Source organism: Molossus molossus, unplaced genomic scaffold (assembly GCF_014108415.1).
Source record: "Molossus molossus isolate mMolMol1 unplaced genomic scaffold, mMolMol1.p scaffold_m16_p_11, whole genome shotgun sequence".
Classification (NCBI taxonomy): domain Eukaryota; kingdom Metazoa; phylum Chordata; class Mammalia; order Chiroptera; family Molossidae; genus Molossus; species Molossus molossus.
The window spans coordinates 47,559,671-47,703,849 of NW_023425346.1; the positions used below are offsets into that span (position 1 = coordinate 47,559,671).

Here is a 144,179-nt window from a genome sequence, read left to right on the forward strand (position 1 = left end):
GGACATTTGTATGCATTTCCCTTTAAGACATAAATACAAATGGGTGTTCTGGGTAACAAAACTGTGCTTTAAGAAGTAGTCAAACTATTTCCCAAAGCGGCTATATAATTCTGTAGTCTCGCCAATAATATATGAAAGTTCTAGCTGCTCTGTAGCCTCACCAGAACCTGCCATTGCCATTTCTAAAAGAGAAAGAAGAACAAAGTTGTAGATATCATAATACCTGATATCTAACTATACGAAAAGGCCATTGTAATCAAAACAGCGTAGTACTGGCATAAGAACAGACATATAGATAATGGAACAGAGCAGAAAGCCCAGAAATCAACTCATGTTTCTATAGTCAATTAATGTTTGATAAAGAAGATAAGAGTATACAATGAATATACAATGGAGTAAAAACAGTCTCTTCAACAAATGTTGTTGGGAAAATTGGACAGGTACACGCAAAAATAATGAAACTAGCCCTGGCCAGTTTGGCTCAGCAGTTTGAGTGTTGGCTCACAAACCAAAAAGCTGTGGGTTTGATTCTGGTCAAGGGCACATACCTCTGTTGCAGTTTGGTCCCCGGCCCTGGTTGGTTCATGCAGGAGGCAACAAATCGATGTGTCTTTCTCACATTGATGTTTCTCTCTCTCTCCTCTCCCATTCTATCTGGTGAGGATTTAAAGAAATAATAATGAAACTAGACCACAAACTTATACCATACAAAAGAATAAACTGAAAATGAATAAAATATTTAAATATAAGTCATGAAACCATAAAATCCTAGAAGAAAATCTAGGCAATACAATCTCAGCACTATTTTTGCCAGTATGTCTCCTAGGGCAAGGGAAAAAAATAAACACATGGGACTACATCAAACTGAAAACCTTCTGCACAGCAAAAGAAAAACCATCAATAAAATGAAAAGGGAACCCACTGTATGGGAAAACATATTTGCCAATGATATATCTGATAAGGAGTTAATTTCCAAAATATATAAAGAATTTAACAACTCAACACCAGGAAAACTAACAATCCAATTAAAAAATGGGTGAAGGACCTGAATAGACACTTCTCCAAAGAGGACATACAGATGGCCAATAGACATTTGAATAAAATGCTTAATGTCACTAATAATCAGAAAAATGCAATTTAAAACCACAATGAGATGTCACCTCATACCTGCCAGGATGGCTAACATCAATAAATCACCAAACAACAAGTGCTGGAAAGGATGTGGAGAAAAGGGGACCCTAGTTCACTGTTGGTGGGAATACAGTCAGGTGCAGCCATTGTAGAAAACATTATGGAGTTTCCTCAAAAACTTAAAAATGGAACTGCCTTTTGACCCAGGCATTCCACTTCTGGGAATACAGCCTAAGAATCCTGAAATACCAATTGGAAAGAATAAATGCACACCTATGTTCATAGTATTGTTATTTATAATAGCCAAGGTCTGGAAACAGCCCAAGTATTCATCAGTACATGAGTGGATAAAAAAAGCTGTGGAGCATTTACACAATGGAATACTACATGGCCATAAAAAAGAAGGACCTCCTTTGTAACAGCAATGGATGAACATGGAGATTATTATGCTAAGTGAAATAAGTCAGTCAGAGAAAGACAAATATCATATGATCTCACTTATATGTGAAATTTAATGAACAAAATAAACTGATGAGCAAAATAAAACCAGAGACATGGATATATGGAACAGATGGACAGCTTTCAGAGGGGAATGGGTGGGGTGAGTGGAAAAAAGAGGCTGAAGAGATTAGCCAACAAACATATATGCATCAGCCGTGGACACAGGCAACAGCGTTGTGATGGCCAGAGGGAAGGTGGGGTGGGCCTGGGTGGAGGTGAGCAAAGGGGGTGCAGTGGAGATCTCTATAATAGTGTCAACAATAAAAGTAAAGTTATGAAAAACTTTATCCACTCTAGTGGTACTGGTATATCATTGTGGTTTTTATTTGCATTTCGCTTTGACTAATTATCCTGAGTGCATTTGTTACTTGTATCTCTTATATTTGTCACTTATACCTCCCTTTTGTGAAATATCCAGATGTTTGCCATTTTTTTATTTGTTTGTATTCTTAATATTGATGTGTAACAGTTCTTTATATGTTATGGATCAAAGTTTCGTGTCAGATACATGTACTAAAATATTGTTGTCCAGACCATAATGGACTTCATTTTATTTGCAGTGTATTCAATGAGCAAATGGTTTTAACTTTTATAGAATCCAAGTAATACATTTTTTTTCTATAGTATTTCTTGCTTTTTATGTCTTCTTTCAGAAATCATTCATTAACTCAATATTATAATAATTATCTCATATGTTTTCCAGTAGAATTTTAATAGTTTTAGCCCTTATGTTCAGATCTAAGATCTGTTTCCATTTTTGTTTAAATGGTGGAAGGTATAGACAAGATTTTTTTTTTTTTTTAATGTGGCTATCCTACTGCTCCAGAATAATTTGTTGAAAAAAATTTCTTTCTCCATTTTATTATCTTGGTACCATTGTTGAAAATCATATGATCATATCATTGTGGATTTATTTCTGGACTCTATTCTGTTCCAAAGATTTTTTTTATGCCTATTCTTTTCCAATACAGCACTATTTTGATTATAGTAGCTTTATCATAGCTTTTCAAATCAGATAATGTAAGTCTTCAAAATTTGTATTCTTTGTTGAAGTTGTTTTGACTCCTCTAGGATCTTTGCATTTCCATATACATTTTATAATTGGTCTAATGATTTCTACTGTGATATTGTTTGGGATTGTGTTGACCTACAGATTAATTGGGTAAAAAAATTTTAATAAAATAGAATAGTTTATTCATTCTTTCCCTTGTGTATCTTGATCATTTTTCTTATTATTGTATGTCAAAGATTTTCCAAAATATCAAGAATTTTTGTTTTGTACTTACCATATTCATTGGGGTGAGGTTTATTTATGCTATTGGACTTTTTTTTTTGTTTGTTTTAGGGTATTTTGTTGTTGTTGTTGCAGATGTTTCTCCTTTTTCTCCTGTTGACACCTTCTTCCCCATCCTGCCCTCCCCCCAGCATTGTTGCCTATGTCCATGGTTACCCATACATGCATATAAGTTCTGTGGTGTATCTTCACCGCCTCGCCCCCCGCTTCTGAGGTTTGTGTCTGTACCCGACTTCTATGTCTCTGGGTCTATTTTGTTCATCTGCTTGTTTTGTTCATTATATTCCACAAATAAGTGAGATCATGTGATATTTGCCTTTCTCTGACTGGCTTGCTTCGCTTAGCATAATACTCTCCAGAGCTAATAGGGTAAAAAGTGACATCTTTAACAATATTACATTTTCTAATCCATAAACAGTGTGCTTCTTTTCATTTATTTACATCTTCACTCCTCTCAGAAATGTTTTACAATATTTAGAGTATGGGTTTTGCACATAATTTGTCAAATTTATCCTTACTTACTTTATATTTTATGCTCTTATATATATATTATTTATTTCAAATCAATATCCAAATAATTAACTAATATTATAGAGAAACACTGTCCAATTTTTTGATTGACCTTGCATCTTTCCAAATTCGATTCAGTGTAATAACTTTTCTCTTTTGTTTTCTTTTAATAATAATTTAATTTTCATTTTATTTTATTCTGTCACCATTTATCCCCTCTGTGCCTCTTTCCACCTCCAGCACCCCTCTCCCCACCGTAATCACCACACTGCTGTCTATGTCCATGAGTTCACTCTCTTTTGCTCAATCCCCTCACCCCACACCTAAAACTTCCCCCACCGGAGCTGTCTGGCTGCTCCTGTCTATGAGTCTGTCTCTATTTTGCTTGGTAGTTCAGTTTATTCATTAAATTCCATGTATGAGTGAAATCATATGGTACTTACCTTCCTCTGACTACTCCTCTACTGTAAAAAGGCAGAAGATTTTACCCTATATGACAGCATGGATGGACTTGGAGAACATTATGTTAAGTGAAATAAACCAGTCAGTGCAATAGCTTTTTCAAAAATTATTTATAAAAACATCCATGGCGTTTTCTATGTACAAAATTTTTTTGTCTCCTGATAAAGACTTGATTTCATTCTTCCTTTTATTTCCATTTCTCTTTTGACCCATGGGTTATTAATGTGTGGCTTTCACTTTTAAAAATTTGGAGGATTTTTATATACCTCTTATTTATTGATTTTTGTCTAATTTTGATGGGGTCAGAGAACATATTTGTCTAATTTCAATCCTTTCAAATTTGTTGAGATGTGTTTTATGTCTCAGCTTATTGTATATGAGTGGATAATTAATTTGTACTTGAAAACAATTTGTCTTCTGCTGTTGTTGGTAGAGTGTTCTAAAATGTCAATAAAGTCAAGTTGGTTGTTCACATTTCCTACATTATTTCTGAAGATCTGTCTACTTGTTCTGTCAATACTTAAGGCGAAGTATTGGAATCTCTGAGTGTATTTGTGATTGCCTGTTCCTGTGTTAGTGCCATTACTTTTGCTTTATGTACTTTAAAGCTCTACTGCTCTATGCATATATATATATTTATGTTTATATTTCTTTTTGATAACTTGACTCAGTTATTGTTAGAAAACATATAACTTTATTTCTAGTAATATTTCTCTTAAATGTGCTTATTCTTTATTTTAATTCAGCCAGTGCAGCGTTCTTTGGATTAGTGTTCACGTGGTATATTTTATCCTATCTTTGTGTTTTAATCTATTTGCACCTCATATTTGGACTGGTCTGTGCCTGACTAGAGGAGGTAAACACACAATACAACGTACAGAGGACGTGCTGTAGAACTGTGCACCTGAAACCTGTATAATTTTGTTAACCAGTGTCACTCCAATAAATTCAATAAAAAGGAAACAAGTGGGTTTAATATTTTTTAATCCCATTTGACATTTTGTCTTTTGGAGTATCGTTTGGAGTATCATTAGGTCATTACACTTTACATAATTATTTATATAGTTGAAATCCAATCTTGCTATCTTTCTTTTTGTTTTCTATTCATCCTGTTTTCTACATTTTTGTTTTGTAAGTTTCTCTCCGTTTTAAAATTCTTTCAGTACTCTTTGAGATTCCATCATATTTCTTCTATTGGATTATCAGCTTTTCCTTTGTTTTATATTTTTAATGGTTATTCTATAATTTAGAATGTGCTTCTTTAACTTATCACAGTCTGGCTTCAAATAATATTATACCACTTCACATATACTGTATAAAACCTTATTTCAACGTACTCTCATTTTCTCAGTCTTGTCCTTTGTGCTATGTCGTTATGAATTTTTCTTAAGTATACATTACACACGTATGATAAACCACATGTATGATTATATTTGCTTTATAGTCAATTAAAAAATATAAAAATGGGAAAATATGTCATTTTTATATTTATTCACATATTTACAATTTCTAGAGCTCTTCATTTCATTTAAATACACATTTTAATCTAATATCATTTGCCTGCCACCCGAAGAACTTTCTCTGACCTTTCTTGTAGTGCTGTGCTAATAATGATAATTTTTTAAATCTTTTGTTTGCCTTATAAAGTATATATTTATTTTCCTTTAGGAAAGATCACATATAAGTAAGATTGTTAGATATTTGTCCACATGTCACTGAGGCTCTGTTGTTTATTTTTCAGTTTTATTTCTCTCTGTTAAATTTAAGTAGTTTTTATTCCTATATCTTCAAGTTCACAGATGTCTTCTTTTCCAGTGTCTGAATTGCAGTTAAACCCACTCAGTTTTTCATTTCAAATTATATTTTTAAATTTAATTCTCTCCTATTAATTCCTGTGTTCTTTTACATCCTGCTGACAGTTATACTATTTAGAATGTCCACTTTAGTATTGTAGTCTGCTTATTTCATAATTAATATCATAACTGAATCGGTTTCCTATTTTTATTATTTATTTATTTATTTTTGTGGTACGTGCCCCTAGCGGGAACAGAACCCGGGACTCTCTGGTCCACAGGCTGATGCTCAACCACTGAGTCAAACTGGCCAGGGCAAATCCGATTCTTTTTATTTCTGCTTAAGATTCATATTTTTCTGCTTCTTACCTTGTCTGACAGTTTTGATGTTTACTAGACACTAAATTTTACATGACTGATTGATGCATTTTATTGTGGTCCTTAAATATGACACATATTTAAATGACTTTCTGGTTAGTTTAGTCTTTCTGAGGATTATATTAAATCTATTTAATATTAGGGCAGGGATCTTGAAACTTAGTTATCTTAGAACCCCTTCTGTCTGATATCATAAATCTGTGTTCCTGTTATCCAGTATCTAAAAGTATGTGTTTCATACATTTTTACCAAGTTTTCTAGTTGTTCACAGTGAGATGTCAATTCCTACTGCAATAATCTTTCATAAATGGAAGCAGAAAATCTTAAATTTAATTTTAAATAACCTCAAATTAATTTCTCTCCCCCAGTGATAGAACTTCACACTAACGACAGTTTAGAATTTTTTTCTCTTCCACATTAACATATTTAATTTTTATGCATTAAACCAAAAAAGATAAGCAGGAAAAAATAAGATATGTAAAACATAACCAAGTAGAGAAATAATATAAATAAAACTTTCTACAGACAATATAGAATCTCCAGAGCACCTAGATAAATAATTCTATAAAGTTAGAGAGAAAAGGTAATCAGATATAGTTAATATTATATAGAATTTATTAATAATGTATTAGCCACTGAGGTGAAACAATATAAAATAAAACAGAACATGCAGAAATCATTGTGATGCTGTCTTACAAATGCCTATAAATGCTCACTATAATAATAGCAATTCACAATATAGCTGAGATTGTACACCACACTTCAATCTTCTTGTTAAAGAAGACTTGTGTAGTCTGGCTGGTGTGGCTCAGTGGCTGAGCATTGACCCATGCACCAAGAGGTCGCCAGTTTGATTCCCGGTCAGGACACATGCCCGGGTTGTGGGCCCAATACCCAGTGTGGGACATGCAGGAGGCGGCCAGTCGATGTTCTCTCTATTCAATGTTTCTATCTCTCTCCTTCTCACTTCCTTTCTCTTTAAAATCAATAAAGGGAAAAAATTAAAAAAAAAAAAAAAAGAATTGTTTAAAATAGTTGAGAGACTTCTATCTGTAGTATATGACTTAGCATGGGGACATCTCCTCTCCACCCCCTCATCACTAACAACTATTCACTGTAGCCAATTGTGTTGTCAATTCTGGCTCGTTGAAGTGAATGCACAAAGGTTGTTATATTGTAGGTTTGACAAATAGTATGTGATTGGGGGGGGGGGTGACCATTATGTTTTGTAAAATAATAAAAAGGTAATGTGATCATACTGGAGACTGAAGATGCTGTTCCAGGAAGGTACATGGAGTCTCCTGACAGTTCTTGTCACCGGCATTGAGAAGATGGACTGGAGTGGATTCAGATCTTACAAACTGTTCCACTGGTAATGCATCAGCAGTCCACTGCCTTACAAGCACTTATTCAACTGTAAGGTGGCCTCACAAAAAGCCGCTTTTGCTTTATACCTACTCTGCAGTGGAAGGATTGCTCTGGATTCTCATACTTGTGGCTTTAAAATAGTCTGTATTTCTGTTAAGCTTCATAATTCTGGTTATTGCTACAATTTACGTGGGTTTTCAGTAGAAAATAATGCAGGTCAATGCAAGCTAATGCACATGCAATCGATGCCTTGGAAAGCATTTAATCACACTTTCTTCCTGTACGATCAATTGGTAATGAAGGTCTCCAATTACTTTCCTCAGAGTGTGTTTGGGAATAGCATTAAGTGAAGAGATCTTGACATGGCCACCTGTTTATCACTGTCCATTATTCATGAGGCCTTCCCTGTGTTCATCAAATGCTGCTGCAGCAGAGATCCCTGCCAGCCCTTGGCCGGCTTTGCTTGGGTTGCTCTGCAGTGGAATCTTTGTGTGCATTGGAACGCTGCAGTGTTTTCTTCTGCAGAAAGCAATATGAGAACAAAAAAATACATTTCATTTGAGGATCAGGAGAAAAGCAGACATCCTGGAGATGATTCTAAGTCACTTTTGTGATGTAAAAAAAAAAAAACCAATCCACACATTGCCTTTAATCAACCTAGTGCTAGCGTAGCAGAGTCTTGTTTGTCCCAAATATGTCAGTGCTTTGCCTTGATCTAAAGAAGGTTCGCTCAGTTGAGAGAACAAATACATTTCTTCACTAGACTATCAGGCATGATTGATAGAACAATTAAAAAGTAATATTTATTCAGCAAAGATGTCTCATATGCTGAGACAGCATGATGCAACGAATGATTGAAGCGCACTCCTGTTTCATGTTGCACTATATTGTGGGCTTATGATAGTTCATTTGTTGTTTAGAAATCTTGGAGAAATTTGTACTGAGCAAGAAGTGAAAAGTGATGTAGGGTTGGGAACTACTTCCCGTAATACCCATATGGATAATAGAGTTGATTATAATGGGATATTATATTAGATTGCTATGTTTTCCATTGCACCACTGTATAACAATTATTCAGGTCTAAACTCTAAAGAGTATAATACTGCTATAATGGTGTGTATTGCTTTTTTAATGATTTGGACCTTTGCCTGGGCAATTTGGGTAAAGGTTTTAGACCACCTTCGTGCTACTTAAAGGTTCTTATTTTTCTTGATAGCTTAATTAAATTAGACAAAATATGATGTGACTATTTCTTGCTACTTTATAATCTGAACCAGGTTCTTCTGTCATAGTGGTTATCATTCATTCGTTGATGTCTTCACTTGTTCCATCACGGATTGCCCACATCTTTATCCATGTTCCAATCAGTAGAAAGAAGTTTAAAATGACAGAAAAATGACAGAATTTATTTACATGGTCAGTCTAAACTAAAAAAAAAAAAGAGAGAGAGAGAGAGAGAGAGAGAGAGAATATGAAATGTATTATTCATTCCTGAAGGCCATGTATCTAGCTAAGAAACAGGAATACTATTTTAGAAGAATGGGAAAATAAATGTTGGAGGGAAATGGTCATTTGTAACCTCCTTAGTCTTCTCAATGATGAAACCTAGTTAGAAAATAAATATTGATCTAATTTAAACTTATACTTATTAAAGGCAATTTATTGAACAGCTTTCATTGCCATGCCCTGAATTATCTACAGTTTCGCTCCTCAGAGTGGCAAAGTGGTACCCATTTGGGAGGCAGGCTTGGTCTCTGTTTCTACTAAGTAGACTGGAAGCTTTGAGAGTTAAGATTCGATGTCTTTGGTGATGGATTTTCAAGTGCTCAGTCTGGGCTGTGGCAGCAAAGAAGTAATTTTCTGTGCAAAAGATTCAAACAGTTAGGAGTTTAAGCAAATGAGGAAGAAGCATTGAGCTGAAACTTGTGAAAATATTGTTTATTCTAATTGTGTTAGTGTATGGTCGAAGGCCAGATCAAGTCCTATGGTGATACTTGTTTAGCACCTGTGATACATTTACTTCCATTAATAATTTGAGTTTTTGCATATACTACCTTCAATTATATTTATATCATTTTGTTCATGATTTGTTGTCCCACCTAGATGATAATTTCATGAGGTCAGACAGTCTGTATTTTACTTTGTTTTTGTATCTATGTGCGGTACTTGGTAACAAGAACTGACTGGCTTGTTGGCATATAAGGGAGAGTCTATGCTCTAGGAATTTTAACACAGAAAGATAAAGAGACTCTATTTTGCATATTTTAAGTATTATTTGACATCAACCTAGATTTTTGCACATTGCATTTTATCTTTTCTCTTTATCTCATCTACTTTCCAAATTTCAGGTAGAGACTTGATTTCTGTTTTCAAAACTCAAGCGAATAATGTGTCAACACAGAGAAGAGACATAGCGTCCAAGTACCTAAAGGTTTTGTTTTTGAAAACTTAGATCCTTTGGAAAACTTATAGGTTTTAGGTCAGTTTCAAGATATAAACACAATATCTTGAAAAAGCAAAGGAGAAAGATGACTTTCTCTTCTTCAGAGTAGAAAAACCTCCTCAGGTAAAAAGAGAAGACGAGACTATTTCATGGAAGTGCCATGAAGGAGATGAAAACAATCTGAAAAAATTCAGTTAAGAAATCCCCACTAGATATGCCATTTCTCCCCAAACTTTTCTTACTTACCCCTTCAATTTTCAAATTTCTTTTTTAGTTCCTGTGCCCTTAGAAATATATATTTTCTTGCCCTGGCCGGTTTGGCTCAGCGGTTAGAGCATCAGCCTGCGGTCCTGAGAGACCCGGGTTCGGTTCCCGCTAAGGGCATGTACCTTGGTTGCAGTTTGTCCCCGGCCCTGGTCGGTTGTGCGGGTGGCAGCCACTCGATGTGTCCCTTTCACATCGATGTTTCTCTCTCTCTCTCTCTTCCTCTCTCTCCCTCCCACTCTACCTGAACAAAAAAAAATGTCCTCGGGTGAGGATAAAAAAATAAATAAATAAATAAAAAGAAATATATATTTTCTTTATTCCCAGTGATCAGTTCAGTGGTGGTTCCCAGCTGCATAACACAGTCAGCAAAATACAAGTATCCCAGCATGTACTCAACCATAAATAGTTTTTCTTTCTCTCTCACCTCTCTGTCTCTTTTTCTACCTCCCTTTCTTCCTCCCCCCTCTCACTTTCCAGCTTGATTTTAACAAGAGAAATGATATGTAAGCTTACTCTGGGGGAAATTATTACAGAAGATAATTTTGAGTTCTTTCATTTTCAGAAACTATAAAGGGTTGAAAGTTTAGTTGGTATATGGATCAGGGATAAGGTCTTATTATAGAAAAATTAAGTCACAGTACAAGGGGAGAGTTCAGTAAATGAGCTTGTGAAATGTACGGGCAAGGTTCAAGAAAATCTGGGGGTGCTGTTTCTGGGTGTGAAAGGGGGTGGAGAGGTGAGGCTGTGACCAGTCTAGATCTCTAGAGACTAGATATAGCTATAAGAAAGGGCTCTTAGTCTTCCAGTCAAGAAGGCGGAGTAGGTAAACGTGGGATTGGTCCTCCCACAACCACATCAAAGTTACAACTTAACTACAGAACAACCATCATTCAAAACCATCTGAAATCAAGCTGAATGGAAGTCCTACAACTACAAAATTAAAGAAGAAGCTGCATCAAGACTGGGTCCAGCGGAGCCAGTGGGGGAGGCAGCTTGAAAGGCACCAGAGACATATGGGGAAGAACTGAACTGTTTGGCATTGGAGCGAGGGCTGGAGCGGTGGATTTCTCCTGGACAGACGTGCTGTCAGAGGCATTTATTCCTTTGGTAAGCCTTTCCCACCGAACTTTCAGGCCCACCTAAGCTATTGCCAGTTGCTTTACCATAGGATTGGCCTGTCTTGGATCCTGCTTCAGGTTTTCCTAAATTCTTTCCAACAAGCAGCTTCTGGTCTCAGCTAGCCCCATACCTCTTGTTAAGTAATACATAGAAACAAACACAGGGAGGCAGTCAAAATGAGGAGACAAAGAAAAGGTCCCAAATAAAAGAACAGAACAAAACCCCAGGAAAAGAACTAAGCAAAATGGAGATAAGCAGTCTAACAGATGTTGAGTTCAAAACACTCCATATAAGGATGCTCAAGGGACTAGTGAGAACCTCAGTGAACTTAGTGAGGGCCTCAAGAGCATAAAAAAGGATGAGTCAGAAATGAAGGAGGCACTAACTGAAATAAAGAATAGTTTACACAGATTCAATAGTAGAGTAGGTAAAGCCAAGAAGCAAACCATCGATTTGGAATATAAGGAAGCAAAAAACACCCAATCAGAATAGCAAAAAGAAAAAAAGAATCCAAAAAAATGAGGAGAGTGTAAGGAGCCTCTGGGACAACTTCAAGCATGCCAACATTCGCACCTTGGGGGTGCCAGAAGGAGAAGAGAGACAACAAGAAATCAAAAACCTACTTGAAACAATAATGGCAGAAAACTTACTTCCCTAACTTGGGGAAGAAAACAGACATACACGTCCAGGAAGCACAGAGAGTCCCAAACAAGATGAACTCCAAGAGGCCCACACCAAGACACACCATTATTAAAATGCAAAAGGTTCAAGACAAAGAGAGAATCTTAAAAGCAGCAAGAGAAAAGCAGTTAGTTACCTACAAGGGAACCCTCATAAGACTGACAGTTGATTTCTCAAAAGAAACTTTGCAGGCCAGAGGGCAAGAAATATTCAGAGTGATGAAAAGCAAGAACCTACAACCAAGATTACCAAGATTACTCTATCCTGCAAAGCTGTCATTTAGAATCGATGGCCGTATAAAGGGTTTCCCAGACAAGGAAAAGCTAAAGGAATTTATCACGACCAAACCATTATTATATGAAATGTTGAAAGGTCTTCTTGAAGAAAAAGATAAAAAAATATGAACAAACAAAATGGCAATGAATACGTATCTGTCGACAATTGAATCTACAAACAAAATGAACAAGCAAAACAGAAACATTCTCATAGATACAGAGAACATTTTGTTGGTTGCCAGATGGGAGGGGGGTTGGGTGAATGGGTAAAAAAGGTGAAGGGATTAAGAAGTACATATCGGTTGCTAGACTGACAAACTTCAAAGGGAAGGGGGGTTGGGGGTGGGAAGAAATAAGCCAAAGAACTTATACATATATATGCATAACCAATAGACACAGACAACAGTGTGAGGAAAGGCAGGAGGAGGGTGGGAATCAGGAGGAGGGGGTCAATAGGGAAAACATGAGGAACATCTGTAATACATTCAACAGTAAAGGTAAGTAAAAAAAAAAAGAAAGAAAGGGCTCTTTACAGAAGGTAAAAAGGTGAAACTAAACCCATAGGTAAGACTGTAGAGTTGTGAATGCAGACCTGCAGACCTGGAATTTATGGAAAGGAATAATTAAAAGGGTCACAGCCAAAAGGCAAAATATAGCATGTTTGGGAAGGGACTCAAGGTGACCAGAGTAATTCTGCTCAAATTTTCTTTTTAGTCTCTTCAGTGGAAGTTTTATCCCATCTTTGTTTTCTCTCTCTTTTTACTATGGAGCCTGAAAAACCGTAAGCGAGAACCTTAGGTCTCCTCTCTGTGATGGACTCCTGTTTTTTAAAGGTCTCTGTGTGGTCTAGCCAGCATGGCTCAGTGGTGGAGCGTCAACCCATGCACCATGAGGTCGCCGGTTTGATTCCCGGTCAGGACACATGTCCAGGTTATGGGCCAGATCCCCAGTGTGGGGCATGTTGAGGCAGCCAATCGATGTTCTTTCTTATCGATGTTTCTATCTCTCTCTCTCCCTCTCACTTCCTCTCTCTCTAAAATCAATAAAGGAAAAATAAATAAATAAAAGGTATCTGTGGGGAATATAGTTACCTTCTTGTGTAATTGATAAAATCTTTCCTTTTCTTCAGAGGCCACTACACTAACTTCACCTGTAATTTCCAATCAGAACTCATCATTCGTTCCTGTAGACATATTACAGTTTGTATCAATGGCATAAATATGATCATATATTATAATCAGCTGTATAGTTTTGTCCACCCCCTCAGTAGTCAGTAAGTGCTTTTGTTCCAGTTTTATCTTTGTATGTATGTATGTATAACTATCCAGGATCTGGGTTTATCTGGAGTATCTAGCATTCAATAAATATTGAATGAAAAACTTGTATAGTTATATCCCCGTGACTTTCCTTTTTCCAGGGGTTGTCTCTACTTTTAAAATTTCCTCCATAAAGGGCGACATATAGGGTGACACAGAGATAGAGATGAGATAGAGATAGATACTCCTATCTCTGTACAACAATTCAATTCATCTTAAACTTCCTTTGTCTCTACCTAGTCATTTATTACTTGACAGTTGAACAGAGTGGCTAAATATTAAGTCTGTGAAACTAGACCTGATTTAGAGTACTGGCTTGTCATTTACAAGTTCTGTGCCAGATAAAAGCTCTTATAACTCTTCTAATCCTAATATTTTTCATCATTGCTTCATGAGTGTTGTGACTACTAAGCTCATGCATGATAACTACTTGGCACAAGTCTGGCATAACAGTCTGCTCAATAAATGGTAGCTAATTCCAATATCTTTATTATCATTTGAGTACATTATATTTATTAGAAGACCAGAAACAATTTTTAAAGCAGATATTAAGAAATAGTAGCATACCAATAAATTTCATTTCAACATTATTTTCTATAAGCAAATTCTAATAATACTGAGATATATCTAGTGGACTTACTATGATTTCAATAAAAAGAATGTCTTTTTTATATTTTGTTGATGTGTAGGGTTCTCTGGTAAGTTTACTAACATTAATTTTACTAAATTTAGTGAACCAAAAGGAAGCATACATTTTTCCAGTTTTGAATTTTGAGCCTGAATGAACAAACTTTAACATAAGGCTCATTTAAAATTTTTTATTACAGAAAGTTGCCAAACTGACTTACCAAAGAAAAGGAACAAATTAGTATGGTTAACAGGTTGCATTTATTATTTTCTCTATAGTATCTAAAAAGTAGAATATATTGTATGACTTTGTTAAAAATAATTCTTTATACAATTTTGGTAGGTTAATGGCATACATAGTTTACAAATAAAAGATACAATTTTCAAACTAAAATCAGTTTGTGGTCTTTACAGAATTTACAGAAGCAAGTTAAGATTCAGTGTAAATATCTGAAGCGGTCTCCACATTAAAGCATTTCCAAGATACAGAAAACAGATAAGCATGATCTCCACCATATACATGATGGAGAATGGGAGGAGAAAGGGAAGGAACACATAGAAAGAAAGAGAACCCTGAAATTACATTTGCTTAGGGGATCCCCCAAAGGCATCTTGGTCAGGTTAATACATTTCTGAGAACAGAAATAACAGATTATAATAGTTAAGGCTCAAGATCATGCATTCATAATAAAATACAATCATTGATATTTAAATGTTATTGTATGTCATACAACATTATTGAAAGCCTATCATTTAAGTTAATAGTATACATATCTTTTTTTTTAATCCTTTAGGACTTCATAGGCACATTGAAAGCAATCTTCATACAAAAGGAATACATTTCAGAATCTCAAACTACATGGATGTGATTGCATTTTTATGAATATGTCAAAAAACAATTTGTGCCTATCTTTTAAAAAGAATTTCAATAGTGAAAATTAATGTTTAGGATTTCAAAGTTTTGCAGACATAGGACATTTTACTTATGTATGTGATGAGATAGCAACAACAAAAAACTTGGAAATATAAATGAGTAACTTGCATACATTAATGTTATAAAAACCCACCCTGGCCTGTTTGGCTCAGCAGTTAGAGTGTTGGCCCATGGACCAAAGAGTCTCAGGTTTGATTCCTGTCAAGGGCACGTGCCTCGGTTGGGTTGCAGTTCGGTCCCCACCCTGGTTGGGGTCCTGCAGGAGGCAATCAATCGATGTGTCTCTTTCACACCAACGTCTCTCTTTCTCTCTCTCTCTCTCTCTTCCTCCCTCCTTCTTTCCCTCCCACTCTATCTGAAGATAAATGGAGAAATATCCTTGGGTGAGGATTTAAAAAAAGAAATAAAAATAAAAGATAAAAAACCCACCGACAAAAAACTTACACTTCAATCTCTAATTCAGAGTTCTCACAGCTTCAGTGATCACTTTCTTTCTCTAAGTTATAAAGAACCATAAAGTACAGCAAAGAGTACTTCAAAGTGACCAGTTTCCCAACTAAAGATCAAGACACTGTGAAAATCCTTAGACATAATGGTAGCCCTTGACTCCTCTAATTGATATTATGATACACATTGGCCAGATCTTATATACTGTGTTACATTATAGATAAATGGTAAAAATACATCAGTTCTATGATAAGACTTGAGTCTACTAAACATATTGTCTATCATTTTAGTAAATATATACTTTTAAAAAATGTAAATGAGGAAAATATAGCTCATCACTGTGTTCCCTTTACTCTTCTTGTACTAAGAATCCATTTTGCTGAAAAGCTGAGTTTAGGTGGAACTAGCCAGAGATGAGAAGCCAGGAATCCAAGAACAATGAAACAACATTAATTCCCCTTCTCCATACCAAAAATAAAACAACAAGAACAGGGCTCCAATCAATCCTTTTCAAATGCGGTTTGATTCAACCCAAGGTCTCTGAGATTGATCTCAAAGGCACTTTCTAAGAACTGCCCTTCCTCTTCCCCCAACTGGCATCTGTGTGGGTAAATTCATGATTTAATGGCCTGTAGTATTGTACTGTTTATTATTATTTTTAAAACATCATCATACATTAAAAAAGAGGGGATATGAGTCCCATCAAGTTAAGGTATATATAAAATATACAGGAAGACCCTTTTATTACTAATCTCTAACAACCCCCCAACCCCTATCATCCAAAAGAAGCACTCACTATATAAATCATAGAGAAAACAAGCACTGGATTATCAAATGGCAAGTTTAACCCATTGTAACTCACTACAGGAATTTAAAGGGTTGTCTTGGTTACACTGAATATAGAGGGGTAAACAAGTGAATTTAACATGGAGTCTTGTGAAAACAAGGTTAACCTCCATGAGTTGTAAACAATTGATGACTAAGTGAAATTTTTACTTTGTCTGATCTTTGCTCTTATTTCTGACTTAAACTTTCAACATTTTTGAGATATGTGAAAAGGTGGTAAGTGAATTAGATCTGGTTTTGAATAGTTGACTTTTCCTCAGCTTTACCAAATTAGACATCTCCTTTGGTAGCTTGACCTTCCCTGTCATCATCTATCATATGAATATCTGATGTATTTTTGTCATGTTGCCTCAAACGGTAGCTTTTATAAGCACGCTGAATGATGGTTGCGGAGACTGCCTCTTGTTTTCGTTTCAGAGTAGTTGTAATTGGTTCATACGTGATTTTAAAAGGGTTGGCTAACACAAACCCTGACTCCATCTCTGAAAGGAGTTTCTCCATCTTCACATCTTTACCCACAAATCGCTTTGTAAAAGCAAGTAAGATGTCAAGGCAATGAATTCTGTCCCCAACAGCCATTGGAAGATCCATGGCAACAAGCTGGCCCTTGTTTGGTTTTGCCACGGAAAGAGGAGGATCCAGGGCAGCTGCAAAATCTGAAAGCTTGCTGGAATCTATGTACTGGGTCCCATCAGGATCAAACCTCTTCCACACCTGAAAGAATTTCCTAAAGTCATCTTCACTCAAGGACTTGGCTTTTTTTTTAGAAGCAATATTTAAAAAATCCACAACAACAACGATGTACATGTTTACAATGATCAGCCATACTATGAGGATGTAACTGACAAAATAAATAATTCCAACAAGGGGGTTGCCACAATCTCCTCTAACCTGGGTCCCAGGGTTAATCTTATCAGGATCACAGTCGGACCATTGACTGTTAAAAATTGCATCGAGCATCCCATCCCAACCAGCAAATATTGTAACTTGGAAAAGACAGAGCATACTGCTGCCAAAGGTTTCAAAGTTGGACACATCATTAATTCCAGCATCCTTTTTAACATAGGCAAAATTATACATTCCAAAGATGGCGTAGACAAACATGACCAGGAAGATGAGCAGACCGATGTTCAACAATGCCGGGAGGAAGAGCATTAAAGGAAGCAGCAGATCATGGAACACCTTTGGTCCTTTCCCGGGACGCAGGACGTGGATGATCCGAGAGAGAAGTATCAGTCGCACCAGGGAAAGAGGTACAAGGTAGTATCCTACCATCTGAGGCAGAAGGAGTGCTTGGTGTGGGGAAAGATAAAGCAGGCAATAAAATTATTCCAATTCGATAATATTTAGAGGAATATAAGCTATTTTATATTTCATCATTTTCTATATGTTGAGATCATTTTATTCATCCTTCCCATATAGCATTTAGCACATATTGAAAGCTTGGGTTAGCCAAATATTAATCCTGGCAATGCTCAGAGTATCTAGGAAAATTTGGAAAAGAATTCTTTGTACCATCACCTTAAGAGTATTATGTATCAAGTACTTCTGGAATCACAGAGGGTATAAATCCATAATATGGGACAATAGTAATTTTTTCTGATTGCAGTTGGATCAAGAAAGTTAGTTCAATGCAACCATTATTGGATACTTAATAAAGATGTCGTGCAAATACAAATAATGTGACTTTTGTCCTCAAAGATCTTGTAGTCTTTAGAGGTAGACATTTAAACTAATTATAATGCAAAGCAGAAAAACCTGGTTTATAAATTACAAAAATGTGTTTTTCATTGAATTTATTGGGGTGAGCTGGTTAACAACATTATACAGGTTTCAGGTGCACAATTCCACAACACATCACCTGTATACTGTATTTCTTGACTCACAGATTATAATTTAATTTATTTTATAAATAGTATTTGGGCCCTTGGGAGCTATCAGTGTGAACTGAATAAATGAGTCTTTGCCTAGAACTTTTTTTCTGGCAGTGGCGAATGAATGAGAGAAATATGAAAGTGAGAGAGAGAACCACGAAACAAGGTGAAATTATAATTATCATAAAAAAGCTTAAGGGATGTTCTCTGTAAATACTGGAGAGAATGTGGTTCATTTTGAGTTGAGAAGGTGGGGGAGGGGAGAATCATCTGAGGCTTCTAAATGAGATAGTATGTTTGCTAAATGTGGAAAAATTATGTCTCACATCTCTGTTGACCTTTGTCACTGTTAATGTTGGCATTCTGAATCTCTGATATCCTGTCTTATCTATACCCTCATCTCCAGAGTGCTTTCATGAACCTTCAAGTCTGGCTCGAACATTCATTTCTGCTCAATCTTCCAAACCCTCCCATTGGGCAGGAGGCACTCCCCCTATCATTGTAGGTGCATTTTTTTCTCCATCTTCTAGAGTACTGATGGCTCATTCTCCCCCCCTCCATATTTCTCAGGGTAGAAAGGTGGAATAAGCAGGCATCTTTTTTTCTCCTTTTCATTGTGATTTCTAGATATCTTTCCTTCTCGTCATTTTCAGAAAGAAAAAATAATCATTTCAACACTTTGTGGGTCATGTCATTTAACAATACCATGCCCTACCATTCCTGGCTCTGTGATCTAGTCATTTCTCCTCACTTCTAGTCCATTGGAGTCTAGTTCTTGGCTCATGCCATCCTTTCCACCCCAGCACCTACCATCAACAAACGCTAGTCTCTCAGTCTTTGGCTCTTTTAATTTTAATAATCTCCATCATTTTACTTTAGTCATACACAACTATGGCCACATTCTGGACCCAGGCAGGATACCTGCTTTCTGAGATCTCAAATTCAAACAGCTTTCTCTCGGACTGCAGTTTTCTCACTTTCCAGGTCTCTGATTTAGTAACCCTCGCTTCCATCTCACAGGGCTCTTTAACTCCATATTCCTCTGTTATCTTCCTACCTGCTCCCTCCTGTTTCTACTCACTTGCAATCAAGCTTCTTGCACTTGGCTGCCAAGAGTTAGTTGCACTGCTTCCCCTACCAGGTGAATGAGTGAAGTTTCTGGGGCACAACTGGGCGGACAGTTCATCCACATTTTTTACTACTGACCACAGAGAACAGTGCTTTACAATGAACATTAAATATTCTCATGGAGTTCACGTTCTAGGAAGCATCTTATAGGAGGCAGACAATAAACAAACTTCTCTCAACCTAAAACACCTTTCTCTGAGATGATTTCTTGGCTACCTCCTTACCCAATAGGTAACTATTTAGATTTTTGTTTCTTCCACAAAGTTTTCCCTGACCCCTACTTACTGATTAGGTGTTTCTCACCGACGTGCTGCTGTAACATCCCTTATATACCTTACTGTATCCTTGTAGCACATAAAAAGGAACTACTAATTATCTGTGTCCTTCCATAGTTTATAATAAATTACAAACTATAGGCATACAGGAATCATGCCTAACTTGTTTACTAATGAATTCTTTGCATAGAGTATACTGTCTGCTCGCAAAGAAGGTAATCAAATATGTTGGTTAAATAAAAGACTGAGATCTCCAGGGTAAAACTAGTGACCAATTTATTAAAGCCTTAAACTCTACTGTGATGAAGGTTGTAAACAGTTACAGAGAGTAGAAGAATGGGAGAATAGTGAGCTTGAAAGGTTTTATCAGGCTAAGGTATATCTATAGTGTCATCTAGAAAAAATAATGTAGCTGATATGCTAAAGGGGTAATAAGTATTTACTTGGTGGTCTGTGAAGTAAAGTCTATATATTAATTCAAACAGTATTTTTGAATATCTTATATCTGTCAGGCATGTATGAACACAAAAATGTAAAGAATTTTGGTTGGAAATAACAATGATCCCTACCTGTTTTGCTGATTAAGAGGCTATATCTCAGGAGACATTTACTGTAAGAACTTGCCTCAGTTAATATTACGACAAATGAAATATGACTTAAAATCTTACCTGTAATAGACAAAATGACCAACATAAAATCAAAAATGTTCCATCCACTGGTGAAATAGTTACAATGGAAAGAGATGAGCTTCAGCACACATTCTGCAGTGTACAGAATAACGAAAACTAGGTCGATCCAGGAGAGAGCAGTGTCCATCTGCAGACTCTGTTCATCACTTTGTATCATAATGGTTATTGCTTGGAAACAGATAAGAACCATAATGATGATATTAAAAATTTTATTTGTTACCAAGTCAAAGATGAATCCTTGGCACTTGTTCTGTGGGTAAGAAAAAGGTGTAATAATCTTATTAATAAGGAATCTATATACACACATAGGTTTTGCAACTTTCCTCCCAGCATAAATAGAATAAGTCAGGGTCTAAGTTCTTACCAAACTAGAGTTATGTACAGCACACAGTCAAAACAAACAAGAAGAGCATCCAAAGCTTTGTCAAGGAACATATTTTTAAAAATTTTGTTAAAAGCATTTGTTGTTAAGAATTTTAAAAATACATGTTTATTTTTATTTTGTTTTTTGTTAATCCTCACCTGAGGATATTTTTCCACTGATTTTTAGATAGAGTGGAAGGGAAGGAGGGAGGGAGGGAGAGATAGAAACATTGAAATGTACAAGACAAGTGAACCTGTGTGTATGTATAAGATTATCTAGATAGCATATAAAGCCCTGGCTGATTAGAGCATTGTCTTGATACATCAAGATTGATACCAAGGTTGACACCAAGGTAGTGGGTTCGATCTTCGGTCAGGGCATATACAAGAATCAATGCACGACCCCCATTTACTGGGGCCAGACACTAAGCTTGAAACCCAGATACATGCCCTTGACTAAGAATTGAAACTGCAACCCTTGGGTCCATGGGTTGCTCTAACTGCTAAGCAAAAGTGGACAGGGTCACATGTTTATTTTTAAAGATGAATATATCAAGGAAACTTTTTTAGAAGCTTAAAAAAAATCTAGAAGCTTTCTTACTCTTGGGCGAGGTATTGTTTTTCCAGAATCCTCACACATCAGCTTCTTCAGTGCATGGTATTGTTTCTTCTGTTTTACTGTTATAAAGATATTTGAGCCTCCCTGGTAAAGAAATGAAAGAAAAATATATTAAAATCAGAATCAATCCAAATTTCACTTTATACTAATATACATTTTGGAAAGGTTGGCAATGATTGATTCAATCTTTAAAACAGGCTTAACTGCAATGAACTAAACCATACTTAAACACATCTGATTTTCTGCACAAAAATCCATATAAAATGTCTACAGACTATGTTATGGTAGTGATTGATGCTCAGTTATATTTTGGTGCACTTTCTTGTGGGTGGTCAACCCTATTTTAACTTTTCTGTTTGAGGCCTACCTCTTATTAGACTGAGACAGGAGAAACGGGATATCTAGAAAGGTTTATCTTTCTAGATGTTTGACCACTGATCTCTCTAATCCCATGTGATCAGTGGAGACTCAGTTGTTTGTTTACCAGATTCTGCACATGGCTAAATTTTGATGACATGGCTGAGCTGTAATTTCAGAATTAAATGATTTTTTTCCTTCATTTTGTTAGAAGGCTTTCCTATCCCAATAGAAAGTAGGTCTCTGTGGTTAGAATAAGCAGACTTAGAAGACTTTTGAAGCCTTTGCAATTTGTAGAAGCCCTGAAGAGAATATTAGTGTGGAGATGGCACCAAATGGGCTGTTTAATTCTGCCTCTGAATTCTTTCTTATTCATTTCAAGCACGCCTATTTAGGCCAGCCGGTTAGAATTTATGACTCTCTCTATTACTAGCATGAAAAGTTACTCCAACAGAGAAGAGAGCAGTGTGCCCAGGCTGGTTATGACTCTGAATGTTTTGAAAATTTCAGAGAGGAAAAAAGTGTGAACTTCACATATTTGTGCAAACAATGTTTTTATTTTTTAGCATGTCATTATTTATGAACATACACACAGAAACACTTTCAATTTTTACCTTTTAAACTTGGCTGTATATATTTGAATATAGAAAACAATATACAGAATGAACATTTTAGTAATATTTATCAATATGTAGAAACATCAATTTTTATTTTTATTTTTATTTTTTTTAGCTAAGTACCAAATAAAAATGACATTAAGCTGAATCGAAACCAATTATTTGAAGCAGGACATTTTTATAAATGTGTTTGATTTTCTCAGGCATTGATGAACAAAAAATATTTATACTTATCTTCATGTTATGTTTGTTGAAATTAGCAAGAATAACACCGACCAGCATAGTCAGAGGAAGAAATAATCCAATGATAATAAAGCCAATAAAGTAACAATACATGTAGATGTTGCATTCAAATTCAGGTTGCACATTTACCTAAAAGTTAAGTTAAAAAATAAGCAAAATAAGGAAGAGCATAGAGCACTTTTAGGGCAGTGAAAAAACTCTGCATGATATTGTAATAATTGGGTACAAGTCGACTAGATTCCAAAATGGTGGTGGAGTGAATGGAAACTACGCAGACCATCTCCCAGGACCCAACTGAAATTACAACTAAAATAAAGACAAATCATCAGGAAAAAGCAACAGAAAAGCAGTTTGCAAGGACCATATAACCAGGGACACTGAATCAATCCTGGTAGGGTTGCAGAGGCATGAGAGAGGGGCTCGGATTCCATGAACAGCAGTGGTCTTAGCTGTGAGCTACACCCTCGGGGCTAATCTCCCAATCCCGCTCTACAGCAAAGAGGGCCAGGACAGAGCACTAAAATAGCCACAGCCACTCACCTTGGGCTTCAGCAGAAGGAGGGCAGACTGGACTGCAACTGTGTGGGGACACTCGGGATTTAGAGGGTACTCAGAGCTTTTGCTGAGTTGGATGGTGGCCATCTTACTCCTTCCCAGGGCTATGAGGAGAGGTGGTGGCCCCTCCCTCAGAGATTCAACCCCACCCAGGTGAGCCATTGAAATGCAAATATAGGCTCATTAGCAACCAGCATCTGCCCCACCCTTGGGAAATCCCCTTATGCTGAACACCTGAGAGAGTTTTTCATTCAACTGAGAACCCAAGACTCTTCAAGTCACTGCTACTAATAGCATCCAGGCAAAAAGCTAGAGAATCACTGAACCTTTCCTGGGCTTGCAACTCTGCCCAGGAAAGTAAGACTTGACAGGGGTGTTTAATGTGGGTCCTCCCATGCTCATCCAAACCCAGAAGAGGGAGCCATAAACAACAGAGCACCAACACCCACAGGGAAATTTTGTCAGGCTGCAAAATGCACTGAGATAGCCAAAATGGTGAAACAAAGAAACAAACCCCAAATGAAAGAACAAGAGACCTCTACCGAAGATGAGAGATAAATGAAATGCAGTTAAGCAAGTTATCAGAGGTAGAATTCAGAGCCATGATCTTGAGGAAGCTTAACAGCATGAGTAAGGACATTAACACCATGAGTAAAGACATAGAAACACTGAAAATCAACCAATTGGAAATGAAAAACCACCAAGAAGAAATAAAGAATCACATAGCAGAAATAAAGAACACATTGGAAGGACTAAACAGCAGAGTAGAGGAAACTGAGGACTGGATCAGTGAATTAGAAGACAGGGTAGAAAAAATCAACCAATCAGAAAACCAAAAGGAAAAATAAACAATTAAAAAACAAGAAGACAGCTTAAGAGAATTATGGGACAACTGGAAATGTAATAATATTTGTATCATAGGAGTTCTTGAAGAAGAAGAAAATAAGCAAGGGTTACAGAATATATTTGAAGAAGTGGTGACAGAAAACGTCCCTAAAGGAAGAAGGCATTCAAGTTCAAGAAGAACACACAGCAAAAGAAACAACCATCAAAATGGAAAGGGATTCCACTATATGGGAGACCATAATTGCTAATGATGCATCAGATAAGGAGTTAATTTCCAAAATATATAGAGTGCTCATACAACTCAAAAAAAGGAAGACAAAGAACCCAATTTAAAAAATGGGCATACGACCTAAATAGACAGCTCTCCAAATAGGACATAAAAGTGGCCAAGAGACATAAGAAGAAATGCTCAACATCACTAATCATCAGAGAGATGCAAATTAAAACAACAATGAGGTATCATCTCACACCTGTCAGAATGGTCACTGTCAACAAATCATCAAACAAGTGTAAGCAAGGGTGTGGAGAAAAGGGGACTCTAGTACACTGCTGGTGGGAATGCAGACTGGTGCAGCCACTGTGGAAACACTATGGTGTTACCTCAAAAAGTTAGAAATTGAACTGCCATTTGACCCAGTGATCCCACTTCTAGGAATATACCCTAAGAAGCCTGAAACACCAATCAGAAAGAATATATGTATCCCTATGTTCATAGCAGCACTATTTACAATAGCTAAGATCTGGAAACAGCCCAAGTGTCCATTCATAGACAAATGAATAAAAAAGCTGTGGTATATATACACAATGGAGTACTATGCAGCTGTAAGAAAGAAAGATCTTTTATCCTTTGAGATGGAGGGACCTGAAGAATATTATCCTAAGCAAAACAAGCCAAGCAGAGAAAGATAAATATATCTTGGAATATAATGAAAATAACAATCTGAGGAACAGGGTAGACCCAGAGATGTGGAAGTAGGGTACAGAATGACAACCCTCAAAAGAGGGGTGGAGGGGAGGGAAAAGATAAACCACAGAAATTATATGCATGTACACATGACCAATGGACACGGACAACAAAGCTGGCGACGGGGTGGGGGGATGGGGAGGAGGGTGTCGGGAAAAAAGAAGAAACATCTGTAATAAAAATAAATTAATAAAAAAATTGATCTCTACTAAATATATGGGGGCTTCAAGATACAATACTGAATCCTTCGTACATGTATTCCATAGCATTCCTCAAGAAAAGAAAGACACAATTTTTACTTTCTTTGTTAATTTTATTTTTTTCTTTTATTGTTGCCTCTTACATCTGCATAATGCTGTAAGTGGGTTCACCAATCCTGTATACTATGCAGTAAAATTTAAATACAGTGCTAGGATTAAAATAAAATAAAGTAATATAAAACAAAAAAAAATAATGGGTACATGTCATCAACATCTGTCCAAATCTACAGAATGTACTACACTGAGTGAACCCCAAAGTAAACTATGAATTTGGGGTGATTATGATGTGTCAATGTAGATTATTTCTTGGTAAAAATATATATTGTGTGTGTGTATGTATATATATATACATACACACACACACACACACACATACCATTCTTGCCCTGCTGGTCTGGTTTAACTGGTTGAGAGTTGTCACATGCACCAGGAGGGCACTGGTTCGATTCCTGATCAGGGCACATGCCCAGATTGAGTGCTCAGTCCCCAGTAGGGGACCTGCAGGAAGTGGCCAATGTTTCTCTCTCATTGATGTTTCTCTCTCCCTCTCCCTCTCCCTCTCCCTCTCCCTCCCTCTCTAAAATTAATAAAAGCATATATATATTTTTAAAAATATACCATTCTGATGAATGATGCTAACAGTGAGGAGGCTATGCATGCGTGGAGGAAGGGGGTGTATGGGAAATATCTATACCTCCCTCTCAGTTGTGTTGTAAACCTAAAACTGCACTAAAGATAAATTCTTTTTATTCCTCACCCGAGGACATTTTTTTTTATTTTTTTTTTATTTTGCATTTATCTTCAGATAGAGTGGGAGGGAGAGAGGGAGGAAGAGAGAGAGAGAGAAACATCAATGTGAGGGAGACACATCGAGTGGTTGCCACCCACATGACCCAACCGGGGCTGGGAACAAACTGCAACCAAGGTACGTGCCCTCAGCGGGAACCAAACCCGGGACTCCCTGGTCTGCAGGCCAACGCTCTCACCACTGAGTCAAACCAGCCAGGGCTAAAGAGAAATTCTTTAAAAATAAAAATACTTAAATAGTGAAAAATAAGGAAAATATTGATACTAACTTTTTAAAACATAAGATTTATAAAACAAGTTCTGACAAGAAAATCCAAGAATGCTACTTGAAGTAATATTTCCTCTTTGCTCATTAGTTAAGGGATACAATTGTTTTGTTTATTGAGTTTAAAGTTTCTTGTATTGGTTTAATAAATATTATGAAGTCTGGTAATCCTTCAAAAGGGCCTGTTGGGCCTCAACCATTGTGTATAATCCTGAAAGGACTTCATTGTCCATGAAATGCTCAATCTGAACTGTATTTAACTTCTGTCTAGCATAAGCATTTGCTTTTACCCTGTTAATATTGTTATTGCTGGTATCCTGCTCTTGAATTACAAAAATGACTTTGTTGAAGTGTAACAATGGTTTAAGATTATACTATACTTACACCAGTAGAATCAACAGCTGAATCCATAATAGTGAGCCATCCATTGAACGTTGCCTGTAAAAATGGCAAGTATTTAATTCTTATGAAAATCTTATGTTTCATGACAAATAAAAGTCAAATTCAATCTTTTATTAATATAGTAAAACATTTGATTAGTAAGGCTGACCACTCTTCAATCTATTGTATAACTATCTTTACTTTTTTCATTATTAAATTTATGTTGTCTGTTAACGACTATATAAAACTACTAGTGTAACTGTAGTTAATAACTTAAAATATTTTAAGATAATATAATTAGACAGAGAAAGAAAAAAGGTACAGAAAGAGAGAGGTAAATAGTAAATAAATACGTGCTGCCTGAGAGTCATAGGTACTTGTAACAGCTATGTATGTGCTTTTCTGTTGGGGAGCTAAGACAAGAATGGTTCACCTCCTCACATCTGCTAGACTGAGTAGCCATTCTTCAGAGCACTAAGTAAAAACAAAACTGTAGTAACCTGAGTTGGACCAAAAACTCTGACCCTGTTACATGATCAGTGATGCAAACAGGTTTGGCCAGTCCCTGCCATTTCCTCAGTCAGACCTGCCTTCATCTCCATAGTCTTCTCCAAAGACAGTAGAAATGGTTCCATTTTTGTTTCTTTGAATGAATATATCTGTTCATAACATGTATCTATTAACAAATAATAGCTAAAATAATTTATAACCAATTTTATTAATCATCCAAATTTTGTCTTTATATTTATCTACAATATGGATGAACATATATAATAGATAATAAAATCAAAAGCATACTTACTACTTGAAGCAATGAAAGGAAACCATTTCCAACATTATCAAAGTTCAGTTTTGCATTCTCCCATGGCATGGACTCATTGAATAGAAGACTTTCACATTGACTCTTATTCATGACTTCATATATAGAAAACCTTTCTCCACTTGTTGGGTCAATGCATTTGTAGAATGTGCCAGCAAATAACTGTACTCCCACGATGCTAAAAGCCAGCCAGATCAAAAGGCAGACCAGAAACACATTCAAAGCGGGTAAAGTTGTTTTTATCAAAGCTCTTACAACCACCTGGCATATAAAAAGCAAACATGTAAACTTTAGTAAGAAATGTGAAACAATTTTGATTAAATTGGAAATACTAATTAATGCACTGTCATATTGAATAACAAAAAAGGGCTACTTCTAAAGATTTAATAGACCATACACATGCTGGTATTTGAATAACTTAAATAATAAATTTCAATGAAAAATATAGATTAGAAATCTAGATATTCTCAAAATGTTTCCAGTACAAAGAAAATCATTAAAAGAACAACAGAGCTGATTAGTATAAATGCTAGAATAAAGAACTATTTCATTGATTTAACACACATTTATCAACTACTGTGCGAGAAATGTGTAAGGCAAGTGAACCTGAGTGCATGTATAAGATTATGTATGAAGCATATAAAGCCCTGGTTGTGGATAGCTCAGTTGGTTAGAGCATTGTCTTCATATGCCAAGGTTGATGCCAAGGTTGTGGGTTTGATCCTCAGTCACGGCACATATAAGAATCAACCAATGAATTCATAAATAAGTGGAAGAGCAACTTGATCTCTCTCTCTTTCTCTCTCTCTCTCTCAAATCAATAGGAAGCATATAAAAAGAGAGCAAAATGGGCCCAGACATAATAACAAATAGAATATTCTCTCTCTCTCTCTCTCTCTCTCTCTCTCTCTCTCTCTCTGTTAATCCTTACCCAAGGGTATTTTTCCATTGATTTTTTTCCATAGAGTAGAAGGAAGGCAGGGGGAGAGAGAGAGAAACATTGATGTGAGAGAAACATCCATTGGTTGCCTCCCCAGGGCCAGGATCTAACCTGCAACCCTTGACTGAGAGTTAAACACGCAACCCTTTGGTCAGTGGGCCGACACTCTAACTGCTAAGCCAAATCGGCCAGGGCTCCAATAGAATATTTTCAATCTTTGCTATTTTTTAAAAATCCTCACCCAAGCCTATGTTTTTTATTTATTTTTAGAGCGAGAGAGAGAAACATCCATCTGTTGCCACCCTTGGGTGCCCTGACTAAGGATCAAATCCACACCGTTTGGTGCATGGAACAATGCTCCAACCAACTGAGCTACCCAACCATGGCAATCATTGCTTTTTATTTATCTTTCACTTAGCATTTATACTTTCGACTCCCATCCTCCAAAATCACTTCTTTCCCTTTTTTTCTGAGGCACCATTTATTTTCTCTTCTACTAGTCTAACCTTTCTTAGCATCAGCCATTACTGGATACATATACTTTTGCCTGTACTTTCTTGTTCATACTCGTTCGTTTTTTAGCCTTGAGTTACTATTTTGTCTTTCAATTGTGTTATCAAAAAGACTTTATTTCTAAAACTAAGTCACAGATCTTTTGTTGACACTTTGGATATTTTGAGAGGTCCACTGATGCCTCTGATGAAAAAATGTTGTGCCGATTAGTAATTTCACACATGTAAGAATAAAAGCCGTGGATATGGTTGACACAAATATTTCGGTAGTGACAGCACCAAGACTTGGAGGTTATTAAGTGCATAAAGGATTTTCTATAATCATGTAGCTTCCTTACATACTGAGTGATATATCGTCAGAGCTCATTCAACTACAGAACTTCCAGACATTGTGATGAAGCCGCAGATCAGGATCTGACCTTGACCTGAGAGTGGCTGTCACTGAGTTGTCCATGGCTACTATCTCACTGCCATTCTCGTGAAGGGATGGCACCAAAAGTACAGTGCTTAATTTATAGCAAACAGAGGCAGCTTCCCTGGCAAATACTGTTCTACTTGTCTCTAAATTAGGTGCAGACAATTTGCTGAAAGAGGCATTCTTCATCTCCCTTTACCTCCCGTGTAGCTAAAATATTAGGAAAAAATACCCTAGTATTATCCCACAATATTTTTTACAGTAACAAATTTATTTTAGTTACATTCATTGTCATCTGTGTGTGTGTTACCCAGCTTCATGGAGGTATAATTGACCAATAAAATTTGTGTATATTTAAGGTGCACAAAATCATGATTTGATATATGTATACATTATGAAATGATTACCACCATCAAGCTAATGAACACATTCCTAATATAGTTCTTTTTTTTTTTTTTTTTTGGTGGTGGTGAAAACACTTACCTACTCTCAGAAAATTTCAAGCATACAGTATAATATTATCAACTCTACAGGGGCCGAGCTGTACATGGAAACCCCAGAGCTTATTCATCTCATAAATAAAAGTTTGTACTCTTTGATCGAATCTCCCCTTCCATAACCCCGCCTTGCAGTAATTTGAGTTAAAAGGTCACATATAGTTTACAGACCTAGAACAGTCTATAAAATTTTTCTATTCCTGAACTGTATTTATGCTGGAAATCTGGCTGTCTTGTCATTTTAACCTCAAGCTTACAGACCTCTTCAACCACATTTTACTTTTCAACTTACCTCATTTTGGTTTAAAAGCAAACCAGTGGGGATAATACTACCTTGTGGACCACCATAATGCTGTTAATAAACTGTTTCATAAGTTATAATATAAATTACAATAATATTTTAGATATTTGTTCTTTAGGTGAATGATAATTAGAATTTTGCTATATTTGCTGCACAAAGTAATTCTTTTCCAACACCACCAATCAAATGCATTTGGGGAATAAGTTAATCAAGTTTAAATCCTGTTATAATGGGTCAGATTCATATAAATTACAAAAAAATTATTATCAATGATGTTCCTGCATATATATTAAAGTGTAATTAATGTACTTAATACATGCAGTTATATATGTATATATGTATACACATATATGATGCAAAGGTGACAGTATTAAAATGTTTGCAATATATTTTTTTTTGGTAAAATTCATATTTTAAATTACTTATACTTCTATTTGAATCTATAATAAAAACTCAAATTTTGAGATAAAAACAAGTGGAAAAATTCAAGTGTTATAGTTTCTATATGAATGGCAGTTTAAATGTACCATATGATTCATGAACTATAAAAATAATACAGTTTAAACATAATTTTCTTAATGGATCTTACCTACTTTGAATATGTGGTTTTCTGTAATATTAATCAAATTGGCAGGCTAATGTTAAATATTATATGTCAATAAAAATGCAAGAAAACAAACGTCATTATGAAATAAGTAAAATTTGAACTTTTCTCTGATTTGTACACATAACTGATCTCTGTCGATCTACATAATTATACTATTTGTAGTGGTCATATGCTGTTTTTTTCTTTTAGGTTGAGCCATAAGGGATTTCCTTTCTAAGCCCAAAAGATTGAACACTGGCCATTTTATGTGGTTCAACCTGTTAGTTTCTCTCACATTGTTCAGAAGAGATTTTGACATGAGACTGAAGGAGAGACAACTGGCAAGAATTCACAATTTGTGATGGGTAATTTTTTAAAAAGTAAATTTATTTTAAAATTTAAAATGCAAATTTTATTTCATTTAGCAAATAACTATTTGGTATGTACAATGTTGCTATAATTTTAAAAGTTAGCTAACTGATCAAACTTTTACTTTCTGACAGTTATGTGTTTAATTTGAGATAATTTTATTAATACTCATACCTGTCCATGTGGGTTAGAATGGTATTACTTTAAAAAATATTTCCTTTCTTTTTTTATTAAAAAAAAATTTTTTTTCCTACTAAGACCTTTACTTTTATTAAATTAGAATTTTAGGACCAGTTAAAATAATCACTTTAGTAAGGATCATTTTCAATATTTTAGCCACAAGTTTTATGTATATTTTTTTACATTTCAATTTTTTTTTTTTAATCCTCACCCAAGGACATTTTTCCATTTTTTGTTCAGATAGAGTGAGAGGGAGAGAGGGAGGGAGAGAGAGAGAGAGAGAGAGAGAGAGAGAGAGAGAGAGAGAGAGAGAAACATTGATGTGAAAAGGACACATCGAGTGGTTGCCACCACATGACCAAACAAGGGCCTGGGACAAACTGCAACTGAGGTACAGGCCCTTAGCGGGAACTGAACCGGGGCCTCTCTGGACCACAGGCTGATGCTCTAACCGCTGAGCCAAACTAGCCAGGGCTTCACTACTTCTTTTTTTTTTTTTTTTTTCCTCACCTGAGGACATTTTTCCATTTTTTGTTCAGGTAGAGTGGGAGGGAGAGAGAGGAACAGGGAGAGAGAGAAACATTGATGTGAAAGGAACATATCGAGTGGCTGCCACCCGCACAACCGACCGGGGCTGGGGACAAACTGCAACCGAGGTACATGCCCTTAGCGGAGCCGACGCTCTAACCGCTGAGCCAAACCGGCCAGGGTGGGCTTCACTTCTTAAAAGCATGTAAGTAATATACATTCTTGTGCTTTTTTTATATAGCAATCACATTATATGAACAACTATTCACTTAACCCCCTTTAATAGGGAGTGAACCAAATATTTTCTGTGTAACAAGTGACTCGTTGTTTATAATAGTTAGCCAGGCACATTAATAATTGTATGTTATTATTTAATTGTTAATGATGATTCCACAATTCTTTTGCATATTTCTAGAAACTGAAAAAATTATGGCAATAATAGAAAGCCTAAATACATCTCTTCAGGCGGCACAGGAGACAATTACAGTTCTTCTTCAAAACTTGAGCCTAAGTCTAAAATTCAATTCTCCAGTCTCTATGTCATGGCTTGTATTTTGCCTAAAAACCCTGTGTCTGTATGTGTTTAAAGATCACACCAAACATTTGTGATCAGCCTGCATAGATACATTTTTTCTGTTTTTCTAGGCTCTTTCAATAATAAACGATGAAAACATTTCTAAGACATATACCTAAATAGCAGGAAATTATGTATAAAGTTTGAGAAATACAGTACGAACAGGAAACTGCGGGCAAAGAGGGGACTAAGTGTAGCGAGGGCCGCCAGGGGTCACTCCGCCTGCTGGGCAGTGGCCCCTTTCCAGGGGTGCGGCGGGGGGCGGGGGGGGGGGGGCGGGGCAGCAAATGCTGTTGGATGAGGACGCGCAGGGTGGACCCGTGCTGGCCTCTGCTGGGCCCCGGGGCTCCAAAGGCCCTGTGAGGCGCAGCACAGGCTGGGCCGTTGATCCAAGAGGTGTGTGTTGCTTCACAACCTTAGGAGTTCTCCTGGTTAAATTCAAAACTAGCCCTGTACAGGGGTTTAATAAGCAAGGTAACTTAGGAATGAGGCTTGTCCTGGGGAAGTCACAAGCCAAGTAGATTTCTGCCGAAAATATTTTCTTTCAAATAGTAGGGTTTTTCTTTTCTTCTTTTTTAAATTAGTTTCATATCTTATGAGCAATCCTAATAAGCAGAGCTAATATACCTTTCTTCTAAACTTTAAGTAGTAGAATATAAAGTTTTTGTATTCGCATTGTTAAAGATACAAAGAGATTACAAAGTTCTACATCTGTAGAAATTTAGTAATTTTAAATTAGAAATTATATATTTGTTTCAAAATTTTTCTCTTACCTTCATTTTTTCAAATTGAGACAGAACTCGAAGTGCACGAAGAAATTTAATGGAAATAAGTGGTTTAAGTTCTTCCCGGGATTTGCCTATTAAGTTAAGACAAAACACCTAGATATATGAAAAATAAAGAACAGGATTTAATTTTAACTTTAACAAAAAGAATCTATAAAAGGAACTTTGTATTTATTAGAGAAAGATACAGTCAATGACAACAAAAAATATGCCAAAGCGTTAATATATATTTCAATACATCTTCAAAATAACTTAGAAACAATTTTGTGTTAAAATCACTTTAGAAAGATTTTAAAATATTTTCTAGTAGTAAGAATACATGTCACTGAAATAGACAAAATTTATTTGATATTCTTTATAATTAAGGATTATATTTATATCTAATTTTAGTTTGAAATGAGATTAAAAATCAGGTTCATGATTATTTTCAATATAGTAATAGTATACAATTTATTCATTAAAACAAAATTTGGAATATATTTACATGTGCATCTGTATATAAATATAGTTAAGACAATATAGAGAATTAGATTTTAGAGGAGAGGCATCAAGAAGCATATGAATATTGCTAAGTACAAAGGATAGAAAGGTAGTAAGGTTATTTTTTAAAGTAAACATATATGCATAAAAATGACTGAGGTTTAATAAATGTTAACCGAGATTGAACATGGTAGTATAGTTATGATTAACTTTTATTGTACCTTCATATATTCTGTATTTACAAAGCAACATAAATGAAAAAAATGCGTTCTTTTTTACCCTATACTAAACAGATGGTCTTGAAGTCGGCATTAAGTAAGGGTATCATTTACCTCAGCATGGAGAAATATGGACACAAGAACAAGGAAGGTGAGTTGCAGTCTGGTTTGGTTGGAGTAAGAGGTTAATTTTCAAGAAATAATTTAGAAGACAGAGGTCACATATTTTAAGTTGTTGTTTATAGACTGAGAAGCTTCAATCATTGCTTATAGAATAGGGAGCCGTTTGTTCAATTCAGCAAAAATTACTCAATATCTACCATGTAACATGAATTATTTTAGGAATAGGGGATAAAGAGAGAACCAAATTGAGAAAAAATATTGTGTCCTCATAGGACTTATCTATCAGTAAGGGAAGAGAAGCAATAACCAAAATCAATTAATAAATTATATAATACATATACCCTGGCTGGTGAGGCTCAGTAATCAGCCTGCGGACCAAAGGGTCTCCGGTTTGATTCCCAGTCAAGGGCACGTACCTGGGTTGCAAGTTTGATCCCTGGTCCCAGTCAGGGTCATGCAAGAGGCAACCAATTTATGTGTCTTTCTCATATCAATGTTTCCCTCTCTCTATCTCTTTCTCTCTCTCTCTCCTTCCCTCCCTTCCACTCTAAAAATCAATGGAAAAATATCTTCAGATGAGGACTAACTAACAAGTAAATAAATAAAAATTATATAATATTGGTAGATGCTTTGGAGACGAAGAAAGCAGAGAAAGGAAAAGCAATTATTGGAGCTGCTGCAGTTTTAACTAAGGTGGTGCAGATAGACCTAACTTCAAAGTTTCATTTAAGCAGACATAAATGAGGTGAGCCAGCAAAATGTCCAGGCAGATGGAAGAATAAGTGCAAAGGCACTAAGCTGCAAGTAATCTTGGCATATAGGACATGCTTCAAGGCCAGTGTCTGTGGCACCGTCCACAGAACGGGATGAGGGGCAGAAAGGAGAGTAGTAGGATAGAGGATTGGATTACGTAGAGATTTGTTGGCCCTTGTTTGCAAAGACTGGAGCTTTTACTCTGAGTGAGACAGAGTGTTTATTGGACGGTTTCAAGAAGAGCAGTGACTTGCGCTGACTTCCGTTTTACAGCAGTAAAGAATCCGTGGTTGCTACGTGGAGAACAGAATGAAAGTGGAAGCAGGAACGTCAGTTTGGAACCTACTGCAGTGATCGAAATGAGAATTTCTGGCTGCTGGGATTGGTGTGGTACTGGTGAAGGTGATGATAAGTATTCTCATTTTGAATACATAATTTGAAAGTTGAACAAACAGAATTTAAATATTTTAGAAGGCTGATATTTTCCAGATATTGTGCAATAAGCCTATTTTGTTAGCAGTGGATACATAGGTGACTATTAGAATAATCCAGGAATAAAGTGCTGAATTTTAAGTTTTGGAATGAGAATGATAGACATGAAACATTCCAAATGAAGAAATATAAGATGTCGGTGACTCAAAATGTATGGAGAGGGAATAAAGTAAATGGAACAGTGAAAGAATGAGAGTAAAGAAAGAACAGCACCCTGGCCGGTTTGGCTCAGCGGCAGGAGCGTCGGTCCTCAGACCAGTGTCCCAGGTTCGGTTCCCACCCACCAAGGGCACGTGCCTTGTTGCAGTTTGTCCCCAGCCCTGGTGGGGGTCATGTGGGTGGCAACCACTCCATGTGTCTCTCTGACATCGATGTTTCTCTCTCTCTCTCTTCCTCCCTTTCCTCTCCCACTCTATCTGAAGATAAAATACAAAACTGTCCTCAGGGGAGGATAAAAAGAAATAAAGAACAGCAAATCAAATAGCTTTGACATTTTGTTTGACATACATACGTACAATAACAACCATGAAGTCCAGCCTGTACCAGCCATTAGCGAAGTAAGCTTTAAAACCATATGCCATCCACTTTAGAAGCATTTCCAGAATAAAGATGTAAGTGAAGATCATGTCAGCATATTCTAATAAGATTTTTATCGTCTTTCTTTGATCTATATATATATCTTCAAAAGCCTGTGGGAAAAAAATGTAAAGATGAGCATACATGTAATCTCTAAAAAGTCTTTTGGCATGAGAGGCACGGAATGCCATCTCTAGTAAACAGACGGTGAGCTAAGTCACAGGTTCTAGTCTCAAGAGCTGGTTCACTTAGTTTGAATTTATTCACATAACCCACACATATCATTTTCCCATCCAGTGCCTGTAACAGACATCATTAATTGATCCCACAGCCACTTCTTCTAGAGATTGAACTTGGTGTGATAATTGTTCTAAATAGTGACCCAAATAAGTTAATCAAATTTAATATAAGAGGCAGAATTTTCAGTCACGCCTGACATGGTTCTTATCTCTAATTCTATGTAGGCAACTCACAGACATATGCTGCTTGCTAATAACGGAGCAGATATTTTTTAAAAATTGTTTTCAGAAATCCATACTGCTATTATAAGAAAACGTCACAAAGCATGTTTCACTGCAGAAACAATTAGGTACACCAGTGGAAACACATAAGTATGAAGTAAAACTATGATAGTTTCTCGAAAGCTTTTCAGTTTTAATAAGCCAACCTTAGTTTTCCTGTGGGGGATGCAAAGTTTGCTAATGTCATTCATAGCAACTTAAAAGTGCTTTTATTTTAGCACTGACAAAGGCAACAAAGTACCAATAATCTCAGGCAGATTTGTATCAAAGTCTATTCAAGGTTAAAACCTAGACAAGGATTAAAATAATCTTATGCAAAGAATGGTGTGATTTTTATAAACCTACTGTTAAACAGAAGTAAATATAAAGTAACAATATAGATACTGACTTAAATGAACCAATTATGGAGTAAAAGTGTCTATAAAAACAAATCATAATGGAGGCTAAATAAAAAAATTGTATCATCTAAAGTTATTTTTAAAAATTTTATTTTATTATGCATATTTATTTATTGAATAGGTATGTAATGCAAAACAATATAAAAAGATGTACAGAAGTCTCCACTCTAATTAAACTTTTTAGAAAATAGGCAAAGCTAATCTATGGCAGTTGAATTGCACATACTGGCTACTGAAATTCTAAATGGAGAGGGGTCAGAGTATGGTTCTGAATTTCTGGTAATGCTCTATTTCTCAACCAAGTGACAATCGCACAGATGCGTTCACTTTGTGAAAATCTTTTATATTGTACATTTATTATTTGTTCAGAATGTGTAATAAATGCCAATATAAAGTCTACTTAAAAATACATGCAGCCCACCCTGGCCGGTTTGGCTCAGTGATTAGAGCGTCGGCCCCCAGACCAATGAGTCGCGGGTTCAATTCTGATCGAGGGCACGTACCTCAGTTGTGGTACATCATGAGGGAGGCATACAGTCAGTGTGTCTCTCACACAGATGTTTCTCCCTCTCTCCCTCCCTCTCACTCTCTCTCTGAAGAAAAATGGAAAAATATCCTCAGGTGAGGATTTTATATATATACAGCCCTGGCTGGTTTGCTCAGTGCTTAGAGCATCAGCCCACAGATCAAAGAGTTGCAGGTTCAATTCCAGTCAAGGATATGTACGTCGGTTGCAGTTTAGTCCTCAGCTCTGGTTGGGGTCATGTGGGAAGCAGACAATCAATGTGTATCTCTCGCATTGATCTCTCTCTCTCTCTCTCTCTCTCTCTCTCTCCGCCCCCTTACCTCCCTCCCACTCTATCTGAAGATAAATGGAAAAATATCTTTGGATGAGGATTTAAAAAATATATATATATATATTTGTTCCCCCTGTTCCGTGTATCTCATAGTTAACTATTTCTCACGTATTCTTCTCTGATCTCCTTTAATCAAATGAAGCAAATAAAATACATTTTATTTTTCTTCCTTTCCTACATAAAATGTAGCATGTCATACACTGTATTCTAGATCTTTTTTTTTTTTTTTTCACGTCTTATCGTGTCTTGCAATATCAGCATACATATAGCTCCTGCACTTTTAAAATAGCTGCACAGTATCCCATTGGATGATTGTCCTGTAAACACCTATTATGGACTATTTTTGCTTTTCAATCTTTTGCTATTATAAAAAATTCTCCATTTAGTATATGTTCAGTTATTTGTAGGATAATTTCACAGAGTTAAGATTGTTGGGTTAATGGGTAAATATATATACTAAATAGGTACCAAAGTATTAACACATTCGTTTTGTATGTATTCATTATTAAACTTTCTTTTCTATTTTTTTAATTTGACTTATTTAATTTTAAAATTATTTTTGTTTTTTTAATTACAGTTGAAATACAATATATTAGTTTCAACTGTACAAACCCAGTGATTACATATTACATAACTTACTAAGTAATCATCTAGATAAATCTCATACCTATTTGACACCACACATAGGTATTATAATATTATTGACTATGTTCTTTATGCTGTACTTTACATTCCTGTGACTATTCTGTAACTACCAGAAGAGCAGACTCAGCACCCACCAGAGTCCTACTGAAGTAAGACCCACTCTGTGGGGTGGACCCCTGCACAGCTGATTCTCCACAGCGACTGCAACCAGTCCTTGAAGCTGATGAGCCTGGGGGTAAATTTCTCCCATTGACATGCCAACACTAATCAAGTCACAAGTACAACAGGAGGGTGTACACAGCCCACAGGGTATGTGGGGGACACACCTGGAGTTCCCTTCTCAGGTGAATGGGTAGGCTGTGCCACTGGACCCTACAGGACACCTGCTACATAAGGCCACTCAACCAAACCTAGGAGATGTGGCAGATCTACCTAATATATAGAAACACACACAGGAAGGCAGCCAAAAGGAGAAGACAAAGAAACATGCCCCAAATGAAAGAAAAGAACAAAATTCCAGAAAGAGAAGTAAACAAAATGGAGACAAGCAATCTATTAGATGTAGAGTTCAAAACATAAGGATGTTCAGTTATGATGAAAACCTCAACAATGTGTCGCCTGTGGAGGTGGTTGGCTGCTGCATCGACATCTGAAGCTGTCCAGCAGTTGTGCTGGTTCTGGGACCTGCTGGGAGGGGCAAGCCAAGGTCAGCTGCTGCCTGTGGTCTGCCTGGGGCCACCTGGCATGAGTTACAAAGTGATATGTAGATGGCTGCTACTTGTGCTTTACTTGGGGGTGCCCAGGGAAGGCCAACCTGTGAACCGAGACCAGCTGCTGCTACTTCCGGGCCCACTTAGTGAGCAGTACCGGGCACATGGAGGCCAGATGCTGCTTGTTTGAGAGATTTTAGGAAAATATGAATCATAAACCAAGACAGACCATTCATATGGAAAAGCCACCGGAAAGAGCTTGGGTGCACCCACAAGTTGGGTGGGGTGAGATCTCAGGGAGTCACCAGGGTGGGGCGAGGTTGATGGAGACTCAGATACGGCCCCTGCGGCCGCTCTGTCTGGGAGGGCTCTGAAAAGGAACAACGGCCTCTGCCAGCACTTCTGTCTGGGAGAAAGCTGTCCCTCACGCTCTGCCCTGATACGGGATAATCAGTTCCTCCCTGTACGTCCTGGTGCCTTTGAAGGTGCTGCCACAGTGCTGGAGCTCAGAGCTCAGAGTCTGAGTCCTCGTGTGGGCCCTTTAAGAGGAGCTCCGGGACTGCAGTCTCTGTCTCACCCAGCCACAATCCCCGCTGGCTTTTACAGCCAGAAGTTGTGGAGACTTCTCTTCCTGGCACTGGGACCCTGGGCTGGGGCCTGGTGTGGTGCTAGGACCACTGGCTCCTCAGGGGTAATCTCTGCAGCCAAGATATCCCTTCCGATTTTAATCTGCCGTAGGAGGGTGTGGGACCAGCCCATTCCTCATCTCGGTCCCTCCCACCAGTCTCAATGTGGCCTCTCCTTTATATCCTTAGTTGTAGGACTTCTGTTTAGCTACATTTCAGGCAGTTCTGAACGATGGTGGTTCTGTAGTTTAGTTGTACTTTGGATGCGGTTGTGGGAGGAGGCAAGTACCACGTTTACCTGCTCCGCCATCTTGACCGGAAGCCCTTGTTTCTCATATGAAACTTTATTAAAATAAGAAGAATTAACTAACTTTTAACATTCCTTTTTCCCACTGTCATTCATATAGTTTGATATTGTATTATTAATTTAATGTTAAATGAGACCTATAGAGATTTTAAAGAAACTGTGATGTTATGTCCTTCAAAATTAAAATCACAGACTGTGAATTTTGGTGCTATAGTAAGTATTATGAGGGAAACTAATTTGGCATGGTGACCTTACAAATTAACAGACTTCGAATGTACCTTTCCCATAAAAATTTCACATATTCTCACTTACCAGAGCTCCTGTGCTGAGCAAAGTGACAAGGCCAATGAAGCACTTAAAGAAACTGTTTTCTACTATCTTGCAGCAGGTTTTCCTTATGTTTTGCCAAATTTTTCTTCTCTTGGATTCTCTACTGATTTGACCTGGTAAAGATCTACGTTCATAACCTGTCAAGAATAAAATTGTTAAGGAAAAAAAATCTTGAAAATTCATAAAAGAATAAACATCTCAAAGTTTCTACCATCTGCTTTCAGTTAGTTATTTACAGAATCTAATATAGGTGGTCTCTGACTTACAAGCATTTGATTTTTACCCATGCTGTACTGAACACTACAATCACTGAGAAAAACAAAACAAACAAAAAACACTTGTGAGTTTGGTAATTAAAATCAACTGTGAAAGGCAGAGATGACTCAGCACATTCCCTAAGCCTGCAGGACAGAGTCTGAGAATAGAATTTATCAATTATAAAAAAAATACACACACTTTCATCATCTTCTGAATATCACATTGTACGACGCCTGAAAATTAATCCTCTGAAGATTCACATAGTATAACAAGCATTGCCATTTAAATTCACAAATACTTATAAAAGATTAAGAGGGATATCAGTTCAATCTGTTAAATTGATCTCAGTTCTTAGAAGACATGGGAATGAGAATTTTGTCTGAGGCTATCTAAGGAGGTAACCTGAATTGTGGAGTACTTTGTGAGTAGGGCAGATGTGCATGGCTATTGAACTCAACCTTATGTCATCAGGAGAGTTAGCATAAGGAAACCTAAGGAGAGGGAATGATTTACCTGTAAGAAAATGAAGAAATGAAGGTGGGTGGAGTTTAAAGTCAACACTTTTTATTTTAGAATTTTACCTAATGTCAATTTATATGTCTTTGGTCAAAAAATATATATATATCTAGGACACATTTCTTCCCTCATTTTGGATGATACAAGTTCTACAACTCAAGCTACTGAGAGCAGATTCTTATTTTGAATATAGGTATTTGAGCATTTGGCAGTTTCCATTTTGATGCTTTCCAGTGATTTTAAAGGTCTAAAACCTGCAGCCATTTGTTAATCTTCCTAGGAAACTAATTTTAATTATAAGTCATCAAGAGATGTATGTTACATATCTAGTGAATCAACCAACTAAAGCCTTATACATTTCTTAATGTGGAATGTAAAAATGTATCATTATTACATGATTTGTTTTCCTATGAAAGTTATAGAATGTTTTCATATACATATTTAAATGTTGACTCCCTTCCACAAGGCATAAAAATACATACCCCTAATTCAATCATTTTTACAATCTTATAAGGTAAGTTTTATCATAATCTTCACTTTACATATTAGGAAATGAGTCAGAGAGAGGCTAAGTAAAATAGAGGTCTGGGATTTGAACTCAGGCTGTCGGATTCCAGAGCCCACTCTCAACTACTGCATTAGACTCCCTAGGAAATAGGCCCATTTCCTTTTGTCCAAATGGTGACTTTTTTCTTGACATTTTAATTTTCTATCAGAATTCATGTGCAAATGTGTATGCACACACACACTGTGTGCATTCCTTACCCAAATTAATAAGTTTTCTAAAATTAAAAACAGATCCAATAGTATTATTTAGGTTAAGAGAAATTTAGTCTAAATTTAATATGATAACCAAAGAAACTTTTTCCTTACTGTTTTTATGATGCCTTGGCTTTTCATGCTCATAGATCATTTCTTCTTCTTCAGAGATAGCAATATCAACCGTACTGCATTCGGATGAGCTAGATGGCTTTACCTTCTGAAAAGTAAAGTCCCACCAAAAATGTGAATAAAGTTTCATTTACTCACTGTAAAGTTTACTTCATTTTTGGAAATAAAAATATGCACATAAAAACCATATCAATTAATATTAAAAAGAACATACATATCTCTGTGATTGATGGTTTAGAAAAATTATTTTAAATTAATTTAAGATAAAGTAATATTTACATTAAAATTAACATTTAGTTAATAACACTGTTCTCCAAAATGATGTATAGGTTATCTCCAATTTCCAAAAATATTTTAGTTCCAAAGTTTTCTTGAAGTTATTCACAAAGTCCCCAGTATGTTATTTCTGTTAGATGAATAGTGTCAGAATAAATCACCCCTTGATGCTAAAGATGGGTAGACAAGAGTGTACTTAGTGTATATTGTAGAATCTAATCCAGACATTCTTATGCCATTACAGGATGAGACTGATGTGAAGTTATCCGGAAGTGAAATGAATAAATGGTACAAGGAATAGGGTCAAGGATAGACCTGGGAAAGTTGTACCAGGACTAGGCAAAAAGGCTAGTTACAGAGATTGACATTTTTTCTCACTCCATTCTTGACTGAACTTGAACATTGGCTAGGATAAAGTAGTCACGACTTCGTACATGTGATAATAATGTAAGTGGCATGCTTGGTCTTTACTTGAAATGATTTTCTCACAGCGCTTTATTTTACCTTATTGAAAAGTGGACATACAACATACCATCCTTTAAAATGACCAAGACCCTAAAGTTCATAGCACATAACATTATTTTTCAATTTAAAAATTAAGGTAAGTATTTAAAACATTTGGAAGAAAAGCAGTCTTAGTTCTTAAAAATTAAGAAAAGCTCTAGATAGAGTATATAAAAAAGGAAATTATAAATATTTTGTCCTACTTCTTGGTCTTATGCACAGTAAATGTCAATGAAACATAATTAGGAAGCTTTGTTTGCTGAAACTTTAATAGTAATTGTCAGTAAGACGTCATGGTGCTCAATTAAAAAATATATCCAACAGAATATTACTCTTAAATATACAAATCATTTTTAGTGTTTTATTTCTCTTAATTTTTCTTTATTTCTGATGAACTAAAAGCTATGGCTATTCACTGATTTAGAGGTAGAAAATAAATATATGAATGTTATATAATGTTTGGGTATTCAATCATTGAAAATTATATACTTCATATGTTTTTTAAGAATTCTTAAAACCATTGCCCCAAACTCTTTGATGTAATTTTTCCCCAGACTTCTTTTAGTATATATTATTTTAAATTTACAAATAAATCCATTAAGATTTAAAATTATAAATAATTTATTTTAGTAGAAGATTATTTAATGGCATGAAAAAATGACCATGATATATTGCTATACAGTGGAAAGTTATAAAATCCAATTTAAACTTTGATGTTATTTAAAAAAAATTACAGTTACATATTTGTAATTTAAAAGGATAAGTGCTTAAATACCAAAGAAATGAGCATATATCTCTGAATTATGAAATAACATGTGATTTTTATATTTTATTTTTTGGCATCTGGTAGATCAACATCCTAAGTATTCATGGGCTATGTAATCTGGAAAGTATCTAATTAAATTAAATACATAACTAAACATACAAATAAGTGAACAGATCTATGAGTAGTTAACCAATCAATAGGATCAAATAACTATGCAAATTGCAACTTCTACAACCTCAAGATTTATATTTAATTCCTTCTTTCCTTTACATTTCAATATCCCAGACTTTTTAATGAGATGTAGAAAAGAATTTTCTAGAACATCTCACACAATGTGCTGTGACAGATAGCAATTTTACCTAGACATGGGTGGTAGTCGAAGTCTTAAGTGAAGATACAGAATTGTGCTAGAGAGGAATTTTCTCCTGTTTTCTCATAATGATATTATTTAAAGAAAAATGAACTTGAGATTGAGTATGCTACGTAGTCAAAGTTTCCCTAAAAACAAAGATGCCTTCACTAAGAGCTGGAAAGACTTTGAATAATTAACACTCAACTCCTATGATAAGGCCAGAGCAACTGTCAAGCCAGAAGAGGTTTGGAAGACAAAATAGTGCCAGAGACTTTGGGGAGGTGGAATGAGGCATTCTTTGACCCCCCCTCTCTGGTGTCTATGAGTAATCTGAAGTGAGTCCCTAGTGAGGGCCAGTGAAAGAAGCCCACAGTGCCATTGTGATCTGTGTAGATGTAGCCTTCTATTAAACTATATCTCCTACTAAGACTTCATTATGCTGCTTGCAAATGAAGACAATAAAACTGTATCCGCTAGGGTGTATGTATGCATGTGAAAAGCAAGTTAACAGCAATAGCTACCCTTCTTTGAATCTGTCCCACCTTTTTTGTCCAGGAGTTTATAAAGCCACAAACTGTTCCCAAATCAAACTGTTGGTTTCTCTCTGTTCTTTAAGTCCAATTCAATTACATATGTTATAATATATGTTGCAGAAATGAACTAACAAAAAACTTAGAATTTTAGCAAGCAAGAAAGTATCTTAGTGGTATTGCAATCCAATCTCACATTTTAAAGATGTCCAGGAAAGTTGAATGATTTCTTCAGTAATACAAATTGATTTTGTAAACATAGTTTTCTTCACAATGCTTTTCATCACCCCACACTGCCTGCTTATTCATTTATAGAATTTAATAATGATATTATCTAATGTTTACACAGTGTTTATTATATATTGTTATATGCACTACAGAAATATTGTTCTTTATCTTTATATCTTCTTTTAGAAATAGATACAATTTTATCGTCATCTGTAAACTGAAGTTTAGAGAGTTTAAGTAGCTTGATTAGGAGCATAAAATCAGGAGCAAGGAGTAGTATTGCTAGGACTGAACAGGTGATCTAACTCTGAAACTTCAGTGTTGATTCACCTTCTTATCATCAATGCCCGAAATCAATAACAAGCAATCAGGATATTGAAATATCTTACCTCTTTGCTGCTGCCATAACCCGACTTGCTCTGAATCTCCTTATTATCCAGATTTTCTATATCAGACTCCCCTGAAGCAATGGGTACAGTTTCAGAGACACTAGGACTAGGGATGAGAGACTGAGTCTCATTTTCAGTCATTGTGTTTTTTTCTGTGCCACTGCTTTTTTCCTTGTCCTTGAGGAAATCTTGGGTGGTGCTCACTTCAGAAAGGTTATGGTCAGAAATATTCTCTGTAACAGGTGGATCATTTACATTGCCTATTGTGTCCTTGGGAACATTTCGTCTTCTACACACTATTTTAGAAAGCACACAGTCTATTCCTTTCTTAATCCTTGCCACCGCAAGCCGCAGATTCTTTGCTTCTTCATTTTCTTCAGTTGTTGCAGCACTGTATGAACTGAAGGAGCTCACCAATGCCAGAAACAGGTAAAGTATCTAAATGAAGAAGTAAATGAAGTTAAGTGTACCTTATTTTTTGTTTCCCATTAAGCAATAAGAAAATCCTTAGAAAAGGCTGACCTGAGATTTGAAAACAGCATATGAACTACAGTGCTATTCAGTTCTTACTCATCTACAATGAATGGGTCAGGTGCTATGCTAGAGGTTTGTATAGCGAGATAAATCTTAAGGTCACAACATGCTATGAAATATTTGTTTTTGTTTTATAGAGGAAAAATACAACGTTTATAGATGGTATATATCAAAGGTCACACAGATTGAATTCAAGTGGATCTTATTCCAAAGCTTGTTTTCTTTCACTGAACCAAGTTGCCTCTCACAAGGTGAGAAATGAATTGCTAGTCCAGGTGGCTTACTTCAGTTCTGTCCCAGGAAGAGGTATAATGACATCTTCATGGATTCTGCAAACTCATAAGGAATCTTACTGGGAGGGGTCTCTTCCTGGTTCTGCAGCCTACATCTAATTTTTCTTGACACATGCAAGCACACGAATTATGTAGGCTGATTGATTATTTATGGTAATAAATTTGGCCAAATATGAAAAAGATATGTGATAGAATTATTAGTAATATTTGCAAGTTATTCAAACTCAAGGGTAATGTATTTTTTATCTTTACTAGCACTAAGAAATATGATCAAAGCATGTTCAGTTTCCAGAGAATCAAATTTTTATCTTGTTTGTAATTGTAGGCTATAGATGATATTTTTAGCTTCTAGTGTTAAAGATTAATATTGATTATTCTCTTAGACTTAAAGTAATAATTTGAGCATTTTGTCTATTATAGACATTTCTACTCTTCTTTAAAGATTTAATTTTATGCTTTACATATTTTTAGAGGGCAAAGTTCAAATGGCATGCATTATGTTTACGCATATGTATACCGTAAGTCCTCATTTAACATTGTTCATAGGTTCTTGAAAACTGTTAAGTGAAATAACATATAACAAAGCCAATTTTACCACAGGCAAATTGGTATGAACAAGAGCTAAATTCCTACAGCATATTTCTGGTCACAAAACATCACCAAACTTCTAAATAAAGATCCAAAACATTTCTAATAGTAAACAATACAATAATGTGAGATATACATACATTTACAAAATATTAATGAAAACAAGTAAGACAATTATTTTCCAACCCGCTTATTCTACTTCAGGGTCACAGGTGGGTGGCCGAAACGACGTTAAACTAAACGACGTTATTGAAGAAACTGCTGTATATATAACTTACATAACATTTTCCTGCCTCTGTTTCTGATTTCTTTACACATTAAGATCTACTCTTAAAATAATTATACTGACAATTAATGCGTACACAAAATAAAGTAAGTCTATAAAGATCTCCAAATATTCATTTATTAAAGCTTCTTTCAGAATTTGGGATCTATGTAAAGAGATGAAGTTCTCAGATACTCTGATAATTACTGTCTTTCTCATGTGTACACACACCTGAGAGAATATGAACTGCCACAATATAGTGTTCAATCCCAACGGACTGCTTTTACTTCTCTATACCTACATCTTCATCTATAGAGGAATAAAGTTCAAATAAGGTTCATATGGAAAACAGAAACATTATTGCAGATATTAAGGTCATCAAATAGATCCTTGTACTCTTAACCATATTTTGGTGGAGCAATAAAATGCAGAGTACAAGATACCTCAAAACTGGAAATTTCTTACTGGTGAGATCAACTGAACAATGGACATATTTTCTATAACCTATGACAGAATCCCAAAGGGCAAACTGAAAAAAACAACAATGAACCACAACAAAATATAGAGATTAATATGCCAATATGCCCAGAGTTTCATATGACTGTTCTCACACTTGTGTCTCACTTGACAATAAGGCCTACATATAGATAATATGGGAAGTGCTCCATGACTCTTATAGAATCTACAATATGAGCCTCTCTGTCATTCTCTAAAAGCAGTAAGTTCAAGGTATAAGAGGACATGGCCAAATATAATTTGAGGTAGTTGGTTGTGTTTTTTCCCCTCCTTGGTTTGGTTAAGTATTAGGCACAGTGACAGATAACAAAAGGATGTTCGGTAAGAATTTCATGACTATAAGCTTCATATGAGCAGGAACCACATTTTCTCTTAAGCAGACAACTAGCACAGTGCTAGGCACAGTGTTAGTGATAAATAAATATTTGTTGAAAAATGCATTAATTGTAGAATAAATGAAAGAATAGACTTTGTGCCAGAATTTGGATAAGGAAAAGTTATTCTACAACAATTATATTTTTAAAAGCTTGCAATCTAATCTGGGAAAGTCTTTATATGGCCATCGATTCTAAATGACAGCTTTGCGGGATAGAGTAATCTTGGTTGTAGATTCTTGCTTTTCATCACTCTGAATATTTCTTGCCACTCCCTTCTGGCCTGCAAAATTTCTTTTGAGAAATCAGCTGACAGCCTTATGGGAACTCCCTTGTAGGTAACTAGCGGCCTTTCTCTTGCTGCTTTTAAGATTCTCTCTTTGTCTTGAACCTTTTGCATTTTGATAATGATGTGTCTTAGTGTGACAAGAAAAAGTTAAAGGAGTTCATCACCACCAAACCATTATTATATGAAATGATGAAGGGTCTTTTGAAGAAAAATATAAAATATATGAACAAACAAAATGGCAATGAATACATATCTATCAACAATGGAATCTACAAACAAAATGAACAGGTAGAACAGAAACATTCTCATAGATACAGAGAACATTTTGTTGGTTGCCAGATGGGAGGGGGGTTGGGGGAATGAGTGAAAAAGGTGAAGGGATTAGGAAGTACAAATTCATTGCTAGACTGACAAACCTCAAAGGGAAAGGGGTTGGGGAGTGGGAAGAAATAAACCAAAGAACTTATATGCATAACCAATGGACACAGACAATAGTGTGGGAAAAGGCAGGAGGGGGACGGGAGTGGGGAGGAGGGGGTCAATGGGGGAAAAATGTGGAACATCTGTAATACATTTTACATTCAACAATAAAGATTTAAAAAAAAAACTTGTAATCTAAGATTTCTTATATCACAGGTTTATATACACACATTCACACATACCCACACACAAACATATACATGCATACATACACATATAATAGGAAGGTTAAAAGGCTAAAAATGAAGTTCAAGATACTCTGGAACCATGGTACAGATGAACTTTTAAGCACTATAGAGTGTTCTTGCTTTGTTCAAGTGGGCTCTGAATTTAAACTAGCCTGGTCTCTTGAAGGGTTGGAAAGGAAAGCTAGGATGAGTAAATGACTAAAGCTGTAGAGGTTTGATTACTTCTTCTAATTTGAGGATTAATAAAGAATGAATTAATAAAGAAGGATGGGAGAAAAATTATATTATAAAAACTTAGGGTTACTTTCAGTCATAGTGTCAGAACTAGATTCAAAACACATATTTATTGCTTTTGTGTTGAGATAAAAGGTGAAATAACATATATAAAACAAAACATTCAGAAGTGTTCCCTGAAATTTGCTCTCTTCCTTACTTCATAGATAGCTACCTATCATGTGAGAATTGAGCAACTCATACCAAAATAAGGTAGTATGGAAGAGAAAGAAAATTCAAGATTTGCTGAAGTAATTAAGTATCCCTATAAGGCATGCATTATGGTTATCTTTATTCTCATGTTAGATATTGGCAGGGTTTAAGAGGCTGTGTAATATGCACAAAAGTCATGTAACTGGTAAGTAATAGAACTAAAATTTGAACCTTTTGCTTGGACCTGAACTCTGTATTTATAACTGCACTTTAGATATTTGCTTTTGTATATACTTTTTAAAAAAAAGATTTTCACTTAAGCACGTAAATCATTATTGGAATTTTTTGGGTGGGTAAGATAAAATTAAATTTTAAACATTCTGAATACCTTTCTTTTATACCTATGCTGTAGGTTTGGTGTGAAATTACAATGCTATAGTACAATGAGTTGGAAGTATGTGGGAAACAAATCCACAACATCAAAAATTCTCTCCTTCCGTATTTCCCCTTGGGTTTACTCTAGTGTCATTACCAAAATGCCCCACAGCTAGATGTCTGTTGAAGGGAATAAAGCTTAAAAGATTTAGTAAGCCAAGCAATATGATATGATAGCTGATCAATTAGAAAATGGAGTTCACATGACTCCATTTTATCCTGAAATCCCTCTGCCCATAGACTTGAAGTTTCTGATCAATAGAAATAAGAAAAATGAGAAATAGAGTGGAGTCCAAAAACAAAGAAACCCAGAAATCCAATCATATAATTACCTCAGCATTTCTTTGCTTTTGAAGTGTGTGTGTGTGTGTGTGTGTGTGTGTGTGTGTGTGTGTGTGTGGTTTACCTCAACAGCCATCAGCCATAGCCCTTTCTTTGGGAATAGAAACCTAGATTACATTTGGGAAACCACCCTCATACCATTATTAGTCATATGATTTGGGTTTGTATTGACTCCATCTCCAGCTCAGAGAGGACTCTGAATGGCTAACATAGTATATATATTAATATATCTCACACCCTGGGCAATAGAGATTGGTTCAAAAATGAACATATGACTCAGAACTAATAAGATAATAAGAGAAATTTGCTATGACTTGTAAGAAAAAAATAGGCATTTTCTCTTCTATTAGACTTGATATGATAGGAAGACTTGAAGCTTTAGCCTGAAGCAACCCTCTTGCTCAAACAGAGGCTACCAGCCAATAAAGGGCATAGAAAAATACAGATAACAGATATACAGAGACCTGTCTCTAAAGATATTGTTTGCACATATGTGTCAGTGGAAGTAAAATCTCTGATATTTTGAGTTATGTATGCTGATACATATGTGCTCATTTTTGTTTCAGCCAGTTAGAACATGTAGTGTTTTATGTCACTTGGAGTTGAAAATGTACTAATTGCCACAAAGGCAGAGGATACTAAAGTATTTTTGCATGTTGGGCACTGTTGGGCTTTGATGATGCAAAAAACAGTCACAAGCCCTTCCTTCAAGGAGCAGTTTAATAGGAAAGATAGACAAATACATCAACAATGAAACATAATAGCAGTGTGATGAGTGTGTGACACGGGTTCGACCAGGGCGAAACAGAAGCAATGGAGGAGGCTACCAATAGGTGAAGTCTAGCTTGTGAGGTTTTTGTTTGTTTGTTTTTTTAGTCTTTTGGGAAGTGTACTTAATCTTTATCACTTATAAGTAAAAAGCAAATATGGAGTCCTGTGGTTTTTTTGTTTTTCCCCATATGAACAATTTTCTTTTATAAACCATTCCTTTTTCTTAGAAGTAAAAGCTACTTACTCAATTCGTGTAGCATCACTTCAATTACTGGATATTAAAAGTGAAAGCTTTCTCTCTTAGTTAATGCATAACAAGTTTAAAGACCAGTGGTTTTTTAACTTTGCTGCACAATTTAATCAAATAAAGATTCCTGAAAAATCCTGATGTCCGTGTACCAACGAAAATCAGAATCTTTGGGAATGGATTCAAGGCATTAGTATAGTATATTTTTATTATTCCCCCAGGTAGTAATTCCAATGTGGACCCAAGTTTGACAATTAGTGTTATATGTATGTAGTTCTTAAAATTTAATGTTTACAAATCACCTGTGAATGTCATTAAAATGTCGATTCTGCTCCCATAGGCTCAGAGTGTCTGCATTGATAACTATCTCCTACAGGAGGCCAATGCTACTTTGAGTAGCAAGCCTATAAATCAGTGCTAGCCAATGAACAGATGATGCACATCGCACATGCAGTTTTTCTGTAGCCACATTCAAAGCATAAACAAAAGCAAGTGAAATTAATCTAACATGTTATTTAACTGAATATATAAAATTATTATTTAAAAATGCAATTCAATATAAAAATTACTAATGAAATAATTTACATTCTTTTTCTGGGTAAGACTTCAAAGCCAGTGGATAATTTTACACGTGGGGCACACCTCAAGTTAGACCATTCGTGTTTCAACTGGTCAATAGCTACCCGTGGCTAGGTGCCACCACATTGGCCAGCACAGTTATGGACCACTGAATCCCATAAATCCACATCATAAAAATACTAGACTATCTTACATCAGTTTCCCAAGGCAAACTTGAAAACATGGATTACTTACCAAAAAGTTTCCAATTAAAATGACCATCATGTAAAAAGGAACACAACTGAATTGGTCTGCTATTTTAAAGCAATCCCATAAAGTCTCTATCCACTCTCCACAGAGAATCCGGAACACATTCAGGTAGGAGTGGAAGAAGTCAATCATGTGCCAGCGTAGGTGCTGACAGTCTGTGTCTAAGTTGTAGACGTAGTCTTCATAACTCGAACCATACAGCTTCATGCCAACCACAGCAGAAAAGAACATGAATGTGAACAAGAGCAGGATCAAGTCTTTCAGGGCCACCAGTGACTTAGCGAGAGTCAGCATCAGCATTTTAAATGCCGGCCAGTATTTCATCAACTTGAAAATTCGCAACTGGCAGAGCAATGTAAAAACAAGAACGAGAAACAACATACCAAAAAAAAAATCTTGGTTACTATTTATTATTATATATGTTTAAAATTTCTGTCAGCATTATATACATTCACATATTTACTCTTATGTAATATTCAGGATTGAGCATTGTTAATATTAACCACTAAAAATTCATTTAATACATCAATGTATAATTTTTTACACAAAATCCATACATATCCTCTTCGATTGATCTGTCAATACCCATTCAATATTATACTGTTATAATTACTCTAGTTTTATGTTTTAATATCTAGTAGGGCAACTATCCATTCTGCTTTGCTTTTCATAATACATTAGGTAGTTTTCCACATTCTGACATATAAATGATATTGAAAAAAGCCTGTTAATTTCCACTGAAGTCCACTGAAGGTTCTATTGTGTATTTCTCTTTTAAAGTAACACATTTAAGACCAAACAACATTCTACGTTTAATCTGAATATTTCCCTTTTCACTACATTTTTTTATTTCTATTGATACACCACAGATTACTTTAACATTTTAGCCACTATATCACAATGAACTTGGTCCTCTAAAACCTCTATATAATTTTTATATGTGCTTTACACCTTCTGTAACTTTTTCTAGTATAGATTTGGCTTTCTGGACTCCAGAACAGGACTTTGCATTTATCCATGTAAACCTTAATCATCTTATATTCAGTCTGTTACTAGCCTTTCAGATATGTTGATCCTATCTTTGATCACATTTTCTTTGTTTCTCAGTCTTGTTTCATCCATAAATTTGATAACTACATCTTGCATAAATTTCTCTCACTCATTAGAAACCTTTTTATATGAGGATTAAGACAGGTTTTCTTGATTCCTGCTACCTTCCTTCAACTTGTTACTGGAATGTGACCATATATTACTTATCCAATGCGTAACATTTTCATAAGTACTATTCCAACAACATCATTCCCTTGCCTAGTTTTCTGATTCTTACCATCACCCTTCATTGCAGACATATACTGATTCTGACTTAATACATTTTACAACAACATTCTGCTAGCCTGACTGGTGTTATATAAAGTTTTCTACCCTATACTTAGAAATACTTGATTCCAGTTCCTTAGTTACACAATGCCATTCAGCCTCTGGGGCTCCTCAAAACCAGCACAGTACCCCTGGCCCTGCTTCCTAGAACTACATCTCGGAGTTGCTACATATTTCCTTTAATGCTTTGGTGAAATAAGAGCACTGGAGACTGCATACTTGGTCCTGGGATATTATTAACCCATTTAATACTCCCAATGTCCCTGTGGTACGTGTTTTACTATTCTTTCCATTTTATGTTTGAGAAAACGGAAATAAATTTTCATAAAGTAAAATTTAGGTCTTGGATTCTACTTACCACCCTTAATGGTCCAAGAAAATCCAGTCCATGAGCATCCACTAGAAAAAGTTCTGCTAAACCAATGAACACAATTAGGCTATCAAAAATGTTCCAACCTACTTGGAAATACCCATATGGATGCAGGGCAATTATTTTAAAAATCATTTCTGTTGTAAAAATTCCAAGAAAAACCTAAATAAAAACAAAACACATGGATGATAATATGACTTCAATAGCTCTATCAGAACCCTCATAAACAGAAATTGTGACTTTCCAATGCCACATTCTTAACAGTTCTCCTGTGAATATCTGATTGATTTTGCAGTCTATATTACAACAACAGACTCATATATTTTATTTAATAATCTAATGTCAAACACTATATACAAAATCATCAATTACATATTTTTTAAAGTCAGTCTGTAAGAAAATGAAAGAATATTTGAGGGGGAAAAGTCTTTTTATTTTGAATAGTTAGTTCCCTTTGGTATATGGAGTATTTGTTAAAATATTTAATTTTTTAACTTGTAAAAGAATTTAAAAAGTACATATGTGACCCAGAATGAACCTATGGAAACTGCCTTTTGAAAACTATACTGGCAGAAATAATGAAATTACTGTTTTGGTATCAAGTAAACGTGTAGTTCAAAATTAATAGCAGTTTGTCTGTTTGTATAGGTACAAAGCAACTAAACAATAACAACCTGATACAAAGAAAAAAAATTAAATACTCTATATTTGTGTGAATGTGATTTGTTTTTAAATTCACACAAATCTGTTTTGCATTTTGCATTGTATGGGATGAAAAGGATAGGTGAATCCCAACAATACCTTGCAAAGGATAAGTTCCAAGCTAAGGCAAAGACAGGTGGTGAGAGCAGTCAGGGTCAGGTGTGGTCAGGATTCAGAATCAGGTGTCAGTGAAGAACTCGGGTCTGTTATTTGACTTCTACTCTACTTTGCTCCATGGGGTATGGTACCAAGAGAGGGTATACTTAAGGAAGGAGAGGAAATTAATACTTTCCACTTAATCTGACTGCCAAACAGCTAGCAAAGACTCCCAAATTTAAATGGTAGAATTTTAAACTCTAAGTATATAAACCTATTTGGTGATAGGAACATTTACAAAGCAGGGCTTGGGGCAGTGAAATGGGGAAACATGAACACAATACTTCATCTAGTCCATTTGCAACATATTGGAGTTATAAATTAAAATAATGGGATAATGACAATTAGAAAAGATTGAAATTGAAATTGCAAATAAAAATAACATAGAATAAGAGCCTTACCAGGTTTCCAATACTGAGTACACTGGTGAATGCTTCACTCATTGGATAATGTTCCATGGCCAAGAAGAATATGTCTCGAATTATGCATATAGTGAGAAAAAGATCAGTAAATGGATGCGTTATAACCACATGGACAAACTCTTTCAATTTTATCCAACAGGGAGAACAATTCCAGATCAAGAAAATTTTAGCAAATTTATACCAACACATTGGGCATCTCTTCTGAGATTTTGTATGTTCTGCAATGAAGAACAGAACAGTTAAATTTTAGCAAATTTCCTAAGTTTAACTAATAGACAATTTTGACCTTTGCATGTAAAAGAGCTTTTAAACTAGACTTCTGATTGGGAATTAGGAGAGAGAGAGAGAGAGAGAGAGAGAGAGAGAGAGAGAGAGAGAGAGAGAAATATTTTATACTAATAAGCAGAGCAAAGTAAATTTCCTTTTTTTCATGCTAGCTGAATTAGACAAATAAAAATGAGACAAACTGTGCATTGGAAGCAAAACATAAGAGTATCTGTAAAAAAATAAATATAGATTATAGCTGAGAGTATTATAGTTTATAATTTCTAGATCTTTATGCTTTACAAAATGATGCCTTTCAATACTGACCATGATAATGAGTTACTGGTCATATGTTAAAAAAGCAGAGTCAATATAGAAAGGACCTTAATATATTAATATTAAATATATGTTCCAAGCTTTATTTTTAGTTACAAATTGCCACTTCTATGTCACTTTCAATGTTAAAAAAAATTCCTTGGCTATCTTGGTAACTCCAATGTTTAAAACACTGTATGTGGAATTTTTATAAATTGTTCAGCCTAATATTCTCATGTTATTCTTTAAATTTTAGTTATCAGATAGAATTCTGTAGCAATTATAGAATTTCTATAAAAGTGAATCTTATGATTAGTACCTTTCATAGTTGCAATATATTTTTTGCTTTACCTTCTTTATGTCTGAGAGTAGCATCATCCAAAATATCCAAAGAAGACGTTGGTGATCTTTTCTTCATTTCTATTTGTGTGGTCTTGGTCTAAAAATAAATTTTATGAGTGTAATACTGGCCTCTTCCCTTTGTAGATTCAAGACTATAACTATAAGAAGGCTTTTATCCTCCTTAAAAATGCTAATTTTTACCTCCAGAAGCTTCTTTTTCTTTTGGAAAATGTGTATAACTTACAACTCAACAAAATAATTTTATGCTATGCGGTCAACTATAAAAGGAGTAAATCAGAGACATTGGTATTACCCATATTTGACAAAAAAAATTCAAAGTATAGTATAGGATTATTGTGAAATATCCAGTTGGTAAACATTCTATTAAATAACAATATTCCTCTAACACCTTAAATTTTTCCCTTGACAATATGTTAACATTATAATTTTTCAAATTCTCTTGATAAAATCAAAATTATTTGGTTTTGTAATGATGAAATAAGTCTTGAAGAATGTAAGATAATAGGAGATTTCTAAAAATTGCTTTGGTTAGAACATATATCATAATTCCATAAAGGAATCACTTCTTTTTGTCTCTCATATCTCTTGAGTAATGGTTTTAAGATATCCTCTGCTGTCTTGATGTGGCTACACAGGGTTTAAAAAAAACCTTGCATTGAAAAGTCACTCAAAACTCCTAACTTTGACGTAGAGCTTACAAATTCTATACACTCATAAGTATTACAAATATAGTTGGAGATGTTTCTAGAGACTATGTATAAAATTTGTAATTGGATTTAAACGGTAAGAAATTCATAATGGGTAGATGAATTTATACCACAGAATTTCCACATTTAGCACTCACAAAGAATGACAACATTTATATATGTGTTAATTTGGGGTGAATAGGTGAGGATACTCTTGGACAGAGGTAACTGGCTTAAGGGATGCTGCCCCCTTAACACAGAGGGAATTGGGGTTGAGGCTCACCGATAACACACACGCATTATACTCAGTAAGTTCTGCTATGTTCTCTCCAGAGAGGTAAAAAAATCACATTCATCTCACTCAGTACCAGTCGAATTCCCTCTAATTTTACACATATTGGATCTAGAGGAGGTGAAAACCAACTGTATTACTTACTGAGTTCCATTAGCAGACTCTGCAGGTTTGTAGATATTGGTCCCCTACCCCCCCTTTTTTAATTCAAAAAGTAAGCTAAAAAACTGAGGATGTAAAGTTATTTACTTAAACCATGATTATTTAAGAAATTATTTTAGCTGACTTATAAAGTTACATAAAATATGTTATAAATTATACAATTCCAAATTTCCATGAGATAAAAACAACTTAAGTATAATTTTTTCTGCTATTAAGATCTGACAAGAATTTCCCCAGTGTATCTTCATAAAGATGACACTTTGGTGATATAGGGAATAATATCTTCCACTATATGCTTACTACAGAGAAATTACTTCTCATATAGCTGTTTCTGATAGTGACAATATTTGAGGGAATCACACCAAAGAACAATTCAGTAAAGAGTCTTGTGTGGGGAGTGGAGGGAGGGAGTAGAGAGAATAAAAACATTATTGTTGATACAGTCACTGCTAAATTTTCTACCAATTTGTGTTGAACTATGGATGTAGTTTAGAATATAAAATGAACAAACCACCTATATCAATTGAGCTTCTCAAAAATATTAACTGAACGCCCACAAGCGGGCCAACTCCTGAGGATACAGTTATTTACAGTGCAAATTGGGAAGATCATAGCTCAATAACTCCTTTTTGGAAGTTTAAGAGCTAAGAAGAGCATATGCCTGAATTTCAGACAACTCAATGTTAAAATTAGATTGGGGAAAGGGATTGAGCTTCTCCTCATAACTGGTTTACGTTTTCACTGGAGGGAGGTATGAATGAGGAGCCCAGTAATATTTCTGACACTCTGCAAAGAATAGCTGAAGTGTTCATCTTGGACTCTCTGACCAACCTGTTCCCTCCCCTTATAGCACGATGATTCCTCAGAGAGCTCAGGTAACAGTTCCTCAGAAAAACTTTTTCTGACTCAGAAAAACACTTTAATATAGTCCCTCAAAGTAGATTATTTATTTTGCAGCACTTGCTACAGGTTTTTTTTAATAGAGTAATACAGTCAACCACCAGAAATACAATTTTCAGCTTCACAATTAATAACATTATACTCATTTCTAATGTATTATCCAACTTTTTGAAAGATTTTAAATCAAATTTTAAACATCAAATAATTATCAGGATAAGCTTTTATTCTTATTTTTCAATTACAGTTGACATTCAATATTGTTTTATATTAGTTTCAGGTGTACAGCATAGTGGTTAGATATTTACATTTACTAAGTGATCAACCTGGTAAATCTAGTACCCACCTGGCACTATACATAGTAATTGCAATATTATCTGTATTTTCTATGCTATACTTTACAATCCCAGGACTATTTTGTAACTTGTACTTCTTAATCCCTCCACCTTTTCCACCCAGCCCTCCAGCCCCCTCCCATCTAGCAACCATCAGTTTGCTCCCCGTATCTGACTTTGCTTCTCTTTCAATTGTTCATTTGTTTTGTTCTTTAGATTTCACATATAATTGAAATCATGTAGCATTTGTCTTTCTCTGTCTGACAGAATAATCTTTTTTTTTTTTTTTTTATCCTCACCCGAGGACATTTTTCCATTTTTTGTTCAGGTAGAATGGGAGGGAGAGAGAGGAACAGAGAGAGAGAGAGAGAAACATCGATGTGAAGGGGACACATCGAGTGGCTGCCACCCGCACGACTGACCAGAGCCGGGGACAAACTGCAACCGAGGTACGTGCCCTTAGCGGGAACCGAACCCGGGTCTCTCAGGACCGCAGGCTGACGCTTTAACCGCTGAGCCAAACCGGCCAGGGCCAGAATAATCTTTTTAAGAAACATAATCACAGCACCATTATCACAATCAGCAAAATTAGTAATTCCTTAATAGTATCCAACACCCAGACCATGCTCAATTTTCTTTCAGTGTCCAGAACCATCTTATTGTAGTTGATTTGTTCTAATAAAAATACAAATAAGATCTACATATTATACTTAGTTGGTGGGCCTATTGATTATCTTGTGATTTTTAATTTATTTTTTCCTACGCAATTTATTTATTTAAGATATTGGGTCACTTATGCTGTAGCATTTTCCACGTTCTTTATTTGACAGGTTGTGTTTATTTAGTGTAACTTAATGTGTTCTGTCTCCAATGGTCTCTAGAAAAAGACAGATCTAGACACTTATTAGATTTAGCTCAGATTTTTAAAAAAGAATTTACTGTGTCTGATATTTTATGTTTTCTATTTCATAACATTGGGAAACACATAATGTCTGGTGGTCCTAGAGTTACAATTTTGTATTATGATAATTTTATAGTCTATCTCCCCACTAGATCATTAGCTTCAAGAAGATAGATAGTATATTATTAAAGTTTTTAAAAAATCTTCGGTGCTTAGTACAATTCTTAGCATATAGTAGATTGACTAATGTTTTATTTAACTGGATAAATAAGTTATAGAAATGTCAGTTTAGATGGACAAATAATTTGAAAATATTGATAATCCTGCAGTTGTATACACTTGATTCTCTTCCTGAGATTTTGCCAGTAACTGACAATTTATAGAAAAGTTTCACTTGCCAGTTGTGTAATTGATGACATAACATTGTTTCAGCACTGAAACATGATCTAAAGTGGTGAACACTGGGTTCTCGTCCTCTGTGTTGAGAAATCAAATACCAATAAATATAGATCAAACTTTGCCACAGGAACTCCTCAATGAGAATTAAATTTGAGGATTCATGAAGACATTCATGTGTCTGGTACATAGCTGACATTAAACAGGCATTATTAATTATTATTATTATTGTTTAATTCCCCTGACAGGGGTTATAGTAAGAGACTTAAGAATTTTATGTTGATGAGTAGTCTCCATATAAACTGCCGTGCCTTTTTGTGTTTGTTTGCTTGTGTTCACTATGATTTGGCATTAACATTTTTTGGTTATTTAGTACATTTCTAAGTTCCAAGCGCTTACCATGAATTATTTCATTTGAATCTTACAACTTATAAGATAAATACTATAAAATACAGATAAATACAGATAAAAAGCTGAAGTTTAGAAAAATTAACAGAATTGGCAAATATTATATGTAGTGACTAAAATGAACTGAAATTTGTCTTTATCTGACTGCAAAACTGCTTTTAGCCATCATGATCCGTTGCTTTCTTGCAATGTGAGAATATGAAGCATCTGAACACGCCCTGCTAATACCAACACAGGAATTAGAACCTGACTAGTTTTCATTCAGAAAGTGTCCTCAGTGTTTTCCATTTAAGTTCTTCTCTCTCCAGTGTTTTCTTATATATAAATAAAAGAAGAAAAGAAAAGAAATCTTGTGAAAATGTTTTTCACTCTCACTTCCTGGAAAACCTTCGCATGACAAAATGTTCTAGTACTCCTCCAAGAAAAGAAATCCTTTACAACTGAAATATTTTAATTAAAATTAGAAAGGCTTTGTGTGATCCAAAGCAGCCAAATGAATGAGGATATTGGAAAATTAGGAAATAATCCAAGTTCTTAAGCAGAGTTAATAGGGCATCTCATCCTGGGATAAGAGCAGTATTGTGCTCTTGGATACATTTGTGTGTAGCCCTTGACATTTGAAATGTCACTTCAAAACAAATTACACATTCAACGTATCATTCAGGCCATAATCTTTCAATCTTAAGGACCCCGGACTCATTTCTAGAAACAGAAAGCTTTTGTAATTTGTTTTCCTGTGACTTCCTCAAGGGTGATATAATGGCTAGACTCAATAGCCTCTTTTTATACATGTTTTCTTCATATGGTCTATAATTGCTTCTTGTTTCAATGGTGTGCGTTATGGACCATGTAGACATGAGCCTCTATCAGTAGGTAGTCATTCGTATGGCCTTACATCATGTCACTCAGGTCTCACTTTTTGGAAGAATGACATTCTTAGAGCTTCTTTATTGATGATGACAATAAAAAGGGTTACATATTTAGGCAAGTTAGCTTTTCCCCCCTTTTGACTCAGAAATAACCCTTGGTATTCGTGAACCTCTTAGCCAGCTTTATTACACATCCAATTAGTGCCATAGTATATCCTGACCCTTTACTTTCCGCCATCTCTTCTACGTGAGAGGGTCCTTGGTATAGCTCCTTTATATCATCTGTCAGCTCCCTCAATCTGTCCTTTTCCCATCTAATAGAGAATGTAGTTCGAGCTTTTCCCCAGTGTAAAGAGTCTTTGTTAGCAACTATCGAGAGTGCAAAGTAGTAACAAATCCAGAGGGACCAAGAGGAGGCAGGACATGGCCCCCTGCCCCCAACTGAGGGCCTGTAACCAGACCAGCGGGGCAGGAGCACTTGACCATGGTGGCTTTGGACCCAGCACTCTTCAAGCAAGATCCCAGGGGTAAGGAGCAACACCGCTGAAGGGGCGTGGGCTGGGTACCATTGCAGGGTGCATGGTTTTTGCTCACCCTACAGCTCAACCCCAGTTAGAGGTGTTAAGAGACGAGATGAAACTACCCTCTTCAAACCAAGGAAGAAGTGTGAGATTGCTAGCTCCTGTGAAATTAGCAAGCTCCTTCTGGTTGTTTTCCTGGGTCCTGCTCTCCCTTTTAGCAAACTTTAAAGTACAATTTAGACTTTAAATGATAAATTACTACCACTTCTTTAATGCTTCTTCTGTCAATTCTTTTAGATTTATAAACCAAATATTTTGCTAGGAAGCTAAAATTCTGAAAATGTATTCGACTACACTAAAATTAAAATTTAGAATAAACCCTTGTTAACTTTTACTAATTATGAATTTAATTTTATGAATACAATAATTCCCTATATCATGCTACACAGTGCATTTCCTTTTGAAGGTGATAGAAAGTCAATAATTTTTTTTCTCTTTTTACAACTTCAGTCTTGTACTTTTATTCATGCTTTTAATACTTTGTGATTTCTAAATCACGGAAGGCATTATCAATTTGAGTTGAACACCAAATTTTCCAAAGTTAATTCTGATGTATTATCTGAAGCAAGTTTGAATTAATAAACTATACCTGCATTATAAGAAGTAGAGTTCAAATATGTATGTGTGTGTGTGTGTGTGTGTGTGTGTTCCATAGTTTATGAGCAGTGGTAATACATAGTTTGAAACCAAAAAAATGTATATATTAATAAAAATCTTTAAAGATGTTGGCTATTCATGCCTGGCAGGTGTGGTTCAGTGGTTGAGCGTCAGCCCATGCACCAAGAGGTCACCAGTTTGATTCCCAGTCAGGGCACTTGCCCAGGTTGTGGGCCAAATCCCCAGTAGGGGGCATGCAGGAGGCAGCCAGTTGATGTTTTCTCTCATCGATGTTTCTATCTCTCTCTCCTTCTCCTTGTTCTCTCTCTAAAATCAATAAAGAAAAAAAAAATTTTTTTTTAAAAGCTGTTGGCTATTCTTACCATAATGCACACAGGAAGAAATTTATATAGCAAAAGCAAATGTTCTTATCAGAATCACTTTTGATCTTTTTATCATGTACCACACATGGATATTGAGCATCTAGCAATATACTTCAAGACCTTGAGAAGATAACTCAAACTCAGATTCTAAGAAGCATTTAAAAAAATTATACCTCAGCTGCTTCATTTTCTTCTTGAAGTAAAGTGTGCTGGAATTTTGGTTCGGTCTTCTTAGATTTTTCAGCAGCTGTCTGCTTTTCTTCTTCATAGGACATAGCAAGTATGCCCAGGAACAAACTTGCCATATAAAAGGCAAACCAAAAACTTATTATAAAAAAAAATATCATGTAGACCTTTCCGGAAGCATAGAGGATCTAAAGAGAGGTGGGAAACAGGACAAAAGAGGAAAATGTTATTTATCTTCTTGTAACCTCCTGTTTTAAAATAAAAATAAAGATTTTTAGGAAAAAATTTAGTCATAAGTAGAATGTAATCACAAGACAGTTTAAGTACCGGCTCTATGTGAAAAAACAAGCAAAAAGAACTTCAACTTTAGAGATATCTAAGGTATAAATTATATGGTACAAAACAAAGAATGAATTGAGTAATGTGTAATTTAGGATGAGCATTTTACTTTTATGTCTTCATTAATAAAGAAAACAGTGGAAGGCCCTGGCCTGCAGTTGGTACCCAGCACTGGTTGGTCGTGCGGGTGGCAGCCACTCGATGTGTCCCTTCACATTGATGTTTCTCTCTCTCTTTCTTCCTCTCTCCCTCCTGCTCTATCTGAACAAAAAAAAAAAAAAAAAAAAAAAGGAAAAATGTCCTCGGGTGAGGATAAAAAAAAAGAAAGAAAACAGTGAAAGAAAAAAATTTTCATCTCTCAACGAAGAAAGCTGGATGATCTAAATATGAAAGATTGTTTTCTTTGCAATAGAATCTTTAGATAAATGAAATTTAATAAAGTTAAAGAATGAATGTTTAGAGATTATTTTCTTCTAATAATTACTTTATAGAACTATCACATCAAGATACAAAATCAGGTATTCAAAGGGTGGGGAACAGAAATATTTTTGTATTCGTCAGAATATCTACTTTGGTAAGTTATTTTTAGATGAGTCACAAGGGAAAGTTATGTAATTCACTTATTCATTTATAGATTAAAAAATACAAAATTTTAAATTTCCAAACTAAGCACTGGCCATCCTTTATTTCATAATAATTACTTAAGATAGATCAGAAAATTTAAATTCAGAAAAGTATAAGTAGACATTATAAATCCAAAATTTATAGTTCACTGATTTATCTTCCTTGTTAATAAAGTGGTGGTGGAGGGGCTGAGATGAGGGGGGGTCAGTGGGGAAAAAAGAAGAAGAAAATCTGTAATACTTTGAACAACAAAGATAAATTTTTTAAAAAGTATATTAACAAAGAAAAACTGGAGTATAATGTTTAAGCATGCATTAGAATCAATAAATAATAAGTACTATTTACAGAAAATATTGTGTTGATATAAAGAGTTAGGAATGTTTATAGATTAATAGAAAGTTTTAATATTCAATCAGAAGTAATTTTTTATTAATCTATAGTATATTGTCTTTAAAAGTATTTTAAGCAAACCCCATTATCACAGTGAACTATTTAGGATTTACTTACATATTTTCTTCCACTGAACCAGCTGTCATTTACTGTACTATATTCAGGAGTCAGTAATATAGTATATGGAGTATACTGCAAGCCATGCACATTAATAAATACTTTATGTTTATTATCTCATTAATTCTGTGCAACATATTTATGTGGTATTTACTATTATTTCCAAAGTACAGAAGAGAGAAACAATTAGATAAGCAAAATCAATTGCCAAAGATCGCACAGCTATAGGAGAAGGATGCCTGAATCCAAGACTTTTGCTCTTTTTATTATATGAAGTGAGTGAAGGATAAAAGTATAGACTATAATTAGGATGAGAAAATGTACAAATTCTAGTTATATTGTATTTTAGCATGAAATTGAGGCTAGTTTTGTTATGAAAATCATAGTTTTGTTATGAAAATCAAATAAAACTATGAATGCAAAGATCTTAGCTCATGACAAATATTTAATGAATATTAACTATTGTTAAACATAACTTTATTCCATGAGCACTGACACTTTGTTTTGTTCATTTCTGTACCCATGATATATCAGAGAGTATATGGATCAAATAAATATGTGTTGAATAAACAGAGAATAATATTCTCCAAACATGAGTTGTTTTTAGGAATAATTGCTGAATTTCCCTCGTCATAGTGAATTTAGTTGAAGGTAATATTCAGAGTACAAATTCAGTCCAAATTATAGAAAATCTTATCTACACTAGCCAATAAACCTAGAGTATAATAATGATGCAGGTACTTCATGGACTCAAACACCAGGGCATTCCCAGACTGATTTCTCATTTCGACGGTCATGGGAAAAGATTTCCTTTAAGCCAATGCTAACAAAGAAATTAGCTAACACACTCTGAGGAGTTTAAAGAAGGCAAGATATTTATTATTATATAAAGTAAAACAATCCAAAATACCTATTTTTTTTTGTTTAAAATTTCATTAAGCACTCCTATGTGTTAGATGTTGAAAACACAAAAATTAAAGTAAGACAAAATACTACTTCGGTAGCATATCTCCTAGTGGAAGGAAAAACTGAACAAAAAATTAACATAACCAGAGCAATTATACGATAGTGTGGACTTTGGTGCAGGATATAATTTGAGCTCATGGAAAAGCTCAAAAGAGAAATCTGGTTTTGAGTTATGAATTTGAGGCACGAGACTGATGACAAAAAAACTTGAATTTAAACAGAGTACAACATAGATTAAAAAAGAAGTTATGGGAAAAGCTCATGTAGGAAATAGCAAGTCTTTTTTATACTCAAATGAAGCAGAGAGTATACATTGGGGTATTGTTGGGAAATAAATCTGGAGAACTATGCAGAGACTAGATCTTAAAGGGCACTATGTACCAAGCATATGGACTTTGACCTTCATTCCATAGGAATTTGGAAACCATGGAAGGATTTTTATCAGGAGGATAACATGTTAAGATTATTTTAGAAATAAGTTACTAGTGTTGTGGAGGAGGCATTGATACTTGTCAAAAAGTATGGGAAATAATCTCCCTGGTTGGTTTGGCTCAGCGGTTAGAGCGTCAGCCTGCGGTCCAGAGAGACCTGGGTTCGGTTCCCGCTAAGGGCATGTATCTCAGTTGCAGTTTGTCCCCAGCCCTGGTTGGGTTATGTGGGTGGCAGCCACTCGATGTGTCCCTTTCATGTCTATGTTTCTCTCTTTCTCTCTCCCTCCCACTCTATCTGAACAAAAAATGGAAAAATGTCCTCGGGTGAGGATAAAAAAAAAAAAGTATGGGAAATAATAATATAAATACTAATCTTACAAAATTAGAAAATATAGTTTGCATAAAGAAAATGTCACTTGTAATATTTTCATGTACTTCTTTAACTAGAAATACAATTATACTACATCTGTTTTTGGTTTATTTGTATTTTTTTAAAATATGTTTTTCTTGACTCTTTTTTTAGAGAGAAAGGAAAAGAGACAGAGATAGAAACATGGATGTGAAAGAGATACATTGATTGGCTGCCTCCTGCACACCCTTTACTGGGGATCAAGCCCACAACCCAGGCATGTGCCCTGACCGGGAATCCAACAGGGACCTCTCAGTCTACATGGAATGACACTCAATCCTCGAAGCCACACCGGCTGGGCATGGTTTACTTGACTTTTATTTAATAATATATCATTAACCTTTGTGCCAAAAACATACCACATTATCCTTTATTAATGGCCTGTACACACACACACACACACACACACCATTATTTATCTATCCAATCATAAAAACTATGAGGAGATGTGTGTTTAAAAAAAAAGTGTTCTCCTTCAACTGTAAATACTTTTGTAATCTAAAGTAATTATTTGATCTAATATTCTTTTATATTAATTATGCTGTGAAAATACCATTGCATATTCTACTGTGGTGAAATGTCTCTTAAAAGAAAATCTGTTTTAATGAGCATTATATCTTTCTGAGAAACTATGGCACACAAATCATCAGTTATGAAGACAGACTTTCAGAATTTGGATTTCAAGTCTCATAACAACAGCCTCCTGTTACATCTGAGGCGAGATTGAATGTTAAAGAGAAATGAGAATAGAAGAATCGAAAAGAAATAGCATATTGTAGGTATTCAGTAAATAGTTGTGTAATACTCGGAATCTCATAGGTTCAAATTTATGACTAAAGAATTGGTACCTAGAAATGTTTTTAACTTAGTTAATACCACAGAGCAGGACAGTGATCCTTGGCACATACATGTGTTATGACTTGGGGGAGGTTTCCCAACCACCCTGATCTTACTGTCCTCACATAAAAAGCAGATGTATATATACACATACTGACCATGTAGGATTGTTTTAAAGATTAAATGAGCTATTATACATAAGAGCACAGACTTTGACACAGTGTTAGAATATAGTTTGACCTTTAATAATTTTGGTTCTCTTCCCTTTTGTCTTCAAATTCTTCTCCACATAAAAATGTAATAAACTATGTTACATTTGAGCATTATCTTAGAAGGGAAGAACATGGAGTAGGATACCGTTCTTATGTGCACAGCATATTCCTTGTTCTTACCTGGTGATACAGTGCTTCAGGGTAATCCTGCGTCATCAACCGGAATAGGGCTAATAAGGCCCAGCCGAAATTGTCAAAATTTGTGTAGCCATTGTCAGGATTCATGCCAGCTTTTATACACATATATCCTTCAGGACACCGACTAAAAAAGACAAAGACAGAAAAACTGCGTACAGATTATGGCCAAATCATAATTATAGAACATCTGCCCATAAATAATGAAGGGCTCTCATTTTCACAAGGAGCAGTCTTCTCTCTAACAATTTCCAGTGAAAAAGCTTCAAATGAATTACATTTTAAGTTGGTAAAAGTGAACAGTGTTAATTAAGCTAAAAGGAAAAAGGGCCTGATGAATGGTTTTTACCGAGCGTTGGTTAAAGGTTTCTTTACTACTCAGTATCAAAGTGAACGTGTAACTGATGAAATATAACACTGATAAAAATAAAACTGCAATAGCTGAACTTTCAATTTTCAAATGATCTCATCTCAAATCCTTAGATCCTATTACTTAAGGGTGAGAAAACATTTGTCACATCAATAATTATAAGCAGCACTTGCATTACCATGGGAAGAGCAAATATTTATTTCATACCTTTTTATAAAAGACTCCTTTTATAGAGTCTTCATACTTTTATTGTATTGTGGTCAATTAGTACAGTGGTGCCCAGTAAATCATGTTTCCCTCTATCCATGCGCTTGCTTAGTTCCTGCCCACGTTAGTTGGCTTTGGCCATGAGACTTGTTTTGGACATTTGTTAACGGTTAACAGGTGTGATACAAACAGAGGTTTAAAAAGTAATTGTTTATTGGAGCTTGCTACATTGCTGAACCTCATAATCTGACCAAGTGAATTTCATTCTTGTCTTGAGGGACTGACTTTTGGGATCATTTGCCCTGTAGAAAAGTACGATGGCTATAGTGGAAACATTGCATGACTTTCTCTCTAACCTTGGAATGTATCATGAGATTCTGACTATCCCTGACCAGATATCTCCAATATGCATTTGGAATGTCCACAGAAAGGGCTAGCTGGAGTTGTATAGGGCAGACACCTTGGGATGAGTTCACAATCTGGACTTGAGGATAGTGTTAGCCCAGCAGTAGCTGGGCAATAAGAGTTGAGCAAGCGACAAAATATTTAAATCAACTGAATATAACTAAACTACATAGCATACTCCTTTCATCACCATGTGCCTTTTGACAATCTGAGGCCCCTGAGCTAAGAGAGTTGAGCCTACAGACGGCTATCAAGTCATTCCAGCTGAGGAAAGTGACATAAGGCATAGCTCTGCCGAGAAGCACTGTATTCCGACTTCCTCATCTCTTCATCTGAAACTGGAGGACAAGGAGACAAGAGAGTTGTGTTCTCACTGAAGAATTACTTATAAATACTTTTTAAGAACTTTTTATTCATGTAAATTATAGTCATAAAAGATAGACAAGCCATAAAATAAGTGAAATAACCACATATCTTTAATATTCTTTTCTTCAAAGGCTTCTGGCCAAATAAAGATTATATTGTCTTTTTTGGTAATTTGCACTAGCTCTGAGGCACGCTAAAAACAGAAAAAAATCAGATCTTGTTTAAGTCCCAGCTCTGCTGTTTACTAACTTCTTGACCTTAAATAAACCATTTAGCTGGTTTGTCTATTTTTTTTAATAGAGTTTTTTAAATAGTATTCCATTCTATTCACTTCCCAGCATCGTTTTGATCATCAAATTAGATAATCTAATCAAATGGGAGCCATTACTAAAATCAATAATTATTCAATAAATACTATTGATTGGTGATACTGACTTGATAGAAGAAAACATTAACATCACTTACCCAGCATCTGTTCTGTTGCCACAAAGGAGAGCATATCTTTCTCCTTCCAAATAATAGAAGTTTTCTGTTTCTGAAAATAGAAAAGAAATGCTATTCTATATCTAATCTTGAGTTAACAACATATCTGAAATCCATTTAAACCTCTATAGTGAAAAGGAATTATCACATAGACTTTTTTTTTTTTTTTTAATCTAGGAAGCTGTCCTAGCATCTGATGCAGAGGCAAAAACGCCTCTGGCAATCCATCTACTTGGAAGTGATAAACTCAGTACAGAAAGAGAAGAATTCCCTTCAAAATTAAAGTTCAGGAAAATGAATGTAACCCACCAGATATAACCAGACCCCTGAAGGAAAAATTCCCAAGACTAATATGTTTGAAAGCAAATGACCCTTATTTCCAGGATTTATTTCTGATGTTCTTCCTGAGCAGGTTATATTTTTCTGTCTTTTGGTTTAATTTCCATTCTCTTTTCACTTCAAAGCTTATTTTCCACATTGAGTATCCAATGCCAATTACTTTCCTGATGTCACCTAATTTTGACTACAACTCAAGTTGATCTGAATTATAGCCCATAGAATTTATCCAAGTATCGCTGCTTGTCAATGAAAATGTAAACTGTACATTTATAAATGTAGTTACCAGCGTTGGGGACATGCATCCTTAGGAGCACTGGTTTTTAGGTTCTAAAATTCAAATCACAGAGATCAAACCCATGAAAGAGCTGTCCTGAGTGTGTGTGTTTGTGTATATACAAACAGATATAAGTACAAAATTGTATATATACTATACATACAAAGTTGAATCACTCCAACCTCAAATAATGTCACTTAAATTTGTCACCTAAAATAATTTTAGAAAAAATTTAAATAATAAATAATTAGAAACCATTGATCAAAACTTTTGAAGGGCAGTCAAAATATAAATGAAACTTGACATTAGTAAAACTAGGCAGTTCCCAATTATTTTTCTAAGTACAAGGACTATGACATAGCAATTAGGTTAATAATATAATATTTTCAGCAATTCCTAACACGCTATTTGAGGAAATGGATTGACAAATTTTAAAGTAGTAATCTGTAAAAGTGATTTATTTATAACATACTTTAACAAAAATGAAAAGAACCTGTTTTATAAGCAATAATTAGTGAAATAGCCAAACTTGTTTATTTTTTAAGTAATTAGCATATTTTGGTTACAATGTCAAAGAAACCAAAGGATATTTCAATTGGAATCTAACATTTAATATCTATCTCCTGTTGTCTTCACCACTAAGATTAGAACCTTGCAATAGACACATATAATAAAGGAACATTTCACATATTCATTTACCAATAATTATGCATTACTTGCACCATAATCCTATTATGGGCTAAACTGAAAAGTAAAATTTGTTAAGATTTTTTTAGAATTTATTAATCCAAAGTATAAATTAATGTAGGACTACGTAAGCTTTATCAACATTTGGTTTTTATTAGTTGAAAAATATGCTTTCATTTTTCCTAAATACTGTCAGAAAAGACTTGATCATTTTAATATGAGAGAAAAATCCCCTGAGAGTATGGACTGGTGAAAAGGGAATGGCTATTAACGCCAGACTGTGCTTGGTTAGGATCTTGGTTTTATCACCATGTAGTTACGGTACTCTGGAGCATTCACTTCAATTTCTCTAAACTTCCTTTCCTTGTTTGTAACAGAGAATATTCGTGTCTCCTCTGCAGGATTATGGTGAAGAAATGTGACCAGGCATGTGAATTACTAAGTACGAGTTAAGCAATACCTATGTGGCATTATTTCTATTAGCCTAAAATAGTCTCAAAATTAAAAACTTTTGAGCTCCAGAGGTCACTGTCAAGAAAGTGATGACAATCCATAGAAGGGAGAAAATGTTTTCAAATCATGTATCTGATAAGAGTCTAGTATCCACAATATATAAACTTTATTTAGATTCAATAATAAATGGGCAAATAACCCAGTCAGAAGTGGACAATGGATCTGAATAGATATTTCTCCAAAGAAGATATACACGTGGCCAATAAGCACATGCATGCTGTTCAACATCATTAGTCATTGAGGAAATGCAGATCAAAGCCACAGGGAGATACTTCACACCCACCCGAATAACTATAATAAAAAATAGTAGCAAGTGTTGTCAAAGATGTGGAGAAAAATGGAGCTTTCATATTCTGCTGGTGGGAATGTAATTCACTGGCATCACTTTGGAAAACAGTTTGGCAGTTCCTCTAAAAGCTAAATATAGAGTTAACATGACCCAGCAATTCCACTCCTAGGTATACAACCAAGAGAATGGAAAGCAGATGTTTACACAAAACTGTGCACATAAATATTCATAACAGCATTATCCATACTAGTCATAAAAGATAAAAAATAAATAACAATCAATTGATGAATGTATTTTTAATGAGGTATAGACATACAATGGAATATTATTCAGCCACAAAAAGAGATAAAGTACTGATTCATGCTACAACATGATGAACCTTGAAAACATTATGTTAAGTGAAAGAAGCTAGTAACAAAAGATCATATATTGTTTGATTCATTTATATAAAATGTCCAGAATAGAAAAGTAGATTCTATTAGAATAGAATTAGAATAGAAAAGAGATGAAATGTAGATTCGTGGTTGCAAGGAGCTGGGGCTAGGGGAATGAGAAGTGATTGCTAAGGGACAGGCATTTCTGTTTGGGGTGATGAAAATGTTCTGGAATTAGATAGAGGTGGTGGTTATACAACCTTGTGACAAACTAAAACATCAGGTATTATGGTATGTAAATTATATCTCAATTTAAAAAAATAAAACTAAAAACAAACCGCCGTCAAAAAAGAAAAAAAATTAACTTTTTGACATAGATGACAAGTGATTCTTACCTCGAGTATAACATGTGTTTCTGGTTCTGTTGTGCAGGGTTTCAGTTTCATTTTCTTGGGGCGATCGGAAACATTTGTGTTTCAGTTTGCCCATGAAGAGCCCCATCCCAATGAGAGAAAATAAGCTCAGAAAAAACAGAGTCAGGATAATGACACCAGCGAGTTTCTTCAAGCACTGGAATAGGATCCCTACGTAAGACTTCATGCCTAAAAAGAGACAGGTTTGTTTTCAATAAAGTAAAATATCTTAGTAAAGTAATATTAGGAAACTTCCACAGCAAATACATACTAGAAGAAAAAATGGGATCACTTTAATGTAATTTCTGTGATTACCATAATGAACTTTTAAAACATGTATATTTGCACTGCACTTTTTTTTGTGTGACTGTCCTGAGTCTTCTGAATATTATTCTACTAAAAATTTTTTCTTATTGTTTTGTTGGAATTATTTTTAAGAATAGCTCTTAAATAAGAATACGTGTGTGTATATGTATATATGTATGTGTGTGTATATATATAAACCAAATTTTTGTGAACTTTAATTTATTGGTGACATTTTGTTTGAAGGTAAAAGAGTTACGGTCCAGTTTTACAGAATCAAATGTATTAATAATTTTCTTTGTTGTCTACCATTCCTTGTTAGCTACCAGACAAAGTTCTGAACCATATGCCAATTTAATTTTGATTTCCTGGTATAACTTTCCCCCTCATTTTACTTTTAAACTTTTATTTTGTTTTAGTTTAGGCATCTCTGGTGGAGTGAAATTTATTTCTGATTCAATATTAAGGTATCTACATCTTGACTGATAATTTTAACTCAATCATTTTTATTTTAATAAATTGCCTTCATTTGGATTAATCTTTATCATTTTCTTTTTTGATTTTTATGTGTCCCTTTGTGATTTAATATGTGTTTGATCTTTTCTAAATAAACTTTAACATCTTTATTTTTTCTTCTAGTATATCTATTTTGAAAACCTGTATTAAACTTAAGTTCTTATTTTGAACAAAAGTACTCTCTACATCAAAAATAAAACTGTACCTACAATAGTCTTAGCATATAAGATAAGAACATAAACATATTTGCTTTCTTCACTTCTCAGTTTTTGTTAAGATAATTTCAAAATTTTGATTTAATTATAATTGTTGAATTCTATGTATTTGTACTATAAATCTTTAGTGATTTATAGGAAAGATAACATTCAAATTCTTACAAAGGCTTGTCAGAAAACACACATGCATGCAAACAGAGAGTGGAGGAGACTGGGATGACTATGCCTGAGCTAAAGGGTCAGCGGCTCCTCAACCACAGCTGGTAGCTGCATCCAGGATTTTGGTTGGATTGATGCTAACCATTTATCCAAATTAATTTAGATTTTTATATTAAAAATCACCAGATTTTTATGAGGTTTTAATCTATTTCAAAGTTTTAAAAAACATAAACAAAATATGTTTCTAGTTCAACAATAACCCAAAGAGGTCCATGCTGCAATTTCTAATGTATAATACTGGTATTCTGTTTTGCAACCCACTAACAACAGTAATTGGGAATTCATTCTCCATTGAAATGATTTCAGAGTTCATTGCAGTTACTTTTGGTAGTAAATCTTCCCGTTGTTGAATATTTATTTTATTTTTATGTTTGTTTGTTTTTTTCTTCCAGCAGATATTCAAGAAAGATATATAGGTAAAATTTCAGAACTCTTGTGTGGCTGAGAATATCTTTCTGTTGACTTCACACATGAATGACAGACAGGTATAAAATTCTGTTGTCTTAACCTCAGCCTACACTCCCCCCAATTCTGAAACCCCACGGCCCACTAAAGAGCTCTAAGGATAACCTTTCCATTGGCTCTTTTTCTTTGCCTTTTTGCTTGTAGGGGTTTTATAATACTTTTATAAGTGTATCTTTTATTTTCTCCCTTGGAAAAAAGAGTAGGTCCTACCAGCCTGTGTGCTTTGAACTCTAGCGAGTGTATTCCTCTTGTATTAACTAGGATTCACTTGCTTTCTTTTATAATCCTTGCCTCTCATCCTAAAATGAAGATGCAGTTGATGCAATTTTATGTTCTAATAATTTGCAGAGACCAGTAAGGGAGTTAAGATTGGGGCAACTCCTATCAGGGCAACTCTCACTGGTTTCTTCACTGGGTTTGGCAAAACTGCCATGCCACAATATAGCTCTATTGAGATATAATTCATAAACCATACAATTGACCCGTTTAATGTGCACAGTTCAATGTTTTAGTATATCCACATGGTTATGCATCCATCACCACACTCCCCGATTTTTTTTTGCTGTTTTGCCAATCTGGACTCCAAGTACATAGCATACATATGTTGGGCCCTGTTCATGGTGTCCCAGGGACAAAAGTTGCCTGTAGTTCTTACTTTTGGTATTATCATACTTGCCCCAAGGTTTATTGATTCAACTATTTCATACTACTCTAACTCGTAGTAGTCAAAAAACCTCTCAGTGGAGTTGTTCCTATAAGATTGTTTTTATTCATTCTGAATAACAAATTAGAAGGTGTTAGTGGGCTTCTTTAGGATATCTTCAGGAATGGGAGCTACAGATTAGTCCTCAGCATCTTCCTGCAATGTGGTCACAGCCTTATTTAGCAGGACCTCCTTGAACTTTGCAGCACGTGGAATGCATTCTATCCAAGCGCTCAGAACAAAAAGAATTTACCTTATTTTATACAACTTTATTGATTTCATCTGTATTGATTGTCAGATGTAATAAGAAAAACAAGAAGGTAGGTTAGATATCTGTCTAGGCTGCTATCTCTCTCAAAAGTTCAAAGACATTTTATAAATTCATATTTAAGATGTAAGAATAAACAAATAATAAAAAATAGAAAAGTAATATTGTCAATTGATGTCTACATTTTAGAGTTGATGAATCCACCTCACATAAATAACAGTCAAATATGTTATTATTTTTGCCTTTTCTGCAGTCACTGAAATAAATTTAAAGATCAGATAATTCATTGATTTCAAAGCTGCAGCAGTATTCAATGTAATATTTCTCCAAACTATGACAAAGGAATTCAAAAGAATGTATGGGAGTACATAAAACAAACTAAAGAGAAGAAGCTCAATGCCATTTCTTACCTTGGTTTAAAGGAATAATTTTCAAAATTCTCAAATTTCTTGCAACTCTAAATATTGGTCTGAAGTTTAGAGGTGAATATATTGTTATATGCCTGTGGAATTAATTTAGAGTTATATAGAGGTCATATTGAGATTATGCTTTATATATATATCACTGACTTTTTATATCACTGACTTTTTATATTCTTTGAAACTTATTTTTAAAACCATCTATCCAAGCATTTTCTTTGCTCTCATTACTCCATTGTGCAAATAGGTTTATCACTGATTAGAAGACAAAGATTGCTACAATGTGCAAAGTGGACAGGTAAATATTAATCCACAAACAGATTATGAGAGTTTATGAAATTCTGACCCTGTGAGTACTCTTAATCTCATATTTATATCATATTCATAAATATTTTGTTATCTAACTAATAAAAAGATAATTTACAACAAACCCCATAGTCTCTTAAAGGGATGAGCTTCCACTGAAGGACTGAAGGTGATTGGGTGATGACAATGGTAGTGGAGATGGCCGCAGAAGGCAGGTGCACAGTGGTTAGGAGCACAGACTCCTGTGTAGAAATCCAGGCTCCACTCTACTAGCTGTGTGACATGCAAAAATTACTTCATCTTTCTTGCCTCAGTTTCCTTAGCAGTAAAGTGTGGGTAATAATACTTCCTTATTCTGAGGCTTTTTGGGTGATGAAATGAGTTAATATATGTAAAGCGCACAGAAGAGAAACTGGCACACGCTAAGGGATACCTGAGTGTCGCCTGTGTTAGCTCAGCATTTGCTCACAGCAGCGACAGAAATGTTAGCAATAGTAGAAGTAGTAGTGATAATAATTGCAATGATTTTAGCTACTATTTTTCATTGCTTACAACATGGCAGACACTAGTTATTAACCTTTATAAAAATTTTAAAAAAATTATTGACCCCAAATCTATAAATAGAACCATTGATCAGTCAGCCACAAAGCAGAGTACATTAAACAGATGCATTAAAAAAGAGATAGATCACTAGAATTTTTTTGTTGTTGTTAATCCTCACCCAAGGATATTTTCCCATTATTTATTTATTTTTTTTAGATAGAGTGGAAGGGAGGGAGAGAGAGAGAGAAACATCGATGTGAGACACACATTGATTGGTTGCCTCTCACATGACCCCAACCAAGGCCTGGGATCAAACCTGCAACCCAAGTACAAGCCCTCGACTGGGAATCAAATCTGAGACCCTGGGATCTAAGGGCCAGTGTTCCAGTCATTGAGCCAAACCAGCCTGGGCTAAATCATTAGAATTTAATGTAAAACTCTAGGAAATGTAGAAAATGTGTGTGTGTGTTTTAAAATATCTTATGTACCATATTTACTTGTCTTAAGAAATGTAGCTAAACAAAAGGTAGATCTGAAACAAAACTATATATGTTAGGGTCCTCTCCTAAGTCTCCAGAGGATTTTTCTGCTCACTAAAAATAACTTAGAAAGCACAATTCAACCTCTATCATCTTTGCTTCATATAGAAAACGTAGATAGTATCCCATTCCTTTGTTTTTATCGCATATTCTGAGACCAAGTTAAGTTGGAGCTGAGAGAACTCACTATGACTAGAATTTATGAAATCTTCTTCTTTTTTTTTTTAATCCTCCCCAGAGGACATCTTTCCATTTTTCGTTCAGATAGAGAGGGGGGGGGGGAGAGAGAGAGAGAAACATCAATGTGAAAGGGACACATCGAGTGGCTGCCACCCACACGACCCAACCAGGGCCGGGGACAAACTGCAACGGAGGTACATGCCCTTAGCGGGAACCGAACCCGGGTCTCTCTGGACCGTAGGCCGACACTCTAACCGCTGAGCCAAATCGGCCAGGGCATGAAATATTCTTTATCTACAAAATTTTTTCAGGCAGAAAACTTTGTCAACTTCAATTTTTTAATGAAAAGCATATGTTTAGCAAGGTGTTAAGATGTTCCCAACTTAAATAAATACTCACTCAAACAAAGTTACACTGAAATCAAGCCAGTTCCACGGATCACCAAAGAAATAAAAAGGTCCTGTCCAGAAGCCTCTTGCAATGAGTTTTACAAGTATTTCAAGTGTGTAAATTCCAAGCAAAGTGATCCTGCAGAAAAAATGTTATAGATACATTAAAAGCAAATATAATACATTGTCAGTTCTAAAATACAATGTCTATAATAATTATCTGGCATCCAAGCAACCAACTAGACAACAGTCAAAAAAGCACATGACCTTTGAACCATAGGATAGGCTTTATATAGGGCTTCTAGGGTGGCTTATGTCTCATTGCATTAACCATACAATTTGACTATCAGTTTTTTCAAGAAGTCCTAGCTCAGGGTTATGATGAAAAGGTCAAATTGATTCCACTTTGGGAATCACACAATAATTAGCTGAATTGTAAAGGACTTTAAAGAACTAATTTTATTATATGTACCTATAATGATTTTTATGGTGAATCAGAGTATGATTATTGATTTTCAGAGAGAAAGAGAAACATCTATACATTTATTGTTTGCCTTCCCATCCACACCCTGACTGGGGATTGAACTCACAACTTTTTGGTTCTCTGGACAACACTTGAACCAACTGAGCCACCCAGAATTAAATTTGAGAGGTAACATCAAGAAAGCCTTCATCCCCGGGAAATTTAATTAATGATCCTTTCCATTATTATAGGCTAATGCAAGTCAAACTACTCACTTCCCCCAGAAAAGAGAAAAGTAGAATAGAAAGAGAGGAAAATAACTTTCTTAAAGAATGAAAAGAAATAAAGTTATTTGAGTTTGAAGCAAATCGTGTGGGATTGCAAAAGTAGAGAAAATCTGAGGCACTGAAATATTATATTCATCATCAGTAATGAACTTTAAAATGAAACCTCATTTGTATGATACCATAAGCATAAATATATAGCTAAAGACTCAAACCTTTACATAATGCTAACCTAACAAGTTGGGAAATAATGAAAGGGCAAAAAAAACATTAAAACTGATTAATTTACATATATGTATATTTGTTTCTATTTGAAAAATGTATTAATCATGGTACACGTATAAGTATTATATTAATTATATGTTATAATATTTAGTATATAATATATTATATTGCCATATGTTAAATATAAAATATAATCTTATATGAGATTATGTATATTGAAATTATATTACTTACTGTACTTCTGGCCCCCATTTTGGAAAATATTTTATGGACATATATATGCAGTCAATCAGGACACTAATCAAAATGAACAGTCGAAAAAAGGTAGATTATAGTCAAGGAATAATAGATAAACAACATTGGAAATACATGTTTTAAAATCTATTTATATATAAATACATAAGATAAAAATAGTTTCTTAAATTATCAAAAAATATATTTATACTGAAAAACAATGAAGATTAAGATTTATTAATATTTACTACTGTTGTGTGCACTAGAAAATATATTTAAATGCATTTTCAAATATGGAACACTTAGTGCAATTATAATCTAGATTTCAATATGACCTAAAATAAGATATCAATTCAAAAGGGAAAAGGACTGCAGCGATATTTGAATAGAACAGTTGTATTTGATATTTGTACATTCTAAATAGAAAAGGATATGGATGTACCAAAATCTTAACAGTTGCTCTTCTAATTGAATTGAGAGGAGACAATGTACACCAGGTGGCATTAAATCTGAAAATTGTTCTGTTTTTATTGACTACCATGAAAGTCTGTAAGGCAAAAAAAAATTACATGAAATAAGAACTATGAACTATATAACCTAACCAATTATGCAACATATTGACAATAGTCATTTCAGTCATGAGTTCTAACAGTTATATTTTGATATTCTTTTACAGACAAAATCAATGAAAAGAGTTGTTTTTTTAAAAAAACAACTCTTTTCATTGATATTTAGGCTTATATACCACTATTTTGTTTTTTTAACTAACGTTCTACCTGAGAAAACCATTTGCCATACACCAGTCCTCAAAGTTTCCTGTGAAACTAAAATAATAGAAAGGAAGGCATATATTAATAATGGCTCTTGGAGATGCATTTAAATATACCAGAATCAGCCCTGGCCGGTTTGGCTCAGGGGTTGGAGCATAGGCCTGTGGACTGGAGAGTCTCGAGTTCGGTTTCCGCTAGGGGCACATACAAACACACAAACAAATTAATTAATTAATTAACCAGAATTCAGTGAATGTAAAAAAGAGTTCATTTTTTTCAAAGCAAGTAAAGTGTGGGATTACAATAATAAAAATGACACAAATGCACTGAAATAGTACATCGATCATTAGTAATTATTCATGGTATGAAACCTCACTTGTTTGTTATCATTGTCATAACATACTTTTAAATCATGTAAAAATAATATTCTGGGATATAAAACCCAAACTAATGAAAGATTAAAAGTATCATAAAAATGAGTCATATATATATGTACATGTGTGTATTTACAATATATATGTACACACAATGAAAGTGTGTGTGTATGTTTCTGTATACATACCTTTACTATAATACATATCCATTTGGAAAATTCATTTATTGTGGTGTATGCATAAATATATATTGAACGTTATATGTTATAGCAGTATATAATATATATTATATAATGCAATGTAATACAATATACTATAATATACTAAAATGATATGTATTAAGTATAATCTCATATAGCGTGGGTCAAAAGTAGATTTACAGTTGTTTGTATGGAAAATAAAATAATACACTTTCACATACTAACAACTATATATACCTACTTTTGTCCTACTGTATATACTATAGTATTATATTTTATTTTATATCCTATATAATCATACAGAGGTGTATATATATTGTTACTTATATTTGTGTGTGTGTGTATGTGTATGTGTATATTGTTTATAAATACATGTTCTAAATGGAAACCTTTTCCAACATACAATCTGTGGATATTTGGCCTGTGTTATACATATTTTCCCTCTTTCCACTTTAAATGCAATGAGAAAATTAAAAAGGGCCCCCTAAAATAAACCTGATTATTTAAAATGTGCTTTCTGTATATTTTCCAGAACAATTTCAAACTTCACAGAAGATGGATATGCAACCAACCAGCTTATATGAGATTATGAAACAATGAGTAATTGTAGGTAAAATATTTTCTAGTTGCCCTGGCCAGTTTGGCTCAGCAGTTAGAGCATCGGCCTGTAGACCAATGAGTCGTGGGTTCGATTCCGGTCAAGGGCACGTACTCGGTTGCGATTCGTCCTCGGCCCTGGTTGGAGTCATGCAGGAGGCAACCACTTGATGAGTCTCTTTCACATCAATGTTTCTCTCTCTCTCTCTCTCTCTCTCTCTCTCTCCCCCTCCCACACACACACTCTATCTGAACAAAAAAATGGAGAAATGTCTTCGGGTGAGAATAAAAAACAATTTCCAGTTAATGTTTAAGCACTGAAATTGTTTATTTAATTGTAGAATCATTAACTTATATACCATCTTTAACAGAATAAATAGAATATCATTCAAAATTTTAATAATTGTGTCATCATTAATAACTACTTTTTGTAATAAATTATGTTGCAGTTTTTGACTTTTTTTTTTTTTTTTTGGTGTGGTATGTGCCCTTAGCGGGAACCGAACCTGGGTCTCTCTAGTCCTCAGGCCGACGCTCAAACACTGAGCCAAACAACTGGCCAGGGCAATTGACTTGTTTTATTTTTCAAAATCCTTGGGTTTTTTTCTTTAATAACAAACGTGATTTGCTTACCACTTCAGTATATACTACAAAGAACTCACAACTCTGCTATATTAGAATTACCTCGAAGGTTACTGCATTATATTAATTCTTAAGATTTATGCATAGCAAAAGCTAAAAGCAGAGAAAATTGAGATAAGGATTTACATTTCTACTAAATGTTCTCAAGACTTTACAGGTGTTTATTATGTTGTATAATGCCCTGGAAGTTACCACAAATCCTAGGGTCCTTTTGTTAATATATTTACACTATAAAATGCCAATACTCTTCCATGAAGCAAAGATTCAAGAGTTGTGGTTATACAAAATGATCACTTTGCCTTCCACCCAGAGTTTTGGTTTAATTCCATTTCACCCACTTGTTAATATCTATGAGTGCTCTACAAGAATATCAAATCACATTTGCCCACAATGGGGCTAATCCTCTTCTCCCCCCAAATTGATCTTTTTTTTTTATAGTTATTGCATTTTTGTCCCCGGCACTTCCTTTCTTTCAGGCTGAAAACCTTGGTATTATGAGTCAGTCTTCGAATCCTGTTGATGTGTTACCCTGCAGGTTGGTTACCTCTCTCTCTCCTCTGAGATACTCCTATAATTCAGGCCTCCAAGCACCAGGCCTGGATTCCTCTTTCTCTCTGATTTCATTATTCTGACCCTATTTCTTCCATGCAATAGGAATTTAGAAATATTCACAGTGACCATACTGAAATATTGCATTCATCACATCAGTCTTTTGGCCATCGCATTAAATCCATGTTGAAATCTCTCTAATTTCATCTATTTCCTACAACTTGCAACACAGTTGCAAGGGTTCCAGGTCTCTCATCACCCTGTTTCTTCCCTACTCTTTCTTGTTCATAGATCTTCCCTTGCTTGGCCTTGTGAGTATTTGAAATCTTCTCTAAACTGTAACTCACACTGCATGTCTTTAATGGAGACCCTCCCAGCTGCCAGTCCACACAGACCTGTACCTTTACTAAACACAATGACTCTTATTTTTATTATTTTGTGATTATTTGTCAATTGTTTAAATATTTAGTAGGTTCCTCAAATATTTCCGGAGATAAAATAAGATTTGAATATATGAATGAATAAAAATGATAAATAAAATATAGGTTGGCTTTATTTTCTAAACGATTGAGTGAGCTCATCAAGTTGAACATGTGAAATTGTGTACATATTATAGAAATTTTATATTATAGTTATTTAAGTAGCCAATCATCTGACTCCAATAAAACAAATCCTTATATTAACGCATAACAGAGGGAGGGGGTGGGAGGGTCTAGATAAGAGGTGACGAGATTAGCCAAAGAACATATATGCATAGGCCACGGACACAGACAAGTGTGGTGAACGCCAGGGGAGGAGGTGTGGGCAGCGGCTGAATGGAGATGGGCAAAGAGGGTGAAAATGAGAGACATCTATATTAGTGCCAACAATTTTTTTTTTTATGTTTCGTGAGGTTTCAAGATTCAAGATTAATATTAAAAAATCAATTGCATTCTGTACTGTAGCAATAAACAATCCAAATAATGAATAAAGAAAACAATTCCATTTCTAATAACATCATTTAAAAACACAATACTTAGGAATATACTTAATAAAAACATAACATTTGTACATGAAAGACTATAAAACATTGTTGAACTAAAGAAGGTCTAAATAAATGTAAAGACATCTCCTGTTCATGGATGGGAAGGAAAAAAACGTATAACAGTATAGCCTATTACAAAATAAAGTTACCCTAAACAAACTAACCAACCAACCAAGCAGTGAGTTTTGATAAAAATCTCAAATATATGTGAGATTTCTTATGTAGTTTTGTATAACTTAAAATTATCTGTTAATTTATTCTTCACTTTATGTTTCCATCCTATCTCAATTATGTTTTTTGAATGTCTGCAAAACAAAATAATAAAAATATACTCCCAGTAAGTTCAATTAATCCTTACATTTTGATCCTGGTAGTATGGGTCCAGGTCTTCCAAGGGCTCTGATACCATTCCTCGAGGAAGAGTCCCATAAACAAATGGAAGCTCTTTTCCAACTTCCAAGTCAGTGTTTGGCTTTAAATCTTCTTTATGTTCCTCATTGTGTTTTTTAGCAATACGCTGTTCCATAAGTTCAAGAGACTCCCTGGTGAAGGGGACGAGGCCCTTAGGTTCTGGGGAAGCCATTTTCAATTTTGCACCTGCAAGAAATGTATTTCCTTTAGTTCTCTATATAATTTGGATATGCTGTATAAAACATTTAAATTAAAAAACTTGAGCATATAAGTAAACGATAAGAGCAAATTTAATACATGTATTCAAAGAAAATTCCTGAGTTTTTTTAGACATCTGAGTTGTTAAATTGTTATATTTAATATTAGATTTAATTTGTAATTTCATGAGTAATTTATTCTGTTTTATTTAGTTATTCATTGAATCTTTTTCCTTTTATTGAAATCTTCCTTCCCATTTCTCCTTTGTAAAAAAAAGAGTTCTCAAGTTGCTAGAGATTTGGTGGTAGGAGGTGGGGAATCCAATTATTTCACTCTCATCTGCATTTAACCATTGACTAGATTTAACTGCCCTACGGGCATCTTCATGGGCTTTGGGCTCCGCTCTTCTCTTCTTTTTTAAAAAATCGAATGTATTGGGGTAACATTAGTTAATAAAAGTATATAGGTTTCAAGTGTACAATTCGACGATACATCTGTATATTGCATTATGTGAAGTCAAATCTCCTTCCATCACCATACATTCAAGCCCTCTACCCTTCACCACCCTACCACCATCCTTTTTCTCTGGTAACCACCATACTGTGGTCGGTGTCTATGAGTTTTTGTTCGTTTTTGGTTGTATCTACATGAAAATTTTGAAAACATTTACTTGTGAAGATACATGCAGCCCTATGTTCATGGCAGCATTACTCACTCTTCTTTTCTTATAGTTCTGATTACCGCTCAACTCAGTTCTTCCTTCCAACTTTTAACGCTGATATCCCTTCAAGTTATGCCTTTCCCCTTTGTTATAGCCTTCTTTTTGGTGAATGCACAGGCAAACTCAGAGTTTTAATTACTGTACATGGATACCTTCTGAGTACATTTCCCAAAACACTATCTTTCCTCCATCATCTATGTGGCAATCCCATCAATGACAGCAACTTAACAAGTTAAAAACAAAATTTATAGTTTTTACCCATGACTAGAATTAATTTTTCACCTTCCAGCCATTGTAAAAAAAAAAAAAAAAAGCACAAATATAAACTATCTTGAATATTACTCACAAAATTTTTCTTTGTCATCAATTTCTCTAAAGAAAATAATGTTCTTTCAATTAATTTTCATTATGTATTTAAATATGATCCATTGTTTATATATCTGGATCAAGGAAAGCCATCTTTGTAATTCTATGTCTGGGTTGCTGTAGTAGCCTCTATAAGCTTCCTTTAATTATAGTCTCTATCTACTTCAAATCTTCCTACAGGCCACTCAAATCTGTCTTCATTGAATATAATTGTATGCATCAATTCCCTACTCATAAACCTTGTTCTTTCCTCTCACATAAAAATATGTTCTTTAGCTGATTTTCTCCAGCCTAATTCCTCTCAAAACCTACTCAAGGGATCCTATTCAATGACAACTGACTGATTATTCTTTATTCATTCCACTTAACCCTCTTTGTAATTTTATTATTGCAATTAAGGATAAGAAATTTTGTACTTGATACTGTGGCACTTTTAAGTGTATATTTTGTCTCTCATAGTGTTGGCCTTGGCTGAATTCCTTCCATAAGGTTTTCCTAAAACAGAAATCACACACACACACACAATTCTGCATCAGAATTTCATACTGTTTAGTGAAACTGAACTGTTTAATAGTTTAGTTCATTATTTATCTATTGAGAAAGAAAAGATGTTAGTTAATGTTAATGGAATACCAATCATTGTAAAAATCACTCTTATTGCTGGCTTAAATAAATGGTGTATAGCAGACATTTAAAATATACAAATGGCAATCTCATGGACATCCAAGGAGAGAACACATAGTCCATTTCTGTGTTCAGGAAAATAAAAATGGAAAATCAAGTACTGTAATGATTCCTTGTACCTCTCATGGGATAACAGTTTTCTGGGCTTTTCTTTTCATTCTACCTAAAGAATAACTCCCTTCACTTACTTCTAAGAATGTACATTAAACAATGTCATCTCAGTTTCAACTTCATTTGATTTTTTTAGTTTAAGTTCCCATCACATGCTTATAACCTCTATCTCAAAAATTGTAAAGCCTGGCTGGTATGGCTCAGTGGTTGAGCGCGGACCCATGCACCAAGAGGTTGTCAGTTTGATTCCTGGTCAGGGCACATGCCCAGGTTGTGGGCCTGATCCCTAGTTGGGGTATGTAGGAGGCAGCCAATTGATGTTCTCTCTCATCGATTTTATTTCTCTCCCTTTTTCTTCCTTCTTTCTAAAATCAATAAAGAACAGCCCAGGCCAGTTTTGCTCAGTGGTTAGAGCGTCGGTATGCGGTTCAGAGAGACCCGGGTTTGGTTCCCGCTAAGGGCGTGTAGCTCGGTTGCAGTTTGTCCCTGGCCCTGGTTGGTTGTGTGGGTGGCAGCCACTCGATGTGTCCCTTTCATGTCGATGTTTTTCTCTCTCTCTCTTCCACTCTCTCCCTCCCACTCTATCTGAACAAAAAATGGAAAAATGTCCTCGGGTGAGGATAAAAATAAATAAAATAAAATCAATAAAGAACAAATAAAAATAAAAAACTGTAAAGAGATACTTTTAATTGTTCTAGCTCAGCCTACGGATTTATTTCGCCTCAGTTCAGTCACTTGTGACTAGAGAGAGGGACATTTTCACAATAACAATAGCTTCTTATGCCTACTTCCCTCAAGGGATGCTACAAGAAAGGGGCATGAAGCAATTTTAAAGAAAGAAATATGGAATACCAATATTGGCATATCTACTTGGAGCTCTTTTTCCAGATTAATAGTTTTAAAAACTAACAATTGTTCATCTTAAAATTTACTAATTTTTGAAATAGCTTGCTCAATATCGTGTATAAAAGTAACACATTAAACGTAGGTTAAGCCCCACCCATGTGGCTTAGTTGGTTGAGAATTATCCCAGGCACAAAGAGATCATCAGTTCGATTCCCGGTCAGGGCACATGCCTGTTGCAGGCTCGATCCGCAGTAGGGGGCATGCAGGAAGCAGCCCATGTATCTCATTGATGTTTCTATCTCTTCCTCCCTCTCCCTTCCTCTCTCTCTAAAAAAAAAATCACTTAAAAATATGTTTTTAATGTTGGTTAAGAATCATTTATATATATCATATGTACATAAAAACACAACTACAACAACACCTTACAATTTATAACCATAGGCTACAGATACTGAAGTTTGTTCTTACATATGAAATCTTCCTTTAAAATATTAAAAATCCTTTCAAAATTGAACTCCTTACATAGAGTACCTTGAATAAAAGTTAAATAATTTCTTAGTGACTCATGATCGTAGGCTAATATAAACAGATGAAAATCATGAACTCTGGAATTAGGTAGATGTGCATTCAAAAGCTAAATTCTATTACTAATGTTCTGAGAGGTCTCTGTCAAATTACTTAATATTCTTTTTTGTTGTTGTTGTTGTTAATCCTCATCCGAAGATATTTTTTCCACTGATTTTTAGAGAGAGTAGAAGAGAGAGAGAGGAAGGGGAAGAGAGGGGGAGGGGAGAGAGAGAGAGAGAGAGAAACATCAATGTGAGAGAGACACATCGACTGGTTGCCTCCTATATGCACCCCCGGGGGTGTGTGTGGAAGAACCTGCAACCCAGGCATGTGCTCTTGACAGAAAATCAAACCAGAGACCCTTAGGTACACAGGCAGCTGCTTTAACCACTAATCACACCTGCCAGGACAAATTACTTAATGTTCTTTAACCTTCAGTCATAAAATTGATATTCCTCTTTGGGTTAAATAAGAATAAAATAATATGGGTGAAAATGCCTAATACAATGACTGGCACCTATTAAATGGGAAGTAAATATAAACTTTTAATTGTGATAAGATTTTTCATATTTTAGAATGATGGGCGAAACCTAATAAAATAATATAAAATTGGTTTATATAAAATAATATAAACCTAATAAAATAATATAAAATAGTTATTAAATTTGGGACTAAAATATCCCATCTGCACAAGTACAGTAGAGAAAAGATGCATTGTTTTGCTTTTTGGTAGCAAAGAAAACTGCCAAGGGATTTTACTTAACAGTAATTGTGATGTAAATCAATAACAATTTGTACATGCCAAGAAAGCACTATACCCTTTATCTGTATTGAAGGAAGATGGAGGCAGCCCCTCTCTATGCTGCTGTAATCCATGACCGCATCCAAAAGGCATGTAAGTGAACTGGAGGGTCTTTAAATAGAATCAGAATATTGAATAGACTCAAATAACAGCATCTATAGACCACTTAAAAGAATGGAGGTATATTAGTTGAAGTAGAAAAGACTCAAGTAAAAGATTATTTTTTCCAAGTATCATAACCTTGCCTGAGTCCTATTTCCTCACATAGAAACCCTGGAGTCCCTCATGGGTTGCACCAGGTCACAAGAATCAACAGACCATATACAAGAAAGCCTGCAATTCTCTCTCCCGACTCAAGTCAGTTATCACAGAATACTTCTTTCATGATGATTTTGATGCTGAATGAAACTACTCCGGGTTGTTGACTATATAAATGAATTGATAGTGAGCACTGACTTCTACAGTATGACAAAGAAATGCAAGTACTTATCAAATGGAACTGGCTTGCCTCTCACTTCTAGATAGCTAGGAAAAGATGATACATTATTAATCACTAAGTCATACTTAGGTAAAAGCATTTCTGTGGGGAATTTATAAAATATGGTCCAGGCACTATGCTTTCCGGTGAGTGATCTTACTACAGCGTGCTAAAGCCTGAAAAATATAAAAAAGATTAATAGTTAATCTGTCCATTAGACTGCATTTCTAAAAAAATCGAATGCTAAAGTGAGCTTTTGGCAAGAATTGTATCAAATTCAACTCAGGCTTGGACTCTAACGAGTTTTAGTTGCAGTAATATTTTATATTGTTGATTAAAGTGCAAGCCATATGACTTGGATATCAGTTGAAAGTAGCATAACCAGCATCAATATGGGGAAAAGAGATGCATCATTATAGAAAAAAATTCCCCTTAAAACAATTTTTAAGCATTTGAGAATGAGCCAATATTTGTCATAGTTAAAACAATTACAACTTTGGTCACACTGAGTGGTTACCATTTGTGAGGCACTGGAATAGGTGTTTCTGTTATCTCCTGTTCTCACATGTCATTCTTGTGATCATCATTTATAATGAGGAACAGACACTGGTGAGTTTCATGACTTCCCCATCATTGTATAGCTAGTTGAGAGGTGCATGTACACACTAACCCAGGTGTGTCCGTTGCACATTTTTGGTGGTTTGAGCTGAAGTGTTATTGCTGCACTGAACTGCTTCTGCCGTATGATGTTGGCTGTGATCTTGGCTTTGACTTAGTCCTCCCTCCCTCCCTCTCCCTCTCCCTGCATCTTCTTCTGTAGATGCCCGGGTTGAGGACTATGGAGGATTCCATAATTGAGGATTATGGAATTTAAACCTATCAATGGTTTCATTTCTCAGAGGCTGATCTGTTCCCATCATTAAGCATAATTTGAAACATTGGTATCATTTAGAATCTACATAAAAACTTGGTAGTTTATTTCAAATCAGTGTGGCAAAATAGAGGTTATTCAATAATCGATACAAAAGTTAGTGGAAAATGCCCCTCTCCTCAAGTATTTTCTGTATTAGTGGGAGTGTTCTTTTTCCATAAATCATTTCAACTTAAATTTAGACCCTATTTTCCATAAAGTCTTTGGATAATGAGAGAGTGCAAATGGATTGGGTTTTACATTTTTTTTACAGGCATTTTGAAATCTGGGCATTCTCTGACTTCTAGTTATGCTGATGGTGTGGGTTTTGTGTAGTTTTAATGTTATATGGGTTTTTTTTTTTTTTATTTGTTTGTACTGTATTGTTTGTGAAGCTTATATGGGGAGGTTCAGATTGGACAGTTCCCATGATCCTTGGCTCCATACACCTGCAATAGCCAAATAAATTTTGGACGGCTGAATGATTTAAATGCAAAACAAAATTTAAATTAAAAACCCAAACAGTAAAACTTATAAAAGAAAACAAAAATAAATGGCTTTATAATAATTTTAAATGGAAGCCCCTAGTTTAATGAAGCAAAGTGATGATTAGAATGTGAGGAAATGAGTACTCTAATATAAACTTTGTTGGTAGTGTAAATTGGTATGTCTTCTCCAGAAAAAAATCTGGCAATAGATCTCTAGATTAAAAAATATATACCTTACCGTAGCAATTCAAGCAATACAAGCATACCCAATAGGTACACCTCAAACCAATTAATGTGTACAATGTTCAGAGTGTTTTTTTTTTTTAATTAAATTGATTGGGGTGATATTGGTTAATAAAATTATATAGGTTTCAAATGTACAATTCTGTGATACATCATCTGTATATTACATTGTGTGTTTGCCCCCCAGAGTCAAATCTTCTTCCATTACTATAGATTTAACCCCTTTACCCTTTACACCACCCCGTTACCCCCAGAGTTGTATTTTAACAGCTGAGAATAGACATAGTCAACATGTTTCTCAGGTACAGCTGCTAAAATTATATTATAGAGTATATCCTTACAAGGGAATAATATTAAATTTTATGCCTCTATAACCATATTGATTTTTTAAAAGTATATGTGTGTAGAATTATTTTAAAAATAGAAACAGGTATTAACTTAAAAAAGATATGCTCCTTAATATCTTTACGAATTAGAAAATAATCAAATGGTTGATTCCTAACTATGCACATTGACCACAGGTTTTGGCAGTGAGGTCTGTAAGAACTTGATTATATTACTGCCATACAATATAGAGAATATGGAATATGGGAGAAGTACCAGTTTAGAGATCAGGGGAGGGAGAGATAATGTTTTATACTTTGGGGGTTTGACATACATCTGAAATATCCAAAAGTAAAAACTCAGATATGAATTGGAAATATGGATTTGAAGCTAAGTAAATATGATTAAACCGTATATGTGTGCATATGTTTTATATATAAATGTACATGTATATATATATATATATATATGAGTGTGTGTATATGTCACATAGCATATGATTATATAATTTTATGGATACATAAATAGGTGAAACCAATGAAGTACAAAAGATCATGTGAATTTAAAAAGTGTGTGAAATTATGTTTTTAATCTTTATTGTTGAAGGTATTACAGATGTCCTCCTTTTTTTCCCCACTGACCCCTTCCTTCTGGCTCCCACCTCTCTCCTGCTTTTCCCAAGCTATTATCTGTGTCATTGGTTATGCATATATGCACGTAACTTCTTTGGTTTATCTCTTCCCAACCCCCTTTCTCTCTTTTTAGCCCCCTGAAATTCTTTATAGAATAATTTTAAGGATAGCTCACTGAAAAGTATCATTTAACATTTATGATGAAAAAAAAACACAGTTTAGAAAGCAAGTGGTTTTATATAGCACTACAAATAAATGTTTTAAGCCACATGGGTCAAATATTAATAAGAAATATCACAGTTAAAATACTGAAAGCACTTAAAGAAAAATGACATATTATATATTAGAAAACAATGATAAGAATGGTTACTGGCTTTTCTCATCACAATGAAACAATTACCAGAAGACAGTGTAACAATATCTTTTTAAAAAAAAAAGCGAAGTTAGAACTTGATGTACAGCAAAAGTATCCTTCAGGAATAAAAACAAAATAAAAATATTTTCGGATGTTTCAGATGTAAATTTAGATGATCAAGAAGGAATAAACTGAAAGAGAAATAAGAAATATGTGAGCAAATATAAAGCATAATTACCAAAAACTGGAAGCAGCCCAGGTAACCATCAAGAGAATAATATAGAAAAATAAAAACATATATTTATACACCAGAACACAATTCAGTAATAAAAATGAATGAACTACTACACATAAAAATGACTGAGTTTAAAAACATAATGCCAAGTGGAGGAAGCCTTACACCAAAGATTACAGACTACACGATCCACTTTATGTGAGGTGCTAGAACACACTAAGAAAATCTCCAGGAGTGGAGTAGGAATTGACTGGGAGGGAGGATGGACTTCTCTGGTGAGGGGTACTGTTCATCCTGGTAGAGGTTTGGAACACATACATTTGTAAAAAAAATTAGAATGATACCCTTAAGGTTTATGCATTTTACTTTGTTTTGCCTTTTAAAAAGCCCATAAGCAAATATTGAAGTCTAGTTAACTATATGAATTATGAAGTGTTTATGTTTACTCGTGTTTGCAATTTATTTTGAAAGACATTGAAAAATAAGAATTAACAGATGGCTTGAGGAATGCATACATATATATTTGATAAAGTAAGTATTGCAAAATGACGATTGAAGATTCAGGTGTTGTCTGGGTATTCCTTGTGCAGTTTTGTTTGTGTTTCCATATGTTTGAAATATTTTGTAATGAATATTTGAAAAAATCTAGCTCCTTAACCAAATATTTATTGGATCGTCTGGATTGAAATCTGGACTTTAGAACGTTTTAACTGTAACCTTGAGCACACTTAACTTCTTCTCAGTTTCCTCAACTATAAAAAATGGGAGCAATAAGAGTACTTACCTCATAGAGTAGTATGAGCATGGGATGAGTTAATAAACATAAAGCATCCAGAAACGTGCCTGCCAGGTAATACACACTCAATATACACTAGCTCTTACTATTTTAAAAGCACTGTATTTTTATCTTTAACCATCTTTTAAGTTAAAATTACTGCCATACTTCCTGGAATTTGTAAAGAGAATATGCTGAATTTCTTATTAATAAATCAAAGTAATAATAATATTCAATTACAATAAACTGTAGTAGTGTGATGTCCTTAAATAATTTTTAAGAGTTCTGCTTTTGCCTGGCCAGTGTGGCTCAGTGGTTGAACATCTACCCATGCACCAAGAGGTCATCAGTTCAATTCCTTGTCAGGGCACATGCCCAGGTTGTGGGCCAAATCTCCAATTGGGGGCATGCAGGAGGTGGCCAATTGATGTTCTCTCTCATCAATGTTTCTCTCTCTCTCTTTTTTTCTCTCTCTCTCTAAAATCAATAAATAAAGAAAAAAAACCCAAAAAACTTGCCCTGGCCAGTTTGGCTCAGCAGATGGAGCATTGGCCTGCGGACCAGAGAGTCCCAGATTTGGTTTCTGCTAGGGGCACATACCAAAAAAGAAAGAAAGAAAGAAAGAAAAAAACTTAAAAAAAAAAAAGAGCTCTGCTTTTTACATTTTCCTTCTGCTCTATTTATTTGTATATCTTTTATCACCATACTTGTAGATTTATTTTTTCTTGCTATTTTCAAATTGCTTGCTTCTATTGGCATCTTCTAACAATTTCTTTCTAACTTACTTGGGGTAAACACCATAACAATGGCCCATGACTGACAACCCGAAATCTCCAATGGAAAAAAAAGATATTAACCATACTATAAAAGTTCTGACTCTTCATAAATCTTCTCCCTCCTCCTTAACCCCAAGTCCCATTATTTTCTTGTCTTGAGATATAATTTGAAAGGTTGATAAATAGGGGAGAACATGCATCTCTTCAGATTCCAAGATAATAGTCATGTTTAGAAGAAGCTGATGATATTATTTTTATTATAAATATAAGTTAAAATGTCGCAATTACTACCTGAGGACTTGAAGTCCCTAGGGCAGACTATTTCTAAGTAGGAGGACTGAATGACAGGCAGCTAACTGGACAGACCTAACATCTAATAGCAAATATTCCTGATAGCATACAATCTCTAGTCTCCAAGCTGATTCAGATTTCATTTTATTTATTACATAATTAATTTATATGCCTAGATTCTTCTTGTATTTACATCTCTTTACTCTAGTACAACTATCACTTTTTACTCTTTTTTTTTCCCTCACCGGAGGACATTTTTCCATTTTTTGTTCAGGTAGAGTGGGAGGGAGAGAGAGGAAGAGAGAGAGAGAGAAACATCGATGTGAAAGGGACACATCGAGTGGCTGCCACCCGCACGACCAATCAGGGCCGGGGACAAATTGCAACCGAGGTACATGCCCTTAGCGGGAACCAAACCCAGGTCTCTCCAGACCGCAGGCCGACGCTCTAACCGCTGAGCCAAACCGGCCAGGGCACTATCACTTTTTAAAATTTTTCAATTCTTTTTCTTGCCCCAGAGATTAATTTGCTCTTTCCTGACTAAAATGACTTTTGATTTATAGCTCTTGTTTTTACATTCTTTGCAAGTATGCTCTGCCTAGAGTTCAGCCAATTTTGGCTAAGGCTCCACAATTTGTATGCTGACCTAGGATTAACCCAGTCTGAGGGAATATGCTTCACTTTTTGGTGGCTTCAGATTTCCTGATTGCTCAATTCTGTCCTTCCTAACCCCGCTCAGAACCCTTGGAACACATTATTGAAACATGCTCTCTTGCAGAAAGAAGTTGAAACAAGTGAGTCTCTCAAAAAACATAGTTATGTGCATATATACATACATATATACATACAAATGATCATCTGTACTTATTTTTAATTTTATATTTGAAATTTTTAATGTGAAATATATTTTTAAAAGTGAGCTCTAATTTTCTTTAAAAGATTGTTCTTGCCAGTTGATACATCATGTAGGGCAATATGTTTAACGATGGTGTTTTCTTTTGACATTAATTTATTTGGCAATCAATTGTGGCACATATACTTATTAAGTGCCAAGTACTATGCCAGACAGCAGTGCTAGAAATATTAATAAAATATAATCACTGAATTTAAGGACAATGGAGACAGATGTGTAAACAAATAAGAACCAAGTCATCTTGGTCATCTCTGAAAATTATTAAGTTTTAAGAGCAACACTGATTGAAATTAAAATCATCTCTAACACTGGTGGACCTGGATTCTACAGAGTGTTTGTAAAATTTTGTAATAATCTGAAAACAATTAATGTTTCTCTCCTTGAGGTAGGACACAGTCTAGAGCACTAGGCTTCAGAATGACACAGTCAATATACACAATAGAATTGTAAGTCCATAACCAGTGTCAGATAACAGAGTCTCCCTATCTGCATCTGGGGGCAAATGTGCTATGAATAATGAACAGAAGAAAAACCTAGTGGCAAGTGAAACATTGGGAAGGAACGTAGATTACTGGGGATAGGATCCCAGTGGAAGTCTCCTGACTCACGAACAAATGTCACTATGACAGTGATAGAGAAGTGAGGCTGCTAGGAACACAAAAGTAAGGGTGGTTCTGGCTTAAATATTCCTATATGAATTAACAAAGGTTCTGGTTCCCTACCAGTAAGTCTGAGAAAGAGGTCTAATGCCACATTCTAAACCACTTAACAACTCCAATTTCTCCAGATGTTCTTCAAACTTCTACCCCTTTGTAAAATTGGCCTCTAAAATTTCTGAATTACCCCTTGTTACTCCAATAAAATGAAAGAGTTGTAGAGAAGCCAGGATCTTCCCAGAACTGTATTTCTGGTGAACTCAGTCTGTTAGATCCTTGACCAAAAATTCCTGGCCAGTGGCCACATTAGGGCTCAACAAATAAAAGAAAAAGTAGCGTTTGTCACTTCCCAATGGGATGCACGGAGGTTTTGTCAAGCAACCAGATTCTATAACTTGCTTTCAACCCCCAGGTCCTTGATGCAACTGGCTCCCCTGATATGCAAGACCTGATCTCAATTTCTGTTTAACAAAATCCATAAGTGGAACTCTCCCTGGAGTTCTTGGGGACCATTCACACCCAGCTGACCTCCCTGAGCATCCTCTTAATCTGCAATGAGACTGTTGAATTTCCCTGAACCTTCATTGTTGCCCGGCTTCTGAGCAGTGGAACTAAGCTCATAGACCCATAAATCATGCCCTAAATCTACGACAAGATAAGAGTTCTGAACCAGTTGTCATATAAGGCAAACCATAAACCTCTCCTACTTAGTCCGGCTCTAAGTTAGCTTGAGATAGTATAAGACCTTCAACAATCTATCAGCCTCTGGATGGCTGACAAGATGTCACAGCGTCCAATCTGCAGTTCATGAATCCTGGGGCCTCTCAAAGGACAAAAGCGAGAGGATGGAGGCCTCTAGTCAAAACCTTGCTGTGGGGAAAGCAAATCCTCTCAGTGAAGCTGATTTGAATTATGCCAGCTCTTGACTACCTGTTAGAATCTCCTGGTGCTAATATTGAGAATCTAGGAGCAAGCAGCCCAACCCAGACGGTCAATTTCGGAATATGTTGGGCTGAAGCCCACTGAGACAAATGCAATGCAGCTTGTCAGACAGAAAGATTCCTTTGGATGATTGTCAAGACTCATCCAACCACCTTTATAAAGCACACAGAGACATCGTTACGTTTTCGTTCCTTGTTTTTCTTGTCTGATATCCTCAGTATGAGAGGTGAAGAACACAATGGAAATGTTGAGGCCAATACATACTTTAGAACATAACTTCCCCAGATGGTCCGCATCCTTTTCACCTCTTTGGGCACCTTCTCACCCTCAGCTCTAGAATGTCCTCATTCTCTGGGTGCCTGTTTAGCAATGACCTTACCAGAAATACCATTCAGCCACAGAGGTCCTGGTGTAGAATATCTCTAAAATTTGACAGAAGAGAAATGCAACTGGGACATCCACCTTATCCTGTTGCTCCCAGTTCCCTCCGAGAGCACAAATCTCCTTTTCCTTCCACTCTTTCCTCTCGTTTCCAACACACCCAACTCATATTTAAGTAGTGTGATTAGAAGTCATGGGTTCTGGGGACAGTTGGGTCTATGCTTGTTGTCGAGAACTAATTATTCATGGCATTCTCCTTCCTTTTCTAAAGCATCCTGAGTTGGAGGATAAATGACACGGCCACCCAGTCAGTGACCCAGTGCTCGGCCTCTGTGTAGCTTAGTTCCCAGGGAAGAGCCTGTGTGGATGATATTTTCTATCAGCAACTGCAGCTGCACCTTCTGAGAGATAGCGAAGGACAGTGAAGAAAGGGCATGTCAGAAGTCAGTGTTCTTCCTCTCTCCTCCCACTCCCTATTTCTTCTCATGTCTCTCAGTTTGATTCCCAGAGAACAGCCTGTCAGTAATGCAGTCAGGCTGTGCAGACAGATTCTGCACATGTAGGAAGTGACTACTTAGGGCAGTCACAGCCTCCTCAATTTCATTTTGCTCCTTAGGGAATGAAACAACATATAAATAATCAGCCTCTATGCTTCCTGGGAAGCTGGATTTGATCCTGGGGATGAGAAACAGATGCTAGATTTGCTTTGCCAAACAGAATTGTGAAACGTTCTACTCTATACTAGATGATACATATTCATGTGTTTTCCTAATTTATTTACCAAAAGATGTAGAGTAACTTACAAGGGTGCAGGCCATAGAGCAAGATAATGTAAATTAGGAAAAATAAAGAAAAAAAATAGGACAGTGGATCCATAGGGTAAGGATGATATTCCAAAAGCCAATTTCATTCTAACACAGACTGGGAAAGAAAGGGTAATATGACTTCCCAATTAGTTTCCAAACTATTTTGAAACAATTATGCTTTCTATCAGCACAAACAATGTATCAAACCTATTACACCCATGAAATTCAGATAATTGTAATAGAAAAAGTAATGACGTTAACGACCATGTTAATAAACAAGTTAACTTGAGACTAGAAGGTACTGCCTGCCTGAGTGGAGGAGACAGTTAATGTGATCATTAAATGGAATCTATACTGTTGAGAATGTAGAAATCACACATGCTTTAGTGAAGGGACCGGTTTATATGGACATTTTTGTTTGCTGGAGCTACCTGAGTGCGCTTCATAGATACATTAGAGCTCATATTTCATCTTTCCCACATTCTATGATGACTCACAACTAAATTCTCTGATGCAGAGCCTCTTCTTTTAGAGCTCTCTATCATCTTATTTTTCTCCGGGGTTTAGAACTCAAATACTATTAGATGCATTGCTTTTTTTTTTTCCTTATGGAGGATACAAAAATATTACCACTATCTTTCAGGAAGCAGAAGAATATGAGGAAAGGTGATTGGAACTCATGAGATTCTGAAAGATATGGTTAAGATTAAAACAATGACATTAGCAGGAAAGGTCTAGAGACATAACACAGACTCTTCTCAGTGGATATGACTTTGACCAGCTGGGATATAAAGTAATGGGCACCTTCACACAGTTCAGGTGAGAGAGTAAATAAGTGCATTTTTATCTGAAGGACTGTTGGGCAATAGTTACAGGTATTCTTTGGTCCCCAAATTAAACAGCCTATGCATATTCTTGCTGACATTTGAGAAGTCATGTTAGTCACAAGACGTTTTTTAATTTCAAACTAGAAACAATCAAAGTGTCCACCCAAAGAAGCTAATATCATAAATCCGGTAGGTTGCTATCCTGGGACACTATTTGGTAATCATGAGGAATAAGATATATCTGTGCTCATATGGAAAGATTCCCAAAATAAATTACTTAGTGAAAAATATAACACTGAGAATGGCTTGCCTTGAATAAAATGTTTTGTATGGATTGTATACATAGTGCTATAATTGCTAGCACGAGCATAATATCCCCCCTCTGGAAGAAATTAAACTGTTTTCAGAGGAACTGAAAAGGTGTCAGGAGAGTCTGTTGCTTTCTGGTTAATAATTCTATACTTCTGGAAGGTAATTTACCATGTGTGTATTACTAAAATCCAGACGTGGAATGCTTTCACACTAAAGGCTTGGGAAGAAAAGACAGATCGGCCAAAGAGGCATCAGTCCACCTGCAGTTTTGCAGCTGTCTTTCCCCCTTGAGATTTCAACCCACTTGGTTTTCTGCTTTGGGATTGTTTTTCCACTTGAGCTGCTTACTTCCTGTTGAACTTTGATTACCTGACTCTGGTATACAGTTTATCTCGCCTGCCTTAATTGACCTCGTCTCTTTTGTCCCTGGACCTGGATTCGGACTGCAGCTGTTTCTGCTCCCAGGTCAGCCTATTTTGGCTTCAATATATCCACTTAGTTCTGGCCTCAACTCTATCATTCTGACAATTTCAACCAACACATTCCTAGAATATGTCATCTTGCAGAAAAAAATTATAAATAACTTTCTCAAAAACTTAAATATGCATTGCCATACACACACACACACATATGCATACACACACACACATATATACACACACACATATATATATACACATATGTGTATATTTCTTAAGCATTTTAATCCAGGCATTCTTCTGGATTCAAAAACTAGGCAAACAGCTTTGTACATCAACGAGCACCAGAAAAAGTTCAAAGGAACGGGTCCCTTCTCTCCCCAAATGAAAAGACCTCTTTTGAGAACTGAACAACCCTCAAAATGTAGTAAACTTGGATTCCAGTGATAGTTCATTAAAATAATCAGGAGCTGAGTTCTTTGCAAATGTCTTTTTTCCAGGGAGGAGGAGTGCAGGTCACAAATTCAACATGGTACAACTTACACTGAAGAAATCTGTACAAGTGTCGTATGACAGAGTCCTAGCACCCAGTCCCAAATTCACTTTCAAGAATGAGCCCAAGGAAAGCTCAGTGGATGTCCCAAAGCCTTGAGAGGATGCAGGACAGTACGTCTCTGTGGGAGAGGGCTCAGCAGGGTGAGCCATTAGCACTGGTGAGGCAATGAGGCAGGAAAGAGGTCCCAGGAACAGGAAGAAAAGCCGCCTTGGTTTTAAGTATGCCCACTTGAGCTTCTCTATGGCAACCTCATGGTTCACCAGCAGGGTCCCTTGTTTCTGTGAATAGACAACAATTTCCAAGCTGCGCCTGTCCAGCCCACCAAAACAAGCATGTTGGGGAAAGGCCAGAATCTTTCCAGAACAAACTGTTCTATGACCCTAGTCAGTCAGACAGACCCTTGACAAGGAAAATCTGGCCAGTGGCCATTTAAGAGCTCAACGGGGAAGAATGTATTGTTGCCCCTGCTAAAGTAATACAAAGAGAGCTTGTTATGCATGTAACTTCTATACTCATCAGTGATCCTGAGACCTTTTGACCTATGGTTTTAGGTGCCACTGGATTGGTGGAATGCAGATTTTTTAAAAAATTCCATAACAGGCACATTCACCGGAACCCTGGAGGCCTCCTAAAGCTGGCTCTCCACTTCTGCTCCTCATCACTCTCAAAGAGTTGCTCTGCGCCCCCAGGACCTACTCCCACACCCCAAATCTGCTCTAGCTTTTCAAATAAGTAACCAAACACATAGATACCCAACCACTTCTCGAATTTCAGAGAAACCAGAGAGGAGGCTTGAAACATATTAGTGCAAAACTAGATATGGACCAGAGCCAAAATTATAGCCTGTAATTAGGTACTTAGACCATGAAGCTTCTGGAAGAACTCGGAGAGTGAGAGACTGACGGACCGGGACCCTCACTCCAGCATCTAAAGCAGAAAGGAAGAAATGTCCCATTCAACACTGTAGATTCAAATGGGGGCTATGCCCGCCCAATGAACATCCTCTGGTGTTCTAGTTTAAAACCAAATGCCCTGACCTAATTTCAGACTTTTAAAAACAGAATTTCCCTGGGCAGGGCCCTGGCTTCATCAAACTCTTATTTGATGCTAATACAGTCAGCTTGGGAGTTGGGTGGTACCACAGAGCTGATTATCCTCAGCCAACAATAAGCTGAGTCAGTTCTGTCAGAAACACTGCGTATAGAACGGGGATCTCTGTTGGCCAGACAAATGGGGGTTCCCCACTCAGCATGGAGTACAATCAGAATAAGCCTGGTTTATAAATAGCAATGATTGAACAAATACATGGAAATCATAATCCCTGCCAGGCCAAGAGATATGGATCAGCTGAAAAATATCCCTAGAAACCATCAGATGAAAATGTTTTCTTCAGCCTTAAAGATTCCCTCTTTCAGTGGTATAGAGATGAGATCTTGCTTATCTGGTCTTGATTAGCCCGCACTAATAGAATAGAAGAGGACCCACTCAGGAAAAACTGACATCTGTCTTAAAAGTTAGTGTCATAGGATGGTGGGTGACTGCACATTGCTGACAGCTAGTCGGGAGGGCAGGGTTTACACATGTCTTCTCACAACTGACCCATGTTGATAATGGTTAGTGAAAATAATGGGACCAGACTCTCAGAGATCAAGAATGTCCTTTTCATGCTATGCCACGACCATAAGCTTTCAAAAGAGAGTCTCTGGTGGTAGGGACAGGATTATGGGTCAGACTCTGAGTGTCTCATTTATGGTACAGATCCTTTCATCATGAGGTCTAGGGCTGGGGTGCAGTAGCATACTTCTTCCCTAGCAAAGAATTGAGCAAAATTCTGTTGTTTTCATTTCCAGTGTGCTTTAGATCTGTATCTCTCCTCCCTGATCAAAAGTTATGGGAGTACATATCAACTACCTACCAGAGCTTCTCCTACAGGGGGCTGTGTGACACAGTGTCCAGGTCCTAGGTGCCCGGCTCTGCTGCTCACTCTCCAATGGAGGTTGATAGGCAGTGGCATGTCCTGGGACCCGCCCATGTCATCTGCGATCTGTCGGTCCCTTTTCCTGAGACTGCCTCCAATTCTCCTATTGTTGTAAAGACGTTGATGGGAAAGAAGGGGCTCATGGCACCTCTCTCCTGAGTGAAGGATTTTAATGAGTCAAGTATTTATGCTTACATTTGATTTTTCCTCTATTAATTAATGGACCAAAATATATTCACAATAGGCAATATAACTGATGGTTTCATTCCAAGGAGTTAAGAACATATACCTAAAATAAAATTTAAAACTAAAAAAAGAAAGTGATTAAAGTATATTTTGAGAGCATTCAAAGGTGTTTAAATATGAAATGTTAGCTAGAGCACACAATTTTGCAAGGATGTCAGGTCACAGGCTAGAACATACTTGAAACTGTACAAGTGGCAAGAAATCATGGCCTGCGTATGAATTTCACTTCCTATAGTGCATTCTAGTTAGGCCTATGAAAGCCTCTTTTATTCATATATTGATTGAACCTGACTTAAAACAAGAGCTACAATAGTGAAATGTATAATAACATAGACCACTTCTTTATGCAAGCAACGGTTACATGACATTACCTTGATGACATTCACAAACCCCTTCATGTGGTCTCTGTAATTTAGTCCTTACCAGGAAATGTAAGCTTTTGATGTGTGATTTACAAAGTAAGAAAAATAAAGTTTAATAGAAAGTTAAATAATTTGCTTCATTTTCTCAAAAATGGAAATCAAGTTTTATTATTCTCAATATCAAAGGCTTCTTTATTGAACTTCAACTCATCATTGATTAGCTAGGTAATTACTGGCTTATTACTCCGCATGGGCCTTATCTTCTTGACTTGTAACTGGAAGTAGGACTCCTTGTAGCAGGTATGGTACTCAGGACTCTGTTTTATAGGGCTCAGCTTCCCACTCTTTTTTCCATAAACTATTCTCCTGAACAATAGCCAGGAAGACAAAACAGCCACAGAAAGCACCACCCATTCTAAGAGATTTTTCTGACCAATATCTAAACTTGCCTCCATCATCTCCTTTAACAAGGGGAGCCCATCAGTGTGTCATCCCACCGGTATTCATCATTTGTCCTGTTTGACTGGTGTCCTGAGTATCAGAGGCAGCGTATAACCAGTCATCATGAATAATCATCACCTCTAAAAGAAAACCTCCAGAACATATGCATTTTACAGAGCTAAACAGTGAAAAACAAACACACAAAAAATACCCCAAACCTGTTGATCCAAACAATACCAAAATGCCTAGTGGTTTAACCTGGGCACACCATTTCCCATCACATCCATGCCTCTCATTAATGGGCAACTGTTACAGGAAAAGCACCGATCTTGAAATCGCTAAGTTACTTAGAATAAGAGACAAGATTCCTAAGAAGTAGACTCCATCCGGCCTAAGGTTTCATTTCTTCTAATTATTGTGTCATGTGACCAAAAAACCATGGACATGTAGAGTTTCTAGATATTTTACACGAACACGGCATCTTGGTTTCGGAAGCTTACCTGGTGGGGTGAGCACACTGACCACACACAGTGCAGAGCAAACACCCACAGGCCACTGCCGCTCTCAGAAGTAGCCCTCTTAATTAATGTGCAGCCTCTATTACTCTCCTGCTGGGGACCTAAGGGTGTGCATGGGGTGGGGCAGGTGGGGGTTGGGTGGGAAAGCCTGGCACAGATGGACGCTATCACCATCCTGGGACTGGGTGCACACACGGCAAGAAAAAAGCACTTACTTGCTACCATGTGACGGGTCTCCACCAGCACTCGGGCTCCTTGGAGCCCGTTCTCCTCCTGGACTTCTCTTTCTTTCTGGTCTCTCTGGTCTCCTGGGCTCTGGTTGCTGAGATGGTACTGCTAGATTGGCATCTGCCCTCACCAGCGCATGCCACCCAGGCTCAGCAATAAATGGCCCCACTGAATTGCCAGCTAGGAACGGAGCCCCTGGGGCGGCTGGCCAGCCTCTGACCCAGAGACCCCCACCTGCCAGAAGCGCAGTGGAGCCGCGCCCGCCGCCTGGAAGCTGTTTTGTGTCCCTCCCTCTCCCCCGCCCTCTCCCCGCCCTCAGCTCCCGGCCAGTGCGCGGCTCCAGCGCCGGGCGTGGGCGGCGATGCTGCCTGCAGCCGGCGGAGCTACAGCCGCAGGACCGCGGCCGCTGCGAGGTCCTGTCCTCCCGCTGCCCGGGAAGGGAGGGGGCCAGAGAGCGGACCTGTGAGGAGGGGGGCAGGAAGAAGACTCGGGCTGAGAAAAGGAGAGGGGGTGTAGAGCAGGGGTGCAGTTGGGGGATGGGGGTGAACAGGAGGGAGAGGAGGAAAAGGCAGGGAACAGGTCTCCAGTTGCTTTCTCCCGCTCCTTGCTTAGCTGCCCCAAGGAGCCCGCAGGTTCAAATCTGACCCTGGCGGTGGTGCGAGTGAGTGTAGGTGAGTGTAGGTGTGTGTAGGTGTGCAGCTGTTTAGGAATGAATGGGCTGGAGCTACAGCTTCCTCACTCTAAATTTCTTTCCAGCTGTGGAGATTTGAAACACAAGGGACAGAGGAAAAAATACGCATTTTGGAAATTTTGGGAAACTGGTGGACAACTGGTAATTTGATGGTGAAGGGAAGAGCTGTTGAGCCTTCTTTGTCAAAGAGAGTTTGGAAAATTTTCCCACACCATAGAACATTCATTTTATAATCCCAATTGGTTTGGACAGGGTAAAGTGTCCTTTAAAAAGAGAGAGAGATTCCTGCAACACACCAAGAAAAGATAACAAAAATGTGTAAGAGATTCGCGTTTTTTGTTGCAAGTTATAGAACAGAAGAGTGAAGTGGAACTAAGCTAATACTGTCTCTGTGCAAACTGTCTTAGGGATAGCATGTTTCATTTGCGATTCACAGAAAGGGTCTGTTGCATGTATTTTGTTTGTTTAAATTATACCTGTGTTATGAAAATTTTCAAACATATACAAAAATACAAAGAAAGTATAATAAGCTCCTATGTACTCAACCTCAACTAGGGTGAACACATAGACAATCTTGTGTACCCTCCTTCCCAGCTTCTCTTTGTGGTGACAATACAAGTGCATTTTCTGGTGCAGAAAACTTTTCCTTGGAGCAATCTGACTTACGCCTCCCTTCTCATTCAGTAAAATCCTGTATATCTTTCAGTACAGTCAAACATAATTTAAACTTAAATTTAATAATATCAAATATTTGATAGCTTAAACAAGATATTTGACATAAAGAGAAGTAGAGTAGTCCCCATTATCTGTGGTTTCTGTTTCTGTGGCTGTAGTTACCTTAAGTCAATTACAGTCTGAAAATATCACATAGAAGTTTCCAAAAATAAACAATTCATAAGTTTTAAAGTGCCATTCTGAGTAGCTTGAGGAAATCTCGAGAGTCCTCTTCTGTCCTGTGAGATGAGAATTCTCCCTTTGTCCAATGCATCCACACCAGGCATGCTCCTGGATCATTACTCACTTAGTAGCCATCTTTCTTATCAGAGCGATTGTCATGGTATTGCAGGGCTTGTGTTCAAGTAACACTATTCTACTTAATAATGGCCCCAAAGCGCAAGGGTAGTTATGCTGGCAATTTGGATACTCCAGAGAGAAGCCATAAAGTTTTGAGTGAAAAGATGAAAATTCTCTATTTAATGGGGAAAGAAAAAGAAATATGCTGAGGTTGTTAACATCTACGGTAAGAACAAATTTTCTACCCATAAAATTGTGAAGAAGGAAAAAAGAAATGTGTGCTAGTCTTGCTGTTTGCTGCACCTCAAACTGCAAAAGTTGTAGCCATGGTTTGTAATAAGTGCTTAGTTAAAATAAAAAAAGGCATTGAATTTGTGGGTGGAGGACATGAATAGGAACTTGTTCTGATTGAAGGTGATGTGTTATGCCAGAAATCACAGAGCCTACAAGAAGGCTTCGGCAAGGAATACCCTAAAACAAGTGACACCAGACTGTTTACAGAAAGTAAGGGATGGTTGCAGAGATTCAGGAATAGGTTTGGTATTTTATCATCTCACATCATCACAAGAAGAAGGGTAACTACAAAAAATATCTTCTTGAGTGTGTGTAGGGAGAGACCACATTGACACAACTTTGTTACTGTACATTGTTATAATTTTCCAATTTTATTATTAGTTATTTTTGTTAATCTCTTACTATGCTTAATTTATAGATTAAAATTTATCATACATATGTATGTATAGAAAAATATAGCATATACAGGGTTCAGTACTATCTGTGGTTTCAGGCCATCTACTGGAGTCTTGGAATGTATAACCATGGATAAGGGGAGATTACTGTACTGTTTTGTGTAATGTGTAAATGAAGAAGCAACTAATCTCAAGACACTTTGCAGAGCAATAATAGAAACAAGAGGCAACAGAAGGACAACCAATGCTATTGGATGTATCTTCTGAGTTGGACATAATTTTTTTGTTGTTTTGTTCTGGAGCAAATTATCTTGCCACCACTATTTGATAATATTACTAGGTTGGATGTGATACATTTTAGCAATTATTGTCTCCTAATAATGAGCTGATGAATCCTTTTGATTTGCTCCGTAGTGCGTGCCTGGGCGTTGCTATTTGTTTTCCATGCTTCTGCCTTAAGACCCTTAAAATCCCTTGTTCAGGTCTGTGTTTCCTAAGTACATATTCAGAAGGTGGATGCTCTAGACCCACATGTCCTACTTCACCAAGAGAAACCTGCTCTACCACACTACACTTGAACCAGATGAGCCCCTAGGGGAATGACTTTCCTTGCAGTGTGCTTAAGTGGGGATTATTTATTCCAACATCAAATATATCAGTGTTAGGAGTGAGGATGGGCCCAAAATGCAAACAAATCAAAACAGTCCCTTCAAAGATAGGACATCTAGCTGTATCATTCACTCCTTCTACCATAGCAATCATCTTCTTACTTTATGGACATTCTTACTAAGGATTTATTTTCTGGTTGACAATCTTCCCCTTCATCTGAACTCTTACTATGATCATTAACGATTTCTCATCCACTTGGATAAAACATCCCAGAGCCTAGCTTCTGATTTCCTCCCTAATAGATTATCTTTTCCTCCATTTCACCTCATCTTTTAATCCCCACATCACACTTTTGTTCTTGTCAAAGCTAGCCAGTGAGTGCTTAAGTGTGCCAAATATCAGTTGCTTATGTGTGTATTTTCTGTCTTCTTCCACTTGAATATATGGTGCAAGACAACAGGGTCTTGTTTATCCCCTGCTATGCGGAGGTGCTTAGAACAGAGGTTGTAATGTAGTAAGAACCCAGTAAATTTGCTAAAGGAACGAGTACCAAGCACACCCCAATCCATTATGTGCTTCCGGGAAGAATGTGCTGATTCACCATAGGAACAGACCACAGAACCCATGTAATACAAAGAACCTGAGAATTGTTTGCTGATCTACTTTTATGCTGTTGAATGTCTGCACGTAGACACTTGAATGCTTCTGTAATGCATAAGTATAAAAAAGTCCTCTCATTTTTTTTTTAAATATCATTTATACCATGAACATTTTCTATTGAGCCTGTTGACCTCATGCAAAAAAATAAATTATTTTTAATAAATGAGAGTTTATCTCTTAGTTTCCAAATCTGAAGGACACCTGGCATAAAGGAAATAAAACCCCAAGTTCCTGACAAGTGTGTAAGCAAGGCAGGAGTGAGGGAGAAGTGGTCTTTAGGATATTTTTATTAGTCTAAGTTTATTATTAATGTCTAAGCTGTGTTAATAAAATAGTAAATCCAAAACCACTAAATCTACTTTCAAAAATCTACTAAATCTGGGTGAGTTTACTTATTTTTGAATGTTTAGACTTAGGCTTAAGTAGGCAGTGATGACGATAGTTGGTATGTCCTCCAACTGCAAAGTGTTCAATTGTTTTCTGAGGTGACGGACCTTCAGAGGTGGTCAGAAGACTCCCTTTGCGTGTGGCTTTCCAGTTTTCTTCGCACTACTTGTTAAAGAGGCTTTCTTCTCTCCTTTGTATGATTTTGGCTCATTGTTGAAAATTATAATACTATGGACCTTGAGAATACCATGCTACGTGAGATAAGTCAGAAAAGATTAAGAACAGTATCTGTGGGATATAAAACTGTGGGATATACAACTAAAAACAATAAATGACTAAATAAGAAAAAAAACTCGTAGACACAGACAACAGTATGGTGGTTACCAAAGGGAAGGGGGAGAGGGTAAACAGGGTCAAATATATGGTGACAAGATTATTTGATTTAGGGTGGTGGACACATAATGCAATATACAGATCATGTATCAGAGAAAACTATATAACTTTATTAACCAATGTCATCCCAATAAATTTAATAAAAATAATACTACCTTAAAAGTAAGATGTTATATAGAATGTTTCAGGTACCATTGACAAGAGCAGGATATTTGATTTTCTGTTGCTGAATGGAGAATAATATTTTATATAAATATTATATCACTTTATGATGTTCTGTATAAGAGAGAGGCCATTATTATTTTCTCTTTTTGTCCTCAGAAACATACATTTTAAGATGATTTCATAGGCAAATAGATGAATACCTATTGTCAAATGTGGATCATCTTTTCTTCCAAATAATTACATTTTATTCTTACATTTTCAAGGCAGTTATGGACCACCCCATTTTTTCTGTCTTTCATGATGGTTTTACTCATACAATGTGCAATGTAAACTGCGGGTTTAATGTATGAAAGAATTCTGACATAATGCAGTTATTTCCATTTTGATGAGCTTTTCTTCATCACTTTCTTTTTTGTCTCCTTCCAATTTCCCTCTAGACACTCTCTTTCGCCATTGTAAAATGCTTCAAAGTGAGTCTTTGGGAAGACTTTAGCAAAACCCTCTCCTCCCCCCCACCCCCGGACATCTAGTAAGATGTCATATTCTGGTTTAGAATACATTGTATGCAATACTGTGTCACTCAGTGGCCCTTATTCGCCTATTTCCTGGGTTGGGTGTGGCTAGGGGCCTGTGAGTGGACATGACCGCTGCCATTCCAGGTATGGCCTATTCACTATATTTTCCTTGTTTTAATCGTGGTTGGTATAATCAACATACTATGTTATATTAGTTTCAGGCGTACAACATAATTATTCAATATTTGTCTATATTGCAAAATCTTCACACAGCAAGTTTAGTTAATGTATGTCTCCGTACATGTTGACACGAAGTGCAGGTCTGCCTGAAACCAAATGACAAACCAAGCATGTACAATTTTGTCTATGGGGACGCCAAGGCTCTCAGAGAAATAAAGCACTCAGCACCCAAAAACATACTATCCTTACCCTTATTGTAGAATAATGAGTAGACACTGATTTCGGATTGTCAAAATCCAGGCTGAGATATTTTTTTAGTATGGATATAATATAAATCACACTGTAAAAAAAATGTCTCTCTGAATCATTTAAATTTCATGATTATGAAGACTTCATATTTTCTTTTGCAAATGCCAATTACCTCTCCAAACACCATGTGTAACATCGATGTCAATACGTATAATCCTTTTTATCTTAGCCAATTAAGGCTGCTATAACAAGTTTAGTACCATAAACCTGGTGGCTTGTAAACAACAGACATTTATTTTCAGCATTCTGGAGATGGAAGTCTGAATGCAGGGTGCCCGCAGAGTCAGGCTCTGGGGAGAGCTCTTTCCTCTGCGGCTGCTGACTCCTCGTTGTGTTCTCACGGGGTAGAACGCCGAGTGAAGAAGCAAGCCCTCTTGTGATTCCTATAATGACATTCATCTGATTCATGCCAGCTCCAACTTAATGATTTCACCTAATTCTAATCACCTCCTAAAGTCTCCCATCTTTTAATACCATCTCATTGGTATTAGGGTTTCAAGATATGAAATTTGGAGGGGCGCAAACATACCATCAATAATACTTCCCTTTCAGATTTTCTCATCCTCACACACCCACATGAAGAGAGTGCCTCAAAGCCAGAATCAGTCCTTATCACTATTTTTATGTGCATAGCATTCTACTTATGATTCTGGCTACTTATTTGTTGGAGTTCCTAGCAAACCTTGCCAGAGTCTTCACCTCTGTCTCAAGTTCCAGAACTATAAGAATTTTTACATGATCAAGAAATAAAACTGTAATGAGTTGTTGGATAGTTGCCGAAGAACAAAATATATGGCTTGCTTCCTAGGCACCCTCAGAAAAGAACAATTATAAATGGTAAGAGCAAATTGAGCTCCTCTATAACAAAGTGGGCAAAAACCTTTCAGAGCATCATCAGTTGATAAATTTCTAAACTGATTCCAACTTTTCAGATCTCCTTGGATATGTATATATACACACATTTATATATACACATTATCCCAATATGACTCTTTCCAAAAACCTTCTGAAGATGGGCACAGTCATAAAAAATATCAGCAAAAAGCCAAGTTAAATATTGGTGATCAGAAGATAAGATATGTCAAATATCTCGTTTGGAAAAATCATACACTCATGTAGTATAAGGTAGGCCATTTTGTGCCTATATTTATTTAGTAGTTTGCCTTAGTCCCAAGAATCAGAACACAAAGATCACTGACACATCTAGAGTTTGTGTTCAAAATGTTCCTGCACACAATACATTCTATTTTGTAATTTCATGTCCAACAATCATCTACGAAGTAATTCTTAGCCAGGCTCAGCAGAATCCCAGAATATTATCAAGTTAAAAAAAACAAAACAAATATAATTATAAAATTGCAATATATTCTCATTTATCTGGATATCTCATTGTAATCTGTGTGTGTATATGTGAAATAGTCAAATATATACATGCCATATACAAAAGTTAGATTTAACTGCTGTGAGAAAAACCTAACATAATTTTGGCTTCAATGTACAGAAATGTGTCTCTTAAACCCAGTAATCCAAGTATAAGCAGTCTAGAGCTACCAAATATCATGGAATCAGGCTTTTTCAATGTTGTTGATTTTCCATCTCTAGTGTACTGTACCCTCTTACATGATTAAGGATGGCTCATCAAAATATTTGTATTCCAGGCAGTGGGAAAAGAGCATAGAGAAAATGGAATTCATGTACATTCCAATAAATGTTATAATCAAGTTTTATTTTATACATTCTTTCTTTTTAGATTTATTTTCTTTATTGATTTTAGAGAGAGAAGAAGGGAGAGGGAGAGAGATAGAAACATCAATGAGAGAGAACATCGATTGGTTGCCTCCTGTATGCCCCACTCTGGGGATTGGGCCCTGACTGGGAATTGAACCTGCAACCCCTTGGTGCATTGGTCAATGCTCAACCACTGAGCCACACCGGCCGGGCTATTTTATACATTTTTGAGTTCATATCATGTTGGTCAAAACTTAAACTCATAGTCACAACTGATTTCAAGGAAAGTTGGGGAATGTCATATTTACTCTGGTGCCCACTTACTGAGCCAAAAGTTGACATTTCTACTAATGTAGAAAAGGGTAAGACTAGCAATCTCTGCCTTGCCATGTCTGCATCTATAATTAACATTCAGTTTAGACTGGATACCCTGCCAAACCCAAAATATTGTGATTTCTAAAGATTTAAGAACTTATAAAAGCATAACCAAATTTATTAGTAAACATTTCTCCCCACTTAAATTAGAATTACCAGGCAAAAATTCATATAGAAGAACAACCAATTGAACAGTCACATTAATAGATTCTATTTTGTTTCCTCAAATGCATTAGGTTTCACATTTATATAATTTCATTCATTCCAACCACTCTGTTTTTTTGTTTTATAATATGATGCCAACTCAATAACTCTTCTCATATTTTTCAAGAAAGTAGTATAAAAACCAGAAAATGTGAACTATATTCAGTGAAACTATGAACCATTTGTAACAGCAAAAGACAAGATAGGAAATGGAATGTACCTGGAAAAATAAAAATGACTTAGAAAAATGAAGCAAGGAAAGTCTAACCTAATTCTTATAAAGAGTAATGATACCAGTGAAAATCAATCCTCTGCAGACAGCTAGAAACTCTTAGGAAATGAGACCTGGTTATCGGTTGTTGTGCAAGTAAACAAAATTCTGCACTGAAAACAGAAAGGTATTTGAAAATATTTAGGCCACCTTAGGTCCAAATCTAGCCCACCCTGCTTATATCTTTTTCACCTTATACTGGAAAGTATGTTCTCTAGGAAATTTGGCTCATAGAGACGTGAAATCTGGAACATTAAATACAGAAGAGAATGAAGAGAGGTGCTGGACTGAAAACAGAAACATTAATAAAAGTTTGTATTCTAAGTGACGAGACTTCTTTCTTTACTCCAGGTTATTTTCCTTAATCAGCACCCACAATTCTGGTAGTCACATATTATATTTCAGAAGGGAGAATCTAGGATCTTCCTATGGAAAATCTGACCTGTGCCCAACCAAGATAGACCCAATGATACTGAGATTTTGATGTCTTCAACAACAAAAAATAAACTGATTACTGGATCATCCTAGAATGAAGCCTTGTAGTCCACAATATTTACTTCCCCAACCATGAAACACATGCGCAAATGTATAGAGTATCCAGTTGGTTACTTAGTAATCACTAAATAAGAATCACAGGACATTTGAGGAACATCTTCAGTATGATAGAGAGGAACTGAAACAAATCTAGTGAAAGAAGTAACTCCAAGAAGGTAGAGACAGAGCACTATAATTAATGTAGGAAATAAAAGTGGTATCCATGGAATAAGGATAGGATGCTCTATTTTAAAGGAACAATATATAAAAGAGTTCTTGGAATCTTAGTCTGTAAAGAAGAAGAAGAAGAAGGAGAAGAAGAAGGAGAAAAAGAAGGAGAGGAAGAAGAAGTGGAGGAGAAGGAGGGGGAGCGAAGTAGGAGAAAAAGAAAGAGTTTAGAGAATAAAATTGTGAAAATCACAAAGAATATACAAAGAGATGGGCAATAGTATATTAAAGATAAGAATAGAGAATAAATTCCAAAGGTTTAAACTTCAGCTGACAGGAATTATTCCAGAGAGAACAGGGAAGAGGGAGAGTACATTTTAAAATCAATAATACATGAACCTGAGTCTCCCAAGTAAATGAGCCCACAGAGAGCCAATCATTTTAAATGAAAATAGCTCCTCAACCAAAGAAAATCATCATGAAATATTAGAATCTTTGATAAAGACAAGACTTTAAAGCTCTCAGACAAAAAAAAAAAATGAGTTAAAAATAGGGATGGGGAGGATACCTACTTCCCAAATTTTGGGTCTAATATTATTCTCCAATTAAAATAAAACAGGATTTTTTTTGAGAAGTGTCTGATTTTAGAATTGGGGTAGGAAATGTACAAGGTGAATCTGGAGCATCTTATAGTTCTAGAAAGTAAGGAAGTGCTGAAAAACAAAGCAAAAACCTCATATTAATGGAGGTATATGAAAGCAGACAACATGGGAGCCAACTGAAGAAACTACTAATGACCAAAGCTGGAAAAATTTGAGCTACAAAATAAAGTAGTGTTGGATTATAACCCAAAGCATAAAATATCCATGAGACTGTACTGATATAAATAAATGATTGAATAAGTTAATAAATGTGGGAGAAGAGACAAATCTTTCATGTAGAAGAATTCTAAATAATTGATGTAGATACTCCACACTAAAAAAAAAGGAGCAAAATTTCTGGCTCCTTAAGCGTGGGCTGCACATAGAGAATTATTTCCAAATAATAAAAATTGGAAAAAAGAAAAACTTTATTGTGTAGAAATCTGACAGACATTATTACTTCAGCCTGGTGATCAAAATCAACATCAACACTCATAAATCATGTTCATAGTATGCACTCTCAATGCGACTTGATAAAAATAGTGCTTTATCTCTTTGATCTTCCTCCTAAAACCAAAATCCCCAGAATAAGAAACAAACATCAGAAAAATTCCAATACAGGAATACCCTACAATATGCCTGACCAGTACTTTTCAAAACTGTTAAAGAAATCAAAACAAGAAAAAATCTAAGACTCTCATATCCAGAAGGAGCCTAAAAATACCTCAACTAAAAATAAATATGGTAAGCTGGATGAGATACTGGAACAGAAAAAATAACGTTCATTAGTTTAAAAATTAAAAAAAAATATGAATTAACTATGTACTTTAGTTAATAATTATAGATCCATAGTGGTTCATTAACTGTAACAAATGTACCCTACTACTATGATAGTAATAGGGGAAACGGGGTGTGTGTGTGTGTGTGTGTGTGTGAGTGGAGTTGGTAATATGGGAACTCTCTGCATTGTCCTCTCTCTCTTTTTATTTTTTTTTTGTAAATCTGAAATTGCTCTAAAATATTTTATTTGGGATAAAAGTATGATGAGAAACAGGATATTCCCATAGTCTCAAATAATCCAGTCATAAAATTCATAATAATTACAAAGGGGAAAATAGCTACTCTACAGTGGAGTTTCTTGGCAGAAGCCAATATAATAAAATAATCATAGTTAATATCACCAGTAATAAGATATGCAGACCTCATGTTCCTTGAGAAGACATCAATACTATTTCTATGGTATTTTGTTAAATATGCATAAACTTTATCAGAAGAACACATAAAACAAACCCAAACTGAGGGATGGTCTACAAGATAGCTGGTCAATACTCTTCAAAGGTGTCAGTCATTAAGGCAAAGAAAAACCAAGGAACTGTCATAGACTATAGGAGACTAAGGAGACATGACAAGTAGATAAAATGTAGAATTTTGTATTAAATCCTAAACCATCAAAATAACATTAGTGAGAAAACTAGAGAAATTCTAATAAAGTGTGTAGCTTTAAAACTACAACAACAAGGGATTGGCTGCAAAAGTATAGGATTTAGCAATAGCATCACTGGAAGGCAATGGATGGGTATGTTCAAATTTCTAGCAAAAAAAAAAAAAAAATTATCTCCAATCTAGTATTTTATACACAGCCAAGCCATTAGTCAATATAAGAGAAAAATATAATATGTTTTAGACCTGGAGATTCTCAACGATTTATTTTTCATGCTCTTTTTCAACTCCTTTCCATTCTTAGTTAAGAAGTTATTGGGAAATGTGATTTATCCAAGGAGAAAGCAATACAAAAATGTTTCTGTTATCCAATAAACAGGATATCAACACATGAAAAATACAAAGAGATGTTTCCTAATAATGAGAATGAAGTGCCAGCATCAGAGCTGCACAGCAGGTCCCAGGAGCATCCAGTCTAGACTGGAGGTGGAAGACCATGTGTGATTTTGCAGAACGTTTAAAGAGTGTGAGTAACCTTAGTCAACAGATAAAAAATAAGAAATTAAAAAAGCTATTCAAGTAGTAACTCTAGTAAAGACAAAAACACATGTTTAAGGAAGTATAATTACAGTACTCTTTGTTCTTACCAGACAAATATTATGAAAGCAACCACTGTAGATTTAATCAGTGTTGAACAACCCCATTGGCAGGATGTTTGCATGGACAGGAGTTGAACGAGAAGAAAAATGCTCATTTTCCATAGTATAAGTGTTACATGTAGTATCTAAATTGATGAATCAGAGAGCAGTATTGCCTGGTGGATATGGCTCAGTGGATTGAGCGTTGTCCTATGGACTGAGAGGTCCTGGTTCGATTCCGTCAGGGCACATGCCTGGTTTTCAGGCTTGATTCCCAGTAGGGGGCATGCAGCGGGTAACTGATTGATGTTTCTCACATCCATGTTTCTATCTCTGTCTCCCTTCCTCTCTCTAAAAAAAAAAAAAAAATCAATGAAAACATATTTTTTTAAAAAGAGAGAGAGACAGAGCAGTATCCATATATTATTTGGAAATTTGGTTGATTACAGATGAAATAGCTAAAATTATTTAAACAGTTGCCTATTGGGAAGAAAAGTCAAGAAGATGAGAGGGTTTTGATATTTAAACCTTTTAAAACTATTTATATTTTAAAACAATGTTTATGCTTTACCTTAATAAAACATAAAATTGAAACTAAAGTTAATACATAATTTCCCAGGATGATTTTATACCAACATGAAGATTTAAACAATGTCCCACCTCTCCCCTTGATTGCTGTTATATTTCACCAGAAGAAAAAAGACTTGGAGTGATAGATTTCACAAAACAACTATTCAAGAGGTGATTCTGCAAAGAGATGGTATCTCACCTCACCAGAAATGAGAGGAATTTCTAGAAAGCTACCAAATCTTACCTTGGCTCTTCTTTTGTGGCTGAATATTGCATTTATAACCATAACCTGAGAAATTTACCTCTACACCCTTCCAAACTCCATTCTCACATTCCCTGAAACCTGTCTGCAGACTCCATATTGTAACCTCCTTTCTGTTGGCAATTCCCTTACAGAAGTAATTGCATCCCTTGCAGAAACAATGTAACTGTCTTTCAGAACTCCCACCCTCCACTACCCCCAACATTTCAGCTGATGAAGGGAACAATTCTTGAGTGAACTTGGAATGAAACAGCTCCAGAAGCATTCATATTCTGTCAACACTTTCTCAATTTGCACAAGAAACATCAGCTAAGGTAAATAGCTACTCATCTAAATCTAGCCTTCTGAAATGTTTATAAATGGCGAAGTAGTTAGATTTTTTTCCTTTCAGCATATTGTACAAAACAAACAATTAACTATCAGCTCATCGTGAGTCACCTTCATGTCCAACATTATCTCAAGACATTTTGCCTCTTGGTTTATTTTCTTTCAACTGTGTATCCTTAATTTTTCATTTATTTTTTAAAATTAAATTTATTAGGGTGACATTAGCTAATAAGATTATATAGGTTTCAGGTGTACATTTCTATTTTGCAGGATCTGTATATTGCACTGTGTGCCCACCACCCTAAGATGTCATCTTACATCACCATATATTTAACTCCCTCTACCCTATACCATCCTCCCACCTCTCTTCCCCCTGGTAACCACCATACTATTGTCTTTGTCTATACGTTTTTGTTTGTTTTTCTTGTTTATTCATTGGTTGCTTTCAATTTTATATCCCACATATGAGGGAAATCATGTGATTCTTAACTTTTTCTGTCTGACTTATTTTGCTTAGTATGATATTCTCAAGATCCATCCATGTTGTCCAAATGGTAGCATTTCATCTTTTCTTATTGCTGACTTGTATTACAGTGTATCAATGTACCACATCTTTATTTAATCATCTATCAAAGGACACCTTGGTTGTTCCCCCACACTTTGAATAATGCTGCAATGAACATAGAGGTGATAACAGTTTTGCGAGTACATGTTTTCATTCATTTTTTAAATCCTCAGGGAATCTTTTTCTGTTTTTCCTACCAGACAGGATTATCTACTCCAACTACAGATTTTCATATTACTTATTGTAATTGTTATTGTGTCACTATTTGTTTAATTTTTATGTTCTTCCTAGAATGTAACATCTAAGGAGTCATATTGATGTTACCACTATGCTTCAGTATAAATTCTGGAGATTTAAGAATTGTTACATATATTATCTGTAAAACATGATAACAACATACCCATATCTAAAGTCATTGGGATGATTAAATGATGCAATGAATTTAAGTAATGTCCTTAATATAGACATTACTTAATAAATGTTGTATTGCTATTAGACTTTTTACTACAGATTATGAAGGAACAATCAGAACAACAACAGAACAATGGTGCACTTTCTAAACATCTACTTTAGAGTAAAATAAATATAGACAGGTTAAAGAAACTAATGCTACACTGTAATTAGATAGGCTACATAGATTCTGTGACTACTTAATGTAAAGTACAATGAGGATTTTCAACAAGCTGAAAGAAAGGCAGAAAATGAATTATATATAATGAATAGAAAAGAAAAGTAAGATTCCAAAATGTACTAAATATATTAAAATATAAAGTTATATTGCTCTAGGTCTTTCTTTGTATAGTTCTGGTCTTGGTATAAGTAATATATGTAAGAATATTAAAACACAGTACTGAGCATAACCAGCTTATATTAAATGCTCAGTTAGTGTTGATAAATTAGTTTATAATTTGTGTTTTTAGACATTTTCTGCAAAATGTAATGTATTGTTTAACAGAATCAATTTTCTGTGTATAGGTCATATTTGGCAAAAATATCTGCAGATACCCAGGGTGAAACCAAGAAGAAATTTTTAGCTCTTAACAGTGTCACAGAATTTCTCAATTTGATGATTCAAGACTAGCTCTCTCTGCTTATCCAGCCTTTCTTCCCTGTGATGACCAAAACTGAGGCTTTTGTACTCTTTCCTAAGATTTACTTCTCCCCACTCAACCTGATTCCTTTCATTATCCACTCTTTCTGGGACCTTGCTCAAGTGGTTTTCTTTATCTTCAAATTCTCCCATCTGACTAACCTATAATAAATATGCTACACACTCCATCCAAAAAAAAAAAAAAAAAAAAAGACACAAATGCACAAACCTAGAAAGTTTTGCACTTAGTTTCATAAGATTCAGGAACTAGTCTGAAGCTCTTTTTTTTTTTTTTTTTTTTTGTTTATTGATTTTAGAGAGAGAGGAAGGGAGAGAGAGATAAAAACATCGATGAGAGAGAACATTGACTGGCTGCCTCCTGCATGCCCCCACTGGTGATCGGGCCCACAACCTGGCATGTGCCCTGACCAGGAATGGTACCGGCGACCTCTTGATGCATGGAGCAATGTTCAACCACTGAACCACACTGGCCAAGCTGAAACTCATTTTTTAATCTTAAAGTTGATAGTTCAGTAAAAAAAACTCCTGATCTTTCATACGCTACCATCTCCTTTATTCTCTGTCACCTTCTTAGAAGAACAGCTACACTTGATGTTTTTGCTTATTCCTCTTCGGTTCTTTCATTCTACTCCAGAACTTGGCTTTAGGCTCTTTCTCTCCCACTGAAATGCACTTGCCAGAGTCACCAATGAGAGCATCTTCTATGAATAAATAACTTTCCAGAGAGCACACAGTTAGTGGCTGGTGTCTCCAGAAGATGCCATGCTCGTTTATATTTTCTTCAGTTTATATTTTCACAAACATTTTGCAAAGTTTACACTATAAAAATAAAAATTGGACATGCTTCAACACTGACTAAATGATATGTCTTATGATTCAGTAATTTTATTTATTGCAATTATTTACCCTCTTTGTAAAATCATGATGTTATGTTAGGAGCCTGGGAGGTGGGCAGGAACTGTATAAAGTTATGGAAAAGATTCCCAACCTGCCAGAATCAATGGGCTCCTTTCCGTTTCCATCTGCCTGACACCCATGTTGTATTCTTTCCTTTTTGAAACTATCTTTTTTCTTTGTGTTGCTGACACCACACTTTTCTGATTCAATTTCTCTGGCACATCATTTCAAGAGCTCTGGTTTTGTTCCAGCTCTCCCTCTAGTTCAGTGTGATCCAAAAGAACCTTCTGCTGTGATGGAAATGTTCCATGTCTGCTGTCTAATATAGGAGTCATTAACCATATGTAGCTATTGAGCACTTGAAATACAACGAGTGAAACTGAGGAACTACACTGTAATATTTTAATTTGTTGTAATTGATTTAAATTCAAATAGCACCGTGTGGATAGTGGCTACAGTACTGGACAGTGTAGTGCTAGAAAACGGTGTGATGTTGGGACTTGTTTCATCTGCAAAAACAAAGGGGTTAGGCCCTGGCCGGTTTGGCTCAGCGGTTAGAGTGTCAGCGTGTAGATCAGAGAGACCTGGGTTCGGTTCCCCCTAAGGGCATGTACCTCAGTTGCAGTTTGTCCCCGGTCCCGGTTGGGGTCGTGTGGTTGGCAACCACTCTATGTTTCTCTCTCTCTCTCTTCCTTCCTCTTTCCCTCCCACTCTATCTGAAGATAAATCCCAAAATGTCTTCGGGTGAGGATAAAAAAATAAATTAAATAAAAAAACAAACAAACAGAGGGGTCAGAACAATTGTTTTCAACTATTCTCTCTAATTTCTAGCTCTAAAATTTTGATTGTGTTAGTTTACATGAAAAAATATATATATTTACTGGAAACATAAACTCCCCAAATTTCCTTGTTTATGATTTGAAGCAGTTTGAATATTAGAGAAGAAAATTAGCACTCAGTTCGCTATTGGCATTTATTCAGAGAAGGTTTGCACAAGGAAAGTAGAAAGCCACTCAAGAAATTATAGTTTAGTTGCTAAGAGAATAATCTTAAAAGTTTTTATAACAAGAAAAAAATTGTAACTATGTGTGATAATGGATGTTATTGCGGTGATCATTCCACTGCGTGTGTGTGTGTGTGTGTGTATAATTATGTTGCATACCTGAAACTGATATAATGTTATATGTCAATTATATCTTAATTTTAAGAAGCAACTATAGTTTGATATTAAAGAAGCATATGTTTCAGCTACTTGGTTTTAATTCGATTAGAAAGCATTGTCTTACATAAGGTAACATTGGAAAGATAATGGATTTAATAATTATTCCATTTTAAGGACCTCTGAACTGTGTGTATTATTTCCTCGGGAATTTCCTCAACATATAGGTTGGGGCAAAAATAGGTTCACAGTTGTTTGTAGAAGATAATACAATAATTAATTAATAATAATACAAGAATTAACTGTTTTGCATTCTCACAACAGTAAACCTACTCTTGCCCTTCCCTGTATTTTTCGAGTCTGCTCACAGTGGGCATTGAGTAAATGTCACTGATTAAAAAATGTTTCAAATTGAGCTTTTCCTTTGGATATGTTATGTTTTACTTTATTTTAAGTGCTCTAAGGCACCTTGTATTTCACAGGCTGTAGTTTAATGGCATTGTATTTTAAATAAGAAAATACCCTACTGCCCCCTGGTGTTCAAAGTAAGCCTTGTATGCTACGCGGTCCATCTCCACCCCACATGCCTTCATTTTAGTCAGCTGTTTCGCATTGGAGGTAGGATGTTGTGCAAAATTTTGATTCCAGTAGATCTATTTTCATTCCAGCTGTGACTTTGGTGAGATTAACAATTATATATGATAACTTTTATTTGATTCAGTTGGTATACCTGAGATAATTCCTGTCTAAAATCTAAATTTCAGAGTCTGTTTATTTCCTTCTTATCTCACTGGCCTTCCTTCCTTGCTCATTTCCTGCTCTCTGCCTCTCACTGGTTACTCGCCTATGTATACATTTGTGTACATTTTCAAGGATACACATTCATTTAACTTGCCTTTTGCCCTTCCTGTTCAATTACCTGTTAGAGCATCAGAAACTAGACATTAGTAGACATTCATAGCTGCCTATGATCTCTAGATAGCATCTGGTTCGACTTGGCATTTTAGAATTTAAGATAAGCAACATTTAAGATAACAGAGTATCAGTGGTGCAGTGTTAGATGTCCTGCCCACGACTCAGGCTTTTTTCTTCTTAATTCCCCAGAGATATGCAGAAAGTGAGTTTTCACTGTTTATTGTATATAAAAACATTTATGGGATACCTACTATGTGCCAGATATTGTGTTAGGCCTAAGTAGACCTCTTCTTCCCTCATAAAAATTATAGTCTAATAGAGGATACAGATATGTAAATAGGATTTATAATACCATGAGTTAGGTTAATGTAATGTAATGCATTAAAAGAACAAATAGAAGGTACTATGAAGGATCTAGAAAAAACATCCTGATCTAGATGGCAGAGATAAAAATAACAACAACAAAACTCTTCTCATCAGGAGTGATGGTTAAGCTTTGACCAGTGCAACAACTTCAACAACCCCTGCAACAGTCAGTTTAGTTGTAGCTGCAAGAAATTTGGTCATGAAGTATAAGAGCAAAGGGCTTACATTTCTAGAAGCCATAGTTGTTTAGAAATAGGGATTAGTGTGTAAAGGAAAAAAACAAAAACAAATTTAGAGGCATTTTCTTTCTGACTAAATCCTTGAGAATCCCCTAATCCAGGCAAAAGAAAAGGTAAGGAAAGAAGAAGAGAGAAACAAGTTGGCAGAATGGACATTAGAAGGTTTTAAAAGTGCTTCAGTAAAAATAAGAGTCCTAAAGTGCTTCAGAGGATGAATCACATTTAAAATTCTAGGTAGACCATAGGGAATTCATATGAAAATAGTTCTCCAACTTTATTTTAATAAGAAAATTTGTTTCAAGAACTCAGGATGCAAGTAAATTTTTGCTACATTTGGGGGGGTGAATAGTCGTAAAAACAGGTGATCATTTATATTGGGAGATAGAAAAAATAACATTTTGGGGGGTCTGAATTAGTTATAAGAAGTTGCAAATATTGTTTTAGAAAAACACTTGTTTTAGAAGATTATATTTCATATTTTAATGACAATTGAGAATTTGTTTTCTTAGACACCTACAACTGCAGAGTTTAATATTTATACAAATGCTATAATTGTAACTAAAAGAACCCTCTGCATATAATCGATTGTAATTGCTTTTTGGCTTCTGTCCTTGTCATTAAGAATAAATGTCATTATTTGTAATAGCACAAAAATTAGGCTTGCTGCAATGGTAATGATTTTCAATAGTCCAAGAGCAAGGAAGAAAACTGAAAATGCATTTAGAGAGTGAAGATAATAAAAAAATGTATTATTGCTTATGCAGTTCTCTGAGTCTTGAAACTAAGAAGATTGTAATCGTCTCAGAACTCACAATTATATCTGAAATAGGATGACTTCATTTTACTTAAAAACAGTTGTTTTAAAAATATTATTTATAGTTTAAAATGCTATTGATAACACTATATACAGTCCATATTTCAGCTCAAACTCAAACCTGTAGTAGGTATTTATTTCATGGAAGATGAATTACTTATTGGAGTCTGAGGCATAATGGCGTATATAAAGAGTGCTATATATTGTACTCTCCAATAATTTGTTTGCTTGAAAATAGCCTAGATTCTCTTTTCAGTAGGGTTTGTCACCTCACCCAGTTCCTTCATCTAAGATCTAGTTATTCTTCACTTGTTTTGAAACTTCAAATAATCCTGAAATGCTTACCTGGGTCCCAGTTATTTGGGGACAACTGTCTATCTTCCTCTGACATTTACTACAGCTGAACAGTGATGCTTCTATTTAAGTAACTCTAGACTTTCTCTTGTGTAAAGAAGTAACTAGACTATAATAAATAGATCCCTGACTACAGAAAAATGCAGAATATCTTTTTTTCCTAATTAAAACCATCCCCAATTGTGTGAAGTCTTGAAATCTAGTTATAATGGTCATTCAGAGAATTATTAAAGGAGAAATGAGTCCATTAAAAGGCAACATGCAAGGAGCAAAGGCTTTGAAAATATGGAGTTTTCCTTTGAAATAATCATTTTAGCTAGCATTCATTCGTTGAGTACCTATTACATGCCAAACTAAAGGCTCAGAAGGGGAGTAAATTACCATCCCAACATAATTAGTGAGTGCAGATAGACTTATTTTAGGGTCCATGTCCTTAACTCCTAGTGGATGAACTCTCAACCTTTAGAGTCTAAGCCAATTCATAGCCCCTAGTCTTTAGTTTGCATGAAAATAGTTTGAATAGCCCTGGCCAGTTTAGCTCAGGGGTTAGAGCATCGGCCCTCAGATCAATCTAAGGGTTGCAGATTTGATTCCTGGCACCTGGGTTTCAAGTTCAATCCCTGGCCGTGGTTGGGGTCATGAAGGGGGCAACCAATTGATATCTCTCTCTCTCTCTCTCTCTCTCTCTCTCTCTCTCTCTCTCTTCTTCCCTTTCACTCTATCTAACAAATAAAAATAGCTGGAATAACCTTCTGTAAATCTAGTAGATATGGAGTGGGGCCCAGGGATCCACATTTTAACTGCAGTGCATATTACACATTTAGATGCACTAAATACTGTGCTATACTGGTTTGGAGATGATCACGAGTATAACGGAATTGTTTTGCACATGTTAGCGTCAGGTACCTGTTTTTTCCAGTTGGAGGAGGCAGCTCCTTCGTTCAGCATCATCCCTCCATGCATCACTGCCCATCCAGCACCAGCCAGACTCCCTCCTAGGTCTGCTCTGCTTACTTAGGAAGAACAGTGCTGGCTTCTTCCAAATATTCACTCTTCCTAATGTAACTGCTTTGGCTAAGCACTGGCTTCTTAGAATATAATGCCAAGAGTTGGCAGAACATAATACTCCTCCCAGGCCCACTGGGACTGTCGAGGGGAAAGTGTTGAAAAGCAGCTCTTTCCAAGTTTTACTAAGAGCCATAAGTGACAAGTTAAATTTAAATCTATTTTCTAAACACGATTAAATAGAGGTGCTAAAAGGAGTGGAAGGATGGAAGTAGCCTTCTCCTATGGTAATAACATAATTTTCAGTTTCACTGTAACTTGGATACAAAACAGAAGTGTTAACTTGTGAAACCCATGAGCATATTGACCATTTTCATTCCTTATTTCTAACCGCCAGGTTCACTGTTTTCAAAATGTGTTTTTATATTTGTTTTACTGTAAATATTGTTTATAACCATCTAAAAAGGATCCAGTTTTTGTCATCACACCAAGTTTTATAACATATGAGAAGTGTATTGTGCACTCAGGAAATGTTAACAGAGTCACTGAGTATATTCTAAGATGTGCTTTAAAAATAAAAAACAAAAATATATTTGGGTAGAATGATTGCCTTAGATAAAGCTTGCTATTAGCACAGGCCTTATTAATATATTCTAAATTTCAATGTATGCTTTATATTTTTTGAATGATAGTTACTTTGGTATATTAACCTGATATGTCCTGCTAGGATATGTGATGTGTGGCCCAGGTCTTAAAAATGTAGTAGTACTGATTTTGCAAAAACAGTTTGGGAGTCAGTCTAATAGTGTTCTTGAGTGTGATGTTGAAAATCAGAAAATAATTTTATTTATTAAAAAGGCAACACTAACCTGGCCAGTATGGCTTAGTGGTTGAGCATTGACCCATGCACCAAGAGGTCGCCGGTTTGATTCCTGGTCAGGGCACATGCCCAGGTTGTAGGCCAGGTCCCCAGCGGGGGGCATGCAGGAGGCGGCCAATCGATGTTCTCTCTCATTGATGTTTCTATATTTCTCTCCCTCTCCCTTCCTCTCTCTCTCTCTCAAGTCAATAAAGAAAAAAAATTTTTAAAAAGAAAAGAAAAAAATGTTAAAATCAGTATTTAAAATGAATAAATGAAAAGGCAGCACTAGAAGCATGGAATATATTTCTAGAGTTTCACAGGCAGACTCGGGCGATGTGAGGACACCTGGCACCACTTGTTGCCACTGCAGATGTTCTCGAACTCATCTCATTTCCTAGAGCAATTCTTTGGTCCCATTTGTTGTTGATCTACCAACTTTATGTGGACCTTGTCCCAACTGCTGCAGGATGACCTAATGTGAAATGTTGTGATGTGTGTCCCTCCTGCCCCTAACTCAGAGGAAGTTCCACATAGCAGGCAGAGGAGTCTGACTACCTGATGGTAGCTGAAGCAATCAGATGAGAAACCTGGAAATGAAAGAAAATTCATCTTCCATGGAGGAAAACTCTGACCAATGAGGAGTAGGAGTTCAGAGCAAACAAGAAGAAATGACCTGTCACATCCTCCTGGTTTGAATTCTTTGAGATGCAGTAGTTCCATACTTATTCTATGAAAGTAGCCAGCCAGCCAAAGGAAAAACTCATTCTTGTTACAGAGTAACAGTAATGCACACTGTTATCTGTTCTCTCTTCTCTTTAGAAATCAGAACGCGAAGCAAAAGCTATTTGCTTATGCTTTGTTGCTGATTAGAGTCCCTCAGACTTCGGCCCTGATAAGGTAGCAATCACCAATAAAAATCAGGCACATAAGCTTTTACTTCAGATTCCATTTCTGTGTAATTCTATCTACAACAACATGACTGGCTAGGTAGTATTTAATAACATAATTTCAGTCCTAATGCAAGTTTCAATCGGTGTAAAACTTGTTCAGCTCCCACTAGAGGGAGCATGCAAAGCCACAGACAGATATTTGCCAGAGAAGCCTGGTAGGGAATTCAGAAATTGATCAAGGAGGCGGAGTGATATGCCTAAAGTGTTTCTTCAAGGCTGCCTGAGTGAGTATTCCAGGAAGGATATTTGGGATTATAGTTGGTAAGGACCTCAATTTAAGACTTGGCAGACTTCTGACCTGCAAAGGAAAAAAAAAATATGATAATATAAAAAATGAAGTTGGGACAAGTAAGAAACAAAAGTGGCAAATGTTTCAAAATTCAGCGGGCAGAAGTAACCCTAGCTTGGAAAAAGAATCTATAATAAACTGCTTTATAATGTCACACCAACTGTACATTCTTTCAAAAACATCAATCTGATCATGATCTATTATATATACATTATTGGGTTTGATTTCTTTATATATATTACTGGGTTTGATTTACTAATATTTAACTTAGAATTTTGCATCTATGATCACAAGAGACATTGCATGTAATTTGTTCTTCTTATAATATCCTTGTAACATACAGTATTCATGGCTATGCTGACTTCATAAAAGAATTCAAGTCATTTTTCTATTTTCAGAAAAGAGTTTATGCATATAATTAGAAAAGTTAATATGTGAAACTACCTGGTTCTAGCATTTTTTGGAAGTAATGATTTTAATGTCTATTCAATTTCTTAATAGGTATGGAACTATTCATATTTTTAGTTTCTTCCCATGTCAAATATGGAAAACCACACTTTTAAGAAATGTGTCCTTTTATCTAAATGTTTAACTTATTGAAGTAAAGTTGTTTATTATGATCCCCCACTGGGGATCAGGCCTAGAACCTGGGCATGTGTCCTGATGGGGAATTGAACTGGTGACCTCTTGGTGCATGGGTTGATGCTCAACCACTGACCAAACCAGCTGTGCAAGTCCAATGGGCTATTCAGAAGTATGCTATTTAATTACTAAATGAGATGTCCTTTTTGTTGTTATTTACTACTAGTTTAATTCCATTGTGGTCAGATAAATATTCTGTATGATTTTTAAACCCCGGCTTTATGGTCAAAGACATGGTCCATTTTGTTCAATGCTCCGTGTGCCCTTGAGTAGCATGTTCTATATGTTAGTTAGGTGTTTCTGTTAATGGTGGTACCACATTCAAATATTTTATATGCTTCCTGGTTTTTTTGTCACCTTCTTTTAAGAGTTACTGAAACAGGTATGGTGAAATATCCTACTATGATTGTGGATATATGTTATTTCATTCAATTTTGTCAATATTTTCTTTCTATATTTTAAGGCTATATTTTGGATATACTAAGATATAAGATAGTGATATTTTTCCAGTATATTTAACCTTCTGTCATTATGAAACATCATCTTTCTTCTAGTGATGCTTCTTGCTTTAAAATACTTTTATAGGATTTTAGTAAAGCTACACATTCTTTGGTTAATTTTGTATAGCATATCCTTTTGTATATTTTTACCTTCAACCTTTCTTATATTTAAGGTTATTTATTTTAACAGAAAATAGATCTATTTTCACTGAGACTGAAAATCTTCATCTTTTAATGTTATATCACCAGTATATTTTGATTTAGACTTATCAGCTTACTCTTTTTTCTATTTTCCCCTTTTGTTCTTGCTTCCTAAACTTATTATGAATTAATCAAATGCATTTTTTAATATTTTTATTTTCTCTTATATAAACTTATTATTCTGGAGAAGAAGGAGGGATGAATTTCTTAGAGATTACACAATGGATCCTTAATTTATTGAGTCTATCTTAGATTAATACTTTATTTTTGCAGCTAGTACAAATGGAAACATAAATTATGGCATGTTCTAATTATTGATACATACAGCAATTTGCATGAATCACTAAATCAAAATACTCAGCTAAAGAAAATATATACAAAAAAATTATGTAGTTTGGGATTCTATTTCTATAAACTACTGCAACCAACAAATCTAATTTATAGTGATAAAGTCAGCATAGTAGTTTCTTTTGGGGAAGGTGATAGAGAGGGAGCAGGCACATGAGGGATTTCTTGGGGGATAACTATTTTGTATGGTGGTTATTTGGTTGACTATATCCAATGTAAATTCATTGAGGTGTGCATATACCTACCTTTCTATAGGTATATCATATAAATATATATTAATCTTTAATAGACATAAAATAAAACTCTAGTTTACTAACACCTCCTCTGAGCTTATTGTTCTTTTAATTCAAATTCCTTTTGCTGCTCTTCTTAGCACAGAATTACCTACAAATTTCTTCAATCTTTTGTAGAAAACAGCCCTTACTATCTTTGAATTCTATAGCAAGCCTCCAGCCTCAGCTAGCAGGGCAGCATAATGGCTTTACATTCATCCAGCCATGTCTAATATTGATCATCTCTTTGCAGCCAAGAAAAGCTTCTACTGATTTAGGATTTCCTTGAAGGTTCGGTTGAAAATACTGTTTAGTTTGCAATTTGGCTTTCTTTGTCTATGCAATGAAAACAAACAAACAAATAACAAAAATAATTGCACAAAATATTTTATGTCTTCTACTTTGTTAAACAACCTTTCCCCTCAAATCACAACTCCAGTCTGGTCAACTTTCATGCCTTTCAATAGTAAATTTTAATATCATATATTCATAGTTAATCAGTATTCTCAGCTCATCTCATCTAGGGAAATGATTTTAATCCTAAATAAACTCTGCTTTTATTTTGAAGACAAATTTACCAAAGAGTCAAAAATAAGTTCAACACCAATTTCTGATTCTCTCCAATCTTCCCAGGAAGACAGTTGCTATCTATTCAACTAGATATTCAAGCCAGAAACTTAGAAGTCATCCATGGCACTTTCTTCTTCTTCATACTCACATTTATTGCATCATTACTAATGGGACCCATTGATTAGCTCTTAAACAGTTTTCAAATCTATATACTTATTTTATTCACAATTATCACTACTCTATTCCTAGCTACTGTCCACTCTCACCAGTATTCGTGCAATGACCTCCAACTGGTCTAGCCAGATGTTATTTTCCAATCCAAGTAGTCTTGGAAGAAAAATCTTTTCACAGCTTAAACTGATTACATCAACCCATTTCTCCTAAAGACAAAGACCAAAATCACTAATAAGACTCACACGACCCTACGTGGTCACACCTCTTTCTACCCCTCATACCGCTCTCTCTCCAAGTACCACCTCACCAAACGAACCCCAGCCACACTCCCTTCATTTCCTAGAATGGGTCAGGCTAAGTCCTTTAATCATTCTTCAGATCCCAGGGAAAGCTTTGTTGAGCATCCTGAGCAGATCAAACTCCTCTACTTTTACAATTATAGCAATTGCAACATGAATAATTTAACATATGCAGGGCTGAGTGTTCAGTCAATGTATGTCCTTTTCCCTGAACAAAACTGAATGCAGACAGAAACCTCATTTGTTTTTATCTTCATTACTATCTCAAGCTCCTTGCACACGGCATGACACATGGTTTTAGCTCATTAATAATTTATTAAACAAATGAATGAAAAAAACAATCTGGCAACCTTAAAAAATAAGAATAAAAGTGATTTCAGTCTCTATCCTCTTGAAAATTCTAAAAGCTCAGTGTCTTAGCAAGGCATGGTGTTAAAAATCAGCTTTCTTTTTTTTTTTTCCACTTTTCATATTTTTAATATCTCTCGGTCATTCCCATTTATTTTCTCTCATTACTTTATTCTCTCCTGTGCTCTCCCCAAAGCAAATCCCACTAGCCTCTCCTCTTCCCAGCTTCCCCTTTCACTCACTATTAGGATAAGTATAGGGTTCTTGGTTAGAAGACAGTCCTCATAGAAATAAGCGAGGACTAGGTGACAATAATGGTTAATATCTGTTGAGGGCCCTGGTTTCAGCACTTTCCATGGATTGGCTTATTTAAACTTCGAAACAACCCATTAGGTAACAATTCTCATTTTATGGAAGGAAAATGTGAGGCACAGAAGAGCTCGTAATCTGTTAACAACACAAGGGTGATAAATGGCTGAGCTCCTCTCTGAGCCTAGGAAGTCAGAATCCACTGGGTTTGATCTTCATCACTAAGCAGTCCTCTAAGTGCCCCTAAAGCAACAAACCATTCTTGGCAGTGGTGAGCCTGGAAAAGACTGTGAACGCACATGCATCTTTATATATGTTTGTGCTTGTCACCTCCCACCCCACCCAGTGTCTAACACAAACGTCCTAAAATGATCAGTGAAATATCAACAAGATGAGCAAATGAATGAAATAATTGATTAAACAATGAACCTGTTGAGAGGTGTATAAGTGAAGGGGTTGAAGCTACAAAGTGATCGATAAGTAGTATTGTTAAGAACGGTAATCTGTAGGACAGGGTGTAGGTGACGGCCTTGAAACAAGCACTCATAACTGGACACACAATCACTTACATCCGAAGTGGTGGGGCTTGGACTACAGTGCAATTATGAAGCTGGTTAGGTAAATACCTCTTACAAAATTTCCTAAATGTGAGCTCTTTTTTAAATCTTTTTCCTCTGGCTTCTATTTACACATCTGCAGGACAGATAAAGCAGATAATGGGAAGGAGAAGGCAATTTGTAAATTATTTAAATATCTCATGACCCAGACTAAAATAAAATGACTCTCCAAAAAAGTCCAATTTTTGCCTTAACAGAACTGATTAAGTTCATATCTGATAGGAATTATGGTAATCTTTCATTGTAGCTTTAGTGATAAGGAATAAACTTGAACTGCTTCCAAAGGGTCTTTCTGTTTTATTCATCTCTATTGTTTGTTTTCTTATTCAATTTAAATCCAAATTTCTACATGGTAATAGTAGACAGAATAATGTCCTCTTTCACCTCCCACCAAAGAGGTCCATGTGCCAGTCCTCAGCACCTGTCCAGATGTTACCTTACCTGGTAAAGGTGACTTTGACCATGTGATTAAGCTAAGGATCTTGTGATGGGGAGACTATCCTGGATTATCTGAGTGGGTCCCACATAATCATAGGGTCCTAAAAACAGAGAGGTAGGTCCTAATTTCAACCCATATCTCTGTCAGCTCACCATTGCCACCAGGAAGAGTTGTCGACATTTTTCAAGGAGTCTGAATAGATATTTCAAGGTATAATGTGCATACATTATTAGTATTTTTGCATAAATTTGGACCAATGTACCCCATTAATTTAGGTAGAATATTTTCTTTAGGATCAGGTCAAATAGGCAATATCAAATATTCATTTCATCTGGATTGGATCTTCTGTCTTCTGAAAGTAAATTACTGTGTGGTAAAACTGGACTATTATTTTTCTCTGTTTTTTAATTCAAATTCACTAGGCTTCGATGACTTGAATGTGCCTTTCTTATACTCATACGCCTGAATTTGTGTTTCCAGATTTAGAAACTGGAACACAAACAGAACTTTATTTTACTTGAAAACTGGATTTTTAACATCACCAGGTGGAGACAAATATATTAAGCACAGTCTATAAGTTTTTTGGAGGCACTGGAATTTCTGCACAACTTTGTTCTTTGCTTAATATATTGCTACAAATAATCTTAACTCCGGTTATTTGCTCTTAATTGATGAATGGAAATTAATATATTGTGGGCTTTCTTTGGTCACTTTCTAATTATTAATTTCAAATCAACTTGGTTTTTGGTTATCTATTTTAGTGATAAAGTCTCTTTGTAACTATTTTTTAAAGCCGTTAATATAGTCATGACCAAAAATTAAACTTAAAAAAAAAAAAAGGGAGGCAGGGATGTCAAAATCAGAGAGAATTTTGAAGGAGCTATGCTGTTATCCTTGAGGATGCGGAAGGCGCCGGGAGCCAAACGGTGCAGGAGGCCTCTGGGAGCTGGAAAAGGTAAGGTAACAGATTCTGCTAGAGCCTGCAGAAAGAAGGCAGCCTCTCGAATGCCTGGATTTTAGAATTTCTGACCTCCACACTGGTGCATAATGAATTTGTGTTGGTTTAAGCCACTACATTTGTGGTCATTTGTTACAACAGCAACAGGAATCTAATACCCTTATGGTGTGCTCATACCATTGTTTGTTTTAAGATTGGCAAAGGAACAAAGAATTAGCATTGATTGACCTCAAAGACTCAAGTATTTTGCTGTGACTCAGGACAGAGACAATTAAAGCAAGCATTGGAACATTCTGAAGTTAAAGATATCCTGTCTTGTTTTGGTTTTCGGAGATGCTTTAAGTGGTTTCAAAACCACTTACTTTTAGTTTTTCAAAACAAGATTACCCCTGAAGAAGTAAGTGACTGATAATGAGGAAGAGAGGAGGCAATGTTGATGTAAATACATGTAGACATTGATTTAGGTATGTGCTTTATTTATGAAGTAATGCTATTTTTATTCTAGTGTTTAAGATTATCAGAGGACAAAAATAATATCTCTTGGGTGTTAATGATATATTCATGCATATTCAGTTTGATATACACACTTTACCTTATATAAAACATTCTGAAATTATATTGTTCAAAGCAAACTTTTCTAGCAAATTAAAAGCCATGTTTGCTTTCCTTTGTGTTAATTATTTCCTTTATCCATATCCTAAACTATAATTACATTTCAAAGTGTATATTCTTCACCCTAGTGCAGTCTTTCATTGGTTTACCCATTATCTAAATACTTAATTTTTCCTTTGTATCCAATTAATAGATGTTCGTCTTTTCCCATATGTTGTGGATTTAATCTTTCTACTGGTCAGAACCTTACCAAGACTGACTGAATACATATTTAAATAGTAGTGGAAAGGATTCATGTCTTAGTATAAACTTATATTCAAATCCTACAGACTTGGACAAAACCCTTTATTCTTTATATATTATTGCAGATGCTATGTAGATAAACTGCAATTAGTTCCAAAGTATCTTGTGACTGTGTTTGTTAAATGATGTGTGATTAGTAAGTAAGTTTTAGTCGTCAAAGTAATTTAAGAAGAAAACTTTCTACCTGCCAGACATCCCTCTCACCACTGTTACACTTACTTAGGGGAGAATTTTCACAACCCAAAGAAAGTTTTGCTTTCCTGGTAGCAGCAGAGCACAAACTGACAGGCTGTGATCTCACTCGATGATGCCAAGAGAATCTGTTATTTCTGCCAGATTGCAGGAAAACATAATTCTGATGAATGTCCTGAGTCATGGGCTTAGGTAAGTCCTCTAGAATCTAATCTAAAAGAAAGAGCCAGTTCAAATGTTGATTTAAAACGTAGACAAATGCATTTTTCCCCCATCTTAGTCACTTATTGGGTAGCCACTATTTTTTTTTTTTCCAGTAAAGAATGTATCGTTGAGCCTGAATTAATCTCCTTTTTACATAAACATTCTAATTCAATGAGAACAGAATTGAGAACTATCCTTCCTTTTATGTACTTGTCTTGTACCAATGGTCACTTTCTGGTTGAACTTCATCATGTCAAACAGTTTATCTGAGTGGTGACTACCAGTGGCCCTTGTAATGCATTCTGTATTTCTTTGCAATTTCACATCATCTCACTAGGTTCTTTTCCATCCCATATCAAGATCAGACTGTTAATTTGTTAGTCTTGCATTAACTTCATTTTCAGCAATCATTTAATAAGCTTTCTTAAAGAGTTGTCAACTGGAGAGAAATTCAGCAGGTTTTAGTTACTCTGCCTTTGGGTGTGTACTCTAGGCAGATGAAAACATCCCAGAAACTATCTGGATTTATTCTCAAGTAGCCTCTCGCGTGCATTGTAATTCCTATGCTTCCTTTAGTCAAAGTAGATTGAGTGAGCCTAATTAATCACTCTTCTCATCTTTGGAAACATAACCATTTGATGTCAGATAAGGAGCCAGTAAGTATTAAAGTAGGCTCATCATTTTTACTGGTAAAGGATTTATTTTGAGCCTAGAAATGGAGACGCTCAAGTCTCCGACCTGCCTGCCCATCATTGCAGGTGGACGAGCTCTTCCTAAAAGGGAGCCTGCTTCTCAGCTTCCTCCATGCGATTGACAAGAGCAAGCACTTACTGTGCCTGGTCACAGTTCCCTGCAAAAGACAAAGCAGAGAGGGGTCCATGCTCCCTAACTTGTGCTGGAGTCTGAATATCTTGATTATGTAATTCAGGCAACAGTAGACTCTTAATTGGAATGCTCATTCTTAGGATGGGGAAAACTCAAGGCTGGAGCAGGTGGGAAGGAGAAGGGGATGAAGAGTTCCTGGCGAATAGAGCCTTCATAGACCAATGGGCTTAGAGAAATAACTCCCGGCACCCAGAAAAACACCCTTGTGCCAGGTATATGACACCCTGACTTCCAAATATTTCTGTGGAGCTGCTTAGAACTTGGACTCAGCAGACATGACCTTAAATCCCAAACCGCCACCTTTCAAATAGACTATTGGATAAGTATCTTAAGTGTCTAAACCTCAGTTTCCACATCTGGAAAAGGGCAATGATACCAGTACCTGCTTCACAGGGTTGTGGATGTTAAATGAGAAATTACATGTAAAACACTGTACGAACTGCCTGACCTGTAGAAAGGCCCTGCCAAAATGATAGCTATGATAGTAATTGTAATTGTTTTTACTTTATTATCATTATTTTTATACTCAAATGAATGATCTCAGTTTTGAACTGAACATGCTTATATATTCACAGGTAGATTAATGGTGCCTATTCACTTGTTGAAATCAGTATTTAACTCAGGATCAGCAAACATAGCCCACAAGCCAAATTCACTCACAAATTCTTCTTCTTTTTTCCTCATAATTAAATTTGTACTGGATCACAGCCACACTTGTTCATTTGCATATTGTTTATGGCTGTTTTTGAGCAACATGGCAGAGTGGAGTGGTTGCAGAGACTGCAGATACCATGAAGTTCACACAGTTTTAGGTGTTTACTTTGGGGCCCTATGCAGAGAACGTTTGGCAATCATTCCTGACATCTGTTCCGGGCAGTGTGAAACATCAAAATGGGCCCAACTTGGGTGGTAAGAAACACTTATGGAAATTCAAAATTAGATTGAGTGTTGATATACTTTGAAAAATGGTAATGAGTAAAAATGTTTGGATTTATGAGTCAGTCAGACTTTGAAAACTTTGCTGGGCCCTGGCCGGTTTGGCTCAGTGGTTAGAGCGTCGGCCTGCGGTCCGGAGAGACCCGGGTTCGGTTCCCGCTAAGGGCACGTACTTCGGTTGCAGTTTGTCCCCGGCCCTGGTCGGTCGTGTGGGTGGCAGCCACTCGATGTGTCCCTTCACGTCGATGTTTCTGTCTCTCTTTCCCTCTTCTCTCTCCCTCCCACTCTATCTGTACAAAAAAAAAAATGGAAAAATGTCCTCGGGTGAGGATAAAAAAAAAATATATATGAAAACTTTGCTGGGATGATTTTGAAATAATACTGTGTTTGTCCGTTCCAATAAGCTACAGATAGGCATGTTTTTGTTTTGTACAATTATTTCTTTTAAAAACAAAATACAAATGTATTGGGGTGACATTGGTTAATAAAATTGTATGTTTCATGCGTACATTACTATGATACATTATCTATATACTGCATTGTGTGACCACCACTCAAAATCAGATCTTTCGTCACCATGTCTTTGACCCTATTTACCCTTTACTACTCTCCAACCCTTTCCTCTTTACCCACCGTAGTTTGTTGTCTGTGTCTCTGAGTTTTTGTTTGTTTTTCGTTTGCTCGTTTGTTGCTTTCAGTTTTACATCCCACACATCAGTGGAATCATACGGTTCTTGACTTTTTCTGTCTGACTCCTTTCGCTTAGCATGATATTCTCAGTATCCATCCATGTTGGACAAATACTTTTCAACAAAGGAGCCAAAAACGTACAATGGAGAAAAGAAAGCCTCTTTAATAAACGGTGCTGGGGAAATTGGAAAGCCACATGAAAAAGAATGAAATTGGAATACAGTTTGTCCCCATGTACAAAATTAACTCAAAATGGATCAAGACCTAAATATAAGACCTGAAACAATAAATTACATAGATATATACTAGTGTTTCTTAATAAAATGCTTTAAGCATGTTAGTCCTTTTCATCTTTACTAATTTTCTTTCCTCATTTCTTTGAGACTGTTATTCTTTTTTAATAGCTTAAGGTAAATACCAACTCCTTTATTTTTAATCTTCATTAATAATAAAGTTTTGTAAGGGTACTGTTTTTTCTTAATCCTGCTTTTTCTGTATCCCTCAGGTTTTGTTATAAAGTATTGTTCTTTTCATTGTTTTTTTTTTTTTTTTTTTAGTTTATAATTTTGTTTCCCTTGATTGAAAATTTAAGAGTGTGTTTCTTAATTCGCAAATAATTATGATACATTTTTAATTTCTTTTCTAGTTTTGTTACATTTTGAGTATGTGATATATAAACACTTTATTTTGAGGATTTATAATATTTATTTTATCAAAATGCATGATTAATTTTTGTAAATATTACATAGATACACCATAAAGATTATTCTCTTTTTGATGAAGTTAAGCACCCCTCCATATATAGACATAGTTATGTAATCAAATATACTGATTCCATTATTCATAGCCTCTATATCTTTACCTGTTTGGGTTTTTTTGTTTTTGTTTTTGTTTTTTTGTATAGTATTTCAATCCAATTCCAAATGGGTGTATTAAAAACTTCTACTTGCCTACAAAAAAGCACTATATGATCTCATTCATGCATATGTAAAATTGTCCTTAGATATGTGTAAACTTTCTTTCTTTTTTTTTGAAATCCTCACCAGAAGATATTTTTCTATTTATCTTCAGACAGAATGGGAGGGAGGGCGAGGGAGAGAAACATCGACTGGCTGCCTCCTGCATAACCCCGACCAGGGCCAGAGACCAAACCACAGCCGAGGTACATCTCCTTGCCCGAATCGAACCCTAGACTCTGGTCCACAGGCCGACTCCCTAACTACTGAGCCAAACCAGCCAGGGCAGAACTTTCTTATTCAGAGATGTTACTGCCATACTGACTTCCATCACCATCCCATTCTTACTTCGATCAAATCAGAGTTTCTATCATCTCACACCTTCCTAATTTTAAAGCTGGCATATGAATGAGTCCCTCTGTTCAGATATTTGGCAAATTCCTTATACCTAACAATGGCTGCTCTCCATGGCTGTTATTCAGAACAGTAGCTAAGAAACATAATAACCTCTCCCTTGACTGCCCCTGCCTTTAGTCTGTGCCCAGCTTTATGCTTGCTGCCTATTCTGAGTCCTTGACTGGTTCGTTTTCATTTCCAACATGTGATCCTGCTATAGGACAGTAGGTGGGGCTAAGATCTCACTTAATGCTTCTTATAAGGGACACAGATTTGGATTTTCTCTCAAATCAACTCTGATTTAGATTCTTTTAAAAAACTGTGTCATATTCTTGATCCACATATACATAGCAAAATCCGGAGTGATTTTTTTTTTTATAATAGACTTTACATTTCTTAAAAAGTTAGAAAAGAGAAATACATGGCAGGCATTTCAGTGTGTTGATGGCATTATAGTCTGTTCTATATAACCCCAAAGAAAAAAAGACTATGTGGCTACAGGGAAAACAGTGTTAAAATAAATGCAAAGGTAAAAATCTTCATAGGTCATGGAAAGCACCAGCCCAATAGTTTGCTTCTCAGTGTTTCTAGAAGACAACACACACCCGAACAAATGTAAAGCAGAGTGGGCAAAATAAATCTACACTTCAAATCTATCACATAAAATCAAACATGGGAGAAAAAACTTTTGAAATTAAATTTAAGCATCTAAAGATAGAGAAAGTCCCAAATTTTTGACAAGTACCAAAGGTTTTATGTTAGTAAGGTTTTTGTTATATTTTGTTTTGTTTCTAAACTCCTTCTTTAAGGTTCACTAATCCAATTATTCTCTGAGAAAAGAATTTAGGAGCTACAATTGCAATATGTTGTAAAATATATATATATATATATATATATATATATATATATATATTAGGTCTTAGTACTGTAATCTAGTAACTCACATTTTTAATTGAAGTATTGTAGGTTTAGATATTTAGTTTAAGATGGTTTTTAAAAGCTGGGACAGGGGGGTATGGCCCAACCGATAAAAATATCAATAAGCATAATTAGAAAGTGACTGAATACACACTCCAGGTATAATTAACTTATGTGTTTAAGACTTAAGGACAAAGCCCTCACTCACTTAGAATATTCACTCCAGAAATATGGAGGCTGTATCTAGTAAGCTAAGGTTACACTCAGTTATCTTTATGTGCGGCAACTGATAGAACTGAAAATTTATATCAGAAATCTTAAATTGTCCTTGTATAATTTTAAATTTTATAAATTTATCTGCAATCCATTTACTCCTCCCATGAATGCTCCTTCCAGGAAACTTGTTCTGTCCTTTGGTGGTCTCAGGAGTCATTTCAACATAGTTACTCTTCAAGAAAAAGGACATTTTAATACTCACTCTTATTGAGTTATTTTTAGATTTATCTAAGTTTTCAAGAAACTTTCCAAAAGGAGCTAGACTTGTCTTTCTATAAATTCTATTCTATGTTTGATATCAGATTCAGCTTTCTTTTCCTCTTCATTTGTGGAAATGGTATACAATTCATGGCAGATGGAGCTTATAGTTGGAATTGTAAATGGATCAAACTGGTCAGCTTTCTGTAAATCAGTAGGCACAGAAATTCAGCCTTCTTCAAATGTTCTAAACACTGAAGTTGAACTGTAATGCTTTTGAAAGTTTTGCTAAAGTCCATGAATTGTTTCAGGAACAAGGGCTAAAATCCTATACCTATTTTCAAGAATATCTTAATCCATCAGGGCCTATTTCTTAAAGCATTTTTTTATTATGTTAATAGATTTTTCTGAAAAGAGTGGATTTTTTTTTACTTAGGTAAACTTTCTTTGTACCCCTTAACCACCCTTTACAAGATTTAAATACTAAACTAGCACAGAATGTGCTGCGGGACAGTGTTCTGATTCATCACTGTCACAACAATGAACCCTTTCTTTCCATCACATGCCTAGGAACATGCTTAAGAGCAAATTCTTTCTTTAATGCTCAATGGATGATGCGAATGGCCATTGTCATGAATATATCTCTGCAGAACTGAAATGTCTCCTCATGTAGTCATAGCCTGTCTGTGAGTGTGAAACTCCAATTGTTTTTCCTGAGCCTGGAAGCTTGCAGCTTCACTGTACTGGGTCTGTGGGAACATACCGTGCCTATATCAATCCTGAATGGATTCACTTTTTACATCTCCTTTTCCAGATCACTCTGGCTACAGGAGGATTAGTAACAAATGTAAATACATCTTTCAGTGTGGATGAAATGCATGGTGTTTAAAGTAATTCTCTATTACTCCGCTGAAGTTGAGCCAGCATGAGTACTGGAAATAAGGAAAGAGCCTCCAGTAATAAAGCTTGGCGCCACACGTCTCAGTAGAGGGCATACCTCAACCCAAGCGAGATCGCCAAAGGAATTGGTGGGAACTGCGGAGCCAGCCTCTGCCACTCTGCTGTTGCCCCAAGAACGCCGAGGTCTGCAGGGGCTTCTGGGAGTTGTAGTTCCCACTCACGGGTTGGCCTGGGCTCGGGATGCTCTCACAGTCTCCGCCCACCAACCCCGACGCTAGATCCGCTGCTCAGGTGGACAGAAGAAAAATCTGGTGAAAATGAGCTCCTGGGCATATTGAGACTCAACAGCCAGATGATGCGTTAAATAAGGAAAAAGACTATGGGAAGAGGCTCAGAGTTTCCATCCCTCCACTCTTCCTAATCTCCCAGAGTTCACCAACCTGGAAGTCCCCAGAGTGATTTTGAATACACTGCAAGTTCCCAGCTGCAAAACCTGTATTATTTCTGAGGAACAGAAGGAGGTTGAAACAGAGGGTTAGTATCAAGCTCATTTACTAGCGCTCTGCTGCAGGTGTTAACTGCTGCTGGGAGTCTGAGCTACACGGAATATGAATTAACTTAGAGTTCAGAATTTGCTTATTAGTTTTTAAATCCTTATGATCAAAATGATTTAGAAATTTGCCAAAATAAGACACGATTTCTTTCTGGGTAAAACTTTATTTGACTCTTTCAGAACTGGTAATCTAAATTTCAAAACAGAAAAAAAAAAAAATTCAGTTCATTGGTAGGTCCATTCATGGCCTCTCTAGCACAGCTCAAAAAGTTAGCATTACTCACATTTTTAGGAGCGAATCTGGTTTAAGAACATTTTCCCCTATCTTAAACCATAAATATGTTCTCCCATACTTTCCTTAAGAGTTTAAAGTTTTTTATTTTTTTTTCATAAATAGGTCTTTATTAATTTGAAATGCATTTTTAAAAGTCTAGTGAAAGAATAGCTTAATGGGGGACAAAGCCCTGGAAGGACTTTGGGGAACACAGGAAGATAGAACATATAAAAGTATCTATCCAGATACTGGTAAATTAAAAAAAAAAAAAAGAAAGAAACATTTATGAATTTAAAACCATCAAAGGAAATCTGATCTTTTTAAAAAAGGATAGAAAATGAAAAATGAAAAACAAAACTTATTATAAATAAGAAATAAGAAACTTGAAAGTATTTGCATGAATTTACTCTGGCTGTCATAACACAATACCATAGATTGGGTGGTTTAAACAAAACAACAGGGATTTATTTTTCACAGGTCTGGAGATTGAGAAATACAAGATAAAGATTTGGTTACCTGGCAAGGGGTCTCTCCCTGGTTTGCAGAAGGGCACCGTTTCACTGTGTCTTCAGATGGTGGAGAGAGGGGAATCAAGCTCCCTGGTGTCTCTTCTTATAGCACCAATCTCACCATCAGGGTCACATCTACATGACCTCATTGAATTCTAATTGTCTCCTAAATACTCCATCTTCAGTTGCCATCACCTAAGGGTTAGGGCTTCAACATATGGATTTTAAGGAGACACAATTCAGTCCACAGCATACCATTCCTGGCTCCACAAAATTCATGTCCTTCTTGTATGCAAAATATGTAAATTGCATCCCAGCAGCCCCAAAAGTCTTAATTCTTTCTAACATCAATTTTAAAGTTGAAGTCCAGAGTGTCATCTAAATGTCAAAATCAGAATGATACTCAAGGTATGATTCTTCTGAGGCGAAGTTCTTCTCTACCTGTGAATCCGTGAAACATGATGAGTTATGTGCTCTCAAAATACAATGGTCAGATAGCCATAGTATAGAGATACTTATTCTAAAAAAGAAAAATGGGAAAGAAGGAAGGGGTGATGACTTATAAGCAAGTCAAAACCCAACAAGGTGAATGCTTTGACATTAGAAATCAACTGAAAAACAAAAGTATAAAATCCCCAAATATGTGGAGATTAAATAACATGCTACTAAAATGACTGGGTCCAAGGAGAAATAAAAGTTGAGATAAAAAATATAAAGAGACAAATGAGTATGACAATATGACATATCAAAACACCTGGGATACAGCAAAAGCAGTAATAAAAAGGAAGTTTATGTCATTACCGGCCTATCTCAAGAAACAAGAACAATCTCAACTAAACAATCTAATATTACATCTTAAAGAACTTGAAAAAGAAGAAAAGCAGCCCAAAGTCAGCAGAAGAAATGAAATAATAAAAATTAGAGCAGAATTGAATGAAATAGTTTAAAAAGACTATACAAAAACTTAGAACAACAGAGAGCTGGTTCTTTAAAAAGATTAGTAAAACTGACAAACTCCTGACTAGACTCACTAAGGAAAAAAGAGAAAATACTCATATAAACAAAATCAGAAATGAAAGAGAAGTTACCATAGACATCACAAAAATACAAGGGATTATATTAGAATCCGATGAAAGACTATATGCTACCAAATTTAACAACCTAGAAGAAATAGATAAGTTTCTAGAAACATATAACTTTCCTAGACTGAATCATGAAGATATGAAAAATCTAAATAGATTGACCAATAGTGAGGAAATTGAAACAAGCATCAACCATCTACCCGCCACTAAATTACAAGTCCAGGGCCACATGATTTTACAAGTAAATTCTACCAAACATTCAAAGAAGCTTTGATACATATCCTTCTCAAACTCTTCCAAACAACTGAAGAAGATATAATGCTTCCTAACACATTTTATGAGGCCGACATAATGATGATGCCAAAACCTGGCAAGGACAACACACAAAAAAAGAAAACTACCAACCAGTATCTCTGATGAATACAAATGCAAAAATCCTAAATAAAATACTAGCAAATCAAATGCAACACATTTAAAAACAACAACAAAAAATATTATGATCAAATAGAATTCATGCTAGGGTCACAAGAGTGGATCAACATATGCAAATTGATCAATTTAATAAAGTAAAGGATAAAAATCATATGATCTTATCAATAGCTTCTAAATGCAATACATTTTCAAAAAATTCTGCTGAATCTGTGGTGTCTCTGAACAAATTCATTCAAAAATGTATGTTGACTGAAGACCTATAAATTCCGAGGTTTACTTTAAGAAGATAAATGAAAAAAATGACCAGATATTAAGACATTCTGAAAGCTATCATTATAAAACCAAGAAGTGACAAGTAGATAAATGAAACATAATAGAAACTTTAGAAATAGTTACACGGATATATGGAAGCATGATACTTTACGAAATGGTACCAAAAATCAATGGTTAGAAGATATTAGGGAAAACAGATTTTCTAACTGGAGAAATATAAGCTTGAGCCTTCCTTATTCCTGATACTAAGGCAGATTCCAATAATGTTATGAACAAACCATGTGAAATTTATACCATAAGTACCATAGTCTACAAAGTTATTCTTAAAATAAAATTAAGAGAATACCTTTTTGGACCATAGGTAGGAAAAGACTTATGTAAGAAGACCTCTAAAACACAAATTTTGATATGAAGAAGCCAATTTTTATGTTATTACAAAAAAAGCTTTTATGTTCAATTAAGGATACAATTGATAAACTGCTGGCTACATTTGAAACTAAGGGATTGCTATATGTTACATAGAAATAACCTCTATTAATCAGGCAAAGACTAAAATTCCAATAAAAAAAATGAGGGAATAAATGAGACAAACTACCATAGCTCAGACTTCTTCACAGCTAATTAGTATACAAGGAAACTCTCATAGTCATTATCATACAAATGCAAATTGAAACAGTGAGAAATCACTTTGCTCTTATCAGAAAGATTATAATTAAAAAGGAGAAATATTTCAAGTGTTAGTGAATGTGCATAGAGTGCTAACTTTCACTTGCAGGGAAAAGTAATCTGGAAAGTAATTTTTTCTGAATTAAATATTAATATGCCTATGATTTTATGAGCCTATATATACATCACACAGAATTTCTCAGAAATGTTTATACATAGATAGGATAAGGATATCGAAAGTGGTATTGTTTGTGGTGACAAAGTTGGTAGCAACCTCAGTGTCCATAAGTAATAGATGTAATGGATGTTTAAATGTGGTGGATGTTTGTCCGGCCAGTGTTGCTCAGTGGATTGCGCATCATCCTGTGGACTGAGGGGTCCGGGATCCACACCCAACCAGGGCACATGCTGGGGTTGTGGACTTTATCCGCAGTACGGGGCATGCAGGAGGCAGCCGATTGTTGTTTCTGTCTCATATCAATGATTCTATTTCTCTCTACCTTCTCTCTCTCTCTAAAAAAATAAAATAAACTATCAATAAAAACATTTAAAAAATAAAATAAATGTGGTGGATGTTTACTAAGGTTCACCATGAAATATTAGGAATTGCCTGGCCAGTGTGGCTCAGAGGTTGAGTGTCGACCCATGCACCAAGAGGTTGCCGGTTCTATTCCCAGTCAGGAAACATGGCCAGTTATAGGCCTAATATCCAGTGTGGGGCATGCAGAAGGCAGCCAATCAATGTTCTCTCTCATCGATGTTTTTCTCTCTCTGCCTCTCCCTTCCTCTCTTTCTAAAATCACTAAAGAAAAAAAATTTAAAAAGAGAGAAAGAAATACTATGAATAAATGAACATGTTCCAGGCAACGCTGAAAGACCTCTATTAGAAAAGTGGAACACAGAATGAGATTTACATTATAAGGGTAAATTGGAAATATAAACAAGACACATTATATATTTTATAAAGTTATTTTTAAAGGCATAGATCAACAACATTAGCTATGGGATAAGGGGAATAGGAATAGCGATCATGAAAGAAATGTAAAAATAAAATAGGAAAGATGATTGGCAGAGATTGATGATGGCAGTGTGCTTTCTAATTCAAAAGTGCAATCAACTCAATTCTTTTCAACTGAGCTACAATAGGGGGAAAAAAGGCGGAAAGGAATAAAAAACATTCCTAATATTTTATGTTTGCTACTTGGAGTTTGGAATGTTTTATATAATACTTTATTTTAAAAAAGAACATATTGATCATTTTAGTTTATTGGACCTGGTAGGGAGAAGGGAGTACCCCTGATATATTTCTAAATGTAAAATTCTTTTTTATTACTTATTCTTATACCAATTATTTATTGTTACTGTTGTTTATTACTTCACTACTATCGTTATATCACCACAATGCATTAATAACGTGATTAATTCTTGTTTATACTGTTTGTTATTCTGCGTATAGTTTCCATCTAAAGATTCATGTCTTTTAACTGTATTATAATATTCTCAGCCTTACCTCTTCAAGTATTGTTTCTCCAATACTCTTTCCTCATTTGCTTTGGAATTTTGGTTTGCACTTTACTCTTCTGGAAATATTGGGAAAACCTAAGATGTGGTTATGGCCCAGCAAACATCTTGGTACTTATCTTCAGTGGGAATATATATTTTTTTAATTTCCTTAGGTCTTAAGGTATGACTCTTTATGTAAGTAATTTTTTGGGAAGAGTTAAAGGTTTTCTTTGCCCCACTTCATAGGCCTGGGTACAAATAGCCTGAATTCAGTGTCCACCTTTATGAGGTATTTTTAATCTCTGCTGCTCCTTATTTATTCTGCTTGCTGACCAATTGATATGAAGTTGCAACCCTGCTTTCTGTTTTTCACATCTGTTCCATCTCTGGTGCCACAGATGTTTATGTTACTTTTGAGGATTGGTATACTTAAAAATGTTTTTCCTTCCAGATTTTCTCTATAACTGATATTTGTTTAATGCGCACACAGAGACTGTCTTAAGGAATGAACTGCTCTTTTGATCTTCTTTTCATAAAAACTAAACAAACAAAAAAATAACTATAAGTTTGAAGAGATCTCTTAAAGTCATTTAAAATCAATCATTGTCTCAAAGTTTAAAAATGTATATTCTGGTTTTTATCTCAAATATTTCATCAAAGTGACATTTCAAAATTATTTTTCTAAATTTATGTAAGTTATTGTTAATCTCCTTCCTAGACAAGATTTTTAAAATTTAAAATGACATAATTATAGCTTTTAGGATTTGTCATCTTTTTTAAAAAGACATACTAGCAAAACATAGTTGCAAATAATATTGCTAACTAGACAGACATTTTAGTAGCTTAGTCAAACTTCTTTTCATGGATTTATTTGGTAAGAATGTAACTTGGCGATTGAATGTGCTTTATCTGTGTTATTAATTTGGGCCAATCTCTTCAATGGAAAGTACAATTTCACACCACTTCTTGGCAAAAGATAAAATTTTGAAAGTACATTAAAAATAATGTAGTATTTAGCCCGGCTCAATACTCAGTGGTTGATCATCAACCCATGCACCAAGAGGTCTCTGTTTCTATTCCTGGTCAGGGCACATGCCCAGGTTGTGGGCCAAATCCCCAGTGGGGGGCATGCAGGAGGCAGCCAATCGATGTTCTCTCTCATCGATTTTTTTTCTCTCTCTCTCTCCCTCTTCCTTCCTGTCTGTTTAAAATTAATAAAGGAAAAATAATAATAATGTGGTATTTATAATTTTGAATGAATATTTAGATTACATAGAGATAAATCTATTTTAATAATCATAAGAGCAACCTACTCACATGTGTAGTAGCTATTTGTAGTGTGTTTTTGCAACAATACTGTAAAAATACTAATTTCTATTAATCATATTTTCCAGATACTTTTCATAAAGATATTTATTCATTTATGACCTGACATGTTTAGAGACTACTAAGTATATATTTATTTTCAACAAAGAAGTTAGTTGCCAAATTTACCTTCATAAAAGATAATAATGTTGGAATTGAAGACATTGAAAAGATATCATTTTACTCCCTATAAGGCACATTCAAAATTAATTCCTATAATAAATTAAATTGCACTTGAATGATTTTTTTCTTCTTTCAGTCTTTAGCAATGAACTATTTCTGACTTCATGTGTGTGTTAATTCCATATTCATTCATTTTACTATCTTAACCAGTTTATAATTACAAATAATTTAATCCATCCTCAGTAGTCTTTATTTTAGTATTGTAATCTCCCATTATACTGAAAAAACAGTTTAGTCATAAACTAGGTACAGAAACAAACCTGACCAACTTTACATAAATTAAATATGAAAAGAACATGGGCTCTGAAG

The 144,179-nt window shown here is 35.5% G+C and overlaps 1 protein-coding gene across 1 annotated transcript; it reads right to left on the reverse strand.

Annotated features, from left to right (window-relative positions):
* Window positions 1-16,617: 16,617 nt before the first annotated feature.
* On the reverse strand, window positions 16,618-101,817 carry SCN7A (sodium voltage-gated channel alpha subunit 7). The gene is given in 25 exon segments (XM_036253331.1): window positions 16,618-17,684; window positions 20,338-20,608; window positions 21,323-21,427; window positions 22,549-22,686; window positions 26,639-26,692; window positions 27,438-27,716; window positions 33,131-33,238; window positions 35,724-35,897; window positions 40,161-40,315; window positions 41,826-41,931; window positions 44,889-45,326; window positions 51,450-51,806; window positions 53,200-53,373; window positions 54,471-54,709; window positions 55,422-55,509; window positions 62,114-62,314; window positions 66,632-66,773; window positions 68,460-68,529; window positions 71,349-71,555; window positions 74,466-74,557; window positions 76,442-76,570; window positions 77,638-77,727; window positions 78,072-78,184; window positions 82,152-82,390; window positions 101,579-101,817. Coding segments are annotated over 25 exon segments (5,046 nt in total). The 5' UTR covers window positions 101,589-101,817.
* Between the last annotated feature and the right edge of the window lie 42,362 nt (window positions 101,818-144,179).